Genomic DNA, 144,179 nt, shown 5'->3' with positions numbered 1-144,179 from the left:
TCTTAAGGCAACCATCAATCAAAGTTTGCATTTGTACAGTCAATAGTCTACAGATACAATCTAGTTCAACAGATACATCTATTCAACATCAAACAACTATATGTTAATGGGCTTCATACCACAGAGAAAAATTTGGAAAACCAGAAATTATTAGGGTTAGGGAGAGATGTGGGTAAAATATAGGAATAGATTGGTTTGGGGAGGCACAAGTAGAGTTAACTATGTCCTAATCCCAATGCAGGAAATAGGTTGGGTAGGATGCAAGTAGAGAGAGAGAAAAAAAGAAGAAAGGGAAAGGGAAATGAAAAGAGACCAGAAAAAACTAGAAACGTAAAATTTAATATTATTATGGAGATTAAAAGATCATCTATTTAGAAAGGAATGTGAGTATATTAAGAGAAGGGAAGGGACATAGAGGAGAAGTGAAATACTTAAAAAATGCTTAAAATATTATATAGGTATAAAGAGGTAGTACTGCTATTAAGGAATTTAAATCTCAGAGGTTTTGAATTGAGTAATAAATTTGTGGATTAAGTGTGTGCACTATGTGGGATAGGGTCTACTAGTTAACTACAGGTTTATCTGAGGATGTGCAGGACAAGAGTTAAGTCACATAAAGATCAAAAGAGAGGAAAAGGTGAAAAGGATAAGAAAGGGAGAAAAAAAGATCAGAAGTTCAGTAGAGCTAGACAAAAAACAAAAAGATAGTTAAGAAAGAAAGAAAAAGAGAAAGACGACAAGAAAAGAAAGGAAAACGCACATTCACGTATTCCTAAAATAAAAATTATAAGAGGAGAAAAAAGTTACTGGAAAACAATTATTTTTTCAAAAAAGGCAAAAATTAAAGATTAATAAAATTTTTAAAAAAGGGAAAAAAATTTTTTTATATATATAAGGTACCAAAAAAAAAAAAACAAAAGAAGAAGAAAAAAAATAGTTCTTTGATTTTTTTTTTTTTTATTTTTTTGGGAGGCTTGGGAAGAATCCTGCATCTCCCTTTTGTCTGTAACCAGCCTTTTGTTGGAGTCTCTGGTCAGCTTGAGGTCCTGTGGCTTGATTGGTTTCTTAAGTCAGTTTGTTGGAGCAGGCAGAAAAATGCTCTGCTTTACCCAAGATTTTGAGATCCCCCTCCCAGATTAGTTTAATGGGAGGGTGATCTGCTTTGAGAATCACAAAAGTGGGGGATGCAGTGGTGAGGCTAGGTTCTGGGTAGAGTTGAGGCCTTTCAACAATCAGTAGCTTTTCCCTGGGGCTATTTTGTGAAAAAAAAAACTCACCGAGCTCAGCCTGGAGCCATTCTCAGGGTTTCTGTTTTTCAATTGATTGTTGAGGCTGCTAGAGGGAGGCGCAGCCTCTGGCTCTGGTTACCCAGTGAGGAAAGCCACTCCAATGGCTGGCGCCCAAGCTGGGTGACTTTTCCCTGGATGGAGCTGAGTCTGGCAGGTCACTTCGCCATTAAGTTCCTGTGACCTGCTAAATGACTCGTTTTATTCCAGGGCCTGAGTTGGAGCTAGCAGCTCCTCCGAGCTTTGTCGGTATCCAAGATGGAGATCACCAGTCCTGGGGAGGGAATGGTGGCCTTCCCTCCTCTGCTCCCTGAGGAGGAGTGAGGACATCGGGCTTCTACTCACGCTGAGTCTTGGATCCTGGGTCGTCTCTGGTCTGCAAACTGCAGGATGAAGATGTCCGCTCCTTGTCGATTCTTCCTGGTGTTGAGTAGAATCCGCTCGCCCGCTGAGTCTGGCTCCTTCCTCCCGGACTCTTTGTGTGAGGGCTCAGGTATGGCCCCAGCCCTGCCGCCGCTGCCGCAGCGGCTGTTGGCAAGCGCTCAGATGTGTGTTCTTGCCTTGGCTTTCCCTCTCTTGTCTAACTCTCTGTCCTGTGATGGCACACTTGGTGTGATTCTCTGGCTTAGGACCTTTCACTGGAACTCTAAAACTGCTTTCTATGCGAGAGCTTGTTCAGATTCCAGCTTCTCCTCCGCCATCAGAGAGTCTTTCATTCTTGCTGTTGACGATGAACAGAAGATTCAGGAAGCATGACTTTCATTCTATCCAAGGCACCTGAAGCAACAAGAAGATCTCTACACTCACTCCCCAAAGAATCCACAGGACAAGGCAATTCAGCTTCCATGGAGATCTGAATTACGATAGCATGATGGCCAGAGATGAGACAGGATGCTGGAATCGACTAGGCAGACACATGTGGCAAGACTTCTTATTTTTTTAATTTTAATTTTTTTTATTATGAAAGGACTGTACAGAGGGGTTACAATTACATGGGCAAGATAATGAGTACATTTCTTATCAAGCATTGTAGCCTCCTCCTTTGTATCTCCATACCATCCCTTCACATCCTCCCTCTTCCCCTCCCACTAAATCTTCCCCACTACCTCCCCACACCCGCAACAAAGTTGTAAAGTTCATTTTTCAACAAAATGACTTGTGCATCTCATTGTTGCAATGGGTCCACCTGTATCACTATTTAAACGATTTGTTTTTCCCCTTCCCCTCAACAAATTATACCGACATCAAATACAGTGAAAGCAAGGGTTATACTGTGGGGGAGGGAAATACAAAGCAATAAAGAAATAACCTTCTAAATGTGTTAGTAACAATCACCTGAAATAAAAAAGAAAACACTTGAATACATATCCTAGGATTCATTTCATTAAGATCACCTTATATGACATTTTCTGCTTGATTCAGACATATATTAGATATTGCAAGTAAGGGAAACCATGTTTCTTTGGGCCTGGCTTACTTCACTTAATATAATTTTTTCCAAGCATTTACATTTCCTAACAAATGGGGCAATGTCATTCTTTCTGATAGAGACAAAGAATTCCATTGTGTATATATACCATTTTTTTGATCCATTCATCTACTGAGGGGAATCTGGGTTGGTTCCATATCTTAGACATAGTAAATAGTGCTGTAATAAACATAGTCGTGCTGGTAGCTTTAGTGTGGTCTTGTTTGTAAACATTTGAGTAAATGCCCAACAATGGGATTGCTGGGTCATAGGGGAGTTCTATGTTGTGTCTTTGGAGGAACCTCCATACTACTTTCCAAAGTGGTTGAACAAGTTTACACTCCCACCAACAATGAAGTAAGGTTCCCATCTGTACACATCCCCTACAACATCTGTTGTTCTAAGAGAACTTGATTTAGCCATTCTAACTGGAGTGAGGTCGTATCTCAATGTTTTCATTTGCATTTCTTTTATGGCTAGGGAGATTGAGCATTTCTTCATGTGACTATTGGCCAGCCTTCTTTATTCTTCACAGAAGTTTCTCTTTAAGTCTTTAGCCCACTTAATTATTCGGCAGTTGTTTCTTTGAGGATTTGTTGTTGGGGGATTTAATTTTTGAGTTCCAAGTATATTTTAGATATGACACCCTTGTCCATTGTGTGATTAGTGAAGATCTTCTCTCAGTGGGCTTTCCATTGATCTTGCTAGCTATGTCCTTTGCCATGCAGAAGCTCTGCAACTTCATGCAATCCCATTTGTCCAACCTTTCTTTGATTTGTTGTGTTTCCAGGTCTCTATTAAGAAAATTTCGGCCTGCGCCAAGGAGACCTAGGGTTTCTCCTATTCCATCCTGTAATGTTTTCAGAGTGTCTGCTTTGAGTTCAAGGTCTTTGATCCATTTGGAGTTGATTCTGTTGCAGGGTGATATATAAGGATCTAGTTTTAGTTTTCTACAATTTTGCCAGCACCGTTTACTAAAAAGGCTGTCTTTCTTCCGTTCTATATTTTAACTCCCTTATCGAAGATTAGATGGCTATAAGTCTGTGGGTTCATTTCTGGGTTTTCAATTCTAGTCCATTGGTCCTGTGGTCTATTATTGTGCCAGTACCAATCTCTTTTGATTACTATGGCTTTATAGTAGAGTTTGAAATTTGGTATTGATATTTCTCCAGCACTGTTGTTTCCATTGAGGAGCGTTTTTGCTATTTGGGGTCTTTTATTGTTCCATATGAATTTTTGGATTGCCTCTTTTATTTCCTTGAAGAATGACGTTGGAATTTTGATAGGTATCCCATTGAATTTGCAGATACCCTTGGGAAGTATTGCCATTTTCACGATGTTGATCTTTCCGATCCAGGATCATGGCAGTTATTGACATTTTCTAAGTTCTGTATTGATTTCCTTTTTCAAGTTTTTAAAGTTTTCATCATAGACCTCCTTCACATCTTTGGTTAATTCTTATGTATTTTATTTTTGTGGGGCTATTACGAATGCAGTTGATTTCCTAATTTCAGCCACACTTTTCTCATTGTTGGCATACAGAAGAGAAATTGATCTTGGGCTGTTAATTTTATACCCTCTTACTTTGCCAAAGTTTTGAATCAGATTGAAGGATTTGGGAGGGGAGTCAGTGGGATTCTTTAAATACAAGATCATGTCATCTGAAAAGATGGACAGTTTTACATCATCTTTCTCAATTTGGATCCTTTTTATGCTTTCATCTTGTCTTATTGCTGTTGCTAGGCATTCTAATAGTAGATTGAAGAGAAGTGGAGAGTGTGGACATCCTTGTCTTGTTCCTGAGTTAAGAGGAAATGGCTTTAGTTTTTCACCATTAAGTATAATGCTGGCTGTAGATTTGTCATATACAGCCTTTATTGTATTGAGGAATATTCCATGGATCCCTACTTTTTCCAAGGCCTTCATCATAAAGGGGTGTGGGATCTTGTCAAATGCTTTTTCTGCATCTATTGAGATTACCATGTGGTTCTTATCTTTGCTCCTGTTGATGTGATGAACAATATTAATTGATTTGCGTGATCCAGGTTTGCATCCCTGAAATGAATGCTGTTTGATCGTGGTATATGATTTCTTGGATGGATTGTTGATGTTGTTTGGCCAAAATTTTGTTGAGAAATTTTCCATCAATGTTCATCAAAAATTGGGTCTATACTTCTCATTCTTTGATGAGTCCCTGCGTGCTTTTGGGATGAGGGTTATGATGGCTTCATGGAATGTGTTCGGTAGTGAACTTTCTCTTTCAATTTCATTGAAGAGTTGGAGGAGTATTGGTGTGAGCTCTGCTTTGAAGGCCTTGTAGAATTCCACTGTAAAACCATCTTGTCCTGGACTTTTCTTAGATGGGAGGTCTCTTATTGCTGTTTCTATATAAATGCTTGATATGGGCCTGTTAAGATGGTTTAACACAACTTGGTTTAGTTTGGGCATGTCAATATTTGCTAGGAAAAGGTCCATTTCTGCCAAGATCTCAATCTTATTAGCATAAAGTTTTGAGAAGTATTCCCTTAAAATGTTCTGAATCTTGGTTGTTTCTCTGGTGATGTTTCCATTCTCATCTCTGAGTTTATTTATTTGGGTGTGTTCTCCTCTTTTTCTCATAAGATTTTCTTAGAGTCTGTCAATTTTAATTTTTTGAAGAATGAACTTTTTGTTTTGTTGATTCTTTCTATGGTTTTTTTGGATTCTAAATCATTTAATTCTGATTTAATTTCAATTATTTCTTTCTGTCTACTGAATTAGTGTTTATCTTGGTGCTCTTTTTCAAGTAGGTTCAGATCAACTAGATTTAACAGTCATCTACCGAATATTTCACCCAGCAGCATCAGAATACACATTTTTCTCAGCAGCACATGGAATATTTTTTATAATAGACCACATTTTAGGCCACAAAGCAAACGTCCAAATTCAGAAACACTGAAGTTATACCTTGCATTCTCTCAGACCACAAGGGAATAAAATTAGAACTCAACCCCAAAAGCCACCAAAGAAAGTCGCGTAACACATGGAGGCTTTACACCACATTGTGAATCACGACTGAGTCATGGTAGAGATTAGAAAGGAAATTCAAATGTTCATGATATTCAACAAAAATGAGCACACAAATTACTAGGTTCTCTGGGAACTGTTCATTTTAAAAAGTATTGCCCTTCACTCTGGGGTTCACTCAAAAGAAAGCAACCTCTTTCTGTATGTCCTAAATGTAAAAAGGGTTTTTTGGGGGCCTCTGAATGCCACTCTAAGGCTCAGCCTTTAAACTAAATATGGGCTAGTCCTCAGCCCCTACCCCAAGAGGACAAAAACAACAACCACCTCCTCAAGTGTAATGGACTTTTCCTATCCAAAATGGAAAATCTAGAATGCAATTTAAGGTTAAAGAACAAAATTTAAGGGCATCATTGATACGGGGGCTAAATGTACAGTCCTTAGAAAAAAAGAAGTCGAAGGGTTGGGGTGGAACCTAATTCCTGGCCCCTGCATACAAGGTGTCGGTGGAAAAACAGATTCCCTCCATGTCCAATGGCCTGTTAGATGGAAAGACTGTGATTTTGTCACCGGGGCTTTTAAACCTCTTGTTGCCCCTGGCCTTCCATGGGGAAGAGATGTCCTCACTAATATGGGTATTGTGATAACAACAGATGATAAGGCTTTTTATGAAGACATCATAACCGATCAAGCCATTATTCACCCATAGTACCCCCAATTCTAATGGCCACTGTTGTAGGACCAGAGCCATTTCCACTCCAATGGGATACCACCAAACCGATTTGGGTAGAACAGTGATCTATTTTCCCTGAAAAGCTCCCTCATCTTCACACTCTAGTGGCGGAGCAACTAGAAAAGGGACATATAGAACAAAGCATCAGTCCCCACAATTCTCCCATTTTTATTATCCAAAAAAAGAGCTCAAGAAAAATGGAGACTTCTCCATGACCTACATTCCATAAATATTCATATGAAAAAGATGGTAATGCTTCAACCCGGACTCCCACATCTTTCTGCAATACCCAATGATTGACACATTGCCATTATTGACATCAAGGACTACTTTTTTCCATTCACCTACATCCCAAAGATAAAAATATTTTGCCTTCTCAGTTTGGAAACCTCACTGTCAGTTACCCAAACATTGATATCAATGGAAAGTTCTCCCTCAAGGAATGAAAAATAGCCCTACTATATGTCAGATGTATGTTGCCCATGCTATTAGACCTTTGCTTTCAAAATGCTTTTGTGTCCATTATATGGATGACATTATAATAGCACATAAAGAGGCTACCACCATTCAAGCCTGTTTAACACAACTCAAGGAAAATAGGCCATCATATTTCCCCCGAAAATATTCAACTTAAAGCCCCTTACGCCTATCTTGGATACCATTTAAATCAAACAATTACCCCAAATGGGTCTAATATTGTCATTAAGTCCCAATATACTTTAACTGAATTACAACAATTATGTGGACATATCAATTGTGTACGCAATTTTATGCGCCTCCCTACCCAAGTGCTCCAAACTTTATTTCAATTACTTCAGGGACCCTCTGACTCAACTTCTCTTTGTATACATTCCCCTGATGCTAAACAAGTTTTACAACAAGTCACTGATCGATTATGGTCAACACCCTTGGTGTTTTTAGATACCACCGACGAAATCACCCTGATTATATTAACTCATAATTGACTAATGGCGGCGCTGACTCAAACTTGTGGTGAGTTACAATGGGTACACCTTGACACTTCCCAATTACCAAAAAATAGCACACCCATTACCATGCTATGCAACTTAGCCATCAAAGGCGTGGAACGATGCCATCAAACATATGGCCGATTCTCCGACCGTCTTATCTGGCCCATTCGAAAAACAGTCTTTAATTTTCTGACAACTGAAAAGGAATTAACCTTACAAGTCACCCATTACTAGTTTAACATTGATAATCATATGCCCAAGAACCCCTTTTTAAAGTTACACAAGAACTCCCACTTACAGGTAAATGCTGTACTCATCCCAAGCGGCAACCTATCCCTCAAGCTGTTGTGCTTTTTACCGATATTAGGAAAACTGTTAATGGATTTTACAATGCTAATACTAAAAAATACATGATTCAACAACATTCCCTGTCCATTCAAGCTGCTGAGGTACTGGCCATTTTACTCGCCCTTACATCTTTTCCCAGAGAACCTCTTAATTTTTTCTGATAGTTTATATCTGTACAAACTGTTGTCGTTTTTCCTGGAGCTTTATTAAGAGATGATGTTCATGATATAACACGAATAATGTGTAAACTGCAAACTGTACTAGACAACCATGCCCAACCCTGGTACATTAAACACATGAGATTTCATGCTAACCTCCCCAGACCCCTAGCTGCTGGTAATGAAGCCATTGATAATGCTATCACACCAACTGTATTTCTCACCAATACGTCCATGGACAAGGCCTGAAGGTTGCATGGTCGCTTTCATTTACTACTATCAAACAATTATTTCCTGATTTGACACACCAACAATGCAAGCACATCATTCCATCCTGCTCCTCCTGTGCACTTCCTTTACCCTTAGGATCACTTCAAGCCATGGAAACAAATCCGTGAGGCCTTATGCCAAATGGCACATGGCAAATGGACATAAACCATATCCTCCAGTTCGGCAAACAAAAATACGTCCATGTATGCATAGATTTATTCTCAGGCTTTCTAACAGCTTTAGCCTTAACAGGTGAAACAAGCCATGCCATTAAGTCACTTCTACATGCCATTACAATTAAGGGCATTCCTTGGACCCTTAAAACAGACAATGGCCCTGCTTACACCTCCAAATATTTTAATGAATTTCGTACCCTTTGGAACATCAAACACCAGACAGTTATTCCATATAACCCACAAGGCCAAGCCATTGTTGAACGCAGTCGTAAAGAAATTAAGACCCTTCTTTTAAAAGAAAAGGGGAAACTGGAGGGGCTAGGGCATAAAGATCCTCAAACACAATTAAATTATTGCCTTATACTAAAAAACGTTTTAACATTCACACCCACCACAGGTGCGTCCCCCGAGGCCCTGCATTGGGGACTCATGAAAACACCTACTCCAGTCCCTTTGGTTAGATGGAGGGACCCCATCACAAGAAAATGGGAGGGCTCTGCTCCTTTAATGGAACAAGGGAGAGGATTTGCTTGTATCTTTCCAGACTTGGTGATAAACCTGCAGCTGGAGTTGTCCGACCAACCGTCACCACCTACGAATGAGATGCGCTGACTTCGCTTGAACAGCCTGAGGAGGAGGAGAAGCAAACCTCGAGCTAGACCCCCTGCCATCACTTGAGGAGTCCTAAAGGAATTGGTAGAACAAGCCCAGGCTATGGCCCCAGACCCTAACTCAGGGCATGGTACTCTTTTCCTCCTAATGTGTGCCATTATTACAGACAATCTCAATCTGCTACTGGACAAATTGAAATAACGTTAATGTCTAGCCCCCAAATCTTGATGATAGTAGGGGAAGATACCACCATCATCCCTCAAATGCTTTCTTCCAATGGCACGGTTGGCCTTCCTTCCTTTCTCGGCAGATGCCCTATGGCACCAAAAAACAAACCTTACTTTTGGATGGAAGGGAGCCATCTCTTTTTGTTTTTCAGACGAGACTGTAAAACAGTTTGATGGCTATACCAACCCCCTCTCAACAGTAACTCATGGGACAGGATGGTGGAACTACAAGGCACCCTAACCCATTTGTCCCACCGGGACTCAGGCTACTGACGTACCTTTTCATATGCAGTTATGCCCATGCAGGGACTTTGATAGCTTTGGCAATGTTCCCATTCCTCTTGAGGAATTAGTGATTAGCCTTTGTGCCAGTTCCTGGCAAGGCAGAGTATTTGGGGACCTCACATTGTCCGTCTACCCTGCTATTTACAACAAATCTGAAAAAAATCCCAAACCTCAAAATCTAAAGGAGTTTTAGAACTCATCAGGGGACAATTGGGAGACCTAGTACTCCCCATGCCAGTCGTTTGTTCGTCATATTCCTGCCTGGATTTGTTCCCTTTCCTATTGGCCAATACTTGTCGCTGTAACCACTCTGCATGCAACCAGGTGTCAGGAATGGTAGTGGTTATAGCCCTGTTCTTTTTTTGTCTAGGAGACAACTTCTCCGCTACTTGCACTCTCAGCAATCACTGGCAACCCAATGACTCATATCACTTTGTAGGTTTGGTATGTGTTCCTGCATTTATTGTTCTGGTTACTAATGACTCTCAGTTTTCTCAAGTTCAATTAGTTCATCCATGCCCTAAAAGAGATCATTACAATCATGTCGGCGATCATCACTACAGTGTCTTCAGCTACCACCACCGCTATATCGCTGTCCCAAAGCGTGTCCACCGTGCAAGAGATAAACCAGCTCATCCCTCAACTGTCATCCATAGAATTACAACATTTGCAAGTTGCCAATCATCTTAACGGAGGCCTCCTTGTGCTCCAGCAACAAATAGACTTGCTCCAAAAGAGATTACATTTCTTTGATTACAAGGAGGACTATGTAATGCTATGACTACTTCTGTCTGTCAGCTTTCCACTCCAGCGCCTAATGTCACTAAACTTAGTAACTACATCAAAGACCTTTGGTGCCATAAGTACTTAAACTTCACCCACCACCTGCTGCTTGATGTTACCTGCCTAAACCAAACCACCATACAGCTTATTTGCGCTGCCTCATTTTTAGAAGATGTGCTTAAAAAGTTACAACAATGGTTTACACCATCCTCTCTGGTCACCTGGGGAGGCCTTGCGCTATTAGGGCTTATTCTCCTGGGAATTATTAAATGCTTACAGTCCCGGCAAAAATGCCTCCAATGACGGGTCACCATAATGACGGTCCTTTTAAAAGAAAAGGGAGAATTTGTGGGTAGAGTCGGTCAGATCTGGTTGAGTCAGCTAGAGTAGCAGTTGAAGCACACTTCCTGCACTTCCTGCTCATAGAGATGTGACCACATTGCTTGACAGCCATGAGCTGTCGATGCTCCCTACATGCCCCCGGGGACCAATCAGTGCCTGTCACCAAGCAGTGCCTGTCACAAGTGCCTTACATCAACTCCCCTTGAAGTGATTGGCAGGGAAGGGAAGGACTCAGGAGGTTGGGAAAGCTGGGGCTACAAAACTCCCCCCCTTGTCCCGCCTCCCCCCCCCCCACCCCCGCCACCTTGAGAAAGAATAAAGGAGACCTGCTTAAGCCTATTCTCCCAGTATTTGTTCCTTGTGGGCATCATTCACACTTACCTCCTGCCAGAGATCTAGCCCTACACATCCCATTTGGATCCCTGCCAGGACCCTTAAGTTTTTACCCATTTTCTCTATACAGGATGCCCAAGGATAAACAAACCAACAAGGAAAGAAAAATGGCTATGGTGGCCGAAGCATGTGTTTAGCTAATTATTTTAATGTTACTTGCTCTCATTGTTCTTTTACTAATTGCTTCTATAGCCGCATTACTTGAATCCATATGCTTCCTGTAAACATGTCTAAAACTTGGTATGATTTTGGCCTTTATTTCATTAGCTGCCTCTGCAGCAGCAGCTGCTATGGCACTAATACAGAATGTTAATCATAATAATTTGTCTTTAGATCTTTTTCAACCCACAGGCAAATAGCTGGATTAGAACAAGCCCCATGTCTGGACTTTGAAGTGGCAAAGACTGCTATCCAATCCCTGACTAATGTTACAGGACTGCTAATGATATTGCTTGGCCTGGTAATGCTTTTGCTGATGGTTTTTCTATGCCTTCTTTGCATTATCCGTGCAGTACAAATCTCTTATGAGTTTAGCTAGCTAGTTCATAAGATCAAGCTCCAAGTGAATGAATTTTCCCCGAGAGGAACCGCAGCCAGAGACAGGTAAAAGGGAGTGTCAGTCTGACCAACCTAAGACAAGCATTCAGCTTCTCTCTGAAGAAGTTCCCAATGATAGGTAAGGCAGACAAGGCAAATCCACCCGACCTAAGACAGGCGGGTTCACTTCTTTAAACAAAGATGGGGTATTGGGAGCTGACAGTAAAGCTCAAAGGTCATTTTGACCCCTGTGCTGGCTTGAAGGCACATACAAGGAACTGGCTTACTTAAAAGATACCAGGTGCCTGGGATTGCTTTGTTATGTCTGCAGAGTTTGTTTTAAATTTCCTTGTTTTTCTGGACGATAGTAGAACGACCTGAATGTGGGGACCCACTAGGATGCACCGTGCAGCATGTGTGGAACTCCCAATACCCAAGCTGCTCCCATGTTGTGAAGAGTACAACCTTACAAGTTAATGACTTTTATATATGTCCCAGAAGTAATCGAGCTGCTTCAGATATTTCTACCTGTATTGGGGCTGATGTTTATTACTGTGCTAGGTGGTGATGTGAGGTAACTGGGACAGACTTTGTAATCCTGCACAAGGACCCTCCCTATCCTTATCTGGCCAATCTCGCCCCCCAGACTTGCCTTGAACCCCCAGCATGGCCAGTGCTATTCTTACCAATGTAATCCTGTTAAAATAACCTTTACAGAGGAGGGAAAAGGATAACTAACTGGGAGGTGGGCATGCCATTAAAACAAAAAAGGGGGAATCTGTGGGACACCTGGGCAGCAAAGATTGTGCTGAGAGAGAGTTGAGGGGGCAGTGCCAGATTTGTTTATGTTTAGTGCATAAACAGCTGATGGAAGCATAGGTGCATGATAAGGTGTGACCTTTACAGTGATTGGTTGGTTCCTTTTCCTCCCCAGGCCACCCGGTCTTTTTGCTTTTGAAAAGTACTTGCTGTGTATTAATAAACGAGTTACTTTCACTTGACTCCCCGGTAAGTCTGATAGTTTCCTGGGTTAAGGGAGCCTGGGGAATGGGATAGCAGCACACTTATGTTGCTTCAGACCACGTCCATCTTTCGTGGGATGGATGAAGACCCAACAAATAACATATAATAAAATAAATGTAAAATAAAAATAAAAAAGTAATATTTGCAAATGTTCTGATCTCAAGAATACCACTGGGGAGAGGGAATGGTGCAGTAATGTTTATTGTACTGTTCTTTGCAAATTTGGGAGGGCATCACAGCAGAAGTGCAGTATTTTTCACAATAGTGATAATGTAGTCATGATGTAAATTTAGGGAATTTTATGGTGTACCTTACAAGTTGGAAACTGTTGGGCTAGGATGACTTTGTGGCATAAAAACTTAGATTGATTGTCATAGAAATATTAGCTTAAGCTGGGCGGCGGTGGCTCATGCCTGTAATCCTAGCTAATGAGGAGGCTGAGATCTGAGGATCACGGTTCAAAGCCAGCCCGGGCAGAAAAGCCTGTGAGACTCTTTTATTTTTTTAAATTTTTATTTTTTATTGTGAAAATACTGTACTGAGGGATCACAATTACATGGGCAAGATAGTGAGTACATTTCTTATCAAGCATTGTAGTCTCCTCCTTTGTTTACCATTCCCATCCCTTCCCATCGGTCCCCCCATCAAAAACTCTCCCCCACCCAAGTTGTAAAGTTCGTTTTCAACATAACAACTTGTACTTCTCATTGTTGCAACAGGTCCACCTGTATCCTTATTTAAACGACTTGTTTTCCCCCTTGCCGTCCAAAAATTATATCGACATCAAATAGAGTGAAAGCAGGGGTTATGTTGGGGAGGGACATACAATGCAACAAAGAAATAATCTTATAGTTGCATTAGAAACAAATGCATGAAAGAAAAAAAACATTTAAAATATATATCTTAGGGTTCATTTTCCTAACATCACCTTCTATGACCTTTTCTGCTTGACTCATACATATATTAGATATTGCAAATAAGGGAAATCATGGAGCCTATGTTTCTCTGGGCTTGGCTTACTTCACTTAATATAATTTTTTCTAAGTCTTTCCATTTCCTAACAAATTGGGCAATGTCATTCTTTCTGATGGAGGCATAGAATTTCATTGTGTATATATACCACATTTTCTTGATCCATTCATCTACTGAGGGGCATCTGGGTTGGTTCCATATCTTAGCTATGGTAAATAATGCTGCAGTAAACATAATTATGCTGGTAGCTTTAGTGTGGTCTTGTTTGTAAAGATTTGAGTAAATGCCCAAAAGTGGGACTGATGGGTCATAGGGGAGCTCAATTTGGAATCTTTTGAGGAACCTCCGTACTGCTATCCAAAGTGGTTGATAAAGTTTACACTCCCACCAACAATGAAGTAAGGTTCCCTTCTGTCCACATCCCCTCCAGCATCTGTTGTTATTAGAGTTTTTGATTTTTGCCATTCTAACTGGGGTGAAGTGGTATCTCAATGTTGTTTTGATTTGCAATTCTTTTATGGCTAGGGAGGTTGAGCATTTCTCCATGTGTCTATGGGCCATCCTTCTTTCTTCTTCAGAGAAGTTTCTCTTTAAGTCCTTAGCCTACTTATTTATTGGGCAGTTGTTTCTTTAAGGATTTATTGTTGGGGGATTTAATTTTTTGAGTTCTAAGTGTATGTTTGGTATGAGACCCTTGTCGGTTGTATGTCTAGTGAAGATATTCTCCCAATTCTTAGGCTTTCTATTGATCTTGCTACCTATGTCCTTTGCCATGCAGAAGATCTGCAACTTCATGCAATCCCATTTGTCCAAGCTTTCTTTGATTTGTTGTGTTTCTGGGTCTCTATTTAGAAAATTTTGTCCTGCTCCAAGGAGATCTAGGGTTTCTCCTATTCCATCCTGAAAGTAGAATGTCTCGACAGAAGGTTAGACCATGCAGAAGATCGAATCTCGAGGACTGAAGATAGCCTAGACATAATAGACAAAGAATATACAACCATCCAAGACAAATCCAAGAAAAATGAGAGATCTATCCAACACTTGGAAGACACCATCATAAGGCCTAATCTAAGGATAATGGGTGTAGAGGAGCACCTAGAAACAGAAGTTAATGGTATAGGAAATTTGTTTAACAGGATCCGAGCAGAGAACTTCCCAAACATTCAAAAAGATAGGCCTATTCAAATACAAGAAGCTTTTAGCACTCCAAATAGAGCAGAGGGGAATAAGACATCCCACCATTACATTATAATCCACACTGGATCAATGCAGACCTAGGAAAAGATCCTTTAAGCTGTCAAGGAGAAAAGATTAATCACCTATAAAGGGAAACCAATTAGAATCACCTCAGATTTCTCAGCAGAGACAATCAAAGCAAGAAGAGCCTGGAATGATGTATGCCATGCCTTAAAAACAAACAACTATCAACCAAGAATACTGCACCCAGCTAAACTCTCCTTCATAACTGAAGGCCAAATAAAAACCTTCCACAGCAAAGAAAAATTGAAACAATACATCTCCACCAAACCAGACCTACAAAAGATTTTTAAAGATGTCCTACACATAGAAAACCAACAAGACCAAAATAAAGACCAAGAAACTACACCCAAACTGTGAATCCAAGAACCATAGGAAGAACCCAGTTTTTGCAGTCCCCAAGAAGGTGGATAACATGGCAGGAACTCCCAAATAACTCTCAGTCCTATCTCTTAACATTAACAGACTGAACTCTCCAATTAAGCGACATAGACTGTCTAGTTGGATTAAAAAACAAGATCCTTCTATCTGCTGCCTTCAAGAGTCACATCTTGCCCGTAAAAACTAAGTCATGTTCAATGTTAAAGGCTGGAAAACAATCTACCAAGCAAATGGCCACCATAAACATGTGGGAGTTGCAATCCTAATATCAGATAAAATAGACTTCAAATTAAAATTTGTGAGAAGAGATAAAGAAAGTTGCTAGGGATCTCCATTCAGGAGGATATTAAAATACTAAATATCTATTCGCCAAAAAATGGAGCACCCAAATTTATCCAAGAAACACTACTTTCCCTCAAATCCCACATAGATCCAAAGACATTAATTGTTGGAGATTTTAACACACCACTCTCCACACTAGATAGATCAACTCGGCAAAATCTCAACAGAGAAACCGCAGATATAAACAAATGCATAAATCAATCAGATTTAACAGACATCTACCGAATATTTTACCCAACAGCATCAGAATACACGTTTTTCTCAGGAGCACATGGAACATTTTCTAAAATAGACCACATTTTAGGCCACAAAGCAAACTTGTACAAATTCAGACAAATTGAAATTATACCTTGCATTCTCTCAGATCAAAAGGGAATAAAATTAGAACTCAACACCAAACGCCACCAAAGAATGTCCGGTAACACATGGAGGCTGAACAACACACTGCTGAATCACGAGTGGGTCATGGAAGAGATTAGAAAGGAAATTCAAATATTCATGCTATTCAACAAAAATGAGCACACAAATTACCAGATCCTCTGGGACATAGGAAAGGCAGTATTCAGAGGCAAGTTTATAGCTCTGAGTTCCTACATCAACATTTTGGAGAGATCTGAAACCAATAATTTAATGAGACATCTGAACCTCCTTGAAAAAGAGCAACAAGATAAACCCCAATCCAGTAGATGGAAAGAAATAATTAAAATTAAATCAGAATTAAATAAATTAGAATCCAAAACAACTGCAGAAAGAATCAACAAAACAAAGAGTTGGTTCTTTGAAAAAATTAACAAAATTGACAGATACTAAGCAAATCTTATCAGAAAAAGAAGAGAACACACCCAAATAAATAAACTCAGAGATGAGAATGGAAACATCACCACAGAAACAACCAAGATTCAGAACATTTTAAAGGAATACTTCTCAAAACTTTATGCTAATAAGTTTGAGAACTTGGCAGAAATGGACCTTTTCCTAGCAAATATTGACATGCCAAAACTAAACCAAGATGAGTTAAACCATCTTAACTGGCCCATATCAAGCATTGAAATAGAAACAGTAACAAGAGACCGCTCAGCTAAGAAAAGTCTAGGAGCAGATGGTTTTACAGCGGAATTCTACAAGGCCTTCAATGCAGAGCTCACACCAATACTCCTCCAACTATTCAATGAAATTGAAATAGAAAGTTCACTACCGAACACATTCTATGAAGCCATCATCCCAAAAGCACGCAGGGACTCATCAAAGAAAGAGAACTATGGACCCATTTCTTTGATGAACATTGATGCAAAACTTCTCAACAAAATTTTGGCCAATCGACTTCAACAATTCATCCAAAAAATCATACACCATGATCAAACAGGATTCATTTCAGGGATGCAAAGCTGGTTCAATATACGCAAATCAATTAGTATTATTCATCACATCAACAGGAGTAAGGATAAGAACCACATGGTTATCTCAATCGATGCAGAAGAAGCATTCGACAAGATCCAACACCCTTTGATGATGAAGGTTTTGGAAAAATTAGGAATCCATGGAACATTCCTCAATACAATAAAGGCTGTATATGACAAACCTACAGCCAGCATTTTACTTAATGGTGAAAAACTAAATCCATTTCCTCTTAACTCATGAACAAGGAAATGATGTCCACTATCTCCACTTCTCTTCAACCATGTATTAGAATGCCTACCTACAGCAATAAGACAAGATGGAGACATAAAGGGGATCCAAATAGGGAAAGAAGAAATAAAACTCTCCCTCTTGGCAGACGACATGATCTTGTATTTAAAGAATCCCATAGACTCCACTCCCAAATTACTCTAGCTGATTCAAAACTTTGGCAAAGTAACAGGGTATAAAATTAACCCTCAAAAATCAATGGCTTTTCTGTATGCCAACAATGAGAAAAGTGTGGCTGAAATTAGGAAAGCAACCCCATTTGTAATAGCCCCACAAAAAATAAAATACCTAGGAATTAACTTAGCCAAAGAAGTGAAGGACCTCTATGATGAAAACTTTAAAAACTTGACAAAGGAAATCAAAACAGAACTTAGAAAATGGGAAAAACTCCCATGCTCCTGGATTGGAAAGATTAACATCGTGAAAATGGCAATACTTCCCAAGGATAGCTACAAATTTAATGCGATACCTATCAAAATTCCAACCTCATTCTTCAAGGAAATAGAAGAGTCAATCCAAAAATTCGTCTGGAAAAATAAAAGACCCCAAATAGAAAAAACGTTCCTCAACGGAAAGAACACTGCTGGAGGAATATCAATACCAAATTTCAAACTCAACTATAAAGCCATAGTAATCAAAATACCTTGGTACTGGCACAAGAACAGACCTCAGGACCAATGGAATAGAATTGAAAAACCAGAAATGAACCTATAGTCCTATAACCATCTAATCTTTTATAAGGGAGCTAAAAAATAATATGGAAGAAAGACAGTAAATGGTTCTGGCAAAATTGGTTAACTTGTAGAAAACTAAAGCTATAGCCTTATATATCATCCTGCACCAGAATCAACTCGAAATGGATCAAAGACCTCGGAGTCAAAGCCTGTGAGACTCTTATCTCCAATTAACTACTAGAAAAACAGAAATGGTGCTGTGGCTCAAGCGGTAGAGCACTTGCCTTGAGCTGAAGAGTGAAAGGATAGTGCTCAAGCCCAGAGTTCAAGCCCCATGACCTACAAAAAAGAAAGAAAGAAAGAAAGAAAGAAAGAAAGAAAGAAAGAAAGAAAGAAAGAAAGAAAGGAAGAAAGAAAGAAAGAAAGAAAGAAAGAAAGAAAGAAAGAAAGAAAGAAAGAAAGAAAGAAAGAAAGAAAGAAAGAAAGAAAGGAAGGAAGAAAGAATAGCTTACTCTGATGAACAAATGTTTACTCTTCTGTAATTAATTATTATAGATAGTACATATTTCACAGGTTTTTCTTCTAACAGAATGTGGTTCTTTTTTCTGTTGACTTTTAAATACATAACATCCCATTGGAAACTATATCTATGGCAGAATTAAATAAAAAGCAAACAGACACTGTTTTAAATGTCTCTGGTATGGCATGTTCAGAATTTTAGAATGAGTATTTAATAGTCATAGGCATATTGAAGAACACTTATATTCTGTTCTCTTAACAATTATTCAGTTTTAAAAGTTAGGAGTTTCCATAGAATTTAACTGTTTACTGTTTTATTATAAGACAATACTAAAATTATGTTTTTTTCAAAATGATGGCAAGCATATTGTGAAAATATTGTATACTTTGATAACATTCAAGTTGATGACCCTCTGATAGAGAAAGGGATAACAGAATAATATTTACTATACAAATACAGTGAAATTATATTTTATGTAGCTTATTTTTTAATTTAATTTTACAGTCAAGGTGATATATAGAAAGGGTTGCAATAATTATAAAGTAGTGAATAGATAACATTTCGAACTTTTTACTCCCTCCCTCACTTTTCTCACAGTTTTCCTTCACCCCAATACCCCTCACAAGTTGTAATGTAAATTTCCAACATGTTGTCTTGTGAGTATTGCTATTGAGTTGGTTTGCCCTTTGTTCTTTGTCTCGAAATTTTGTTGTTCCTCTTCCCTTTCCAAATTAAGATGAATGTATATACAATGACACATGATACTGAAATCAAATACTGCAGGGAACAAACCATTGGGGAAAACCAAAAGAAAAAAAGAAATCACATAGTACATTTAAAAAAAAACACAAAGTAAAACCTCTGTTTCCATATCTAGGAGGTCATTTTGCTCAACATCATCTTATACATATCCATTGAGCCATTCTGCTCATTTGCTAGGACTAGATATTTCCTACTTATTACAACTGAGAGAAACTATGGAATCTCTTCCTTTGTGTCTTGTTTATTTTACTTAGTAGGATTTTTCCAAGTCTTTCCATTTGGAATTGGAAGCATAGAATTCCGCTGCATATATACCACATTTTGTCAATTATTCATTTACTGAGTGACATATTGGTTTAAAACATGATTGCATGTAACTATTACTTAGGGTCATTCAAAAATGACAGATGCCATCTCCCCAGATATTCGAAAGTCATGATTTCTATGTAAGATAGGATTTCATGGTGGTACAAGGGTTGAGATATCTGGATGAATCTAATGCATATCTTGCACTGAATTAGGCAGAAAGATATCCAGTATCATATAGGATAAAAATGGTAGTGACAAAATATTCCCTTGAGAAAGATATAGAAGGCTGTCAGCAGTGGTAAGTAGTTCAGATAATTTTGAAGCATTTAGAAATGCAAGTTCAAGTATGTCAGTTTAAATAAAAAGTATGTAAGTGGAAGGGGAAAAGAAGGGGAAGAGAAGAAAATAACTGACAGCAGATCATTTTCCCAAGTTAGAGTATAAAAAGACATAATCTTTAACTTCCAAGTTAAAAAGAGAACAATATCATACCTCCCATTCAATTTAAATTCTTGAAAATATTTACTTGGCTTTTTCCTATTTTAATGCTCCAAAATAAATGAAGACTTATAAGTAAAGTTATGTGATGTCCATTACTTCACCTTGAACACTAACTTTGTTTTGCCCTCTTTTCTCAATTTGCACTTGGAAAATAGTACCTAAGTTGATGATGTTGTGGCTGATTAGAGTCAGAGTCAGGAGCTTCTACATGTACAATTATCTCAGCATAGTTTAAAGCGGATTCCGTCCCCCCAAGATATCCAACTACATTGTCTGAAGCTGTACTTTGAACACACCCTGACACCTGAGCTCATAATTTGAAATTACACTTCAGCATTTCCTTTGCACATTCTACGTTGTGCCTTTGTCTTTTTTGCACATTCCATTTGAGTTCAGAGTTGCTCTATTTCCATTTCATCTGTACAAACTGCTAAGAACATTGTTCAACTACCACTTCTTGTTGCACATGCCCAGTCTATGTATGAAGGTACTTTGTCCATGTTAAACAATAGGGTAGTACTCACTCTCTGAGGAGAAAACTTCCACAGTATAACACTATGCCCACATTAGAGGATTTAGAATTTAAAGAATTTTGAGACAAACAGTGATATTAGAATTGAAATGCACCTTAGGGACATTTTCTTGGAGCTCATTAGTTTTCCCCGGAGAAATATAAATATTCACAAAATCTGGAGCCAATTAGAAAGTATCCGAATTAACACTAGATCCTAGATGTTGTGTTAGTACTAGTCACCATTGTATTATTGTTACATCAGAATCCTTCCCTACTTGCAAATTGTATGAGAAAATGAAAGAAAGGCATTAAAGCAAAATGTCATATCTTTCTAGGCATTTAATCTTACTGGTGAGGGTAATGTCTGAACTCTTCCATTCAATAAAGTTTGAAATTTATAAGAGAACTTCCTACATATAAGAATTTCTGGCAGGTTGATTGACACAGTTATTTCAGCATGGAGATATCCCTAACAAGAACTAGAGTAAAATAGAATATATGACAGTTATGATGTGTCAATGGCTATTGAAGCATTTTCTTTTTTTTTTTTTTGGTCCGGTCGTGGGGCCTGAACTCTGGGCCTGAGCGCTGACCCTCAGCTCTTCAGCTCAAGGCTAGCGTTCTACCACTTGAGCCACAGCGCCACTTCCGGCTTTTTTCTTTTTGCTTATGTGGTGCTGAGGAATCGAACCCAGGGCCTCAGGCATGCAAGGCAAGTGCTCTACCACTGAGCTACATTCCTAGCCCCTGAATCATTTTCTATTCTAAAGAAGAATCAATTCCAGGAGTCTTCAGTCACATCAGTAAAGCTGTATGTTCAACCTAATACTTGGTGTTACTTTTCCTAGATTTATAATGAATGGGCTGATAAGATATCCAAGTATATCTAAAGATATTTCAATAAAATTCCAAACTGATGTGGATACATGGGCCACTCGTTGGAACTGTAGGACAAATTAGGCTGGTTTGTGCTGTAGTTCAATCTATAAACTCCTGGCTAAAAAAGTATTCAAAAAATATTCACAGAATACCTCTAAGTAAAGTTCATGACAGTTATATCTGTATAATTCTTCTAAGGTCAGGATAAAAGCATTTGTTCCCAACATTTAAAATCAACAGGTTCTGTTGAATTCATGGATCCAGAATTTTCTGGATTCACATTCATATCTCAAAATTTTATCAAGATGACTTTCACCAAAACACTTTTCTTATTGAACTTGTCTATGTCCTTTTACTTTTCAAATCGAAATAGCATATTTCCTTCAAGATGTTCCTGCAAATTTTTTCCTTCCTTTAATTCTGTCAATCTCTGTTTACTACATTTTTGTTTCCTTATGTATCTCTTTCTTCAAATCTTATCCACACTGGTACTCGCATTGCTCACACTTGTGTCAGAACTTTCCTTTTCCTCTTCCCTCCAATAATGCCCCCAATTTTATTATTCTTTTTTCCTATTCATGATCGTGGATATTTTGATGATGTCTAAACAGACCTGTCTTTGCATCTGTTTAATATAAACTTTAGAACTATCAGATATTTTCCCCCTAAATCCATTATTTCCACCTGTGTTTCTTATCACTAAGATCATCACTAACACAGTTACCAGCCAAACGTGTGGAAGCTCTTTAGATTTCTTCTTACCCTTCTACTCCCTCCTATTAGATAAGATGAATGATCAAGATTTACTCAGTTTTTTATCACTAATATGATTTCTTTTTTTGGAGCTTTTATGACTTTCTTTAATTGTGAAAATACTGTACAGAGGGGTTAGATTTACATGGGCAAGATAATGAGCACATTTCTTATAAAGCATTTTAGCCTCCTCCTTTGTTTCCCCTTCCTATCCCTTCCCATCCTCCCCCCACCCCACACCCAATCCTCCCCCCCACCAAAGTTGTACAGTTCGTTTTTGACATAATGACTTACAAAATATGATTTCTCTGTACTGCTTTTTATGCCCCTAACACCAGAATGTTTCATTTACTCATCACTGTCACCTAGTCCTAAAACGACCATTTCGAACGTACGCTTTTCCCCCATAGTCTTTTCATATTGGTCCTCTCTATCACCAAATTACTCTCTTTGTAAGCACCCAGAGTGAAGAGCTCAGACACATATTCTAGTATCATTATTATACTCACTACATTGATTGTTGGCCTTACATTTCTCATGTGTAAATCAATGTAATCTAACAGAAATAATGAAGAATATATTTGTTGACTTCTAGAGCAAGAATAAAGAAAAGTGAAGAGTCCTTACATTTTCCACTTTACCTTACAAATAAGGAAAGAGTCACATTCAGTTTGTTGGTATAAAGTCACAAATTGTTTCATGTAGAAATAAAAATAAGTTTTACCTCCTGGCTCTAAGGCCTATGACCTTTCTAGGTAACTACAGATATGAAAGTGGTATTATGTAAATTGTGCCATGTCTTTACAGCTGTATTAAAGAACATACTCAATATATCATTTGAAAACATTGGTTACTGAATAGTATCTATATGAGAATGTTATTTGAACTAATCCCACTAAGTTGAAAATAACACTTTAGTCCATCAAAATGTGGAAATAAACAATTTTATTTATAAGAAAATAGTACCATCAAGAAAAGTGAGTATACATTAGAGAGACTGCAGCAATTAGGGTTTTTACGGTATCTGCCTGTTTATGTGAATGTATTTATTGATATTGAAACTCTCCTCTTGTTATTCTTATTGTATGTAATCCAACGCTGTTTATTACTATGTATTCAATGTGTAAAGTTTTTTCCTTTTCAATCACACCAATGACATTATCAGGCTACACTGTGGTCATCATCGTATCAATCAAAATTATTATTAACATCATAAGTGCTAACAATTGAAAGTCTGATATGTATCTATGATTTTGCGATTTTCTTTTGATTAATAATTTTAATGTTACCACTGTGCATGCATCCATATTAAAATTTTGAACAAATAAACAAAAAAAACTAAAGCATATCGGGTAGCTTGACTATGTGCTTATAACAAATTATGGAATAGATTTTTGAAGTATTGCAAATTCCTAACCAGTATGAATTAACTTCCTCTCTCCCCATCACCACACACAAGTATTTATGAGTTTGAACAGAATTATTTCAAGTAATATACTGCAAATTTTACTATAATATCATGTGTATATCTGAAATTACCTGGAACGTAATAAACTCTACATTCTATTGAAATATTAGTTATTTTATTCTAGGAAACTTTCGGAAAAATAGAGTGTATATCTTTGAAGGAAAAGGTAAAAAATATTAGTATAAAAATTTTAGAGGGAGTCTGTCTTCAGAAATATGTATATATACATATATATATATATACATATATACATATTTATTGTATGTAGAAAGACATACATTTTTAGAGATTATTTTTCATCAGAAATATATACGTATACCTATATTTATGTGTTGAATGATGTACATTATAGTGAAACAAAAATCTTAAAACATAATTAAAATTTAAAAAATTCATCAAACCAAGTGCCATTGACTCACGCCTATAATTCGAGCTATTCTGGGTAATGAGATCTTAGAATTGTGTTCAAAACTATCCCAGTCAAAAAAGTACTTGTTAGATTCTTATTTCCAATTGACCACTAAAAACAGGAATTAGCTCTATGCCTCAAGTTGTAGAGTGCTGCCTTTGAGCATAAAAAGGCTTAAGAACAATGCCCAAGACTTGCAAACAACAACGAGAACAACAAGAACAAGAACAACAACAACAACATATATCACATTAATTTCATAAAAACATCTTTTAACTGCTGTGAACATTTCATAGAAAGCTTCTTAAGCCTACCTGGCGGGGGGGACTGGGTGGGGGGACGGGGGTTTGTATGGAAAGGGATGGGAAGGGGAAACAAAGGAGGAGGCAACAGTTCTTGATAAGAAATGTACTCATTATCTTGCCCATGTAATTTTAACCCCTCTGTACGGTATTTTCACAATAAAAAAAAGAAACATGAATATATGCCCCTGGAAAATTTTAAATAACAATTATAGAATAAAGTCCGTTTTTGACATAACGACTTGTACATCTCATTGTTGCAATGGTTCCACCTGTATCCCTATTTAATTGTAACCACTCTGTACAGTACTTTCACAATAAATAAAATCTTCTATTTTAAAAAAAAGTATAGAATATTTACCTCTATGTTAAAGACATGACTATTTAGGTTGCTTAAGATATTTAAGTAGTGTTTAGGAATTAATAATAATGATGATATATTGGGTCTTGTCATTTATTCTATTTTATGATAGTAATAAAATGATATTTGCAATGATTATATAAAATTTCTCTTGTTTGTTATTTGAATTATAATAAAAGATAAACATTTTTAAATATTTCCATAGGAAAGGATCATTTTAATGGTATCAATTCTTTTGTAATTTCAAAACAATTAAGAAAATTATTCCAAGGCTGGTTTGCTCTAAGACTATATTTGTTTTCTTGTTCGAGTTTTCATATGTTAGTAGAAATTAAAATTCCAAAGATTCAATGGATCTTGGCATTCAGGAACATCTTCATAGATACTAATATTGGAGTTCCTTAAGTGGAATTGTTTTATTTCATTTATTATTTTCACAAATAAATCAAGATAATTGTGTATTTTGTTTCTTTTCACTGCTATTGGCTCTTATCTTGAGAATACTTTTTTTTAGCAAAGAAGAGGAAAGCAATTGGATTGAGCAAGTAACATGGCTTTCATAAAATGTTCATGCATAGATTTGGGTCTTCTGTCATTTGCTAAAAGTTTCTTCCAGAATATGTTATCAATTACTCATAAGTGATGCATGATTCCTAGATATTCCAGTTATCACATACACTTTTTGATTGAGTTATCTCTGTATAAACTCCAAAAAATCCCAAAATAAACAAAATAAACAGAATCACATCTTTGTTTTAAAAACTGTAGTTTACAAAGAATTTTTAGCCAACAACGAAACCATCTTTTTAGGTATTCTGCAATTTGTGTGAATTATTTTTAACTATATATATATATATATATACATATATATATATATATATATGTATATATATATATATATATATATATATATATATATATATAGCTGACATGAAATTCACATGTAATTTATTTATCTCCTTTTATTGTATACATTTTAGTGCTTTGGAAGTGAAGGGTACAATCAGACGTTTTCCAAGCCTAATTTTCACAAACTTGCATTTCTTCAAATAGAAATGCTGTAAATTTTATTGAACCCTAAGATATGTATTTAAATTTTTTTTCATGCATTTGTTTCTAACGCATTTATAAGATTGTTTCTTTGTTGCTTTGTATGTCCCTCCCCCACAGTATAACCCCTGCTTTCACTGTATTTGATGTCGGTATAATTTGTGGAGGGGAAGGGGAAAAATGAGTCGTTTAAATAAGGATACAGCTGGACCCGTTGCAGCAATGAGAAGTACAAGTTGTCAGGTCGAAAATGAACTTTACAACCTTGGTGGGGGGGGAAGGACTAGGTGGGGGAAGGAGAGGGCTGGGAAAGGATGTGAAGGGTAAAAAAAGGAGGAGGCTACAATGTTTGATAGGAAATGTACTCATTATCTTGCCCATGTAATTGTAACCCCTCTGTGCAGTATGTTCACAATATTAAAAATAAAAGAAATTAAAATAAATAAAAAAATGCTTTAAATTTTAGAACAGACATTAAAATAGATACAAAATTAAGTTACAGGAATTTGTCTTCCATATATCCTTTATAGTGTGTCTTTTCAAAACTTGTTTTGGGGATTATTTCCAGATTCTCACACATACTATTCAAGTGCACTCTCAATGAACTACATTCCCTGTCCAAATAAGTTTTTTACTTCTCTTTACTAATACATAGAAGTGTAATGGCTGGATCATATACAATTCTCTTTGACCTTTAGAAGACTTGAAAACTTGCTTGCAAAATTGATTGCAGTATTATACATATCATTCTGCTATCTAGAGTATATCAATTTCTCCGCAAATGCATTACTATATTTTCTGTCATCTTTTTATATTATGGTCATAGAAATGAGTTTTATTTTTATTTTTTCTTAGTTACTAAAGAGGAGCTTAATTCTTTTGCTCTTCTTATTGACCATCAATTTACATATATTCTTTAAAGAAATAACCTGTTCAGGAAAAAAATTTATATGTAATTAGAAGATATAAAAGTACTTAAGACTCAGGATCATTGTTGAATTAACCTTTTAGCATTAACAAATATGTACCCTCTATCGGTTGGATAGGTTTTCACTTCTTTCATAGAATTATGAAAGGTCATCAGTTGATATTAACCCGTTTATTCTTGCTTTTCTTTAGCCACTAATGTTTTCCATGTCAAATGTTTAGAATCCTTTACTGATCCAATGTCATGAATTTTTACATTTACATATTATCGGTTTTTATATCTCACATTTAGTTTGATAATCATTTTTTATTTCAAATTTTTGTATAAGGTTTAAGGTAGTAGTCCAAGATCATCCTTTAAATCTAGAGAAGCAATAGTGCCAATACACCTATTTAAAATTCTATTTTTATTTGATAAAGTTCATGGCATCCTTTTAAAAATCTTTTGACCATAAAACTAAGAATTTATTTTTGATAAATCTGTTACATTCTTCTGTGTGTCTGTTCTTATAGTAGAGCTATTTTCTCCTAACTACTAAACATGGTAATAAGATTCAAATCTAGTATGAGAGCTCAAGCTACACCATTTTACAAGATTGTTCTGAATGATCTGTATTCCTTGAACTTACATGCGAGTTTATTGAGGAGGTGGACCAATATCCAATAACATAGTTATCTAGATGTTTGATAGTCACTCATATTTTGCACCTTGTGAAAACACAAGGCCCCAGATATTATATATAGAAAAATGTCTTTAGAGAATGCTTGAAGCCACTAAAATTAATTTAGGAATGAGTTAAAATTTAGATAACATTACAGCATAATAAAGCTGAATGATAATGACTTGAGAGCTGTACTACAGAGGAGAGTGAGAGGGGACAGAATGATGGACCATATAGGAGCTGTATGCCATTAGTATTTTGTTTCAAAAGACAGAAAGACTACAAAGAAGAGAAGCAGGAAAATAATCAACATGTCCTGAAACAAGTTTCTTTTTAATCCACCTAATAGTGTGGGCTGAGAGTCAGAGAAGATTGGAAAAATAAAATAGAAAATAAAGCATTCTGTAGACATCTTACAATGTAAAGAAATTGTAATAGGAATATGATAATTATTTTCCAAAGAAATAAGAGAAAGAATAAGTAAAGTCTAATGGCAAAATGAAGAGAGAAAGAAGCAAAGTAAATCCTTTATCAATAACAAACACAAGTGTTTGAAAGTGGAAAGGCAGTAGAAATATTCTAAATAAAAATAAAATTTGCTAATGTGGATAGAATATGGATCACATTTTATCATATATAATTTTGAAAAATCACTAGTAATGAAAATTTAAAAGTCATAATTTAAAACACTACATTACAACTAGACAGTATAGTGCAGTGGAAAAACCTTGGCTTAGCATATGTGAAACCATGGATCTGACCCCCCCAACATTACAAAGTACACACAAAGCACACACACACACACACACACACACACACACACACACACACACACAAACACACAAACACACACACACACACACCACGTACACACATTTGGAATATTGATATTATCATATTAAACAGAGGAAATTATCACAAATAGTAAAAGAAGGTTAATATGTGAAATAATAATATTGCTCATACTATTTAAAAGTTTAGGAGAAATAAAAGACAATACACTTGGATTCTTATAGATTAAGTAAATTGAAAATTAAGAAATAGAACAGATGAGAACCTTTGCAAACAAGTTTTAAATAATAAACATTTTGAAACATGTATCGTTTTATTTTGACAAAAGATTGAGGTTACTGGTGTTTTAACTCAAGATTTAGAATATGATATCCAGGTGCGTGCTCCATATCTCGCTATCGATGGCTATATCTCTAATCATTTCACTATGGATATTTTTAGAATAAGGTCTCATAGTTTCCCAGGCTCTCCTGAATTACAAACCTATTTGCAGTTCCTCCTATAGCTAGAAAATGAAGCCACAAATCACCATGCCCAGCTCAAACTTTTTTAAATTCAAGCACAAGAAATTAAATTTTCAAAAAGTGACCAGGTAATGAAGCCTTTCTTAATAAAGTATGTGCTTCTTGAAATTACAGTTAGTATTTGTTACCTGTTTTTGGATGTTAAGGTATATACTTAGTTTGGTGGGGATTTCAACTTGGTGTATTGTTCTTGCTAGGCTGGCATCATATCAGTTGTTAATTTTAGGATAGGGGTTCCCTTTCCACAAGAACATGCACCTGATCTGTCCTTTTAGCCTTCCCATCATCAAAGGCATCAGAGTTGCACTATCTACCATGGCTAGCCAAGATCTTGCAGTCCTTCCAATTCTAGTCTCTAGATAGTGCAGGATGGTGGAATTGATCCAATGCACTCAGCTATAGATTAAGGAAGTCCACTAAAATGTGGCCTGGGTTCTGTTCTCAAGCCTTCTAAGTAGTTAAGAGTACATTTGGGAGCCCTGCTGCCAAGCAGTAAATATTTTTAAGCAATTAGACCTATATGACTTAGACTTGTGATTACCTCAGGAAAAGTATAAAACAGCAGTGAAGCATAGAGGACAGGCAGCATTTTAACTAGCTAATCAGCTTAGCTAGCTACTCAGGAGGCTGAGATCTGAAGGCCACTGTTCAAAGCCAGTCCAATCATGACAATACATGTGATTATCTCCAAAGAACCATAAGTGGAGTAGTGGCTCAAGTGGTAGACCACTATCATTGACCACAGAAGCTTTGGGATAGTGTCTAGGCACTATCAAGCCTCAGCAATGAATAATGCATGCATGAGAAATGCACATGCGTGTGTGTGTACACGCACATGTGCGCGCACACACACACACACACACACACACACACACACAAATGAGTATTTCAATGCAGAGTTCTTTATTTTTTTACCTTGCTGTACTTTATTTCCCTGTATCAGTCCACCAATTAACAAAGTCAGCTAAGCATCTATTTACATAAAACTCATTATGTTTCTCTAAAGTCTACTCTCTTTTTGGAAGCCTGCTTTTATTTGACATAAAAGTTAATTATTCAGGAGGTCAAGTAATCTCCCTCAACTCTGTAGTGTTAGCTGATTTTTTAGGCTGTCCCTAGCAATATGTTTCTGTGAAATCCTGCATCAAGCAGCGTATTTCATTCACGAGAAGGGAAGCCTCTGTCAAACAATTAGTAATAGGTTTTTCTCCTCCTGGCAAGCATCTGAGTTTTATTATATTGGTATAATTCATGATAAATCTGTGAATGCCAAAGACTGCTGTGAAAATAAAAAGACCCTTCTCAGTGATTAGCATTTGCATACCATTCATAGATATGAAGATGTTTAAATATTACTGAAATTGCGTTGGAATAAATAAAGTTCACCTTGACTATCTTGAGAAAGAAGAATTAGTTTCTCAGCACTTTAGGTAAGAACTTGAGTGAAAGAAACCAAAGGAAAAGTGAGGAACGACTGAATACATATATTCAAATGAAACAAACCAACCCAAGAAAACACAAATTAATTCAGTACTCAAGAACCTGCAGGAAATGTAAAGATTTATTTAAAAAAATCAGCTATGATAAACTTATGAAAAACCTGACTATATGGAAGTCTACCGTTGTGAGGATAGTGGTTAAAGCCCAGACTGGACATAAAGATCTGTACACAATGCCAGACACCTGTTATTCTAAATTCCAGGAAGAATAACATCAAGTGGACTGAGCCCATGATCATACACAAATAGGAAGCCAGATTCTATCTGAAAATTATTCTGGATAATTTAGGGCTGGGGGCATGACAAACTGGTAAGAACACCCATTTAGGAGACACAAGACACTAAATTCAAAATCTAATATTATGGATGTTAAAGAAAAAAGCTATGACTTCAAAGAATTGGAATAATTGTAAGATTTGAGTATATGTGTGGAGAAAAATCCATTAGAGAGATAGAGTGAACCTATGTTGCAATGCTTTCTACTTAAGTGATAATGTTATGTGGTACTCCAGACATAACAGAGTTACCTTGCAAAGGTAACTGAGCATGGATGTGCATTTGGGTGATGAAAATACTCTATTTACACAGGTATTAATTAAATAGATTTTTTTTTTAGATTGTAGTTTTTGAAATAAGAGGCTGGGTGATATCCCTGAGCATTTTCTCCACATGTGACCACTTAATTTATTTTTAATTAATTAATTACTTAATTAGTTTCATCCTAATACTAGAGCCTGAAGTCAGGGCCTGGCTCTGTCCCAGAATTTGTTATTTTTTGTTTTAGTTTTCTCAAGGCTAGCATTTCACTGCTTGTACCATAGCTCCATTTCTAGCTTTTGCTGGTTACTTTCAAATCAAAATCTCATGGAGCTTTTTTTCTTGGTCTGGTTTCAAACCACAATTCTCAGATTTCTTCTTTCTGATTAGCTAGGAGTAAAGCCATGATCCACCAGTGTGGCTTCTAATTTTTCCTCTATACTTATTTAATGCACATATTTAGATAATAATGTAAAACTAAGAGTATAGAAGAAAGATGTACAGTCATGATATTGTCCTGTCTCAAATTCAAGTTAGTAATATAAATTTCTTCCTAAGACCATACAAATAAATACCATAATATAGTGTAAGAGAACTCACTATTGAACAGATGAGCTTTAAGAGCTTTCTAATAGATCGATTATTTATTGTTACTCAACATTAGGAAAAATGTATAATGCAGTAAGTAAAATAGAAGTCCTTTGGAAGACTACTTAAATTCCTTGTTTTTTTAAAGACACTTGTTTTCATCTAAAAAAATAGGCCTGTCTATTGTCTTCATGTGATTTTGATGATTGAAGATGCTTAATGAAAAGTCAAAATGTATTAGTAGTCTTTTGTTATCAATTCTGACTTTTTCTTTTTGGAGAATATAATGATCAAAACAATAGTTCAGAATCAGCAAGCAAGAGTTCAGAATCATGCTTCCAGTGCAAGTGGGTCACCAGTAAGTAATCCTCAATACCAGTTTCCACAAAGTTTTCTCACAGATACAATCGGCCTGCCTTTTCTAGCTGCTTTCATAGCCTATACCTATTCCTTCATTGTACAGGAAAAGTGTGATTCAACTGATTTCAGATAGATCCGATACTAGTACTATTAAGGATTTAGATTCTTATGTAGGCTATTTAAAAGGTACTTACTAATTTCAACTAAATACATAAATTTTATTTCCATCTTTTTTAAAACAAATTTCTGCTTGTTCTATAAATTGATCAGAGGCATGGATTTTGTGGATAGCTCATCTCTCTCTTTCATGGCTCTCATAGATAATATGATTGCTCCATAATTATCCTTATTTATATTGTTTTATATTTTGGGTTGCATCATTTCACTTTCTGCACTGCCATTTCCCAAATCATTTATATAGGAGGCATTATTTCACATTTTCTCATTCCTAGAATAAGTTGCACATGAAGACACCACTGGTCCTCATTTTCAGTCTGTACCTTTGAATATGGAGGAACATCTTTCCTCTGCTCTCCATTTATTCCCTAATCTCCAGTTAGAATAATTTCGAATAGTAAAAATGGAAAAAGAAAATAAACCATGGTGAAAAAACATACGCAGAAAATTCACCAGATATTTCTGACCAGTTCAACCAACATGAACTATTAGGGAAATACATGGACACCTCATTTCCACTGGCACTCAAAGTATCTTGTTAGGCAATTCTGATGAAGATGAGGAACAAGATGAAAAAGTGAGGAATGTCAACAATTGCAAGAAAAAAAATGGAGAAAGATCCAAGCAAATTTCTTCCTTGGGCTGCTGAAAATAACCAGCTTACTACAGTGCAGAGAATACTTTCCAAAAAGGCCACTCATGTGAATACTAGGGATGACTGTGAGTATACCCCTCTTCATCGGGAAGTCTACAGTGGACACTTAAACATTGTCCTGAGTTGGTGGCTCAAGGGGCACATGCAATAACTGCAGATGGCTGGACACCCCTGCACAGTGCATATACGTGTAATAATACCAGAGTTGCTTCTTTCTTCTTCATGATGCAGATACCAATGCCCAAACTAAAGGCTTCTTGACCCCCTTGCATCTTGCTGCTGGAAATTGAGATAGCAAAAATACACTGGAACTGTTGAACCAATATGTCAAACCAGGTCTGAAGAACCACTTGGAAGAAACTGCATTAGATATTACCAAAAGGATAAGTATGTATCACTACCTCTTTGAAGTTGTGGAAGGCTGTATAAATTGTTCTCTTAAATCCTAATGATTCGGTAAATTTTCTTAGATTTCAAAAATGTCATTAATTCCTTTGTGTCAACCCAACATATTTTCACAATCCAAATAACAATATCTTATAGCAACAATTCACGGATTCTGTGGAGTTCTTCGAAGTGAATTGCCTGCTTTTGATGTCAAAATGTATTCAAGAGTTTTTGTGTACATCTATAATTATTTATGCAGAGTTGTGATTTTGTTAATCAGAAATAATTTTCACTTATCTTTTGAAATGAGTAGTATAGAAACTAAAGATATTTCCGGTGTTTGTCTGAAAAAGTATAATTTAAAATATTCTATATTCTATGTTTGTATAGTGTCCATAATCTATTTTATTCTCTCCTAGATATAATACATTGAATTCTACATGGTTTTATAACATATAGGTTCATTAATGTGTCCTTTCAGATTGCATTCCATATAGAAACAGTTTAAGATTCCTTTTTTTCCCGTAGGTCCTTATAGTATTATATTTCTTTGGGATAAAACGACAATGTTGTCTAATTTCAAAAGTTGTGTAAAGGTTATGCTATGTAAAGGCCTTTCTAAGGTGAAAATTGAATACATTGATGTCAAAGTAACTTTTAATTATATGAATTATGTGTACTGTTACACTTGTAATTTTGTAATCAACTTTTTAATAGCTGTTTTTCATTTCTTACATCTGAAGAATGAAAAATTTTGAATACTTCACAAATTTTCATATCACCCTTGTACAAGTGCCATGTTGTTCTCTGTATTGTTGTAATTTTGGTATACAACCTGCTGAAGAATGTAGTACCCTGTTAAATTAAGTAGTTAATGATGAAATATTTATACAGGCTTATATGCTTAGGAGCCTATTTGTAACAAGGAAACCTTATTGTTCCTAAAAATGCTATTAATCTTATTTCCCTAAAATTCTGTGAATAGTTGAAAAAAATATATGTTGTTCAGTTGATTGCTCACATTTGCAATCTTTTTGTCAATGACTATTTTAAGTCTTTTTCATTTAGAATTTGATCATATTTTCAAGTATTTATAGCTTAGTCCAAAGGAGACGGCTTTTTCAAGTACTTATTTATCCAACTGTGTTAGCTCTGTGAAGCCAATGGATTCAAAGTAAGCCTTGTTTAAGAGCTACTTCTAAACATATGCAGTTGAAATTTTCCCAAATAAGGTCTTATTGGCACAAATGTCTACCTCACCCTTTACCCTTCTTCCATGTAGGAACAGACCAACCAGAATATCTTACTCTGACAGCATAGATTGTATTACTGGAACAAAACTAATCTTAGTTACAAGGGATCATAGAGAGATTAACAGTTCAGCCAGAACTGTTCATACTAGAAGGCATTTTATCAAAATATGATTGTTTATGATACCTACCATTTCAAAAGTAGCTAAAGCCAAGAAAGTGAAAAATTGTTCACATGCATGATTACCTAATGTCTTGGCCTGTCTACCTTCCAACCAGGCAGGAACTTACACTACTGCCATTTTATCACCAAATATTTTCTTAGTTACAAGAGAAGTCCATATATTTCTCTTCATTATTAGGCCTAAAATTGGTAATGTTTTTTATTATTTTTATTTTTATTATTATTTTTATTGTGAACATAATGTACATAGGGGTTACAATTACATGGCCAAGATAATGAGTACATTTCTTATCAAGCATTGCAGCCTCCTCCTTTGTTTACCCTTCACATCCCTTCCCAGCCTCCCCTGACCTCACTCAACCCTCCCCCCACCAAAGTTGTAAAGTTCGTTTTCGACATGACAACTTGTACTTCTCATTGTTGCAACGTGTCCACCACTATCCTTAAACGACTTGTTTTTTCCCTTCTCCTCTACAAATTATACCGACATCTTAAACGACTTGTTTTTTTCCTTCTCCTCTACAAATTATACCGACAGCAAATATAGTGAAAGCAGGGGATATAATGTGGGGGAGGGACATACAAAGCAACAAACAGATAATCTTATAAGTGCGTTAGAAACAAATGCATGAAAGAAAAAAAAAACATTTAAATGCATATCCAAGGGTTCATTTTCCTAACATCACATTATCTGACCTTTTCTGCTTGACTCATACATATACTAGATATTGCAAATAAGAGAAACCATGGGACCTATGTTTCTTTGGGCTTGGCTTACTTCACTTAATATAATTTTTTCCAAGCCTTTCCATTTCCTAACAAATGGGGCAATGTCATTTTTCCTAATGGAGGCATGGAATTCCATTGTGTATATATACCACATTTTCTTGATCCATTCATCTACTGAGGGGCATCTGGGTTGGTTCCAGATCTTAGCTATGGTAAATAATTCTGCAATAAACATAGGTGTGCTGGTAGCTATAGTGTGGTCTTGTTTGTAAATATTTGGGTAAATGCCCAAAAGTGGGATTGCTGGGTCATAGGGGAGCTCTATGTGAAGTTTTTTGAGAACCTCCATACTGCTTTCCAAAGTGGTTGAACAAGTTTACACTCCCACCAACAATGCAGTAAGGTTCCCTTCTGTCCACATCCCCTCCAGCATCTGTTGTTATTAGAGTTCTTCATTTTGCCATTCTAACTGGGGTGAGGTGGTATCTCAATGTTTTTTTGATTTGCATTATCACCCTGCATCAGAATCAACTCTAAACGGATCAAAGACCTCGGAGTCAAAGCAGACACTCTGACAACATTACAGGATGGAATATGAGAAACCCTACGTCTCCTTGGTTCAGGCCTAAATTTTCTGAATAGAGACCCAGAAACACAACAAATCAAAGAAAGATTGGACAAATGGGATTGCATAAAGTTGCAGAGCTTCTGCATGGCACAGGACATAGCTAGCAAGATCAATAGAAAGCACACGGATTGGGAGAAGATCTTCATTAGCCATACATCGGACAAGGGTCTCATATCTAAAATATACTTGGAACTCAAAAAATTAAATCCCCAACAACAAATACTCAAAGAAACAACTGCCCAATAAATAAATGGACTAAAGACCTAAAGAGAAACTTCTCTGAAGAAGAAAGAAGGATGGCCAATAGACACATGAAGAAAAGCTCAACCTCCCTAAATTGGTAATGTTTTAAAAAGTGTTTCCTCTTGACTCCAGGCTGTAAATCTACAAATGGAAAAGTTTATTTTTAACTCTACCAAACACTGAGGTAGAGATAATGGAATAATACTTTAAAACAGAGTTGCCTTTGATACCCTAGCCACAACAGAACAATGCAAAACATGAACCTTTTCATTATATTAAATATAGTTATGTATTTTACATTTATATGTGATCATTTTATATTTCACACTATGAAACTTACTAGAATTAATTGATAATTTGACAAATAAATTGATATTTATTCCAATAAATAGAATTAGAATATAAATAATTAGGTTTAGAATATATATCAGAATATAAAATATATCAATACAATATTTTAGGTACAAACTTGTGATACCTTCTAAGTGAACATGGCTTTCTGAATTCACATGGCCAAAAATGAGTGTTGTTTTCCTCTAATCTATATGGGATTTTATTCTGCTGTTCAGTTTATTGTTTTAACTCGCTGGTCCCAAACTGTTTTTCTCCATATTTCTGAAGCATTCCTACTGATTATGCCCAAATTTTGCTGATATGATGCCTAAAAAATAGTTCTCTTCTGTAGGACCCATGGGTCCTAGGATCTCAGGTCCCAGTTACCTGTATCATCAGATTACAGGGGCAAGACTTCTCACCTAGGCCCATGCAACATGCCAACAGAAAGTAATTGAAGAGCTATCTGGTCGTTAATTGGACATAATCAACTCCCAGGCTTTCCTGCATGGTCTGGCTTGTATGTCCTGCTCAGCTTTCTCTCTCAAAGCTGGAGCTCTACCATCTGGGCCACTGCTCCACTTCGGGTTCACTGGTGGTTTATTGTAGATAAGAGTCTCACCGAGTTTCCTGCTCAGCTGGCTTTGAATGGCGATCTCCTGAGGAGGCTTTAAGTGGCTTTTCTCAGGGATTCGCAGAGGAGCCCTTTCGCACCAATCCTTAGTCTAAATCTCGAGAGGTACTAGAGAAAAACAGAAACAGGAAGATGCTTCTAGTGTGTTCTAGATACTTAAAGTTGGAGACACAAAACACTCATAATGATTAGATCATTTTATAGGCAAAAGGAACAATGCAGACAGTATGAGGATCACTCCAGATTTCAGTCCTCTCATCCTGAAACAGTAAATTCACTGCAGCTCAATGCTAAGTGACAGAACTGGCATATCCTGTGAATATTTGCTCCAAAATACTGTGACACTCATTTCTCACGTTAGGCCTCAAACTTGTGACCAGAGAAGAAGATGAGGGGAGAAAGCAACTATAATAAACATTGAGTAGTTTACTTATAAATTCAAACCATTGGAATGACCCTGCTAAGAAGTCAGATTGTCCAGATTAAAAAATGAAGAAGAAAGGAAAGGTGTCAGTGGCTGCTGATTGTAATCCCACCTCCTTAGGAGGCTGAGATGAAGAGAATCTTAGCTTGAATCCAGCCAGTGTAGGAAAGTCTATGACACTGTTACTTCTAAGAGATCACAAAAAAACCAGAATTGAGGCTATGACTCAAGCTTCATGTACTACCCTTGAGCAAAAGGAGCTCAGGGACAATGCCTAGGCTCATAGTTCAATCTCAGGACCTGCCCCCTCAAAAAGAGCCTGTACTTCCATGTCATTGTCTATGTATGGATGTATTCCTATAGGTGAAGCTCCATAATAGCTATGATGAATGGCTGAGCACCCATCTACAGCTATCCCATCTATCTCTACCCCTACCCCATACCCCTCCAGGTTTCAGAGGAATCATTCCTTCCCCTGAGGACAAAGAAATAGGATGCATTGACAGGTTTGAGCTTTATGTTCTCCACACAGTCAGGGGCTGTTGGCAGCTGAGGTAGAGGCCAGAGATCTAGGTAAGAGCAAGTAGATAGCTGTTAGAACAGAAGAGACTATGAAAAGACATCCATGCAGCTGGACGCCAGTGGCTCATGCCTATAATCTTAGCTCCTCAAGGCAGACACTGGAGGATAAATCAAGATTCAAAGCTAACCTGGGAAGACTCTTATCTCCAATGAATCACCAAAAAGCTGGGAAGTGGAGCTACTATAGTTCAAGTGGTAGACCACCAACTTTGTGCAAACAGGCTAAAGCTAAACGTTACCACCTATGCTCTGAGTTCAAGACCCGGTAAACACACACACACACACACACACACACACACACACACACACACACACACACACACACACACACACACACTATGTGCATGCAAAATCAGAGATTTCTACACTGCAATTTTTAGGTATTCTCTACCTCTTCCGCATTAAGCCTGGTGGTGGTTGGCCTAGGAGTTTGATGCATACAACACCAGTTGGCATCTTTAATTTTGGGGAACAGAATGGCTAGAAAGTCAGCATTCGCCATCCCAGCTCCTTGATTGGGTCGTGATCTATACCAGCCCTTTGGGGCTCCTTTTACACACTCACCAAGATTCTTTTAACAGGCATCACATTCTGGCCACTGGTGGTTCACACCTGTCATCCTAGCTACTCAAGAAGCTGAGATCTGGGGGATCATGGTGACAAGCCAGCCTGGGCAGGAAAGTGTATGAGATTTTATCCTTGATGAAACATCAGAAAACAAGATGTGGCCCTGTAGCTCAAGTAGTAGAGTGCCAGCCTTGAGAAAAAGAGCTTAGGGACAGCGCTCATGGAAAACAACAACGAGAGGCATTGCATGTTGGCTCTGGGATTGTCATGGGCTGAATATAATTGGAATTTTCAAGTGCACCAAGATAAAGCATTACCTCCTTTAGTCCTGTGCTCCTCCATCTGTCTCACCCTCTGACCTTGGCATGCTTCGAGTCACCATGGCACTATTTGGACGGGAGGGCTCCGAGGAGGAAGATCCCAGAGCAATCACCCACCTCCTTCTTCCATGCTCACCCTGCTGCTTCTGCCATAGACCTACTTCCTAGAATCCGTCCATGAGATCATGGCCACCAACATTGTAGTGAGCAGTGGGTCTAGCCAAACTCGGGGAAGTTAGGGGTGGTAGTCGGTCTGGGACTAGGAGTTTCCACCCTGGGTGTGGGCTGAGTCCAGGGATGACATTTATTTCATCCTGAGCCTTGTAGGGGTAGGGAGACAATGTAGAGTCCACACTGAGTCAGGTAAGATCAGAATCTGGAGGACTACTTTTGTGGGGGAGGCTGTGGGGCTCAGGGGGCCACTGTTCTTGGTACTCCTCTCTCGGGACTCACCTCTCCCTCTCTCATCCCTCAATGGTAAAAGAGAAACTTTAAATACGGTGTAAAAGAGGGGGCAGTGGAGTATTTCTGTGTGAACCAGATTTGTGCTTCATATTCATCCTAGCCCCTACTTCCAATTTATCTGAGTAATGACTATATGTGTTTTGGGGCAGGAGATCATCTTAGCTGAGAATGTGGCTCAGTGGTAGAGTGGTTGCCTAGCATGCCTGAAGTCGTGGGTTCAATTCCACACAGGAAAAGCTGGAAGGAGAAGTGAGGCTCAACTGGTAGAGCAACAGTCTTGATCAAAAAGAGCTCAGGGACAGTGACCAGGCCCTGAGTTCAAGCCCAATGACTGGAAGAACAAATCTTTGTGGAGGCTTTGTTTCCCTTTGAAAACAATTTATTCTTTGTGATAAGCATAACATGGGCCTCTTCCCTGGTCATCAATGGGCCATTAGATATCCCTTGAATTTTGTCTCCTCCCAGCAGCCTCTGCTCTACCCAGCCCACAGTTTACCCTTCCCATCACCAAGCAGATAGAGACCTAGAGAAGGCCACCTGGCCACCTAGTTCTGGTGGCTGCCGAGGATTTTGAGACTCAATATGTCACATAGGGAGTCATCATCCCCATCAGCCTACAGAAAAAAGGGACAGAGTGCTGCAAGCCTGAGTTCACAAGGTGTGGGTGGCTCTGTATATGGGACATCTGTGGCAGGATGTGCTCTGTGGGAGAGTTCTCTACAGGGTAAGGAACCCCGACCTCTTCTCTGGCAGTTTCCACACGGTCTTGAAGTTGCAATTCTTCAAAACCTTTCTGCTCCTCCCTCATTTTGCCCACCCAGGAGCCTGAGGCCTCTAAAGCAGCAACACAGATGGGTGGCTCAGACTGGACCGACATCTGGAGCCTTTTGAGAGGAGAGACAGCAGCTCCTGCAGCTCTTTCGTCTTTGTCTTCTCCTGGGACAGATGGCACATTCCCTTGGCTTTCTCTGACACAGTTGATCCAGGACGAACATCTGTCCTTTACACACCAGGAGCAACTCCTGGACGGTGTGGATATGTGCCAACAGCCGGCTGCATGGATGGTGGAGCTCATTCACTGGACTATGGAAATGCACCTCATCAGGCAAGTCGTGGATTAAGCAGATTTTCTTTTTGGACTCCCACATGTCCCACTTCCCATCCTCACACATGCTGTGGTGGCAGCTCACGGGGCAGGTACCTGTGGATCCAGCTCTATCTGGCACTGAGCTGTCGGGTGGATTGAGTGCCTGCAACAGGCCCGCCGCTCCTGCGGCAGGAGTTTCCCCCTGTGGATGTCAGCCTCAAAGAGTGCTCACAGAGTCACATCCCTCTTACTTTGGGGGATGTCTCTATCCTCTGCAATGGGCACATCAGGGGAAGTCGCTTTCTCACCTTTGCTTCTCCAGGGCTCACACCTTCCCCTTCCCCAGGGAAAGCCAGGATGATCAGCTGGGCCTGCAGGCACTCATCCTGTGTTCTGATTACTTCCAGGCACTTGGGAGTGTCCTGCCACTTTGGGGGCATCACCTAGTCCCACAGTTGGTCTGGTCCTGCACTTGCTAAAGCTCCTTAAGCAGCTGGGTCTGCCTCTGCAGGTGCTGCTGCAAGGCCTACTTCTTGGAGCTCAGTCATTCATTGGAGGTGATGTGATGCTCACAGGTGGCTCTGAGCTCCTGCAGCTGGGCCAGGGACTGCTCCTGCTGCTCCTGCAGCTCCCAAGCCACTTGGGTCTCTCTCTCATCCATCTCTTTCCATTCCTCTATCTTCTCCTCTGAGGGGTCCATCTGTTCCTGCAGATGTTTCTTCACCTGTTGCTCAGAGTCCAAGATGCTAGCAAACTCCTCCTTCTCACCGCTCACCCTATGGAGAGCAACCCACAGCAAGGCCAGCTGTTCTTCTAGTTGTGGGTCGCACAGACATGTGCATCATGGGGTCTCGGGGATCCCTTGCCAACCCTCTGCCTTCTCCTCCAGTCTCCGCAGTTGTTCCCACTGCTCTCCATTCTGAAGATGGGGCCTCTGGTTTTCCTGGACCTGGATGTGAAGTTGTTCCTCCAGGTTTTTCAACTCCATCTGCATGCGGTAGGCCTGGGTCTGCAGCTTCTGCTTGACCTGAGATAGTCCTGTGGGGGGCCGTGGCTCTGCCAGCTTCCTTCTCAGTTCCCCAAGCTCTTTCTCAAAATCCAGCAGTTGCCTAGCCCCTCCCTCCTTCTGCTCTGTCAGTTGGTTCACCTGCTCGGTCAGCGGCTGGGCTTCTTCCTTTGCGTGGACCTCTCAATTCTCAGGTCCTTCACGAAGGTGTCTGTCTCCAGATTTTCTGCTGTCACCATTCAGCTCAGGTTGTCCAGTAGTCTTGTCAGTACCTTATGCCCTGCCAGTGCTTGTTTGAGCTTGCAGATTCTGTTATTCCTGTTGCTCCTCTATGTCCAGAGTGCTTCCAGCTTCTCCTGCAACTCTTTGTTCACTTGCTCCAGGTCATAGAAGCTTCTGATCTTTTACTCTAGTTGAAGTGTTACATCATTCAGCTGTTCGAAGAATATTTCAGTCTCCTTCTGTGCAGCAGTGACTGCAGAAGCCTCCATCTCCAGCTCTGCCATGCACCACTATGTGGCCTACAGGCAGCTGGTGAGAGCTTTGTGCTCCATTACTCTGTCATCGGCCACGTGCTGCATGTGGGCCAGTGCAGATTGTAAATCACTTTCTGCCAAAATCAACTTCTGTATGAATGGCTTGTGGATTTCTAGCTCTATTATCAGTTCTTTGTGCCCCTGGGCTATCTTCTCCCTCTCTTTCTCCCGTTGATACTGCAGGTCTGTCTTTTCCTGATTCAGTGGTTAGATATTGGCACAGACTGCCTGGTTTCTTCTTTTGCTGTGGTCCAGGGAAGACACCACGTGTTGGTAGCCTCTGAAGATCTTTGGTGGTATCGGGACCCTTGACACTCTGGAACTTGATGGCTGTAACAGTCTCCAAAGGCAGGGGTGGCCTGGGGTTGGCATTACCTTTGGCTGGACCTTCCTTTGAATCATGCTCTCCAGTGGTGTTTGTCTTGCGGATCCCTCCCTTTTTTGTGTTCTTTGTTTTCTTGAATGTTGCAGGTCTGGTGGCAGGTTTCTTCTGTCGTTTCTTCAAGAAGATATTTCTTGCCCACAGCTCTGTCACGGAGTCTGGTTGTTAAAGACATCTGAGCACTAGGATGGAAAAGATGGGCTGGCCACATTCCCAGGCTCTGGGTAATCCTCTATTCTCCCACTCACTGACTAGGCTGTAAGTTTCCTAATCCACTCCAAAGTCGCCTCAAGACTCTTGCTCACTTCCCAGCCACCTCTAACTTCCTCAACTGCTGGTAGTGGTGTCAACCAACAGAGGGAATCTGGGTGCTACTGGACAGCATGGAATATGGGAGTGGCCACAATTCTTGTATCCCATTGGTTAGAATGAACCATGAAAGAATAGGGGTGCAGTCAGAATCCTGTGATGCAGGATGCATAGGTGGAGTCAAGATGACAGCGGCTCCCCAGCCCCTTTCCAAGGAAACTCTGTCCAATTCAGTTGGAAACAAGAGGGTGACTTGCTTTAGCCGGATGGCTGCACAGATTGTTCTGTATGACTGTTTGTTGCCAATCTCGGAACTTGAACTCAAGGTTTGGACACAGTCCGTGAGCTGCTTTTGATCAAAGCTAGCCCTCTACCATACGGCTCTACTTATGGCTTTGTTGACACTGAACTTGGGCAGGCGTTTCAAGGACTTTCCTGCCTACGGTGACTTTGACCATAATCCTCCTATACAGGCTTGAATCAAGGAGGACTGCTGAGAACCACTGGTGTCTGCCTAATCATTGGTCTTGCTGATGTTCTGGGACAGACCAGTGAGTTTCCTATCCATAGGTTAAGTGGTGGGAGCTGGAGCCCACAGTTCAAATCCTGGTCCTGCCAACTCAAAATGGCAGGAGATCCTAAGACACTCATTCATATCCATATGAATAAAAATGGAATGGGATGTATGTATGATTGAATAGGCAGTTCTTGAATGATTCCAGGATAAAATTATACACTATTATAGGACACTGAAGGATTTTAACTAATACTTTATGAAGCATTTACACAATGACATTCATTTAATGAAGGCATAATGAAATACCTAAGAATTGGGCATCATATAGTATAGAGATGCCATTTTTCTCTGCCAGGACTGGGATTGGAACTCATGGTCTGGGTAACTCTGTTGCACTTTATGGGAAGGGGAAGCTCGCCTCCCTGAAGTGAAGAAATTCAATTCTCTTCCTTAGGCCTGAAACCGATCCTCCACACTAGAAAACATCTCATTCGTGTACATTTTAGATATATGATTTATATTTACATACATATGTTGATTTTATATTATGTTCAGTGTAGTTATTCATTTTATTTTTCATTTTGTTCATGTATTGACTATTTTATTGATTATTTTGGCACATAGAACATTGATTACTTTGATTACATAGGATATAGGACTGCATATGTTTTCCACTTCATACCTGACACCCAAGACTTTCGCAGAAAAGGAAAACATGTGTCACCATCAGCGTCTTAATCCACGATTATTGTTTGGGAATGCTGGCATCTGAATTCATGGCCTACAGGGCCAAATTCATGAATGGGTGAGTGTCAGCATGCCATCCTTGGGCAAAATGAGCTGACACAAACTATGCAGGACCTGAGATTGAGCCCCTGGGGTTGAGAAAATAAGAACAGATTGACACACAGATGGTAGTATATTAAAAAATATATGTTTTCACAAGTCAATACCTGACAAACATTAGACACTTATCTGGGCATTATGAAACTGAATGATGTATTTGACCAATGTGATCATTAACACCCTCCTTACTAGAAGGCAATCCTTCTCCAACTATAAGGGAAACTTGCATTCCTGCTAGATAAAAATCCGCCAAACTCCCTCCTTCTCGGTAGGAAACCCTCCGTCACTCTTGGTAGGAAACCCTTTATGTGTAGCTTGCCTTTTTTTTTTTTTTTTTCCATTTTTGGTCAGTCTTGGGACTGAACTCTGGGCCTCGACACTGTTCCTCAGCTCTTCATCTCAAGGATAGCGCTCTACCACTTGAGCCACAGCACCACTTCTGGCTTTCTCTGCTTATGTGGTGCTGAGGAATCGAACCCAGAGGCTCAAGCATGCAAGACAAACACTCTACTGCTGAGCTACCTTCTCAGCCCTTCATCTGAGTTTTTAGTTCACTCACTTGCCAATGTTGAATTCGTCTAAGTCCTTTGTGCAGCTTTGGCCTTCAATCACCACACAAAATCTACCCTTTATAGATTATGTTTCTAGAATTAATTTTCCCATGCCATCTTACTAGAGCACTTAATTTATGGGTTTAAAAAATCTTTTAGTATAATTAACAAATCTCTGTTGATCTTATTCTACTCTACATCTTATTTTTGCCAGTCCTGGTGCTCCCTGAGCTTCTTTTGCTCAAAGCTAGCACTCTACCAGTTGAGCCACAGTGCCACTTCCAGCCTTTTCTGTTTATCAGGTGCTGAGGAATAAAACACAGGGCTTCATGCATGCTAGGCAAACAATTTAAAACTAAGCCATATTCCTAGCCTCCAAACTACATTTTATTTATACTAATTATACTAATTTATTTATACTGATTCCTAAGCTGCTATCTGGGGCCTGACTCGAATTTTTGGAAAATTTTGGGGGTGGATCCTGAATAGTACCTATGTAAATATGAAATATGAATGACCCTCTAGGGAAGGGGTCTCTCCTGACTAGTATAAAATGTTTGAGAATGGACAGGTGGATGATATGCTAGGATGTAAGTGATGGCAAATTGAACCAAAGCACAGGTTCTACTCTAGTTGGCCAGGAAGGTCTCCAGCACTAGTCCTCCACAACACCATCAGACATTTCCCCTGGCTATGTTTAGTGCTTATTGCTCAACTCTTCACAGGTTGGGCCTTCACTGCATCTTGATAAGTTTCCCAGAAATGCCAGTTGTCCCCCGTACCTACAGAGGCAAGGGGTATAGTTGGCCTTGGGACGATAGGATTTTTGTATTAGATCCTCCTCTTGCAAACAGCAACAGCAGGGTCTTTCGAGTTTCCCCAAGCTGTTTTTGGCCGACAGATCATGCACTCCATGCCCTTGGGGGTCTGAGGTTCATTATAGTGGGAAGTGTACCACTTGTTTTTCTGGTCTCAGTGCCACATAATCTTAACAGTAATGGTGAGCAGAGTATTTAATCCATTTCACCCAAGCATTAATTTTTGTTGGTCATAGGACTTGAACTCTGGGCCTGGGCACTGTCCCTGAGCTCTTCAGCTCAAGGCGAAGGAAAGCCCTACTAGTTGAGCCTAGCGCCAATTCCAGTTTTCTGGTGGTTAATTGGAGATAAGAGTCTCAAGGACTTTTCTGCTCTGTCTGTCTTTGAACCCCAATCCTCAGATCCTGAGTAGCTAGGATTGCAGGTGCAGGTCACTGGCACCCAGATTTGGACTTGAATTTTAAGTTTACCCAGAAAGTTTGCTTCTTAAACTGAGGCTCCAATGCCATACATCCTTGGATCTGCTAGAGGATCAATCCAGGCTTCAGTGTCAAAGTAGGCAGCTGAAGGATTTTAGTGAATAAGACTTTTTTGAGTTCCCCTTTCAGCATATAAGATTTAAAACACACACATTCAAGCACTTATGTATAACACATTTTTGTTTGGACAAGTGCACATTATGGATCTCAATAATAAAAATTATCCATTATTTAATAGTGTTCTGAGATCTTTTTCACCATTCTCCCAGTGGATTATCAGAAGCAGGTCCTTGGATCATTTTTCTTTGGTTCCTTAGGCCTAGAATTCTTCTTCCCCATTTTAGCAGGTCTCTTGAGATTTCTGTTTTTGATGCACTAAATCCTATCTATTGTAAGTTTCTTGTGCTCCCCTTTCATATTCAACTCTCCCCTTACTGGAGATTTCTCAAATATGGCTTCCTCCAGGTCCCACATATTTATTCTTGGGCCAGAGAATGAAAACAAACATCAAGACTCAAGTTTTCTTTGTGCCTAAGACTCACTCAGCACATGAAAGTCGCCAACCAACAAGGTAATGTGCACTAGTCCAATTTTTCCTCTCATGGCCAATGCATGAGGTTACTTTTTATTGTGCTGCTTCCATCGGCCCTTCCCTGACATTGCTGATACACTTTCCATCATTAACCACAATGGGTGGGTTTAACCCAGTCTTGAGCTACCTCAACAAGGCAGGATGTGTCTCCTTCTAAAGGGTTCCCCCTTTCATAACAAAGATTGTGGACAATACCCTAGATTATTGGGAATACTCCCATCGTGTAAGCCAAGATCCCAAGAAAGACCAGCAAGTTGAAAGAAACTTAGCACGGCAAAGTTTAGTTCTGTTGAAGGGCATGTTATTGGCAGGAAGCCAATGAAGCAACCGCTCTGAGTAGGAAGTCTGAGTGGGAAGTAAGTTTTACCCCTAATGAGTTACTACTTCTGGTATTGATCAGAAGTTGTGTTCACAGTCTTGCTCAATTGGCTCTTTTGAAGCTCAGCTGGCTAGTTTGAAAGGGGATCAGTTTCAGAGCAATCAATGAAACCAGGACAACCATGCCAGAAATTGTTAGAAAATTCTTACTACGCTTGTGCTCTTTGAATTAAACTGTGCCTATGAGTTGAACCATGTCCCCAGAACGATTTTACTTACAGGATATACTTTAGTTAAAATAGCTTTTTGTAAGATTATGTCTATGTGTAGTCAATGACTTCCTTCAAGCAATCACTTTCACAGAAAAATATTCTATCTCTTACACAGTCCATTCCCAGACAGAATTTATTTTCAGCAGCTTCCTCTTAGGAATGGAGTCTTATGAGCCTCCAGTTGAAAACACCTTATTCACATATTGCTTTGGCTTCCTTAGGCAAACTCACCTCAGCAAGTGGTTATGAAACCAACCGCTGTGTGTGGATGCTTTATTATAAAGAACCTATCTGGTACTTCTACTCCTAATGCTAATAGAAAGAGGAAAGCCTGCTCTCTCTGGAGTCACGTAGCTATGGATTAAGCACACATATTGAACCCTGAGCACAGGACACAGATTAGACTGCAGTGTTTTCAGAGTCATAGATAAATCAGCCAGATCCCAGATGCTTGGCTGAACATAAGGCACACTTCTGGTGCCACATTTTTGAGGTAAAGCAATTCTAAGCTGCCAAGACACTATGGTAGGAAGAGGCTTGAGAGAGAATTCTTGGTGGGAAGGAGAAGGGGAAAGTTTAGATTTAGGTTTTAGAAAATGCAAGCCACTTTCTGAATTGCTTGAAGCATCGAGCAGATCAACATGTTTACTAGCCGTCTCGATGCAGAGTATGAGAACACTTCCCACACCTTACACTCAATCTTTCCTGTCTGGCAGCATTCAATTCCTTCTTGCAGGAGTTAAGCAGTTTTTAAGCAAGCAAAAGTCAGTGAACGTGATCTAGCTAGTGAAGGAAACATATCCTTTGTCTTTAGAATAGATCAATTTCTATCTCAGAACAAGAGGAAGAGAAGAAACTGGTAATGACATTTTGAAAGAAAAATGATAAAAGGAGTGATATTGATCAAGCTGCATTGTATTTACTTTCTGACTTGTTGAATGATGACCCTTGCTACAACTACTTAAAGGAATATATATGTATATGTATATATATATATATATACATATATATATGTATATATATATGTATATATATATATACATATATGCAATACTATGTATTTTCTGTGAGTGCATCTCAATCCACAGTGTAAGTATCTTAAAGATAGGAGAACTCAAATGATCATAAAAATGCAACTAGTAATGGTTTAGTCTCTTATCTGTTGAAAGCCCACAGGAAGACAGTACAGGCATGAAGATTCCAAGAAGATGGAGGCATACCCCAGCATTAGGATATAGCCCTCACTGTCTTGGCCCAAAGTGACCCCTAAATTGCCAGTAATCACTTCCAAGTTCCAGGAAGTGAGATGAAGGAACAGAAAGAAGGAAATCAAGAAATACAGAACATGTGTGGACTGGCCTTGAAGCAATATCCTAGATGCTATCAGGTAACATTTTTATCTGTATTATCTAAATGTTATCACTATTGGGAAATGTTATCACTATTTTACTTACCCTAGACTTTAGTTAAATCTATTGATTCAGAAAGAAGGTTGGATATTATGGTAAGCACCTGAGATGTTTTGCTATGTATATCAAGGGCTTTAGAACTCATGTGTAATGTTTTACTATTTTGTATGAGGAATAGTTGATGCATTTTATCTGCAACTAGAAACTGCTTTCAAGCATAAGAAAAAGAAGAAACATATTTCATATGCTACATATGCTATTATATATTGAAAATGTGTATGAAAACATCCCAATTAAGGCACATTGACAATCTATTTTGAACTAACGGGGTGATTTCCCTGAGCATACTCTCATTACATTAAAAAAAATGTGCACTCAATGGAGGGAAGCCAGAAGGAGGAACACAATGAGTGGAAAACAGAACAACATACAACAAGAGGCCCATCAGCTCCACTGGTCATAGAAGGAAAAGAACTAAACAATCCAAAGACAGTGATTGGAAGGGAGGAAAAAGAGGGAAAGCGGGAATAATCTACACTATACAAAAGGCAAGAAATATAAACACCTGATATGGAAGAAATAGTTGGTATTGTCAAAGCTCACAAACTTTATAGACCATGAAAATGATAATTTTCCTTATATGGTTAAAATATGTTTGTGACTTTTACTAAGTATCATGATTCCACAATGTTGTGAATTATGTGAGTATTATGTAATCACCTATCTCAATTTTTTTAAAAAGTGGAAGAAGGATTGGGTTGAGAGGGATGGGTGATTATGTTGTCAGATACATCGTATTCATATACTGTTGTGCAGAATGGGAACTTGTTTGTACAACTACTTAAACATAATACTAATAAAAACATGTTTACAAAACAACCTCACAGGGGCTGGGAAGGTGGCTCAGTGGTAGAGTGCTTGTCTTGCATGCATGAGGCCCTCGGTTTGATTCCCCAGCAGCACAGAAGCAAAAAGAAAAAAAGCCAGAAGTAGTGCTGTGGCTCAAGTGGTAGAGCACTAGCCTTGAGCTGAAATGCTGAGGGACAGTGCCCAGGCCCAGAGTTCAGGACCCATGACGGGAAATCCCCCCCCCCCAAAAAAAACCCTCATACACTTAAATGAGATATAGTTTTGAACACAGGTTTATAGAATTCTGACAATTTAAATTGTTTCCCATCTTGTTGTTTTTTTTCTTTTTTTCAATAATTGTGTTCAAATGCAAACAACTTAAAATGTATTATCTTTTTTAAACTCTGTATTAGCTTTACCTAGTTAAATAAGTGTATTTGATTTTGATATATCCACATAGGCATACAATGTCCCTTGATTATACTTACCTCTTCATCATTCTCCTTCTCCTCTCCCAGGTTTTTCTTTTATTATTTTAATCATTTTAAGAATACAGCATAGTTGTAGTAAGTACATTTACAATATTGTATAAGATCAGTGTTAACACTTTTCATCCTCAAAATTCAAATTGCATATTCAGTAAAACAATTTTCCACTCTCCTGTGCTTCAAGATATGCATCAAGTACGATTTTGCTTCCTGTCTCTATCAATTTGACTGTCCTATATAACTGATATAAGTAGAATCATGTAATATTAGATCTTTTTATGACTGGATTATTTCACTTACCACAGTGTCCCAAAGATTCATGCATAATATAGCAGTTGTCAAAACATAATTCTATTTAAAGTTGAAGTAATATACTTCTGTGGGTATAAACCACATTTGCCTTAGCTATTCATTAGTTCATGGCCACTTGGATTGCCTCCAGGTTTTGAGTATTGTACAAAATGAATATGAGAGTACAAGGATCTCTTCCAGACCTTGCTTTTAGATCTTTAGAGTATATACCCAGAAATGGAGTAATTGGATCATACGAAAATTCTCTTTTCTTCTTTTTTTTTATTTTCTGTCATGGGGCTTGAACTCAGGTCAGGGCCACTGTCCCTGAACTTTTCCTCTATGCTAGTGTTTTACCACTTTAAACCACAGATCCACTTCCCGTTTTCTGCCCAGGCTGGCTTTGAACCACTATCGTTTTATTTCAGCCCCTGTCCTGAGTGGTTAGGATGACAAGTATAAATAATCCTGTTTTAAATTGTTTGAAGAGATGCTCTACTGTTTCCCATAGAGAGGTACCAATTTTACCACACTTTTGCCAACATTGTTATTTTTTTCTTGTAGTTATCCTAGATAATTCATATGAAGCATTAATTTTCTTCATTATTTTGACTAACACTTTCTGGTGGTTAGTGATGTTAAACACCTACTTTGTGGGCTGGTTAAGACTTTGAATTTACACCATTCTGTGTTGTTTTATGGACACTGTTGATTGCATCCTTTGTTGCCTCCCGATTTGTGTTTTCCCAAAATGAATGACCCTACTCTGATGTAAGTTTCCAGTATGTCTTCTGGTCCTGTATCTACAAACCATCATATTGATTTGTACCCCTGTTATTGTAACATTTAACTAAAGATACAAAATTATGCTCTGGTCACCTATCTACTTCCACTTTTGGATCTCTCTCCCTCAGCTTTTAGTAATGGCCTTGGGGCATATCCAAAACTTACTAGGTCCTTAAAACCTGTAGAAACTTAAAGCCCCTATATTTAGTTAGTTCTAATAGAAATACGTGACATCCAATTTCCTTCTTTTTCCTTTTTGTATGTTTTTTATTGTAAAAATACTGTACAGGTGTTACAGTTACATGAGTAAGGTAATGAGTACATTACCTATCGAGCACTGTTGCCTCTTCCAGGCAAATAAGATGAAAATTGAGAGCTTTGTAATATAAATGCATACCAAAACTCTAGATATATATTTTTCTTCATATGAGTATTTAGAATTGTGTGAAGCTAGAGATATAACCTACTTGCAAGTTAATAATGAACTTGTCACATTTTCGTGTATGCTAGATTTATGATACTCTTGGGTTAGAGGCAAAAAGGAGTTAATTTGTACGACAATAGTGAAAGCCAGTGAGATATGTGTGTGTATGTGTGTGTATTTATATATTTGAAGTGAATCTACCAGCCCTCAGTGCCACGGAGTGAAGTAAAGATAGCCATGTGAAACCTATACAAACAATAGGTTCTGACTTTGAGCAACTACAATCTATATAATGAGACATAGGCGTACCTGAACTTTACTCTGGAGTAGAACAATAGCTTAGAAATAGCTTATGAAAATATTCTTGCAAATATACTATAGAATATAGAGCAGCTAGTGTTCAATTGAAGGTATGCAAATACTTGAGACTGCCATGAAATTATTCTTTTTCTTTTGTTTCTTGAAGGTTCCTAGCTACCAAGACAGATACATATTTCTCCTAATAAGTACATAGCTCTCCTTAAAAATGAAGTTTGACAATTTGTTAAGAATACTTATTCTTTTTCTAGCTCTAAGCCTTAAGATGAAATAGGGATTTCAATCCTATCTAGAGTACAATTCAACAAAAGAAATAGATGGAGTTCAAATTTTACACATCTAGAAGTTTTTCTTTTAGAGACATTTCTTAATGCAGGTGTGGAAGAAATTAAGGAAAAAATAGGTCCACGAATATATTTTAAGAAGATAGTCTATGTATTTTAACAGTATTAAAGGATTATATTTCTGTTTTTTAGTGTGTAAATATCTATAGCATGTGCAAAGAACCAAAGTTCATTCCAGGGCCTATCATGGAATAGAATGTAGCAAATTTTGTATATATTGTTTGTGTATTTATAGAATTCACCTGTCTCACTTCTCTCCCATTTTCATAAACAGAGCACCTCTTTGACATAATGAAAAACAAACATTATATTTCTACCTCCTTCAGGATACTACACACTTTGATGTCTGCTAAATATAGAAAAGATTCATGCACAATCCTCATCTTCAAGGAACAATTTTCAGTAACCCAAGTAGCTTATGTATATCTCCTACCCCTTTCTTCCCAGCTGTCAAACTAGGTGAGTGATGACTGAATTCTATAAGACATAAAAGCTCAGATAATTCAGAGGCATGCAGTTAGTATCCAATAGAATCTTCTTCACTTGGATATATATTATCACCATCTTTGTGAGAACTTCAGCTTCCTTATTTGAAAACTGCACTGCCCAGTTAACAGAGTAGATGAATCTCATTATTTAAAACTTCATTTAACTGAAATTGGAAGGATTAATTTCTCAGACACTATTAAGGTTTGAGATTCTGTAGCCACATATAGCCAGTGGCTAGTCTGTTAGACAACGCATATATAGAATATTTCCACTATCAAAGATGTTTCTGTTAAAACTGTTTTAGAGTGTGTTTCTGCTTGTTAAGAAATAATCCATCTTCCTAAACTACATATGCATCATAGCTGGCACTCAGATTGAAGATCAGACCAGAAATTCTAGAAACCCATCAAGTTAAGATATAGATATAAATTGTTCTACATATTTTGTTCACATAAATTGTTCACATTTATTTGTGAGGAGGAAGAGGATCAAACAGTCAACGTCAGCAGAATCAACTCTCTCAACTCTAGGAATGAATAGATGAAAAATTTAGCAATTCTTTGCAGCATCGCTTCTGTGATTGGAATTGGCTGTGGTATTCTCGATGGTGATTTTGTTGGAAAGTATAAATGTGTAATTATCACATTAGCTCACAGAAGAATTAGGATCTGTGCTTGTAAATGTCATTTGGTATTTACACATGACATTTTAATTTTGCCTGGTATCAGTACACCAGAAATATCTTTATATGGTTTCTGAGGGTTTTTTTTTTTACATTTTTTATTGTGAAAATATAGTACATAGGTTTTACAATTACATGAGCAAGGTAATGAGTTCATTTCTTATCAAGCACTGTTGCCTCCTCCTTTGTTTCCCCTTATGATCCCTTCTCATCTCCCCCTTCCCCACCCCCATGCCTCCCCTTGCACCAAAGCTGTAAAGGTCGTTTTTCGACATAACGTCTTGTACATCTCATTGTTGCAATGAGTCCACTTGTAACCCTAATAAACAATTTTTCCCTTCCCCTCCACATACCATACCAAAATCAAATACAGTGAAAACAAGTATTGTACCAGGGGAGGGGACATACAAAGCAACAAAGGAATCATCTTAATTATGTTAGAAACAATAACAAGAAAGAAAAAGCATTTGAGTCCTTATCTTGGGTTCATTTCACCTAACATCAACTTATCTGACCGTTTCTGCTTGTCTGAGACATGTACTAGTTATTGCAAATAAGGGAAATCATGGGACCCATGTTTCTTTGGGCCTGGCTTACTATACTTAATATAATTTTTTCCAAGTCTTTCCATTTTCTAACAAATGGGACAATGTCATTCAATCAACTCCAAATTTATCAAAGACCCCGGAGTCAAAGCAGAAACCCTGAAAACATTACAGGACGGAATAGGAGATACCCTTGGTCTGAGTTGTTTGTTTTTTTCATTCATTTTGATTCTTCTTACAGCAGGCATTTTAAAAATTAGTGGAAAACTTAAGACTTTCTTGTGTTTTATAGTCCCATTATTACTCAGTAAGCTTAATAAAGAAAGAGAATCCATGAACTATGTGAACAAATTGTATCTCCAACCACCCTTTTGTTAATTACTGGAGCTAAGAGAACTGGCTCCCCAGAATCTGACCTTCAGAATTCAAGAATGAGTTGGGAATAATACAAGGGAAGAGAGACATAGAAATTCACACTGGAGTTGCTTTGCTGTCACAATGAACACCTGTTCTCAGACAATCCTTTTGATTCCCACAGTTAGCTTTTATTTGTGCCTTTTTATTAGTATGACAAAGATAACTGACTTTCCCAGATTTAGAGTTGGAAATTTGTGGGACACATTCCTTTATTATGTAATCTTTCTTAAAATTGTGTATAATTACTTTGGCTCTTGGTGCCTTTTCCATCTTTGTTGCAAGTATGTATTTCTACAGATGGAGACTTTGGTTCATCATCATGATTAAATTATGTGGATTTGGGAGAATGTGTGATTTGCTATAGAAGTAAGTTATTATGATTAGGACCCTTTGGTCCATGTTTACATTTCTTTGTGGAATTTTTATTGGGGTCCTTACTCATGGACTCATGTGTAAGTAATTCTTCCAATATTCCCGTATAATCCCGTAGAGTGGGACAATGCATTAGAAATTTAAAACATGCATATAATTCTTTTAAAATATACTTTTAAATATAATATCATATATAAAATCTTTGTTTTGTTTTTGGTAATTTTAATATTATTGTCAAGGTTATGTACAGATGGGTTACACTTACATAAGTAAAGCAGTTACAACATTTCTTGTGTAACTTGTTACACCCTCCCTCATTTCCTTCCTCTTTCCCTGGCTCTCTCAATCCCACCGCCCAAATTGTACAGATCATTTCCAACATATTGTCAATTTTGATTTCCATTAAGTAAATTTTTGTGCTGTTCCCATCCTGGATCTCCACAATGTGAACACTGGAACATCATGGTTATACTCCTCTGCCTTGCATAAATGCATATATATATATATATATATATATATATATATATATATATACACACACACATATATATATATATATATATATATATATATATATGCCTACAATTTGGGTTCATGTATCTGTTTGATTATTCATTTGTTTATTGCCAAAACTGCAATTTGAATTCAGGGCCTGCACATTGTTCTCTGTGGTTTTTCCACCTCAGTGCTAGCCACAGTTCCACTTCTGGCATTTTGGTAGTTGAATGGACTTTCTCCGGGAGCTGGCTTTGAACCATGATCCTCAAATCTCACCCTTGTGAGTAGGTAGGATTACAGGTGTGAGCCTACTTTATACTTTGACTTTTCATCTCATTGTATCATGCATATATTTCCTACCCAATAACATCCTTAGAAATTTCATACTGTTCTAAGAGCATCACTTATAATGATTACATGGGAGTCCAGTGTTTATAAATTCCATAATTAATTGAACTGTTTTTATTAATGAAAATATTTGTCATCTCCAAAATATTATATGTATCATCAAAGTTCTTTTGGATTTTTCACTCTAGTATTCATTTTTTATAGACAAGTATCTGCTAGTTAGAAAGAACCAAATACAAACTTTCTTCTTACGTAATGATCCATCTTAACTTGGCTCATCTAAAACAGTTAGTTACTCCTCCCTGTGAAGTTACTCTTTTTCCCAGCAGGTGGTTCCAATTTTGTAACTTTTACCCACCTTACCCACTATAAACTTTGTCTGAAATGACTCTTGTTATCATCCAGTTTTTGTAAAAACCTTTTCCATGGTATTTCATCAATAGGAATGCATATTTAAATAATAGCAACTTAATGTCATCATTTCCACGGGTATCTGCATTTCAGCCTGGAACAGGATTTTATTTTAATGGAAGAATAAGAGCATCATTGGGAAGGCAGAGATTACCCTTATGAACAAATTTGATCTTTCATTGCTTATTTTTGTTTTGGAATTTGAAGGCTAAAGACTACCAACTCATATATCCTCTGTTGTCACTGTATTTGATTCCGGTTCCCTGCATCTTGTATATACATTTTTCTAATTTGGGGAGGGGAAGGATAACAAAATGCTGAAACAAGGATAGTGGTTGACCAATTGTAACAATGAGATGTACAATACACTATGTTGAAATTGAACTTCAAAACTTCAGGATACGGAGAAGGAAGAGTTAGGGAAGTAAGGAGAGAGGGGAATGTAGGAGGAAAACAAAGGATGGAGTAACAATGCTCAACAAGAAATGTATTCATTACCTTACTCATGTAACTGTAACCCCTCTATACAATATTTTACAATAAAAATATTTTTAAAAGATTACCAGCTAATACTCCCACAGTTTACTTGCTATACTCCTTAAATGCTTCATATGGTTGAAAAGGGGAAACCAAAAAGACAGCAACTTTCAATATAGATTTTCTATTTTTGTAGTACCAAGATGCCAAATGCAGTGCCAAGGACACAGGAACCCAGAGTACCATCATTAAGCTCTAGAATTCTGAGTTGTTTGCTTTGGCTGGAAATCTCTTAATTTTATTATACACAATATGCAGAAATGTCCTGAAAATTATTCTTGCAGAAAAACCTTTCCTACAAATTCAGGAAAATTTGACCAAGTCAAAAAGAGTAAAATAACACAAGAAGAATTCTATTCCTGTTTATATAAAAGCTAGGATTCAACATGGGTCTACTAATAGTCTGAAGAAGACAAACAATTATTTAAGTGAGTTGTTATTATAAATGTAATGATATATGAAATCTGCCTGGAGAGTTGAAAAAATTCCTTCCTGCGCAGTGTCTTGATACATAGGAAGGGAGAAAACAAATATTCTGTAAAATGATGAAAAACTTAGGAAGTTCAGTATTCTCCAAATATTATGACCAAGGAATGTAAGGTACCAGGAACAAGGTGAGTTGGAGAGTGAAATTGGAGAGATGGAAATGGCCATATAGCTTGGTGTTATGGCACTTTCTTAATATGCACAGGGCCCTGGGTTCAATCCCCAGCAATAAAAATGAAGGAAGGAAGAGACCAAGAAAGATTTGTGAGGTAGGCCTAGTATCATCATAGAAGTTTTATTCTCTTCCTCTTTTTTTTTTTTTGGTTGGTCACGGGGTTGAACTCTGGGCTTGGGGGCTTTCCCTGTGCTCTTTAGCTCAAGGTGAGGGCTCTACGACCTCAGCCACAATGCCACTTCCGTTTTCTAGTGGTTTATTGGAGATAAGAATCTCATGAACTTTCCTGGTTGGGCTGGCTTTGAACGATGATCCTCAGATCTCAGCCTCCTGACGAGCTAGGATTACATTCTTGAGCCACTGGTGCCTGTCTACAAGTTTTCTTCTCTAGCCCAGGATTTCATACTGTTAATTACACATTATTACTGCATGGGAGATTTTAAAAATACCATTGCCCAATTCTCAGCTGTTTTATCTGAGTGGGAACAGATGTATCAACTTCAGCTGATAGACATGGGGGCATCAGTAAAGCACCCAGGATAAAGATATCATGGTAGCATATAAGTGTGTAGAACTTGAAAAAATTACTGTGAACAGAAAAATAAGTGCACATAGTATGTTAGCCTAAGTATGATTATAGATCAATCTGAGTATAAATGAACAAATATACCAGTTTTGCAACCTCTCTTTAAACCTCAGTTTCCTATTTTGGACATGGAAGCCCATGAGACTACAGTGCAAGAGTGTTCATAAAGTGTTTTCTGGCTATGCATTTTAAAATTTATTATAACTACCATTAGTTGATTTGTTTATATATTGTAAATTTGCACTAGGTGCTGATGAGCAAAGTGGAAGAGATGAAGTGTCCTGTCTTAGGTCTCTCGCGTACTTGATGTCATTCCTTACATTCCAAAATTTGTGAAGTCAGAATTGGACAAAAGGGCACTTTTAAAACGTTTCTCAATGGAGTTTTAGCATTTTTCAATATCAGAAGGACTCTGGAAAGATGGAAAAATAAAATAGAGAAACTGGCGCTGGGAAGGTGGCTCAGTGGTAGAGTGCTTGCCTTGCAAGCATGAGGCCCTGGGTTCAATTCCTCAGCACCACATATTCAGAAAAAGCCGGATTTGAGGCCTAGGCTGAAGTGATAGAGCGTTGTTCTACAGCTGAAGAACAGGGGGACAGTGCCCTGGCCCAGATTTGAGGCCCCACAACCAAAAGAAAGAAAGGAAGAAAGAAAGGAAGGAAGAAAGAAAGAAAGAAAGAAAGAAAGAAAGAAAGAAAGAAAGAAAGAAAGAAAGAAAGAAAGAAAGAAAGAAAGAAAGAAAGAAAGAAAGAAAGAAAGAAAGGAAGAAAGGAAGGAAGGAAGGAAGGAAGGAAGGAAGGAAGGAAGAAAGAAAGAAACCATAACAGTCCTTCTCAGCTGGCTTACTGTCAGTCTTTTTGACGTATGATGACAAATTACCAGACACTGAATTGCTTATAAACAACAAATTTATTTCTCCATTCTGGAGCGTTTAGGTCCAAGATTACAATGCCAGCATCGTCAGGATTTTTTATTTCTGAGTGAGACCCTGTTTTAAAGTTCAGAAGTGAAATCTATTTGGTTTTGTTTATTTAAATCCAATTCATGAAGTTTTGCTTGCATGACTTAATTACCATCCATGTACTCACAAAGGCCCACTTCTATAACATTACATTTGAGATAGAATTTCGATATGTGAAACTGGATGAAGGGAGTAAATAAATGTACTGTACATATACATTCTTTTCTTTCCCTATAAGATTGTGGATCTAAGAACAATAAGATCCAGACTTTGAATGATCACAAAGCTGAATCTTAGCCATTCTATGATTCTGGAGTTTTATATTGATCTGGATTATTTAATTCTCTGCCTTCACTACAAGTTTATTTGGAGAATACATATGATAATTACACTAAGTGAGAAGTTCAGAGAATTAATTCATATTGTTTAATTTTAATTTTTTGGTAAATACTTGGATTCAAATTCAGAGCCTGGCATTTGCCATGCAGGCACCATACCACTTGATTCATTCCACATCCAGCAAATTTTGCTTCAATTATTTTTGAGACAGAACCTTGCATTTGTTTATTCCTAGGATACTTGGGTAGTGAACTTCCTAGTTGTATGTCCAACATAGGTAGGATGACAGTCACACATTGACACACCCAGCTTTTATTGTTTGAGAAGAAGGTCTCTTGTATGTCTTCCAGCTTGACCTTGAACAGTGACTATCCATATTTCCATTTTCAGAGTAGCTAGGATTATAGGTATAAACCACCTCATTTGGTTTGTCTTATTTATGTTTATGAAAGGTCTGAAAGTATGAGAAAATTCTCAAAAAGTTTACTAACCATACCCAGATTCTAGGTGATCCACTTATATTTATTCTGTTACAAACACAGTTTGTAATATTGCACATCAAGAATACAAATATGTATTGCTAATGCCAATTTAAAGAGTTGTGATGATATAATTTCTATGTGTGGATTTGTTTCCTGGCAAAACATCCTGAGTAGGAGTTCGGGGAAGATGGCGGAGGAGAAGCTGGAATCTGAACAAGCTCTTGCATAGAAAGCAGTTTCAGAGTTCCAGTGAACAGTCCCAAGCCAGAGAATCACACCAAGTGTGCCATCACAGGACAGAGAGTTAGTCAAGAGAGGGGAAGCCAAGCAGAAACATCTGAGCGCTTGCCAGCAGCTGCCGCTGGGGTGGCAGGGTCGCGGCGGCAACCACCGCCGCGGGGTCATACCTGAGACACAGTCCGGGACGAAGGAGCAAACGCAGCAGACGAGCAGATTCTACTCAACACCAGCAAGAACCGACAAGGAGCGGACATTTTCATCCTGCACTTTGCAGACCAGAGACGAACCAGGATCCAAGACTCAGCGTGAGTAGAAGCCCGACGTCCTCACTCCTTCTCAGGGAGCAGAGGAGGGAAGGCCACCCCTCCCCCCCCAGCACCGGTGATCTCCATCTTGGATACTGACAAAGCTTGGAGGAGCTGCTAGCTCCAGCTCAGGCCTTGGAATAAAACGAGTCATTTAGCAGGTCACAAGAACTTAACGGCAAAGTGACCTCACAGACTCAGTTCCATCCAGGGAAAAGTTACCCAGCTCAGGCGCCAGCCATTGGAGTGGCTTTCCTCACTGGGTAACCAGAGCCAGAGGCTGCCCCTCCCTCTAGCAGCCACCACAATCAATTGAAAAACAGAAACCCTGAGAATGGCTCCAGGCTGGGTGCTGTGAGTTTTTTTCACAAAATAGCCCCAGGGAAAAGCTACTGTTTGTTGAAAGGCCTCAACTCTACCCAGAACCTAGCCTCATCACTGCATCTCCCTCTTTTGGGATTCTCAAAGCAGATCACTCTCCCATTAAACTAACCTGGGAGGGGGATCTCAAAATCTTGGGTAAAGCAGGGCATTTTTCTCCTGTTCCAACAAACTGACTTAAGAAACCAATCAAGCCACAGGACCTCAAGCTGACCAGAGACTCCAACAAGAGGCTGGTTACAGTCAAAAGGGATATACAGGATTCTTCCCACCCCTCCCAAAAAAAAAAAAAATCAAAGAACTTTTTTTTTCTTCTTCTTCTTTTCTTTTTTTTTTGTTTTTTTGTTTTTTGTTACCTTATATATATAAAAAAATTTTTTCCTTTTCTAAAACTTTTATTAATCTTTAATTGTTGCCTCTTCTGAAAAAATAATTGTTTTCCAGTAACATTTTTTTTTCTCCTCTTATAATTTTTATTTTAGGAATACGTGAATGTGTGTTTTCCTTTCTTTTCTTGTCTTCTTTCTCTTTTTCTTTCATTCTTAATTATCTTTTTGTTTTTTGTCTAGCTCTACTGAACTTCTGATCTTTTCTTCTCACTTTCCTATCCTTTCCACCTTTTCCTCTCTTTTGTTCTTCTTTATGTGACTTAACTCTTGTCCTGCACATCATTAGATAAACCCGTAGTTAACTAGTAGACCCTATCCCTCATTGTGTACACACTTAATCCACAAACTTACTACTCAATTCAAAACCTCTGAGACTTAAATTCATTAATAGAAGTACTACCTCTTTATACCTATATAATATTTTAAGCATTTTTTTAAAGTTTTTCACATCTTCTCTATGTCCCTCCCTTTCTCTCTATATATTCACATTCCTCTCTAAATAGATGGTCTTTTAATCTCTAAAATAACATTAATTTTTACGTTTCTATTTTTTTCTGGTCTCTTTTCATTCCCCTTTCCCTTTCTTCTTTTTCTCTCTCTCTCTACTTGCATCCTACCCAACCTATTTCCTGCACTGTGATTAGGACATAGTTAACTCTCCCTGTGCCTCCCCACCACAATCTATTCCTATTTTTTACCCACATCTCTCCCTAACCCTAATAATTTCTGGTTTTCCAAATTCTTCTCTGTGGTTCGAAGTCCTTTAACATATAGTTGTTTGATGTTGAATAGATGTATCTGTTGAACTAGATTGTATCTGTAGACTATTGACTGTACAAATGCAAACTTTGGTTGATGGTTGCCTTAAGATAGTGTTCTAGCACAAAACTGGTGCTATCTTCATCTCAAATGGGCAGAGTAAGCAGGAAAAACACAAGAAAAATGGCAAATTCGGGTACCTCAATTCCCAATCTTGATAATCAGGGGTTAGAACAGATAATGAATAATCCAGAGGAGAGTTCCCAAATAGCTCTACAAACACTGTTGGCAAACATGATAAATGAGAAGTTTGACAACGTACAAAGTATTCTGTATGAGCATGATAGGGAGAGAGAGGAGGCATCCCAGAAGTTTATACAGGAATATCATAAGCGTGAGGAAGCTACACAAAAACTGATACAGGATTTGCGTGAACAACTTGAGAATACTCAAAGAGAAAGGGAGGAATGGCGTGAGCAGGCTGAGAACACTCAAAGAGATCTGCAGGAATCCCATGAACGGGAAGAAGCTAATCAAAGAGTAATACAGGAATTGAGAGACCAGGTAGAGAACACACAAAGATCACTAAAGGCATTCATGGAATCCATTAACAAAGAGCTGAAGGAAGTCAGGGAGACCACAAAGCGAATGCTGAATGGAACCCAACAGAAGGAATGGGAGCCCAAAGAAACCATAACCAATCAACTAAGTGATTTGAGGACAAACACTGAACACCAAAATAAGGAAGTAAAGAAATTCATACAAGACCTAAAACAGAGCTTCAACAAAGAACTTGAAGCCATCAAAGCTGACCAATTAGAAGGAAAAGATAAAAAACAAAGTAGAGAGTCTTGACAGCAGATTAGACCATGCAGAAGATCGAATCTAAGGGATTGAAGACAGCCTAGATATTATAGAGAAAGAACATACAACCATCCAAGACAAGTCCAAGAAATATGATAGATCTATCCAACACCTGGAAGACACCATCAGAAGGCCTAATCTAAGAATAATGGGTGTAGAGGAGCACCTAGAAACAGAAGTTAATGGTCTAGGAAATTTGGTTAACAAGATCCTAGCACAGAACTTCCCAAACATGCAAAAAGATAGGCCTGTTCAGATACAAGAAGCCTTTAGAACCCCAAATATACCAGACCAGAATAGGACATCCCACCGTCACATTATAATCCACACAGGATCAACTCAGAACAAGGAAAAGATCCTTAAAGCTGTCAAGGAGAAAAGCTTAATCACCTATAAAGGGAAACCAATCAGAATCACCTCAGATTTCTCAGCAGAGACAATCAAAGCAAGAAGAGCCTGGAATGATGTATGCCATGCCCTAAAAACAAACAACTATCAACCAAGAATACTGCACCCAGCTAAACTCTCCTTCATAACTGAAGGCCAAATAAAAACCTTCCATAGCAAAGAAAAATTGAAACAATACATCTACACCAAACCAGCCCTACAAAAGCTTCTTAAAGATGTCCTACACATGGAAAACCAACAAGACCGCAATAAAGGCCAAGAAACTGCACCCAAACTGAGAATCCAAGAACCATAGCAAGAACCCAGTTTTCGCAGAGCCCAAGAAGGTAGATAACATGGCAGGAACTCCCAAATACCTCCCAGTCCTATCTCTTAACATTAACGGACTGAACTCTCCAATTAAGCGACATAGACTGTCTAGTTGGACTAAAAAAAAAGACCCTTGTATATGCTGCCGGCATGAGTCACATCTTGCCCGTAAAAACAAACACATTTTCAATGTTAAAGCCTGGAACAAAATCTACCAAGCAAACGGACCTCATAAACAGGCAAGAGTTGCAATCCTAATATCAGATAAAATAGACTTCAAATTAAAATTCGTGAGAAGAGATAAAGAAGGTCGCTACATATTAATTAAAGGATCTCTCCTTCAGGAGGATATTACAATTCTAAATATCTATTCGCCAAACAATGGAGCACCCAAATTTATCAAAGAAACACTACTTTCCCTCAAATCCCATATAGATCCAAAGACATTAATTGTTGGGGATTTTAACACACCACTCTCCCCACTAGATAGATCAACTCGGCAAAAACTCAACAGAGAAACCGCAGATCTAAACAGCTGCATCGATCAACTAGACTTAACAGGCATCTACCAAACATTTCACCCAGCAGCATCAGAATACAAGTTTTTCTCAGCAGCACATGAAACGTTTTCTAAAATAGACCACATTTTAGGCCACAAAGCAAACTTGTCCAAATTCAGAAACATTGAAGTTATACCTTGCATTCTCTCTGACCACAAGGGAATAAAATTAGAACTCAACACCAAAAGCCACCAAAGAAAGTCCGGTATCACATGGAGGCTGAACAACACACTGCTGAATCATGAGTGTGTCATGGAAGAGATTAGAAAGGAAATTAAAATGTTCATGCTATTCAACAAAAATAAACACACAAAGTACCAGCTCCTCTGGGACACAGCAAAGGCAGTACTCAGAGGCAAGTTTATATCTCTGAGCTCCTACAGCAACAAATTGGAGAGATCTGAAACTCACAATTTAATGACACATCTAAGCCTCCTTGAAAAAGAGCAGCAAGATAAACCCCAATCCAGTAGACGGAAAGAAATAATCAGAATTAAATGAAATAGAATCCAAAAATCTATGGAAAGAATCAACAAAACAAAGAGTTGGTTCTTCGAAAAAATTAACAAAATTGACAGACCCTTAGCAAATCTTATCAGAAAAAGAAGAGAAAACACCCAAATTAATAAACTCAGAGATGAAAATGGAAACATCACCACGGAAACAACCAAGATTCAGGACATTATAAGGGAATACTTCTCAAAACTTTATGCTAATAAGTTTGAGAACTTGACAGAAATGGACCTCTTCCTAGCAAATATTGACATGCCAAAACTAAACCAAGATGAGTTAAACTATCTTAACAGGCCCATATCAAGCATTGAAATAGAAACAGCAATAAGAGACCGCCCAGCTAAGAAAAGTCCAGGACCAGATGGTTTTACAGCGAAATTTTACAAAGCCTTCAAAGCAGAGCTCACACCAATTCTCCTCCAACTCTTCAGTGAAATTGAAAGAGAAAGCTCACTACCGAACACATTCTATGAAGCCATTATAACCCTCATCCCAAAACCAGGCAAGGACTGATCAAAGAAAGAGAACTATAGACCCATTTCTTTGATGAACATTGATGCAAAACTTCTCAACAAAATCTTGGCCAATCGACTTCAACAATTCATCCAAAAAATCATACACCACGATAAAACAGGATTCATTTCAGGGATGCAAAGCTGGTTCAATATACGCAAATCAATTAATATTATTCATCACATCAACAGGAGCAAGAATAAGAACCACATGTTTATCTCAATAGACGCAGAAAAACATTCGACAAGATCCAACACCCCTTCATGATGAAGGTTTTGGAAAAATTAGGAATCCATGGAACATTCCTCAATACAATAAAGGCTGTATATGACAAACCTACAGCCAGCATTATACTCAATGGTGAAAAAGTAAAGCCATTTCCTCTTAACTCAGGAACAAGACAAGGATGCCCACTCTCTCCACTTCTCTTCAATCTAGTATTAGAATGCTGAGCTACAGCAATAAGACAAGATGCCGACATAAAGGGGATCCAAATAGAGAAAGAAGAAATAAAACTCTCCCTCTTTGCAGATGACATGATCTTGTATTTAAAGAATCCCATAGACTCCACTCCCAAATTACTCAAGCTGATTCAAAACTTTGGCAAAGTAGCAGGTTATAAAATTAACCCCCCAAAATCAATGGCTTTTCTGTATGCCAACAATGAGAAAAGTGTGGCTGAAATTAGGAAAGCAACTCCATTTGTAATTGTAACCCCTCTGTACAATATGTTCTCAAATAAAATAAAATTAAATTAAAAAAAAAAACATCCTGAGTACATAGGCCAAAACTTTAATAGTCCTATAAGCAAAAATTACTTCTAGTATGATCAACAGTTTGCAAATAAGGGTTCCATGCCTGTAGAGGAGACAGGTCACAGGGCAATTCCCTGCTGTGACCCTAAAATAAATCTGCACTTTTCAAAATAGCAGAATGGTGAATTTTGTCAAAATTATTATATGGGAACTCTCTTGACCTGATAAAGAGTACTGCATTAGAATGAAAATATTCCCCGTTGTTCTGAAGTCAGACAAAGATGCCATCCATTTGGTTTTTTTTTGTTTTTTTTTTGCTTTCATGCTTTATTTTTTTTTTAATTTAATTTTATTTTATTTGAGAACATACTGTACAGAGGTGTTACAATTACATGGGCAGGATAATGCATACATTTCTTACCAAGCATTGCAGCCTCCTCCTTTGTTTAACCTTCACCTCCCTTCCCAGCCTCCACTCTCCCCCCCACACAATCATAACCCCCCTCCTCCCCCCACATCGACATTGTAAAGCTGGTTTTGACATGACATTTTGTACTTCTCATGGTTGCAACAGGTCCACCTGAATCCTTAAACGAATTGTTTGTCCCCATCTCCTCCACATGTTATACTGACATCAAATATAGTGAAAGAAGGGGTTACACTGTGGGGGAGGGACATACAAAGCAACAAAGAAATAATCTTATAAATGCGTTAGAAACACATGCATGAAAGAAACAAATACATTAAAATACATATTTGAGGGTTCGTTTTCCTAACATCACATTATCTGACTTTTTCCGCTTGACTCATACCTACACTAGATATTGCAAATAAGGGAAATCATGGGACCTATGTTTCTTTGGGCCTGGCTTACTTCACTTAATATAATTTTTTCCAAGCCTTTCCATTTCCTAACAAATGGGGCAATGTCATTCTTTCTGATGGAGGCATAGAATTCCATTGTGTATATATACCACATTTTCTTGATCCATTCATCTACTGAGGGGCATCTGGGTTGGTTCCATATCTTAGCTATGGTAAATAATGCTGCAATAAACATAGTTGTGCTGGTAGCTTTAGTGTGGTCTTTTTTGTAAACATTAGGGTAAATGCCCAAAAGTGGGATTGCTGGGTCAGGGGAGTTCTATGTGAAGTCTTTTGAGGAACCTCCATACTGCTTTCCAAAGTGGTTGAACAAGTTTACATTCCCACCAACAATGAAGTAAGGTTCCTTTCTGTCCACATCCCCTCCAGCATCTGTTGTTGTTAGAGTTCTTGATTTTTGCTGTTCTAACTGGAGTGAGGTGATGTCTCAATGTTGTTTGATTTGCATTTCTTTTATGGCTAGGGATGTTGAACATTTCTTCATGTGTCTATTGGCCATCCTTCTTTCTTCTTCAGAGAAGCTTCTCTTTAAGTCTTTCGCCCACTTACTTATTGGGCAGTTGTTTCTTTGAGGATTTGTTGTTGGGTGGTTTAATTTTTTGAGTTCCAAGTATATTTTAGATATGAGACCCTTGTCCGTTGTATGGCTAGTAAAGATCTTCTCCCAATCCGTGGGCTTTCTATTGATCTTGCTAACTATGTCATTTGCCCTGCAAAAGCTCTGCAACCTTATGCAATCCCATTTGTCCAATCTTTCTTTGATTTGTTGTGTTTCCGGGTCTCTATTCAGAAAATTTCGGTCCAGCCAAGGAGACCTAGGGTTTCTCCTATTACATCCTGTAATGTTTTCAGAGTGTCTGCTTTGAGTTCAAGGTCTTTGATCCATTTGGAGTTGATTCCAGTGCAGGGTGATATATAAGGATCTAGCTTTAGTTTTCCACATGTAGTTAACCAGTTTTGGCAGCACCGTTTACTGAAGAGGCTGTCTTTCTTCCATTCTATTGGTTTAGCTCCCTTATCGAAGATTAGATGGCTATAGGTCTGTAGGTTCATTTCTGGGTTTTCAATTCTATTCCATTGGTCTTGAGGTCTCTTCTTATGCCAATACCAAGCTGTTTTGATTACTATGGCTTTATAGTTGAGTTTGAAATTTGGTATTGATATTCCTCCAGCAGTGTTCTTTCCGTTGAGGAGCGTTTTTGCTATTCAGGGTCTTTTATTGTTCCATATGAATTTTTGGATTGCCTCTTCTATTTCCTTGAAGAATGAGGGTGTAATTTTGATAGGTATTGTGTTGAATTTGTAGATAGCCTTGGGAAGTATAGCCATTTTCACGATGTTAATCTTTCCAATCCAGGAGCATGGGAGGTTTTGCCATTTTTTAATTTCTGTGTTGATTTCCTTTTTCAAGATTTTAAAGTTTTCATCATAGAGGTCCTTCACTTCTTTAGTTAAGTTAATTCCTAGGTATTTTATTTTTTGTGGGGCTATTACAAATGGAGTTGCTTTCCTAATTTCAGCCACACTTTTCTCATTGTTGTCATACAGAAAAGCCATTGATTTTTGGGGGTTAATTTTATAACCTGCTGCTTTGCCAAAGTTTTGAATCAGCTTGAGTAATTTGGGAGTGGAGTCTATGGGATTCTTTAAATACAAGATCATGTCGTCTGCAAAGAGGGAGAGTTTTATTTCTTCTTTCCCTATTTGGATCCCCTTTATGTCTGCATCTTGTCTTATTGCTTAGCTAGGCATTCTAATACTAGATTGAAGAGAAGTGGAGAGAGTGGGCATCCTTGTCTTGTTCCTGAGTTAAGAGGAAATGGCTTTAGTTTTTCACCATTGAGTATAAAGCTGGCTGTAGGTTTGTCATATACAGCCTTTATTGTAGATGCCATCCATTTGTATTCAAACACATAGCAGGCATTTTTGATAATATAATGAAGAAAAATATAAAGTTCTTCAAAAATAGCTTTTATTTATATGTTTAAAGGACTCTTAAACACACGAATAAGACAATAAATAACACAATTAAGAAGATACAGAGAGAAGGCAAATAAGCACATCCAAAACATATATATTACAAGAATGTTATAGAAATTCTTCTGAAATGTGTTCAGATATTGTTTTCTGGAATGTAAGGAATGTAAATAATTTTACTATCTTGATTCTTCCAATAATAATTTTCAAAAATGCATAAAGAGCTTCAGAATTCATGGAATTTTTATTTCATGTTCTGTGCATACATAACACTTTACAAAAGGTAGATTCTTTATTTCTAGAAAACACCAATATTTTTACCTGTTAACAGAAATAAAACAACACATGACAACTCTAAGAAACATGGCCAATGTCACCCAGCTAGCACAAAAATTTTAAGTTTTAGTATAGTCACGGGGTTTGCAAATCATTAATTGAATTTGAGCCATGGATTCTGGTTTCTGCTCAGTCTCATTTGTCATTTACACATCAGCCTTCAGAAACACACGAAGTCTCCTCCTGCCTCCATTTCTGTATTTTGAAAATAAAGACAACATCCTCCTAACCTTAGATGATGAGATATGTATGAAACAGAACACACATTTGCATTTTTGGAATTTATCCAACAATTGTTGATTAGCTTCTATAGAAATATATGAAACAAATGTCTTACAGCTTTTATCAAAATATCAACCATAATTTTACTGTCTAAAAATCTTGCTTAAAAATGTATCCCAAATTCTAAAAGAATTTACCCTAATTTTTAAAACTGATATAAAATCAACTCAATCACTCCTCACATTCTGACGCATAGCTATGAAGTGCATTTTCATGAAACCATTACCACTCATTTTGAGCTCATTGAACTCGGATTTACAGAGTTGTTCTGTAACAAAACGAGTTGTAAAGAATTTCCTGTGAATTCCCCAAATAATTGTATTCATCTGTGTAAATGACTTCACAAAACTTTTAAGGCAATTGAAGAAATAAATTGTAGCCAAAAAATGCATAGAAAATATCTTGAAAATTGTATCATAATCTTTTTCCTTTTTCTTGTCTCTTTTTTTTCAGGAGAAAGGATTGGACTCAGGGTCTCAACCTTCCTGGAAAATTGCTCTTGATCCATACACCTAGCACTTTGTTGAGCTTTAGATTTCTTTTCAGATAGTTTCTTATTAACTGCCTAGACTGGCCTCAAACCTTTATCCTCCTACTTTGCCTCTCTTATAAACATGTGGCACCAGTTTGTTTTAAATATTGAAGTACCTATATCACATTTTTACCATACAAACAGCAAACCTCCTATACTTTCCACTGTCTAGCACTTAAGTAGTTAGAATTGTAGGCATGTACCACTATATCAAGCTGAATTTTTCTAAAAAGAAATCTTTAGTAGCTCTAATAACAAAGAAATATTCACTAACTTCTCTTTAGTCTCCAATTGTCTGCCTCTGTAACTTCTTTCTTTCTCATTTTTCTCCTCACTGAATACAGTAAGCTTGTGATAAGTTCAGTTTTGTTAATGCTTTCAAAATATTCCTTTTTAGTCTACATTCTTCATGCCTCATGTTCCATATCATAGTGATTTTCCTTCCCAAAAATATTTGTCTCAGCCTGGAGAGGTGACTGATGCCTACATCCCTAGGTACTCTGGAGGCTGAGATGCAAAGATTGTAGCTGGAAGCCAAATATTTTCTATCTAAAAGGAAACTGGGTGCATCCTGGTAACAAAAAAATCATTATCTCATATTTGTTATAATAACATCTTACAAATTTAAGGTTATTCATTTGATAACTTTAATAGAAACAAGAAATACACATGAATTTCTCTCAGGAAATCCAAGTCATTCATTACAACTCTAACTTGTTTCGGGAAAGAGCAAAAATGTCGTTCAGAGAACATAACTAGGTGCCATTATTACATTCTCCTTTCTGTCACTAACAAAGATGCTTCAGAGGAAACAGACCTAAACAGGTATGAGTCCTGGAACATATTGTAAATGCCAGCATTGAATGATCTCTCTATGGTACGAAAGACAATCCACAAATTTTCACGCACCTAAACAACCCATCATGTTGCTTTTCTCTGAGCCTGGATGAGTTTTCTTATTTGTCCTTCTGTGGCACTGAAGGTGTGTATCTTTTTCTATATTCGGTCTATATGGAGTCCTATTTCCTCTTGCAAACATTCTGAGAAGCTCTTCCCAGGCCACAAGAAGTACAGACAAAATATTCATCCCATATTCTCCCCTCACAGCTCTCCTGTCCTGAAAAACTATTTACTGAACAAAATGGAACAATGATTGCACAATGATATAAACCTGAGTGAGCATTATCACACTAGTCATAACACCAAAGAAGAACAAGGCTGTTTCCTCATAAGATCGAAATATGCTAGTTTTATATGCATGTTTTATGCGTTCAAAATACAATTAAGTAATTCACTATCCTGGAAATGATTGGCCAGACCTAAGAGTTAAGTGTCTTAAAAGCTAAAGACAAGGTTTTTGTGAGTTTTATCCAAAGGGAGGGAAGAAAGTTAAAATCCATAGTTTATTTTGTAGAATCAAAGTGGTAATACAAAATGAGAATCACAAAAAATCTCTGCCCAGTCTAGATCTCCGGTGCTGCCCTGAGCATGGTACTTTCTGTCTTTTCTGGCCGTGGTTAGGTCCACCTGCCCAGTGGATCAGTTGTCTTCAAGGCATCTTGGTCCTGAATTGGGACTTGGATTACCCAGTGGTGGTTGGGACCTGGCCAAGAACAGGACACAGATCACTTCCATGGAATGACTTCTTTGCCCGGCATGTAAGTAGGATTACAAGTGGAATTTCTCTGAATTTGACTCCAGAAGGCAATCACTGAACCAAAAGGCAAGGCCAAACAAACTCCTTCTCCCCTCCTCCATTCCTCCCTTCCTCCCTCCTTGGGAAAGAGCAAAATAATTTTGCAGGTTTTGGTACACCCACAAATCACCCACCATCTCCCCTGGTAAACTAGGTTGCAAGTGACTAAGTCATGTAATTCCATTATGCCCCACTTATTATTCTGGACAACATCTTCAGGTTGTTTGGTGCTTTCTTTTTTTTTCTTTTTGTTGGTCGTTGGGTTGAATTTCAGCTCGAGCCAACCTCTCTACCACTTGAGCCACAGTGCCACTCCCAGTTTTCTCGTGGTTAGTTGGAGATTAGTATCTGACAGACTTTCCTGCTCTGGCTTGCTTTGAATCATGAATTATTATTTGTAAGTTTTTTACTGTAAAAATGCTGTACATAGGGGTTACAATTACATGAACAAGGCAATGAGTGCGTTTCCTATTGAGCATTGTTACTTCCTCCTTTGTTTTCCCCCTAACACTCCTTCCCTCCCACCTCTACAACTAACTCCCCCCCCCCCCCCCCGCTGAAGTTGTAAAGTTCATTTTCTTTAAAAAATATGGGCTGGGAAGGTGGCTCAGTGGTAGAGCGCTTGCCTTGCATGCGTGAGGCCCTGGGTTCGATTCCTCAGCACCACATAAGCAAAAAGAAAAAAGCTGGAAGTGGTGCTGTGGCTCAAGTGGTAGAGTGCTAGCCTTGAGCTGAAGAGCTGAGGGACAGCACCCAGGCCCAGAGTTAAGGTCCCACAACCGGACCCAAAAAAAATTATGTATGTAGATACATATATATATATGAATATATATGTATACATATATATATACATATATATATACATATACATATATATATAATAAAAATGTTGTAGAGAGAGGTTACAGGTACATAAGTACGGTAATGAGTACATTCCATAGCAAGCATTCAACTCTTCCTTTGCTTTCCCTCTACATCACTTGTCTCTCCCCTCCCCAACACCCAACAGCCTTTATTGTATTGAGGAATGTTCCATGGATTCCTAGTTTATCCAGAGCCTTCATCATAAGTGTTGGATCTTGTGAAAGTTTTTCCACATCTATTGAGATAATCATGTGGTTCTTATTCTTGCTCTTGTTGATGAGATGAATTATATTGTTTTGTTTATGTTCTACCAGTTTTGCATCACTGAAATGAATGCTGTTTGATCTCAGTGTATGATTTTTTTGATGAGTTGTTGAAGTTGATTGGCCAAGATTTTATTGAGAAATTTTGCATGGAAATTCATCAAAGAAATGGGTCTATAGTGCTCTTTCTTTGATGAGTCCCTGGTTTTGGGAGGAGGATTATGCTGAATTCATAAAAAGAGTGTGGTAGGTATGTTTTACTTTAATTTCATTGAAGAGACGGAGCAGTATTGGTGTGAGTTCTGCCTTGAAGGCTTTGTAGAATCCAGATGTAAATCCATCTAGTCCTGGATTTTCTTTGGTGGGGGGGGGATCTTTTTTTCTTTTTTTGCCGGTCATGGGACTTAAACTCTGGACCTGGGCACTGTCCCTGCACACTTCAGATCAAGGTGAGATCTGTACTGCTTTAGCCACAGCACCACTTCCGTTTTTTCTAGTGATTTATTGGAGATTCACGGACTTTTCTGCCCAAGCTGGCTTTGAACTGTGATCCTCAGATCTCAGCCTCCTGAGTAGCTAGGATTACAGGCATGAGCCACCGGCACCTGGGAAAAGTTGGAGGTCTTTTATTGCTGCTTCTATTTTGATGCTTGATATGGCTCTGTTAACTTGATTTAAATCATCTTGCTTTAGTTTGGGCATGTCAATATTTGATAGAAATTTGTCCATACCTTTAAGATTCTCAAACTTACTAACATAAAGTTTTGAGAAGTATCCTCTTAGTATATCCTGAATCTTGGTTATTTCTCTTTTTGTTTTTTTTGGGGGGGAGTCTGGTCGTGGGGCCTGAACTCTGGGCCTGGGCACTGTCCCTCAGCTATTCAGCTCAAGTCTAGTTCTCTACCACTTGAGCCACAGTGCCACTTCTGGCATTTTTCTTTTTGCTTATGTGGTGCTTAGGAATCTAACCCAGGGCCTCAAGTATGCAAGGCAATCGCTCTACCACTGAGCCACCTTCTCAACCCCTGAATCTTGGCTATTTCTACAGCGATGTTTCCATTCTAATCTCTGAGTTTGTTTATTTGAGTGTGTACTACTTTTTTCTGATTAGATTTGGTAGGGTCTGTCAATTCTATTAATTTTTTCCAAGAATCAGTTTTGTCAGTTTTGTCAGGTCTTTATATAGTTTTTCTTTAAATGTAATTTATTTAATTTGGATTTAATTTTAATTATTTGTTCCCATCTACTGAATTTGGGTTTAGCTCGTTCTTTTTTCTAGGAGCTTTAGGTGACTCATTAAATTTTTAGTTTCAGATCTCTCCAATTTGTTAATGGAGGTACTCAGAGCTATAAACTTGCTTCCGAGTACTGCCTTTCTCTGTCCCAGAGAAGCTGGTAATTTGTGTGTTCATTTTTGTTGAATGTCATGAACAGTTGTGTTTACTTTCTAGTCTCTTCCTTCCACTGATGATTCAACAGTGTGTTGTTCAGCCTTCATGTGTTACAGTATTTCCTTTGGTGGCTTTTGATGTTGAATTCTAATTTTATTCCTTGTGGTCTGACAGAATACGGAGCATAATTTCAATGTTTTTTAAATTTGGACAGATTTGCTAAATGGCTTAGAATGATGTCTATTTTGGAGAATGTCCCATGTGTTGCTGAGCAGAAGGTGTAATCTGATGCTGCTAGGTGACATATTCATTAAATGTCTGTTAAGTCTAGTTGATCTAGGCATATTTTAAAATCTGAGGTTTCTCTCTTGAGTTTATGCCATATTGATCTCTCTATTGAAAGGAATGGTGTGTTAAATTCCCCAACAATTAATGTCTTTGAATCTATGTGAGACTGGAGTGAAAGTAGTGTTTGTTAGATAAATTTTGGTGCTCTATTATTTGGTGAGTTGATATTTAGGATCATAATATCCTCCTGAAGAAGAGATCCCTTAATTAGTATGTAGTGACCTTCTTTATAAGTTCTCATTGATTTTAATTTGAAGTCTATTTATATGATATTAGGATTGCAAATCCTGCCTGTTTATGGGGTCCATTTGCTTGATATATTTTATTTCAGCCTTTCACTTTCAGAATGTTCATTTTTTTGGGCAAGGTGTGTCTCTTGAAGACAGCAGATAGAAGAATCTTGCTTTCTGATCCAACTGGACAATATATGTCGTTTAATTGGAGAGTTAAGACCATTAATATTGAGGGTTAAGACACAGAGGTGTTTGTCTGTCCCTACCATTTTATCCAATTTTTGGGGGGGAAGCTGTGCCTGGGCTGTTCTTGTGATTACATATTTCTGTGTTTGTGGACCACTTCATTGACTATATTCTGTTCTAGTTGGTTTTCTATATGTAGAACCTCTTTGAGGAATTTTTGAAGAGCTGGTTTGGAAGCGGTATATTGCATCAGATTTAACGTGCTGTGGAAGGTTTTTATTTGTCCTTCTGCTGTGAATGAGAGGTTAGCTGGGTAGATTATTCTTGGTTGGTAGTTATTTGACTTTAGGACATATCATACATCTTTCCAGGACATTCTTGCTTTTATAGTGTCTTCTGTGAAATCTGAGGTAATTCTGATTGGGGTACCTTTATATGTGATTGATCTCTTCTCCCAGGCAGCTTTAAGAATTCTTTCTTTAGTGGCTATTGAGCGGTATGGATTGTAATGTAGAGGTGGGATGTACTATTCTGGTCTATTTGGGTTCCTAAAATCTTTTTTGCATGTGTATGGGCCTGTCCTTTTGTATATTTGGGAAGTTCTCTGCTAGAATTTTGCTGAATGCATTTCCTAATCCATTTGCTTCCCTCTCCAGCCCCTCTTGTATTCCTATTATTCTCAAATTAAGCTTTCTGAACGTTTCCTGTATTTCCTGCATTGATCTGTCATGCTTAATTTTGTTATGAAAAATGGTGTGCTCTTTCTCTATGGAGTCTAATCTGTCTTCAGCTACCTATATTCTTTCTTCGGCTTCTTCCATTCTAGGTTGAAGACTTTGTACTTTGTTGTTTAACTTCTTTCCTTCTTGCTGGTCCTTCTTAATGGTGCCCAGCCCTTTATTAAGGTTCTCTTTCAAGTCTTGAATAGATTGCCTTACCTCCTGGAGTTGGTTATCAGACTGTTCTTTCCACTACATAATCTAGGTTCCTACCTTTTCATTAGATTCTTTCTCCCTCTGCTGGAGTTCCTCTACTTTTTTATTTGTGGAGGCCATGACGTTATCTATTAACTTCTGGTTAGCCTCTTTACACTCTCTGATAACCCCATGTAGGGTTTCCAATTTTTTATTCAGCAGGTTTACCAGCCATGCTTTTAATCTATCTTGATCATTATCTTCTATGTCATACTGGGACTGCTATGTAACTTATTTATGTGGAGATGGTGGTGGGATTTGTTTATTGACTATTTTTCTTGTGTTTCTGCAGTTAGTTCTGCCCATTTGGAGACAAGAACCACACTGCTACAACAGTAGGACAGTCTTTTAGGACCAGAGCCAACCCAATGTCATGTAGATGGGTAGATCTTAGGGTTTCAGTGGTAAGGTTAGGATTTTTCTTGTTTAGCTCTCTTTTTCTTTGCTTGCAGAGGGATATTTTGGCTTTGGGGTCGAGATTGCATATAGTTGTAACTTTTGAGGCACTCTAGGTTTGATTAAAAAGTAGTCTCCTCTTTAGAGTTAACAAGATGGGCCCCTTGTACTCAAAGTTGGCAAATGGAACCAATTTTGTAGTCAAATATAGAACCAACTGTAAGTTGGGTCAGATAAAAATCATTAAGAATCAATGGGCTGGATTAGATGGAGAAATGAAGGGTTAAGATTAGAAAGATATAAATTTAATTTCAGAAGATAACTTGGGTATAATGATAGTAGAGGGGTAAGAACAGCTTAGGGGAAAGATATATGTAGTAGGAAGAGAATGAATACCTTGTTACTGAGTGTAACAGGTTGAAAAGAATTTGAAGAAAGGTTATGTAAGGAGTAGCTTAGAGATCAAGATGAAAATAAGAAAGTGTATTGGGGAGACTTGCTGAGATTAGAAAAATATCAGTCACATATTATTGAAAAGTTGCTTACTCGAAGTTAACTCCTGTAATTATTGTTTACTCACATAGAAGGAGGCCTTATTTGTGCATAGAACTAGACAGGGTAACCCTGATTGAGTAATATTGTAAGGTAGAGAGGGAGAGAGAGGTGAAGGGGTAGTGAGAAGAAAAGAAAGAAGAAAAACCTTACAAATTAGCAAATTGTAAAGTAGAATAAGATACCAAATAATAATGAAAAACAGAAGTTTTAAGTGGAATAGCAAATCCTAAATCACAATACACATAAGTAACACATAGAAATACAAATGAACAACAAATGATCAGACATTACAACTAACAACGCAAAACAAAAACAAGAAGAAAATACTAAAGAATGGATTTTTCAGGTTCTTTGGGGAGTTTATTCTCCCTGTAGTCCTCAGAGCAGATTCCTGATGGAACCTTGTGTGCCTTGTTGTAGTCCACTTTCCTTGTGGCTTGGTTGGGAGCAGATGGCTTTTTGATTGGGGAGGGTGCCTGCTATCTAGAGTTCCATTCTCAGGCCTGGTGGCAGGCAGTTTTGGGAGTTTCAGGTTTTTGTAGACTGCTAACATGGGCCTGGAGTTGGGTTCCCAGGCTTTCCCAGATAGCCACAGGAGCCTTAGGAAAAGAGCTTATGTCTGTGTTCAGTTTTGATGTAATTCATCCCTTTTGGAAGGGGGCTTGTGTCAGGGGCCTTTGGGATCCCTCAGAGAATTACCACCCCCAGGGCATGGATCCAGTTGTGTTACTCACAAGTCTGTAGTTGGTGGTTTGCTGGACCCCAGAGCCTGTGCTATGGTGGCTAAGATGGAGTTGGCAGGTTCTAAATCAGAGGGTCTGTGTGTTATCAGATCTAGGTGGGGCGATGGCTTTGCTGATGCTGAAGGGTCTCTCTCCTATGTGTTGGTGTGAGGAGTCCTGGCACTGGGAGGACTGGGTAGAAGTTGGAGTGGCAGGCTGGTGTGGACTGTGGGGGGAGCCGTGTTGGTCTGGAGCAGACGTGGTGGGAGGTGGCAGGCACTGGAAGGCAGCCTTGGGGGTTTCTGCCTGTGTCTGCTAGGTGTGTCAGCAGAGATGTCTGCAGAAGCTTGGTCATGCAACAGCTGTGAGACCCAGGGGTCTGTGCAGGGTAGCAAGGAGGGAGCAGTCCCATCAGAAAGCTCAATCGGCTGGGCAATTAGCCCATAGAGCATAGAGCGATTGGCTGCACCTGTGGTTTCCTGGAGACCTTGTGCAGGGTTGACAAGGGCCCTCTGGGATCCTGCCAGTGCTGCAGGTATGGGCTGATTTTGGGGGCTTACCCGGTGGTGCCAATTTCTGGCAATTGTAATGGTGGCGGTAATACTAAGTTTGCTCCTTCCCCATAGGCTGGGCGGGGGAGGGGGCAAGTGGGAAGGCATTCACCAACTCAGAGATCTTCACCAGATTCCCTTCTAACATTTCACAGGTATAGTATTGAGCACTTTCTTCAGCTTTTGGGTGCTCCTCTGCTAAAACTCTGCAGAAAGTCCTAGCGTAGCATTGCATAGACCTATGTGGTACAGGTGCTCCACAGGAGTCCCCTTCACTTTTTCTCTTTTGCCTTTTCTTGTTTGCCTGCTAGGATAGTCCTTTTGTAGTAGAAAAAGACTTTATGTATTTAAAGTTTGATTGGAGTGGATCTCTTGAGGTAATGTGTGGCTGTGGCACTAGATCTTCTTTTGGTCAGAGACACTTAGTGGACTTCCTGTGAGAACCTCACCATTTTCCCACAACCCGTCTGGATATTTAAATTATATTTCTTCTTAGTGTTTATTGGAGCATTGCAGTTTTTGTGGAATTTAAGGTTTTCTGTAAAACTTTTCCTTCAAGTAATTCAACAGCATTAAATATTATATTTAAAAGATGTCCTGTAGCACCTAGACTTTGTAATTATAATATTAAGATGAAATTCTTATTGTTTGTACAAAAATCCTTTTTATTTCCAAACAGGAAATATGCTCATTTCATCAGCCTTGGGTCTACTTCCTCTTTTTTTCTCCAGTATCTTTCTTGTTTTGGAACAAGTGTCATGGATGTCTGTCCATTCCAAAGTAAGATTACTCCATTAATTCATTAGAAAAGGAATACAATCTTCTTGCCTCTAAAGACAGCTTTGAGGATAATGATAATCTGATAATTCACATCTGCGAATTTTCAAAATTATATTGATTATTTTTAGTAAACCAATCATTAAACAGTTTCCAAAAAGCAAAATAAAGATAATGTTCTGCCTCCGCAGGTTAAAATCTAGTAATTCAACAAAATATATTCTATTCTTCCCAGATTGCATGATGAAGAATTTCTCTTTCATCATAACCCTTACAACCTCTGACCCCTCCCTTCAAACATGTAGATTTATTCAGTTTTCCTGTTCTAGCTTTCATTTTGCTACCAACATTAGTAATCTTCTAGTATTTGACAATGAAATGCCATTTATTGATAGAGAGCTCAATTCATATTGACATAGGCAGACTAATGAGCATATCATAGAGCATAAAATATTGAATATCATTAACGTGATGTTATGTACCTATTCCATAAATTAATACACATACCACATAAATGTGTAATTTCATGTAATTTTTAAAATGCAAAACATTTGCATATCTATGTCATAAAATAATTCAGATCACTAGTAGAAGACAATAAGCTAAACCTATTGCATCATTCCTAATATTCTTTGTAAAATTTTCTTTTCTCATCAATTTTCATCTTAGGCCCTTCTTTTCCTAACAACCAGTGATATGTTGATGTCTCTAGATTTTAGTCACCTCTGAGTAACCTTTTTCATTTCCACCTCCAGTTAGTCCTTCATGTTAAATACCTGAGGAATAACTTGTCCCAATATCCCTGCAAGAAGACAGAAGTACCCAAGTCAACTAGCTCCGACCATTCTACCCTTGCTATGTTAGGGAAAGGGGTATCAGCCACAGGGGTGTCAGGGATCAGGTGGCTGGAACAATGGTGTTACGAATTATAGGTAGCAGAACAGAGTAGCAGAGAATAGGATACCTGGGAAAGGGGAATTGTGACTGTATTCGCTAAGTTGCAGTGCCAAGAAATTGTGTAGCAGCAACAGCTTTGCAGGGATTGGAGTAGTTAACACAGGTATCCAGACAGTTTAGCAGGGATAAGGAGGAAAAGAGAAAGTGAAAGAGCAAAAGTTGTGAGGGATTAAGGTGGCACAATCAGGGTAACAAGGTCATGGGTGTGCAAACTGGGTAGCCAGTACTAGGATAGAAGCAATTTGCATGGTATACTGATGTGGTGCAGAGCTCAGTGTTTCCCTCTCCAGTTTTGGCTGTCAGATCGTTAGGGAACTACTGCTAGCAGCTCATGTTCCATCCATAAATGTCTACTCCAAATAGATTGCAATGTTTGACAGTGGCTTTGGGATCTTTTCCCTAAGCATCCTGAGAGACGACACTCCACAATGCTGCAGAACAAGCTCCACATAGTGATCTTCAATCACCTTTTACAAATCTCACTGCTTCTCTCCAACGTCAATTATCATGGTAGCAAGGGATCTGAGGACTGCTCAGCAGCAGTGCTCTGGGAAGGTACCAGTTCTTACCCTGGCATTGTGGGAGCTCCCTTGAAATGGGCAAGAGCACTTGCTGCTGTTCTTCCAACATCTCTGTGGCTTTGGACACCCAGACTGTTCTACCTCAGATGGGTTACTTTGATCTACAGGACCAAATGTGGCTTCAAACTTTCTCGGTCTCCTCTAGGTGATCATCACCTTCAACTGTCTCTCCTTTTCCTCCCAGGTAGTTGGTTCATCTCCACATCTTTTATGTGGAGAGCTGCGGGAGCCAGGACCAAAGACGGCTCGGCCATAAGGCGCGGCTGCAAAAATGGTGCGGCTGTGACCAAAGATGGTGCTGGCTCCCGCCTTCCGTCTTCCTGGTGACGAGTGTTCTCTGTAAAAAAACAACTCCTTATATGGCTATGACTTGGCTCCTAGTTTGCTTCTGTGTTTGCAGCCTTATCGGTATATGCCACGTGGCGCTTCGGGATTGGCCATCCAGGAGGCTTATAACCGGAGCGCGGGGGGGTGGAGGAAAAGAGAAGCAGGAAGAAGCGGGAAGAAGAAGCGGGAGAGAAGATGTTGTAAAAGGTCCTGAATAAACCGCCTGAAAGAAAGAACCTGTTGTCGCGTCATCCTTGCGGGTCCAGGCGGTCGCGACAAGTGGCGCCCAACGTGGGGCTCGACGGGATTCAGAACTTTCAGCGGTCAGGGGGTGCACCGGTAAGTCCCCGGGTAAGAGGGGATCCGCGATAAAAGCGGGAGGGATTTTTTGCTCTTCTCTGTAGACGAAGAGAGAGCGGCAATCCGGGGCTAGTTTATTTACTAGCTAAAAGCTAAAGTAAAAGATTATTTGAGAAACATGGGCGCTTCCTCTTCACACCCAATTTTGCTGGCTCTTAAGGAGCTGTTATACTCAAAAAGGTTAAAGTTAAAGACAGGTACCCTAGAAAGATTTTTAAATGAATGTGATTCTGTTGCTCCATGGTTTGCAGTCTCAGGGAGTCTCACGGTAACCTCATGGGAGAAGTTGGGAGAGGACTTAGATTTTGCTTATGAACAAGGAACACTTAAGAGTGGGGTAAGACCAATTTGGAGGTTAGTGAGAAGTTGCCTGGAGGATCAGCGCTGCAGCGAGGTAGTGGAGATTGGGCAAGCAGCTTTAGAGAGACTGCAGGAAGAAAGATCAGAGAGAGGCAGTGTTGCTAGCGGCACTGCAAAAAGGCCAAGGTCAAAATAACACCCCGATTTTACAGAGCTCGATTCCCTTGAGGAATCTGACTTCGAGTAGGTTCAAGCAATCACAGAACAAATTGAAAGGACAAAGATATCAGATAAAGGAAAAGATGAGGAAAAGGAGTTAGGGAAAGATAGAGGGTGCTGCTGTGGGACTTCCAGACGCCCCAGAACACCGACAGTTTCTCCCCCTTATAATGAAGGTTTCAAGGTCTTGGGCTGGTCCTTCAACCCAGGGGCATGGAGAGAGGCACGAAGTGAGTTACCCCAGACTTTTCCAGTATTTGTGGATGCTAATCAGGAGAGAAACCATGAGCCTTTAGACTTCAAGGTGATTAAGTCTCTAGCTGAGTCCGTCCGTACGTACGGAGTAACTGCATCCTTTACTGTTGGACAAGTCGAGGCATTAGAAAGGCATTGTATGACCCCCGGAGACTGGGCTAGTCTCGTGAAATCCTGCTTGAGCCCTGGACAACACTTGGATTGGAAAGCTTGTTTAGTTGAATTTGCAAATGAAGAAGCCGCAGCAAACCAAGCTGCTGGCAATCCTGCTTGGGATAGAGACATGCTTCTAGGTATAGGAAGGTTTGCCAACCAACAGATAGGATATCCAGTAGAAGTATATCAACAGATTAACAAGATAGGGATTAAAGCATGGAAAGCCTTGCCTAATAAAGGAGAAGTAAGTGGGAACTTAACAAAAATCATACAGGGGTCTACTGAACCCTTCTCGGACTTTGTAGAAAGGATGGTTGAGGCAGCAGGAAGAATCTTTGGGGACCCTGATGTGGCCATGACTCTAATTAAACAACTAGTATTTGGGCAATGCACTAAAGAGTGTAGGTCTGCCATTACCCCTTACAAAAATCGGGGATTGGAGGCTTGGATGAAAATTTGCAGAGAATTTGGAGGGCCTTTAACCAATGCCGGATTAGCCTCTGCAGTCTTGCAGTTAACACACAAAAAGGGAGGAAGGACAGGGGCGTGCTATTACTGTGGGAAAGATGGACATATGAAACGTAATTGTCCCCATAGAGGAGAGGGAGGTAGCAAGCTCCCGGGACCACAAAAACAGCCTGGCCTCTGTCCGCGCTGCAAAAAGGGGAAGCATTGGGCAAATGAATGCAGATCCGTTAAGGACATCAACGGCCAACCCCTAGAGCAGACAAAAAACGGGAAGCGGGGACCTTGTCCTCAGGGCCCACAAATATATGGGGCAGTGGAGCAAGGACAATCAAAACTGGAATAGTGGCCGACATTACGGCACCCACAGAACCGCAGAGAGCCACTGCGGGCTCCGCAGGACTGGACCTCCGCGCCACCACCAGACACGTACTAACCCCCCAAATGGGTGTTCAGTTAGTGGATACAGATTTCCAAGGACCCTTAGAACCAGGAACAGTAGGGTTGCTTTTGGGCAGGTCGTCTGTTACTCTACGGGGTCTTAAAATACACCCTGGAGTAATAGACCCTGATTGTACTGGAACTATTAAAATCATGGTTGAGTCACCAAAAGGAATTTTTGCCATATCTCCTGGTGACCGCATTGCACAGCTGCTTATTTTACCTAGCCTCCATGAGCATTTTGAAGCGCAGCAACTGACTAGGGCAGAAAAGGGTTTCGGATCCACAGGAGTAGATCTGACATTTATATCTCTTGATTTGGACCAAAGACCAGTGCTAGAACTAAAAATAGACAATAAAAAGATATTAGGTCTTCTAGATACTGGGGCAGATAAAAGTATAATTGCAAAAAAGGATTGGCCGTTGGGATGGCCTATACAGACCTCTCCTCAAGCATTACAAGGACTAGGATACGCAAAAACTCCTGAAATGAGTGCAAGACAACTCTCCTGGAAGGACGATGAAGGCCACTCAGGCACTATTCAGCCTTACATGCTAGAGCTGCCACTATCATTGTGGGGAAGAGATCTGTTAAAAGAGATGGGGTTTACTCTAAGCAATGAATATTCAGCTGTTTCCCAAGATATGATGACTCGCATGGGGTATCGTCCTGGCTTTGGCCTAGGGAAATTTCTACAAGGCAATAAAGAGCCCATCCAAGTAAAACAAAAGTTAGACAAACAGGGACTGGGTTTTTCATAGCGGCCACTGGGGGGGGCATTCCCATAGTTTGGAAGACGGGGGATCCAGTATGGGTGCCTCAGTGGCCACTGCCCTCGGAAAAGCTTGCTGCTGCTCAAACTCTAGTACAAGAACAGGTAGAACTGGGGCACCTTAAGCTTTCTGTTTCTCCTTGGAATACTCCTATTTTTGTAATAAAAAGGAAATCTGGAAAGTGGAGATTGCTACATGACTTGCGTGCAATCAATGGACAAATGCAAATTATGGGTCCAGTTCAGAGGGGCTTACCGCTTCTTTCTTCCCTACCTGAAAATTGGCCTGTTATAGTCATTGACATAAAGGATTGTTTCTTTTCTATTCCATTATTTGCTGGGGACACTGAACGTTTTGCTTTTACCCTCCCTTCCTGTAATCATGAGGAACCGGACAAACGGTACGAATGGGTAGTACTTCCCCAGGGCATGGCAAACAGTCCAACCATGTGTCAGTTATTTGTGGACGAGGCGCTTAAGGCGCTTAGACAAAAATATCCCAAGGTGCGCTGCATTCATTATATGGATGATATTTTGTTGGCCTTTAAATCAGAGCAATTACTACACAAAGCTTATGAGGAACTACCAAGCTGTTAAATGCTAAAAGCTTGTTTATTGCCCCTGAGAAAGTACAACAACACTCTGTTGTTGAATATTTAGGGGCTACCATACATAAATCTCATATCGTACCCCAAAAGGTAGAATTGAGTAAGGATCATTTAAAAACCCTGAATGATTATCAAAACTTTTTGGGAGACATTAATTGGATCCGATGTTATTTAAAGCTGCCAAATTATGAACTTAACCCCTTATATAACATGCTACAAGGAGACTCTGCATTAGATTCTCCAAGACAGCTTATGGATGAGGCACGTGATTCACTACGAAAGGTAGAGCATGAGTTACAAAGGGCATGTTTAAAAAGAGTTAAGGAAGGTGAGCCAATTACTTTGTGTATTCTCCCTACATGTGTTCAACCTTCAGGGCTTTTATGGCAAGATGGGCCATTGCTTTGGATTTACCCAAAAGTTTCTCCGGCAAAATCCATTGAGTATTACCCTGCCGCTGTAGCCAGTCTGGCGTTGTCGGGGGTTCAGCAGTGCGTCCAATATTTTGGCAAAGCTCCATGCTTCATTATTGTTCCATATACTAATCATCAAGTACAAACATTATGTGCTACTGTAGATGATTGGGCAGTCTTACAATGTAGTTTTAAAGGACAGATAGATAACCATTTTCCAAAACATCCCCTGTTAAATTTTCTAAAAGAACATCCCGTAGTTTTTCCTAAAGTTACCTCCTTAAATCCCCTTGCTAGAGCTTGCAATATTTTTACCGATGGCTCTAAAACGGGATGCGGCGTGTACATGGTGGAAGGCCATGACCCAGTCCGCCACCAGTTTCAAGCCGGTGCTCCACAATTAGTGGAACTACAAGTTGTTGTAAAAGTGTTTCAAACCTGTCCTTTTCCTTTTAATTTAATTTCAGACTCTGCTTATGTTATAAATGCTTTAAGAGTCTTGGAGGCTGCAGGGCCAATAAAACAGGCCTCTCCTGTTGGATATTTGTTTTGTCACTTACAACGATTGCTTTGGCAATGACAACACCCTTTCTATCCCTTACATATTCGCGCCCATACTGGTCTGCCTGGCCCTTTAAGCGAAGGCAATGATATTGTTGATTGCTATACCCGTCAAGATTGGATTTTTTTTAGTTCAAATTTGGATAGAGCAAAAACTTTTCATAATAACTTTCATGTTAACTCAAAAGCTTTACAAAAACAATTTTGACTTTCCCGTGCGGATGCCCGACAAATAGTTTTAGATTGTCCTCATTGTGTAATTTATCACCACTTACCTAGTGTTGGTGTTAATGCTCGAGGCCTTTTGCCTCTTAAAATATGGCAAATGGATGTTACTCATGTACCTGAATTTGGACGCCAGAAATTCGTACACGTTTCTGTAGACACATGCTCTGGCATTATATATGCCTCCCCTATGACTGGAGAAAAGGCACATCAGGTTATTACCCACTGCCTAGAGGCGTGGGCAGCTTGGGGCAAACCAAAACAGCTCAAAACTGATAATGGTCCTGCATATGCAGGAAATCAATTTTTCTCCTCTTGCAAAGCAATGGATCTTCAACTTCTTCATGGGTTGCCCTATAACCCTCAAGGTCAAGGCATCGTAGAACGTGTACATCGCACGCTAAAGGAGACTTTACAAAAACAAAAAGGGGGAATTGGCCATGGCTGTACCCCTAAGGAAAGGCTTTCTCTTGCTTTATTCACTATTAATTTTTTAAATTTGGATGCTCAAGGCCTGTCTGTGGCGGACAGGCATAACAAGTCTCAAGGTCTAACAAAAGGAATGGTAAAATGGAAAGATATTTTGACAGGGCTCTGGCGTGGGCCTGATCCCGTGCTAACATGGGCACGAGGTTCTGTTTGTGTTTTTCCACAGGACCAACAGGAGCCGGTTTGGGTACCTGAACGACTCGTTTGGAGGGTCCAAGGAGAAGAAGCACAAGATGCAAGGGGTGGTGATGATTCTTCTGATCACCCTCACAACGATACAGCCTGTAAGACCAGTGCCGAGATGGGGGATCCTGTCCGTGTTCCCGAGACCGATGCCCTTATCTTTTAGGCAATTGGACTGGAGAGTTTGACAGCTGTGGATCATTTGAAGGAGTGGGCGGGAATGGGCTCCCTTATTGGTATCCTGGCATTGGTGATCTTGCTGTGCCTGTGATGCATTTGCCGGATTAGGAGCTTGCAGCGCAGGAGTATGGCTATGTTGTTCCAGGCCTTTACTGTCATTAAGGCCGGACAGTCCCCCTACGCGTGGCTTGCCACGTTAAAGGAATAGCACAGGGTGCGAGGCAAACGCACTGCACTTGGGAATCACTCCCTGGCGTGAGTCCAAGAAGAGCATGTTGGGTCGCAAGTGGGTTGATGCCCAAGATGGCACCTCTGAATAAAAGGCATCGGACAGGCCTGGTCATCACTGGGGAAGGCGCCCCTCAGGTGAAGACCAGTGCAAGGTCCTCTCATTAATGTTTTAGTCAGAGGCCCAACCTCTACTCTTACCTGTTGCTTAATAAAACAAAAAAGGGGAGCTGTGGAGAGCTGCGGGAGCCGCGCCCAAAGATGGTGCGGCCGTGCGGCGCGGCTGCAAAATGGCGCGGCCGCATGGCGCAGCTGTGACCAAAGATGGTGCTGGCTCCCCGCCTTCCGTCTTCCCGGTGACGAGTGCTCTCTGTAAAAAAGAACTCCTTATATGGCTATGACTTGGCTCCTAGTTTGCTTCCGTGTTTGCAGCCCTATCAGTATATGCCACGTGGTGCTTCGGGATTTGCCCATCTAGGAGGCTTATAACCGGAGCGCGGGGGAGGAGGAAAGGAGAAGCGGGAAGAAGCCGGCAGAAGAAGCGGGAGAGAAGATGTTGTAAAAGGTCCTGAATAAACCGCTGAAAAAGAACCTGTTGTCACGTCATCCATGCGGGTCGAGGTGGTCGCGACACTTTTGATTTCTGCTTTGGATCAATCTGTGGCTTTCACACCAAAACCTTTCAATTTCTCATCTGCCTCTCTAGGTGTGAATAGGGCATAGCAAGCTACATGTAACTTCTATATCTGTTTATCAAGATTGACTCTGGAATCCAAGGTGGTACTAGGCAACTAAGAACATGGGTAGCATCTTAAATACTCCCCTCCCAATCACTGCTCATTGACAAACATGCAAATGTGCTGTGATCAGTCTCTACATTTCCATTACGACAGTACAAATAGTTTCCAAAAAAAGTTAGTTTATTTACAAAATTCCAGACCAGTCTTGGGCTCTGCCCTAGATCTTCCTGTTCTGAAGGCACTGAGGCCACCTAGATACAACTCAGACCTAATGACATGGGGGAATAGAAATGTTGTTGGTGAGTAATGCTTAGTGTTCTGAAGTTGCGCTAAGTTGTTGTCATGTTATGGCTGCAATCTAATCAATGTCCTTTCCTGATCTTCACCACATCTCTTTATTTGATATGAGTAGCAGGTGGGATGATCTAACAAGCTCACCTAGAGTTTGGGCCTGGGTTTAAAAGCTCCATTTTGTGATCATAAAAATTCCACCACTTCCTGAAACTAGATTTAAGGGGCAGCAAGGAAGTTGGGTTAGCAATTCAAAAACTTATAAATACTGCATAGTTTAATATCTGAAATCTTCCCTTCTGACCCCTCAGAATATTATTTCCCATCTGTGTAGACATCAACACACTCTTTTTTCCTGGAGCGTTTGAGTGTGGCACATCATCTGCTTCTTATGTGTACTGCTTTACACAGGGAGATTTTTCTCCTAGGCTTAAAATGACGTCAGAGCTTGGGGGTACTGTGCAATAGGCTAAACATGCCTAGTCATTTGTTCACACCCCTAAGTAGAACTGTCAAGGACTAAGGACTAGTCAGGGCTCACTTGCTGTCAGTGGTATTGCTCTGAGGAATTGCTGTCAATGTTGTCCACAGTGCTTAGTCTAAGGCCTCTCAGAAAGGCCCCAAATTCAACCTGCATGAGTCTCTGAGTTGATCATCATTGAGCAACTATGTTCCACAGTCTGTGAGTCACTCACTTCTGTGGATATATGCATATGAGGTCTCAAGAAGAGAGTTCCCTGGAAGGAAGGTCCTGGAATGCAAAACATCTAATAGGACAAGGGAACCTGCGATTGGGTGTTCTTAATATGCAATGAAGTAACAAGAAAGAAAGACACACTGTCAAACCCTAAAGCAAAGGGTCAGAAGGGCAGAGGGGAAGGGAGTCCCATGATCAGGAATATAAATGGAGCTTACAAGCCCCTTCAGGCTCTGACTTTCTAGGTTGAAAGTAAGATAACAGGCAGACTGACTTTCTAAGAACTCAGTGTCTAGGCTATATGACTCATTCAGAAATTCTTTTCCCTCCTCCTGTGTTATGAGAGCAACAGTTAGTGCAGTGCTTCTGTCTCCTAGAGGCAATCATTCTCTTCACACAATGCTTAAAGTAAACAATGGATGGAAATCTGTTAGTAAAACAAAAATATGAAGTAGCACACCGTGCTTCCCCTAAATTCCTGGCCCTAAAAAGTTCCCAGTACTGAGCACAGAATGATCATGGGTGAGGGCTAACAACCTCCACTGAATAGTGAAGTTTGAACACTTTTTCCAAGTCACATACCATCCAGTACAGTAGTTGCCACCTATAATCCTGCTTATTAAGACAGGAAAGTCTAAGATATTGAGTCCCAAAGTGGAAACTGGGCCAAGGAAAGACAATTTATTATTGCTGGAAAGGAGGAACACTTAAATAGGAAAATGTTTCTCTGATCCCAGATATGGGTAGTCATTTCAACACTTTTCAAATTGTGGCTCATCATCAGAGACTACCAAGTCAAATCTCACTAAAGCTAATTCTAAAACATATGAAAATAAAAAAATAAACTATTTGGATTTCATTACTACCATATTTTCTAAAGTGTGTGTGTGTGTGTGTGTGTGTGTGTGTGTGTGTGTGTGGTGACAGATTTTGTATGGGATAGCATTGATTGTTAAAAAAAACAACATATTGGCAGTGTCCTTTATGTTTCCCATTCAAGACTAGTGGCATTCTAACTCTACCGCTTGAAACACACAATCTGCTGGTTATCTGGAGATCAACATGTAATGGATATGCCAATCTAGGTTGGTTTCAAACTGTGGTTTTCAGATCTCACTTTCTGGATTAGGTAAGCTACAAGAGTGAGCTTCAATGCTCAACCCAGTATTTCCAGTCAGTTACTTAACCTTTCTGAATCTCAGCTTCTTCCTGTGCGGAAAGTGAAAAGAATTACTTTCTGGACCTTAGAATCTGGTGGGAGTTATGACTTGTTGCTTGAAGTATAAGTGTTCGCGATGTGTGGACAGACCCTGACACTCTCATAAAACTACTGATGTTTATATTGAAATGAATTCCAGGAATTGGAAACAAGAGGGATTTTTTTTGTTCTTTTTTATCCATTTATGGGCAGTGAGGAAGCCACAGAAGTTCATGGAGAACAGGGAAACAAATGCAAGGATGGTTCTCTGTATATATTATTTTGACAATGAACTATACCAATTGTGAACAGGGACAGGAGGGAAAAGCAGAGAGAGAGAGCAAAGGAAGTGATGAGACTGTCCAATAAGAAATGAACTCATTACATGACTTACAAAATAGTGACCCATGTGTACACTATCTTAACAATAACCATTTTAAAAATCGGGGTTGATGATTCTCTCCTCTGGTTTTTGTTAGAGGCCCTTAAGACTCAGACCCATCTGTGGAGTTTTTAAAGGTTAATTTATATGATAATTAATATAGAGGCAGAATCTCTTAAGAAATAGTATAAAAAGTACTCCATTCTTAGTAACTGTTTATGTTTGAGTGCAGATTCTCTATGTTGTTGGCAGAGCTCTTTTTTTTTTTTTTTACTTTTTTTTTCAGTAATTGTCAGGTGTTGAAATCCTTCTTAAAGCTTTGGGACAGAGGTCTACTATGTCTTGACACCCTGCCCCTAAGTAACATGATAATCAACATTTGAAATTAATGTTTTTGATTTGAGTTTTATTTATTTATTTTTTGTTGTTGTTGGTGAACTCTGGGCCTAGTTGCTGTCCCTCAGCTTTACAGCCGAAGTCTAGTGCTCTACTACTTGAGCCACAGCACCCCTTCTGGCCTTTTCTGCTTTACATGGTGCAGAGGAATCCAACCCAGGGCCTCATGCATGCAAGGTAAGCAGTCTATTACTGAGGTACCTTCCCAGTCCCTACAAGTGGTATTTTTGTGCATGGATTTATCAAGCAAATCTATTGAGCAAATATAATCATTTGAATAGACGTATTCAAAATTATGAATTATCTGATATTTTAACAAATAAAACTGCTGTCATTGTTACCAGGAATTGTTTGTCTCCTCCTGCCAAAATCACAAAGGAGAGCATTTTAAACTAAAACTACAAAAATTTCAAAATCTTGATGCTAACAAGAGAATTAAAAAGAAATTTCAAAATGGTTTTTCATCATCAATACAGAGCTCAAAGGTCTTAAAATATATATTTCTAAATGCAAATTAAAGGGGAAAATCAACCAGGAAATAAAATTTATATTAATTGTTAATTTTTAAAGAGGAAAATATGATCACTGATGGCAGACTAAAGACAAAGTAATACCAGAGCCCTATATGCTCAATAAGAAGCTTTTATTGAAAAATTGAGCTGGAAAGTGCACATCAGGCAAAGGCAAGCAGTCGGAGCCTACTACCAACAAAGAAACACCACAATATATGTCTCAGAAAAAGGACACAAGTTCAGAACAGCGCTCATCATCTGTATCTGTGATTTCAATAATACATGTACACTCCCCCCACCACACACACATACATACACACACAGGAATGTATACAACAGCTCAACCTACTCACAAACATCCACTCAACATGATCAAAGATCTTCCTGTAATATTTGAAATTTAAAAGTTTTAAATATTGTAAATAATTAATAACAGATGCACAAGCAATTATTTCTGGATAGCACTCTGCTATGGAAATGAGAGATCATTTTTATTATGACGACCTAAAACATCTCTGAATCTGGAAAGAATTAAACAGACAATCTGCATTTTGGGACCGTATTTCTACCAGCTATTCTGCAAAGGATTAATGAAATGATACTTATAAGATCCAAAAATTAAATACTAAATTAATAATGAACACATGAGTAAGTAAAGTGAAAGACGCTGATCAGAGAGACCTATGCTGCCTCCAGCTCTCAGCCAGCCACACACTGTGGCACCCTTGATGCTAGCTGGGACACGCAGTTGACTTTCCCAGAGCAGTGGCCATGCTGGGGTTGGAGCTGGGGGTGGGGGTGAGGAGAGGAGGGTAGGACACGGGGGAGACTGCACTGGGGTTGGTGCTAGGGGTGGTGGGGAGAGGAAGGTAGGCCCCGACAGAGGCTGGTGAGGGGAGGAACGAGGGGCAGGTCAGTGGCTCAAGCAGCAGCCACCCTTATGATAGCTAGGTCTGGGGAGTGTCTTTGAGGTGGGATGTTTGGGGCAGATCTCCTGCGGTCTGGCAGTCTAGTGAGGAGAGGAAGGTGTCTCAAGTGCTGCCAAAGCCGACAATGAGAAATGAGACAACCAGGGGATGAAGAATTTCAACAACAAAGGCGGGGACTTGGAGGCAAAATCTGGGGGTGTGGAGGGTGGGTGCCACAGGATTAAAGCTGCAGTGTACCTATTTTGACGCCTCCTGGAAGTTTGTGAGGGGCAGCTCCAATGCTGTGGGCTCAGTCTATGACTGGTCTCAGACCTGAAACCAGGAATGGCCAGCAGAGCCTCGGCCTGCCCACAGAGCAGTGTCTGGGAGGCCATGCACGGCGGGGTGGAAGAAACATGCCTGGCTGGTGCTGTTCCAGCCCAGCCAGGAAAAGGGCCACTGGGGAAGTTCCAGCTGTAGATCTGGACTTCTGCCATTGACAAGACTAGGTGTGTCCTCTGGGGACCAGCATGGTGGCTGTCATGTGTGAGCTGGGAACTTCCTTAGCTTGCCTTAGGCTTCTCCACAGAAAAGCCCATTCACTCCTGTGCCTCTTCCACCTTCTGGATTCCAGCTGTCTTCCTGCCTCCTGCCATATCCAAGTACATTGTCAATTCCATGCCATTGTGAGGTCATTATTGAGATGCTCACAGGGCTTCCCACAACTGGTTCGCCATGCATGCAAGGCTCATGGTGTGCCATCCTCCAGGCAAAGTGTACCCCTATTTCACCTTGGCCACTCATGCCTATGGGACCACGAACTTCATTCTTACACAGAAAGCCAGGGATACACAAGTCTGTGCTGCAGTCTAAGGCATGCTTTCCCTCCTCCTACTCAAGCGTAGGGTGGCTGTGGAGCCAACTGCACTATCATGTTTGTTTATCTGAAAGCAAGAGGAAAAAAGCTTCATTGTCCCAGATACAGCTGCCCCTGGATTTCTATGTGTACACGAGGTGTGTGTGTGTGTGTGTGTGTTTGTGTGTGTGTGTGTGTTTGTGTGTGTGTGTGTGTGTGTGGTGTGAGAGAATCAGACACACCTGAGTTTTAGGGTAAAACACTTCTTCCCTTCAGCATTGACATTTTGTATCTAGTGGTTTTCTCCCCTCCACAAATTCTTAGTCAACGTTCTAAAGTTGTCCTTCTGTATACTTTTATCCCTTCATCTTCTTGATGATCAGATTCCTATGGTCTGCTTGTAAACTTCACCATTTGCTTCATGAAGTTGGTGCCTTTTTAAAACATCTTTTATGAATCCTTTTGATCTCTTTAAATGCAATTTGTGCTGTGTTAATATGTTTTACTTTGCCTAATTGTTGGGGCCTACGCAGTGACTGTTAATTTGAGATTATCTTAGCACTAATATGAGATACAATCCTTTCAATCTACTTTTCTAGCGAAAGAAGTTCAACATCTTTATTGAAATAATTTCCTGGATGTAAACAAACAAACAAAAAACCAGTGTTATAAATGTACAATCACTTGATTTTAGTAAATTGTGCACCACTGTAATAATTTTTTAACTAATGTTAATAGTTGGAATGGGAAAAAATCACAAATTATAAAACTTAAAAACTGGTCAAATACCAAAAAGGACACTGATCAGGAATGAAGTACAAATGTAAATGTTTAATAAATAAATGAAATATTTGAAATTCTTATCCACATATCAAAAAGTTACTGAGCTCCAATCTTACACATCAGAATATTTATAACCACTCAAACAAATAAACAAAAAAGCTGGAGAGGTTGAAATAAATCAGGAACTGTGTTTAGTTGTGTGGCAATTGTAAACTAGTGCAAGCCATATGGAGCTCAGAGTGGAGATTTACAAACTACCAAAAAAAACCCACATATTTTAATGACCTTTACAATAACTTGGATACATATTGAAGGAATATGATTCAACATGAACATCCGTGTTCATGGCAGCAGTATTCATAACAACCAAGATCTGCAATCAACCTAGGTGTACCAGTAAAGGGAATAAAGAAAATGTGCTGTTCATAGCTATAAACATATTCTCGGATATAAGAGAAGTGAATGCTTCTACTGTTTCATTGCAACGTATTTTTGGATATACACCTAATACTAATTTCATGGGCTTTTATGGCTTTATGTTTTTGCTTTTGTGAGGAACATCCATATTGATTTTCAGAGCAGTTACAACAGGTTAAGGATATCCTTTAATAGATGACTATTAGACCAAAATTTAAATATATTAGTGAACACATACAGGACGATCATATAATTTATAATTTGAAGCAATGTTAAGAAGGCAACAATTGGGAAAAAGATAATGCTAGAAGTTTAATAACAAATTATCTTGAAAAGCTAAATGAAGAAAGTATAAAATAAGACACATCAGAAACTGTTGAATGGTAGAAGATGGATGAACGTTAGAAAAACCTTCATCTGCACGGTCAAGTTGAATGAAGTATATGCATATTTGGTGTACATTGATGAAACTCATTCCAAAACATAAAATACACTTAAAATGTTTATGAAAAGACAAAACAGGATCTGTATTTTGTATACATAATAGCAGGAATTCACAGAAGAATCAGAACTGTGAAGGAGAGAGAATATGGCCAAAAATGTTGATGTGATTGTTTGAAGATATCTGTGTTTGTGTGGGAAGGGAGGAAAGAAGATGAAGAAAACATATGGGGTGCTGATCAAGATATATTTTCACATATACAGACACGGAAAAATATGGAAAATGTGCAACTAATTTGTGTTAATTTAACAAAACATTTTGCTCAAATTTTAAAAAATGAAACTATAAAAATAATACTTAATAATATCAAATAAGTAGGTCATGGAAGAAAATTTACCATAGAAAGATTTTCCCCATAATTTGTTTAATTTCATAACAAATGGATTAAAATAAAATATAGTTATATCTGAAGATGTTAACACTGTCAAATATCATTGATAGAATTCAACAAAGAAAAGTAACAAAAAAGTAAAGAGTAAGAACAACTTATGCTATGGATGAAGATACTCAGTAGAACTTTGTGAGGAAAGAATGTGCTTTCTTTTCCTCATCAACCTAGATCTAGGACACCTAGCTTTTAAAGGAACACTTGTAGTCAGAACAGTAGAGTGACTAATTTAGACAGTAATTTATTACGTTTATTCTCTAATCTTATGATGTGATTCCCGAATTAGGCGAGTGATCCTAGGAGATTTTCTGACCTCATTTTTACCCAGAGTTTCTAATTCTTCCCACTGCGCATGATTTTTTACTACTCTCATTTTTCCTTATTTCTGAACTCAACTCCTGTAATCTTTTTGTTCATGAGAAAGAGATGGAGAAATGTGAGGGTGGCCTGGAGTCTGTGCTAACTTCCACTCCAGCTTAGAGGATCTAGTGAAGGACTTCCACCTGGGCCTCAGAATCAGATATTAATTGATCTCTTTTGAAATGGAGAAACTCACTCCCTCAGGCAGAATCTGTTATTCCTTGACTTTCTCTGAAGATATTTGGTACTAGGGCACAATTCAGAGAATGAGCTTTCCCACCACCCACCACAGCCTTGACAGAAGGAACAGATCCAAAACTGATAGTGGTTTCAGTTCCCACAGGGCCTCATCAGGGACCTTCTGGTGGGAATAAAAACTGGACAAAGTCTAAGATGGAGATTAACTGAGACTGGGCCTAAGGGGGACACTAAAGAATTTCCCTTTCTTTGACTACAGGTGAGTTGTTTAGTGCAGTAGGTCAATTGTGTTACTGCCACTCTGTAGGAGGGGTTAAATGTTGTGTCCACCAGTTTTCTTTCTAGTCTGTTGTCTCTCCCACGCCTTCCTATGCCAGGAACATATTGCTTCATTCGTGCATTCAACTACTTGTCCTGACTCCTAAGCAGAAATAACATAGGCTATCCTTTTGCTAGTCTTTTACATTTGTGATAGAATAGACCCAGGCTCTGCTGCTGCCAAGAGGTGACAACAAGATCAGATTTGTACTGAAGATCAATTATATTGAAAGAACCATTCTTTCCTGACCACACTTTTTGAGGTTTCCACTGAAAATTGATTGAACTCACTAGAAGCTCAAAAGTTTCAGTTTGTGCGGTGGTGGATACTGGTGATTCATGTCTATAATCCTAGTTAGTCATGAGGCTGAGACCTGAGAATTATGGTTCTAAACTTGCCTGGGAAGAAAGCCTATGTGATTTGTCTGTAGCTAATCAACGAAAAATCCGAAGTGGTACTCTGTCCCAAAGAGGTAAAGGGCTAGCCTTGAACCAAAGAGCTGAGAGACAGCATTCGGGCCCTGAGTTCATGCCCCGTGACCAACAAAAAGTAAATTTCATTTTCCTACCATGGTTTCCTCTTCTAACAAACTATGTCCTTTATCTGTAAGTCTTCCTTAAGATTCCTGTGTTTCACTCAAGCAATTTTTGTCTGTCAACAATAAGAAAGTCTACCTAGAATATAGCCAGTAAGTTTACAATAAATATTTGTTAAGTGTGAGTGTGCAGACATTAGACTAATTCTTACTTTAAAGAAACCATGTTGGTGTTTATTCCGTTGGAACAATTGTATGGAAAATAGAAGTATCTCTGGATTCCTTTGGTTCTTTGTAGAATCTATATTCTCTAGATTGTTTTTCCATTGATTCAGAAAAGTTCTAATTTGTGGCAACTATTATTTATTGTGTTGCTTGTTTTAAGAATGGGAAAATGGATCAAAGGGATTTCAAACTTCATTTATGTAAAAAATGTTCATTCATTATCTAAATTCAAAAAACATAAATTACTAAAAGAACTTTTTCTTTGGTAAAAAGTAGAGCATGGGGGTCAGAGATAGTCTCTTCCATATAGTAGACTTTGAGGTTCTGACCATACTGTGGTCTGACCTCGAGAATTAAGTTGCTTTGAGAATTAAGGGTCTTTTCAACACTCTTGTTTGGCATTGGAGGCCTAGCGAAACAAACACATTTGTCTCTGATTGACTTTCTTTCAGGAAGTCCATGGCTGACATTGATTGTGAAAGATAAAAATTGTCCTCCTAACAATTCCTTCTAAGTAATTTTATTTATATTTGTGGTTTTGGGTCTTGTAGCAGTTTATATGTAACAGTCTCCCATGGAGCAATTTAAAGAGGGAAACTTCAGTATCTATGTTATAATGTAGTGGTATTATAAGAGTTCCTTATATTTTACAATATAAGATAAATAACAATGATTTCTTTTAGCAACTTTAGCTAAATTATGTATCATAAGACATTATGATAATAGTGTCCCAAAATTCACAGATCACTTTATTTATGTTTAATGCAGCATTATTTACCATAGTTAAGATATGTACCAACCCAGATACCCCTCAGTAGATGAATGGATCAAGAAAATATTGTTTATATACAAAACGGAATTCTAGGCCTCCATCAGAAAGAATGACATTGCCCCATTTGTTAGGAAATCGAAAGACTTGGAAAAAATTATATTAAGTGAAGTAAGCCAGGACAAAAAAAAACATAGTTCCCATGATTCCCCTTAATTGCAATAACTAGGATATGTCTGAGACAAGCAGAAAAGGTCAGATAAGTTGATGTTAGGTGAAATGAACCCCAAGATAAGTATTCAAATATTTTTTTCTTTCATGCAATTGTTTCTAACATATTTATAAGATGATTTCTTTGTTGCTTAGTATGTCCCTCCCATACTCTGTAACTCCTGTTTTCACTGTATTTGATGTTGGCATAATTTTTGGAAGGGAAGGGAAAAAAAAATCATTTAAATAGGGATACAGGCGGACCCATTGCAACAATGAGATGTACAAATCATTATGTTGAAAACCGAACTTCACAATTTTGGCAGGGGAAGGGGGAAGATGGGAAGGGATGGGAAGTGCAAACAAAGGAGGAGGCAACAATGCTTGATAAGAAATGTACTCATTACCTTGCACATGTAATTGTAACCCCTCCATATGCTATTTTCACAATTAAAAAAACATAAAAATGTAATCAGAATATTGATATTTTTGAAATGTATATTATGAGGCATGTATATTTCCAAAGGCAATGTTACCCCCAAGACATTTCCAGTTTCTTATTTTGTCATGTAGCTAATTTAATTTTACTTTTTGCCCAAATTAAAGCTTACTATATATTACTTTGCTACAAGAAATAGAGCACAAATTTAATTCATGTCTTTATTTTTACTCATTTGTATTTATCATAAAGTTGTTGTGTGAGTAGTTTTCAATTCAATGAGTTTGTTTATTAGTACAATGCATCTTGATTAATATTCCATTGATCTACCCCATCTTTCCCAACACTACCCATCCTATGTTTCCTGGTTCCATATTTACATATATATCAGGAATATGATTGTATTTCCCATCCCTTCCTGTTTTCATTAATCTGCCCCCTCTTTTCTGAAACCTCTTCTGCAGCCAAACATGACTTCCCTTTCTGCTACTTATTTTCTTGAACCTTTCATTGTTTGTTAGTTATTCAGAGAACCGCCATCACTGAAATACTCGAATGAGCATACCGAGTATTGCTTTTCTAAATTTTATTTTGATTTCTACTTGTACACATGAGTTGACATTCAATACATGAGTACATGAGTATAATGGATATTGATCAATGTCACCTCTTTCATAATTTTCCCAACACAGGCACTCCCATCTTTTCCTCAAGTTTCTTCATTTTGTAGGACATTCATTAAGTTAGATCATTGCATTTTTCCCCACTTTATTGCTGCATTTATCTATTTCTCCCTACCCTGATCCCAGCCTGACCTGTGAATACTTGATTCCTAGTGTTTATTTTGTTGAAATTTGAGTTAGCTATTCTAAGGAATTACATTCTTTGAATTCCTTTCTGAACCAATCATATTTCAGTTCGTACCTAGGTGTATACTTGGATTCCACACCAAAGTGTGCATATTGCAGTGATCTAGATTATATCTAACTTCCTATATAACAGAAAACATATCTCATTTGTCACTTTGGGTTTAATTTTCTCATTTGTCACTTTGGGTTTAACTTTCTTTCCTTACTTCACTTAACATGATTTCTCCCAATTTCTTTCCTTTCTTTGCAAATGATGCATTATCATTCTATCAAATGGATAAATAAAATTCCACTGTGCATGTACATGTGTACGTATATAAGCATATATATGAATATGAACATATATATGCATACTTAAATGCATATAGCTATCATATTTTCATGATCTACCTGTCCAATGAGTGTCATAGTCCATGTCTAAATGTGATTTCTTGTACTATTATGCTTTTGCTTTCAATGTTTTAGTAAATAACTTAGTATCATTTACCTAATCTTGTGCATACAGTCTATTCTACAACAAAAATCATTCTATTAATTTCCCAGTCTGGTGGTTTACGTTTCTATGTATGTTAGATCCAAAAATCACAGGGGTTCATAATTGCATATGAATCTGTTTTTAAGAGCAAGACTAAATGTTCCCTTGCATATAGTTTACACTTGCTAATAACATAATTATATATATACATATACATATGCATATACAATTTATATACATATTGACACACAAATATGCATATATGTGCATACATTTAGTGTATATATATATATATATATATATATATATATATATATATACACATATATATACACACATATACAATTCCTGTGTCCTAGTACTAGGAATTACATTCAGGGCCTAGTTTCTTTTGCTTTTCCTTTTTGCTCAAGGTTAGCATTCTTCCATTTGAGCCACAGCTCCACCTTGAGCTTTTTGGTTCTTAGTTGAAGATAGCAGTCTCATGATAGATTTTACCTTGTCTGTCTTGAAACAATGATCCTCAGCTTTCAGCTTTCTAACTATTTAGGTTTAAAGGCATGCAACACTAAAACTAGCCCTATTATATGCGAATTAATAATAAATTTAAAGGATTATAACTTGTAGTATTTTCAAATAAATATCTTTAAGTTAAAACTAAAACACACTGCTTAATTTTTTTTCTTATTCCAACTCACCTACCAAGAAAGGAAAGGAAAAAGGCAAAACGGAAGAACCTCTGAATGTAACAATTCTCAAGCCTGCTAGCCACAGTTTCTTTGCTGGGAAATAGAACAGGATGCTATCGACTATAGGCAAAATGGGAGAACATGCTTTTCACTGAAACTGCTGAAAGGCTAATAACAATGAGGACAAGCAACTTTATCCAGGAAATGTCACAAACAGTATGCTGTGGTCAGCTGACTCTAGTGGATATGTGTAGCCAATCTTAGAGGATGTTCATAGATATGAGGAGAATAATCTAAGATGAATATGTCATTAGAGAGGTGTACTTTCTTGAAGATGAATGCCCTTGATTTTGCTAAGCGTGTTATCCATATTGAAGGTTCTTGTCTTTCTGCTGCCACTTTTCAACTGTTCATACATTTGCTTCAACTGGACCTTCTTTTAACTTAACAGGATTATTAACTCCATGTGGTCCTGGTAATTTATGAAAACAGGAAATTCCAGTATTTCTCCATCTCTCTTTTTTACTTTTTATTTGTTCCATTATGAGAACTTGAACTCAAGGCCTGGGCACTGTCCTTTAGCTTTTCTGTTAAGACAAGTGCTCTATAACTTGAGTTAAAGCTACATTTACATGGTTTTTGAGGACTAAAGGGAGATTTTTGTCTGGACTGGATTTGAACTTCAATCATCAGTTCCCAGACTTCTGAGTAGCTAAGATTACAGGATTGAGCAATAAATGTCCAGCCTCCAAAACTATGTATTTCTTTAGCCACAAACATGGAGTGACTCTTAAAGAGTTTTGTAATTGAGAAATTCTCATCATACATGATAGTTAATGAAATTTCAAAGGGAAAGGTTGGAAAGTCAAGAAAGGTTCAATAAACAAATTCAAAATGTGGTTTGTTCTTACTTTATTGAAGCAGAAGCCCCACTGACTTCTCTCATGGATATCTTCTATTCTAATTTACTTGGGAATTCACAAGTGGATATGATTCAGTTTCATTTAACTACATGAACACCACTCTTGTTACAGGTATTATGGAGCTACAGTACATCTGAGGCCTAGTGACTACCTGAAATCATCAACTTCACCATAGATGACCTCTGTTCTTGTGTAATAACTAGACTGCTTCACTAGTCTGAGACACCAATATACTTCAGGACACACAGCCCCTCTTGCTGTAAGACCTGCCAATGCAAAGAAAGCAACTGCTTTCTTCAACCCTTATAGGAATCATGCCTGTAATATAAGATTCTCAGCAGTAAGAAGGGTGTTCAAACTACACCTGCCTGGACACTGCTGGCTCACTTTCTGAAACTTCTCAGGTCTTTCTTCAATGATGATGTCTGATGTCTGTAGAACTGTTGTCCATCTACACCAGCCATCACCACAGCTCCTTATTCTCTTGATTGAATAAGATCCACGAATTGAGTCTGTCTACAATCACCCACCGCTTTGCTGATAGTCACCTGCCGAGAAAAATGCATTTGGCTTTTGAAGATAGCAAAGAAAATGACGTCCTTCCCTCCTATTAATGGAGTGTGAATTTCATTCATTTTGGTCAGCATCTTTGAGGACTTACATCTGTGTTTCTTGCTTTTAGAAACCTAGTGTTCAACATCCTCAGACATTATCATGCCTTTGCTGAAGTAACAACTCTAGGTGACCAAGAGGACTGTTACCCATTGCAAATCTTTTTTTACCTCCTAAACAAGAAAGGCTGAATATATTTAGCACCAAATAAATTCTTCTGCTTTATGTACTTTCAATATTTATTTTCCATTGATGATAAACTTATAATTTAATTCTGACAATATTTTTGTCTATCAAAATTAATCAAATTAATCAAATTCTTCCATAATTAAGGCCAAATGTCCTGTTTATTTCATTTAAAAACTAATTCACATCATGTTAAAACCAAACGTTTATAATACAACATATCAGAAAGATTAAAGGCATATATATGATGGAGGATTCATACATAGTAAAACAAAAGAAACCTTAAACCAAGGCCCATCACTCATTTGATCCCACACTTCTAATAGAACAGGGTGATTTTGCCTATAAATCATGGAAATGTCACATCAATCCATTCTATTCTTCACAGGCTAACTCTGAAAGACCCAATGCTTCATTGCTTACAAATAACTCCAGCAAGTAGATTTACTAAGCATAGGAATATCCCCCCAACAATGATAAATGATTATGCTAATAAATTTCAAATTAAATAGTTCAAAACAGCCTGGCTAGAGTACAGAAGGATTCTAAGGTCTTAAAAAACTTGAAATACTTCTAGTTGAAAAGGGGCCACACAAGGTCCTTTGCTAAAGTTTTAATATGCAGTTCATAAATAAGAAAGCAAATAGGATTTTCTTCTTACACAAGACATTCAGAGTGGAGCAAAATTACCAAATATAGCACCATCTACCCAGCCAAATGTGTTGAAAAGGCTTGAAAGTCTATTGCTTGAAAGCCAAGTTTTGTTTCCATCTCTCTGACATGTATTGACTTCAGCTTTTAAAACTATAGTCGTTCACAGCTCTGAATTCCTAATTAATCTCACAATGGCTCTACATTCTGCTTTACATTAACTTTTGGAGAAATTTCCTAGAACACAAAATACTTTCTTTTTGTATAAACTTTAAATAAAAAACTTAAATTGACATTTAAAAATGAGACAAACAAATACTTTGTTCAATTTTTTTGTGTGTGTGACGATCGTAGGGCTTGAACTCCGAGCCTGGGTACTGTCCCTGAGAGTATTTTGCTCAAGGCCAGTAATCTACCACTTTGAGCCACAGTGCCACTTTCCACTGGATTTTATGTTCTTAAAGATCTTTAAGATTACTTGAAGCCTTCAATTTGCTTTGATCTTATCACTTATATAAACTGTCCAATACATTACCCAGGACTCTAACCTGAGTAGCAGTGAACAGTTAAGTACCCGAACCCTCTTGAGTTCAATCAGTTCATCTGATAGCTTCTAAAAGTTTAAAAATCCCACCAGCTTCTAAAAAGAAGCTGATTACATGTGTATGTAAGGGAGCCCAGTAAGTCCCCTGCTGTTAGGCCCAAATGAGGTGTTGATCAGGAAAGGCCAGAGGCCTCTCAACAGACAGGCAACACTTGTCACAATCTAACCAACAATAGCTTAGCCCCATTATCACCCCATCCCTCTCATTTTTCTCCTACCTGATGAAGGCTATTTTCAAACTTTCCTTAAATGTGTACATACTTGCAGGATCCAGTGCTGTGGAAAGAAGGGATTGTTTCTGTTAAGCATGCTGCTGCCTTCTAAAACTACAGAATCTAAAGGAACAGTGGAGGAGCAGGGATCCCACTGAAAAGGAATTCTAACAAAATTAAAGCCCCTTTCTAACATTTTGGGACATTGCAGTTTCCTATGGGAAGATTGCTGACTTACACACAGGAGTAAGAATGTGCAAGTTCTGAGCAAAAGTTCTATCTATTCTTTGTTACCACCACATCCTTCTCCATACAGACCACCCAGGTTGGTCTTCATATTTCGAATTTCTTTCCATGTCAGAGACCAGTCAACCAGTGACTTCTCTTGTTCCTGCATTTAAACAAAAGAAAGAGGCTTTAAAGTAAGCCTTCAACTCAAGCTGCTGCTGTTCCCATACCTATAAGCTAATCCTTTGATTAGACTCAAGGGAAGGAGGACCAGTCAGGGAAATGGACCTTAGGAATGAGAAACAGCCTTGGCCTCTTGAAGACCTACCTTGGTAGCCAGTCTAAAACCAAGTTGCTCCCCTTTTCATTGCCTCAGTTATTTCCCTAATGTTTATACAAATCACTCTGATATAAAATTTAGTTCAACATTTAATTTACAGGACAGTGAAGTTAATATTTAGTTGAAATTAATTTAATAATGTTTTATATATATATATATATTTATATATATATATATATATATATATATATATGAAAGGTGATAAATAGGTGACACTTTTAAAAAGTAAAAAAATGCATTGTTGCTGAAGTAGTAATCACATACAATTTCTCTTCAACTGGCATTAATTCTTGGCTAACTTTCTAAATGAAAGAGTGTAATAATTGTTTAAATATAATTAGTGCAGATTTATAAGCAGAAGATTCATCTGGTTGTGGGTACATAATTTGTTGGAAAAATATGCAAACTGTCACTAGCCATACCTGGGATTATTTTGTGTTCTATTTATTTTAATTTTTTGTGCTGGTCCTGGGACTTGCACTCATTACCTGAGCACTGTTTCTGAGATTTTTCTGATCAAAGCTATGACTCTAAAATTTGGGCCACAGTTCTACATACAACCTTTTGGTTGTTAGTTGGAGATACGACTCAAACATACTGTAATTGGTCCCAACTTCAAACCGAGGATCTTATGTCTCACCCTCCATAATATCAAGGATTATAAACATGAGTCACTGTTAGCCATGTGTTTTTTTAAAGCATCTGTCAATAATAATATTAGAAAACTATTACTATTACTAAAGGCTCATACCTGTAATCCCAGCTACTTCAGAGGCTAAGAACTATAAGATGATGGTTTAAAGCTAGACTGGTCAGACAATTCAGAGTTTGTTATTTTTTTAACCCGCTGGCCCCAGGGTTGAAATTCAGGCCTAGGCACTGTATATGAGTTGCTTTTCATTAAATCTAGTGGTCTACCTCTTGAGCCACAGTGACACTTGCAGCTTTTCCTGAGTAGTTTATTAGAGGGAAGAAGGAAGGAGACTGCACAATCTGGCTCCGAACTCTCATCGCACAACTAATCCTTCAAAGTAGCCAGTCAGTGATTCTTACCTTCAATTAAGCAGCAAAAAATCCCTGAAAGTGTGGTTCAAGTGGTGTAGTGCCAACCTTGCTTGGAAAAAGTTAAGGAAATTCAAGCCTAAGTATTGGCACATATGTACACAAAAGCATGCACATACATACATATAAATGGTCCTATACTCAATTCCATGTGATGAAAAAAGAGATAAAAATATTAAATTAAATTAGGACAAAAATAAATAATTTCAATTGTTAAAAAAAACTACCATATCCGGGTGTCAGTGGCTCACACATGCAATCCTAGCTACTCAGAGGCTGAGATCTGAGGATTGTGGTTCAACTCCAGCCTGGGAAGGAAAAGCCCATGAGACTCTTATCTCCAAATAACCACGCAGAAAACTGGAAGTGGCACTGTAGCTAAAGTGCTAGGGGTCTAGCCTTGAGATGAAGAGCTGAGGAATAGCACCCAGGCCCAGAGTTCAAGCCCAATGACCAAGAAAAACAAACAAACAACAAACAACAAACTGATTGTGACTTAGGTGGTAGAGTACTTTCTTCCCATTAACGAGGTATGAGTTCAATCCCCGGTGTTGTTCATACCAAAACAACCCAATAAAAGCACACTAAGAACTATCTAACAAAAACACATCATACGTTGTAAAGAAAATTAAAACTTGCAAAAATAATTGAAATAGAGCTAAAAGGAGAAACCTGGCTCAATCGTGAACAGTAATACACAGCATCAAGTAGGTATTAATTTCCATCAAAACCATCTATACATTGAATGCAATACTATGATAAGTCTTCACAGCAATTTGTATAGATTGGAGGCACCATCGGTTAGGAAAAATAAGCCTTGAGGAATGGCAGACAGGAACTCAAAAAGAAACAAGACATTTAGAAACATGCAAGCACATCTTCTTTGCTTCTAAATACAGCCTGAGAATCAAGAAGATGCATTCCTCATCTTAAGGACAAATATCTGTTGTATGGCAAAATGTGTTTTTTTCCTAGAAGAAATATACTAAAGAGTGAGTCACCAAATAAATAATCAAGAACTCAAAAAGTGTAACACCAGGAATGACACAAAGCAAAGATAAATAAGTATCTGCATGACTTTATGATAGACCTTGCTTTTTTCAGAAAAACTCCCCTGATGTCAAACAGCTCTATGCTTCTCTTTGTGACAGTACCCACATACTGAGTGTGCCTCTGTCTGTCTGCTGCTGATGGTTTGCTTGCTTACTCAATAAAGCTATGCCAACTTTTCTTGCCATGGAGATTTCTCTGGAAATTCTTATTCTGTGACCAAAGTCAGGGATCGTAAGTAAAGAGACCCTAATTCTAGATGGAAACTTAAAAAATCCCCACATGGAGCCAGTGACTGCTGTTTCAAATAATTAAGAGCTGGGTGGGCATGTAGCTCACTTGTAGAGAACTTGCCATCCATGCAGAAGACCTGGGTTTGGTCTCCAACAATAGAGGAGGGGAGGGATTGTGAAACATCAAAGACGCAAAGAATGAGGAAGAACAAGTGGGGACACATCCCACCTGAAATGAAGATTTGTCACACTGAAGCATAGTAATCAAGACAGTCTGATATTAAAGCTGAAGAAACGCAAAAAGAAAATAGTAGAGAAATAAGAACCAAACCTAAGTGGGAACTTGATATCAGACACTAGATTATGAAATAAACAGCCACTAGGATAGCTAGCTATCTATATGAATAAATACCAAGTATACCATGAGTTAAAGCCTTTGCAAACAATTCCTAAAAACAAATAAGGACACAAAGGTAGAAAGCATCCCATGGACGTTTAAGGAATACTAAGTGAGTGTTTTAAGAATGAAAATTTATTTCACAAAGGAAATATATATATATAGGAAAATATCAACAAATTTGTGTATATTACAACATAAAATCTTTTGTTCAGTAAGTGACAGCAAGAGAAAGAAAACGATGTTCTCTTAAGGCCAAAGACATACCCCACAGCCCCTGTACTAAAATTGTGTTCTTACAGTTGAGGAAGGAGGAGGAACCACTTACCTTGAAAAAAAAAAACGACAGATGATATATGCACCTGGGCCAACTAGGACGAGGAATCAGGGAGTTCCCAAGGTGAAGAAAGATTAGCACAACACCCTACATCTTTTTTTTTGGGGGGGTAGTCCGGTCTTGGGGCCTGAACTCTGGGCCTGGGCGCTGTCCCTCAGCTCTTCAGCTCAAGGCTAGCGCTCTACCACTTGAGCCACAGGGCAACTTTGGGCATTTTTCTTTTTGCTTATGTGGTGCTGAAGAATCAAACCCAGGGCCTCGAGCATGCAAGGCAAGTGCTCTACCACTGAGCCAATTTCCCAGCCCTACCCTACATCTTATATATACAATTTTTTAAATTTGGGAAGGGGAAGAAAAGTACCAAAATACTGAAATAAGGTTATATGTTGAACCATTATACCAATGAGATGTACAAGAAAATGAACTTTATATCTTTGAGTGTGGGGGAAGGGAGGAGTTTGTGAGGTAAGGAGGGAAGGGAAAATAGGGTAAAAACAAAGGAGGGGGTAACAATGTTTGATAGGTTATGTACTCATTACCTTACTCTTGTAATTGTAACCCCTCTGTAGAGTACCTTTACAATAAAAAAAAAGCCATTATGACCCTCATCCTAAAACCAGGCAGGGACTCATCAAAGAAAGACAACTGTAGACCTATTATTTGATGAACATTGATGCAAAACTACTCAACAAAATCTTGGCCAATCAACTTCAAAAATTCATCAAAAATATCATACACCACGATCAAATAGGATTATTCATTTCAAGGATGTAAAGGTGGTTCAACATGTGCAAATCAATAAATGTAATTCATCACATCAATAGGGCAAGGATAAGAATCACAAGGTTATCTCAATAGATGCAGAAAAAGCATTTGACAAGATTCAACACCTCTTTATGATGAAGGCTATGGAAAAATTAGGAATCCATGGAACATTCCTCAATACAATAAAGGCTGAATATGACAAACTGAGAGCCAGCATAATACATAATGGTGCAAAACTAAAGCCATTTCCTCTTAACTCAGAAACGAGACAAGGATGTCCAATCTCTCCACTTCTCTTCAATTTAGTATTAGAATGCCTAGCTACACCAATAAGACAAGATGCAAACATAAAAGGAATCCAAATAGTGAAAGACAAAGTAAAACTCTCCCTCTTTGCAGATGACATAATCTTGTATTTAAATAATCCCATGGACTCTACTCCCAAATTACTCGAGCTGCTTCGAAAATTTGGTAAAGAAGCAGGGTATAAAATTAACCCTCAAAAATCAATGGTTTTTCCGTATGCCAACAATGAGAAGAGCACAGCAGAAATTAAGAAAGCAACTCCTTTGTAATAAGCCCACAAAAAATAAAATACCTAGGAGTTAACTTAAAAAGGGAAAGACCACTAAGATGAAAATTATATAAACCTGAAAAGGGAAATCAAAATAAAACTTAGAAAGTGGAAATCCTCCCTTGCTCCTGGATCAGAAGGATTGATATCATGAAAATGGCAATACTTCAAAAGGGAATCTGCAAATTCAATGTGATTCCTGTCAATATTCCAACCTTATTCTTCAGGGGAATAGAAAAGGTAATCCAAAAATTCATATGGAACAATAAAATACTGTGCATAGGAAAATCAATCCTTAACAGAATAAAACAGTGCTGGAAGAATATCAATAGCAAATTACCAATTCTACTACAATGCCATAGTAATCATAACCGTGTGGTAGTGGCACAAGAAGAGACCTCAAGACCAATGGAATAGAATTGAAAATTCAGAAATGAACACAAAGATCTTTAGCCACCTAATCTTCAATTAGGGAGCTAAAAAATAGAATGGAAGAAAGACAGCATCCTCACGAAATGGCAAAATTGGTTAATCACCTGTACAAAACTAAAGTTATATCTGAATATATCACTCTGCAAGCAAATCACCTCCAAATGTATCAAAGACCTAGGAGTCAGAGCAAACAAACTATAAACATTAAATTACAGAATAGGAGAAACCCTAGGTCTTCTTGGCATAGGTCAAATTTTTCTTAATAGATATCCTGAAACACAACAAATCAAAGAAAGGTTGCGCAAATGGGATTCCATGAAGCTGTACAGATTCTAAATGGGATTCCATGAAGCTGTACAGATTCTAAAAGATCAATAGGAAGCCCATGTATTGGGAGAAGATCTTCACTATCCACACAACCGATAAGGATCTCATATCTAAAATATAATTGGTGCTCAAAAAATTAAATTGCCCAACAACAAATACTAAAAGAACCAATTGCCTGATAAATAAGTGGCCTAAAGACTTAAAGAGAAGCTTCTCTAAAGAGGAAATAACAATGCCCAATTGACACAGGAAGAAATACTCAACCTCTCTAGACATAAAAGAAATGCAAATGAGAACAGCATTGAGAATCCACCTCACCCCAGTTAGAATTGCTATAATGAAGATCTCTGATGGAGGCATAGAATTCCATTGTGTGTGTGTGTGTGTGTGTGTGTGTGTGTGTGTGTGTGTGTGTGTGTGTATACATATCACATTTTCTTGACCCATTCATCTACTGAGGGGCATCTTGGTTGGTTCCATATCTTAGCTATGGTAAATAATGTTGCAATAAACATACTTGTGCTGGTAGCTTTATTATGGTCTTGTTTGTGATCATTCAGGTAAATGCCCAATGTGGGATTGCTGGGTCATAGGGAAGCTCTATGTGGAGTCTTCTGTGGAACCTCAATACTACTTTCCAAACTGGATGAACAAGTTTACACTCCCACCAGCAATTGCCTCATTTTTTAGGAAATGGAAAGACTTGGAAAAAATTATATTAAGTGAAGTAAGCCACGTCCAAAGAAACATAGGTCCCATGATTTCCCTTTTTGCAACAAGTAATATATGTCTGAGACAAGCACAAACCGTCTGACAATTTGACGTTAGGCTAAATGAACCCCAAGATAAGGACTCAAATGGTTTTTTTTGCTATTGTTTTTAACATATTTATGAGATGATTTCTTTGTTTTTGTATTTCCCTCCCCCATGGTATAAACCCTGGTTTCCCTGTAGTTGATGTTGGTAAAATTTGTGGATAGGAAGGTAAAAAAAAACTGTTTAAATAGGGATATAGGTGGATCCATTCCTACAATGAGATGTACAAGATGGTATCTCTAAAAACAAACTTTACAACTTTGGAGGACCCGGAGGAGAGATGGTAGGAAAGGAATGGTAAGGGGAAACAAAGGAGGAGACAACAATGCTTGATAAGAAATGTACTCATTACCTTGCTCATGTCATTGTTACCCATCTGTACTGTATTTTCACAATCTAAAAAACTTATTAATATAAAAAAGAACTCTAATAACAGATTCTGGAGTGGATGTTCCCAGGTGGGAACCCTACTGCATTGTTGGTGGGACTGTAAACTTGTTCAACCACTTTAGAATGTAACACGGAGGCTCCTCAAAAGACTCCACATAGTGCTCCCCTAAGACCCAGCAATCCCACTTTTGGGCATTTACCCAAACGATCACATACAAGGCCATACTAAGGTTAGCAGCAAAACGATATTTATCAGAGCATTTCTTGGGGGGTGCCAGTCGTGGGGCCTGAACTCTGGGCCAGAGCACTGTCCCTCAGCTATTCAGCTCAAGGCTAGCATTCTACCACTTGAGCCACAGCGCCACTTCCAGCTTTTTTCTTTTTGCTTATGTGGTGCTGAGGAATCAAACCCAGGGCCTCATGCATGTAAGGCAAGTGCTCTACCACTGAGCCCCTTCCCAGCCCTATCACATTTTACCATAGGTAAGATATGGAAGCAGCCCAGGTGCCCTTCAGTAGAAGAATGGATCAAGAAAATGAGGTATATGTATACAATGTAATCCTATGCCTCCATCAGGAAGAATGACATAGCCCAATTTGTTTTTTTTTGTTGTTGTTGTTGTTGTTGCTTTTGTTTTTGTTTTTGGGTCCTGTCATGGGCCTGAAATTTGGGCCTGGGGGCTGTCCCTCAGCTCTTTAGCACAAGGCTAGCACTCTATCACTTGAGGCATAACGCCACTTCCTGCTTTTTTTCTGGTTATGTGTTGCTGAGGAATCGAACCCATGGCCTCATGCATGCAAGGCAAGCACTCTACCACTGAGCCACCTTCCCAGCCCCTCATAGCCCAACTTGTTAGAAAAGGGAATCATTTGGGAAAAAAAAATTATATTAAGTGAAGTAAGCCAGGCCCAAAGAAATATATTTCCCATGGTTTCCCTTATTTACAATAACTAGTATATGTCTAGGACAAGTAGAAAACATCAAAAGCTATATTCATATGACCTGATAAGAAGAAGTTAAGTGAAATGAACCCCAAGATAGGGAGACAAGTTGTTTTTCTTCTCTTAATGCTATTGTTTCTAATGTATCTACAAGGTACCATTTGATTTTTTGGTTGATATTTATGTGGGTATAATTTGGGGAGGGGAAGGGAAAAAACACAATGTTTAAATAGGGATACAGGTTGACCCATTGTAACAATGAGTTGTACAAAACACTATGTTGAAAAATAATCTTTACAATTTCGGCAGGGGCTGGGGATGTGTAGTTGTGGAAATGAGAGGAAAGGGATGGTAGGGGGAAAAAGGAGAGGGCAACAATGCTTTATAAGAAATGTATTCATTACCTTTCTCATGTAATTGTAACTCCTCTATACAGTATTTTAAAAAGTAAGGAAAAGCTGTTCATCATGCTCTGTAGCAGGATAAGCACTGGTTTGGAAGGACAGAATCATTTCAGGCTCTAAGCACATAACCCAGGGCAATGAAGTCTATAGCCTGGAAGGGACTCCTGAAATACACTGTGTATGGTCTTCCTTCCCTTGGAACCACAATTTAACAGGAAGAGGCAAATGTGTGTACCTCAAACTTGGGTATGCACAGTTACAATCACATACCCACAAAACCTCACCCGGGAATTGTTTCCCAGATACAAGGAAGAAGGCCCACTTGCTGCAAAATTGCGGTATTTGGGATAACAGTACCTGGGACTACTGGGAGGAACCAGCAAGATGGCAGTCCACAAAGTGGAGAACAGGTAACTTTGCTCCACCTTGGAACAGTCTGCAAGACCTGGCCTTCCTTCTCCTGGGTCCAATGTAGCACCTGTCTGGCCACTCTGGCACAACCTTCATGCATTCCAGTAAACATATGTATACATGCACACAATCCCTCACCAGCAATTTGTTCCCTCAATGGTACAGTGGAAGGGCACCCACTTAAGTCATACAGCTGCAATGCCTCTGGAAGTTGCTTCATAAGAACCGGTGACTACTGAGGGCATGACCAAGAGGGGATGGGGGTGAACTCTATCTTCCTTCTATAGAGGAGGTTCTTCCCCTCACCAACGAATCTTCCTACACTGAGAGAGGAGGGGCCGAGTTGAGAGTAAGGTTCAGACCATGAGGGGTGGAGAGGATATTGGGGTGAGTGGGGCCCCGTATCCTTGAAACTGGGTCTTCTAGGATTGTCTTTGGCAGCTGAGTCCCAACATCCCTAACCCAACAAAGGTTTGTGGGGCACTGGAGGATCAGGGAACAGGGCAGGGTTGGCCCATGTGTTGAGGGGCAGGGGGTGGGGGAGCCGGGTGGTGGTGGAAGGAGGAGCCTGGGAAGGGATTTTGGGACCCAGGAAGAGGGGATGGCACACTTCAGTTGAAACCGCTTGAGATGGGAGGCTCCCATAGGGGAGCAGAGAAGAAAATGGAAAATAGAGGGGTTTAGGGAGGGGGGCTCTCACCTAAAATCGGGTTCATCATGATATAGTGCTTGCAGCTGGGCCCACACTGTGTAGAAAGTTGGAGGTCCACACAGTGAAGCCAAAGATCCCTCAGGAAGGCACAGCACTGGTTGAGGAGATGGAGGCAAGGACTGCATCTCCAGTCCCACAACCACAAGTGAAGTCAGGTAAACCAGAGAGCCCTGGGGCTGTCCAGGCTTAGCCACGCAGGGAGGAGAAGACTGTGATCTGAGCTTTCCTTCTCTGCACCAGCCATAGCTCATGTTTGGAACATTCTGGCACCTGGCATTATGTAGTAAGTGCTGGGCATATGCACATTACCCTTCCCACTCCTGTGTTCCCACCGGAGGTTTGGGCAGGCAGTACGGGGACATCACAGGGGCCATAAAGGTTAGGGCTAGAAGGGTTGGGGCCGTAAAGGTGGGGGTGGAGCTAAACATTGTGGCTGGGAGAGAGGAGGGTCAGGAGAATGAGTGGGTTCTTGAGGGGTGTCTGACCTCAAGAAGGGGACTGATTCAAAACGGGGTAGTAGGGGACATAGCCTATAGTAGGCACAGCTTACCAGGGTGGTAGGCTGGGGAAACATGGGGTGGCGATGGGCCAGTGGATGGGGGCAGTGATGGTATGATGGGAAAGTGAGGTAATGGACAAGGAACCTAGCAGAGTGGAGGAGTGGATAGGGGAGCAAGAAGAGGGGTTGGGTCCACTCAACTGGAAACAGTGCTGTCCAGTATGGCTCTCTCCAAGTGCTGTGTGCTATGCTCATCTGTGCTCTGTCGGGTGTAAGCCCAGCTTGTTAGAGTCCCCATGCCCCACTATCTAGACTAAAGGAAAGAAACTCCATCTAACTATTCGCCTGGCAGGGGAAAAACTCTCTGGTGCCCTGGGAAGAGGTTTATAGCGAAGACCAGTTGATAGAATGGGACACATCTGGGGTAACAGATTCATATCACCCATACCCATGAGGCATAGTTAATGTATAAAATGCACTCAAGCAATAGATCCTTCTTTTTCCTTTTCCTTTCTGTTTTTTTCCCTTTCTTTTCTTTACCTCTTTGTTTTTCCAATACTGGGACTTGAACACAGCTTCTAGGACCTACAAAAATTCCCTGCCCAAGGGCCTATTATTCTTCACCTCCTAGTTCTCCATTTTCCTGGTCCCTGTCAGCCCAGGTGCAGGTACCATGGCCAGATGCCACCTTGCAAGGTAAGTAGGTCTCCACCAGCCTTCTCCCTGTAGGAAACAAAAGGAGGATTAAGGGTTTTGTTCTTTTGTATGTGCATTCACATTAATATTTCCTTCCATCATTGGACAATTCTAAGGACTTAATGTCTTACTGAACTTCAGTTATAAATCATTTGAAAATGGAGGCATGGAGCAGGAAAGGTGAAAAAAAAAACTCAAACAACAAAACAAAAGACAAATCAAACAACCATTGGATATATACAAAAATGACTGAATGAAGGCAACTAAGACTCAACCTAACAATGTATTACCAAATCTCTTATGATTGAAGGGTGAGAGCTCCATGGAGGAAGATGTCAGTCAAAGCAGCCAAGCTTTATGTTTAAGGATTCTATCATTAGCATTTAATCATTTGCTCATTCATCCAGGAAGGGGAGATCAATTATGGAAAGCTGCCATAATAAAAAATAAGGCTCCTCTGCCCAGCAGCAGTTATCTTTAATTCACTTCCAAGCCATATACATCATAACCATATCCAAAGAATGCAAGGAAGGGAGATAAAGAATCTGCGTTCTGACATATTAGCTGGCACCAACACACTGTTCAGTTTGAACTGTTCATCCTCTGTGGTATTACTTTCTTCCTGTTTTTGGATGTGATCTGTGTGCACATATGGACTATGTACATATATCTGTATACACATTCTGACTGAATATATATGTCCATAAACTGAGGTGTTATCTTGCAAAGGTTCATTTTAACTTGTAGAGCAGCAGGGTTTCAATGTAATTTCTCCTGTGTCCCATGTGCATCTCTCCAAGTTCTACTCAAGATAATGTCATTCACTGTTTTACTTATATGGCTGCTGCCATTACCAGGGTTCCTTCTCCCCATTTTCCCTCCCTCATCCTTCAATACCCTGCAGTAAACCATAGTATTTATGGTTTTGTTTCTTCAGTTTTGATTACCAGAGATTTGATTGGTCCAGGTATAACACACTTGGTAGCTATGGCAGGTGCCAGGGGTGGCCTTTCTTCTTCTTTTCCTAACACATACCAGGAGAGTTGGTCCGTGTTTCAGGAGTTTTACTTCAATTACTTTCCACTTTCTGGACTTTAACCTGATTTTGCATCTCCTTTTGTATTAATGAGGATTGAACCCAGGATGTTTCATTAGCTAGTCAAAAACTCTCAATGAACTATAAACCAGCCCTTGAACATCTTTTTAAATTCTCCCTACATCTGAGTGTAGGATAGAAAAAATGGTTTATTCCAGTGTATTGGAATGTTTCAAATTTTTATGTTTTGAGGAATCTAGTTAGATACAGTCATAGTCTAGAAACAGATATGTTGGTAGAAACTGATAAGACAGGCTTTCCCTCACTATATAGATGTTGAGGGGAAGGGCTTGCCCTACAGTAAAACTTAGTGGTGATGCCTTCAACATCAACTCATCGGGGAAATGAGTTCAACCCAAGTGAGTTGCTGTGGTCTGAAGCTACCCCCAGTTTTCCCCTTTTCCACCTTGCATACTACATTCCATACTAGCAATATCTACCATGCTCAGTCTTACTGCTTAGATTTGTTGAAAGGTTGTGAGTGAATGTATGTGTCATCCTAGACAACTTAACATTGAGTGATGTGAAGAACTTCACCACAAAAGAGATCAATTCAGTTGCATTGATGATTTAAGATAAATTTTCATATGTTGACCACAAAGCCTCCTCTTTTATGCCAAACACTTTAACTTGAGCCAAAATGAAGCTATGGCAATAATGATCTTATAATAAATCCAAAGACAAAGTTCTTTTGCTTAAGGCAGAAGGAAGTATGCCAGCCAATATATTCCCAGAATTTTTACCTGTGTTTTGACCATATAAAAAATTAAATTTTGGTCATGAGGATTGAACTCTGGGCCTGGGCGCTGTCTCTCAGTGATTCAGCCCAAGGCTAGTGCTCTACAGCTTGAGCCACAGCTCCACTTCCAACTTTCAGATGATAAGAGTCTCACTGACTTTTCAGCATGGGCTGTATTTGCACCACAATCTCATATCTCAGCCTCATGTGTAGCTAGGAGTACAGGTGTGAGCCACCGAAACTTGGCAACCATGTAAAATTTTAACCATAATTGAAAATGCTATGTATATCTTTTTAAAAAATGTATTTCTTAAAAATGGAAATATTTTTAAATTCTCACGCACACTTCCCATTAGGCAGTTCAGATGATGTTAATTTGAATTGTTGTCAGAGTTATGTGTGTATATGTGTGACGGTCTTTGAGGTTGAAGTTTGGCCCTGGGTGCTCTCCTCTCTCCCCACCCCCCTTTTGTTTTTGCTTGCTCAAGTTTAGCACCTTCCCACTTGAGCCACATCTTCCAGCTTTTTGTTTTTCAGTTGGAGATAAGAGTCTCTCTTTTTCCTGTCTGAGCTGGTTTTCAACGATGGTCCTCAGATCTCAGCCTCCAGAGTAATCCACTTATATTTGAATCAGGAGATCTACTGAGTGTTTCCTTGTCCTTTTTTGTCAAAATGCACCCCCCAGCCTCAAAGGTAAAAGAACAAGTTAAAAGTTTTTATGATACTCCCAACATAAAGAAGATAGTTGATATACTTAATTTCAGTACTAAGATACAAAATTTGGAGTTTTGTAAGACTGAATGTCTTTTTGGGAAAAGTGAATCAAACATTCAGAGCATTCCGAAATAAAGAGAATAAAGTAGACCTGTTTTATGAGGAGTATTAATGAGAAGAACAATGTTTTTGTGTCATTAACTTAGCCTAATTGAAACTTTTTCAAAGCACAGATTCTCAGGTATATTTTCTGTGTAGTATTCACTGAATTCTAAAATTATTTGTTTTCCTCAGCATTCTCAGTTTGTCTTCATCACCTATCTAATTTGAAACATACACCTAGGTACCAGGGGTCTTCTGTACTTATTTTACATTTTAGGAAAGTAATTTTAAGTTTTTAAAAATCAGAAAAGCTAATAATGATAATCATTTTCTGATGTCCTTCACATTTCTCCACATTTCATTATATTGGTTTAATATACTATTAGTATATTTATTGGCTATCAAGTTTGATTGTGGTTTTGAATTTTGTGCTGGTGTTGGGGCTTGAAATCAGTGCGTTGGTCTGTTACTAATGCCAGCATTGAAGGCTCATTCCTGTAATTTTGGCCATTCAGGAGGTTGAGATCTGTGGATCAAGGTTCAAAGCCAGGAAAGATCATGATGCTGTTGTGTTCAATTCATGACTAAAAAGCCCAAAGTGGAGTGTGGTTCAAGTGGTAGAGCACCAAGCTTGAGCAAAGAAGCTGAAGTGCAGTTATGTGTAGTTCCTGCCAAGGGTTTTTCTCTCTTATTATGATGAGTTCCTTTTCTTTCCAGGTAAACCTGAACATTGCATGGCTTTCTGTGTGTACCCACATGTGAATAAGGCTTTTGTAAAATGTCAGCCATTGCAAACTTTATTTTTCTCTTCTCACCATTAGTGAGTTTGTTGGCAGCCAGCATTGTTCTAAGAAAAATGGAATTTTCTAGAAATTGTTATGGGATGTTTATATATGTAGGTCAGAATTTATAGTTCTTTTGGTCTAATGAATTGAGCAACATCTATGTGAATTATAGATAACCTTTTGTGAACTTTTTTCTATGGTATAGATGAATTTTGGTTATGATATCTTTATGGAAGTCCAAAGATATCTTTAAGTAATTTGTCCAAATGAAACAGGAATAGAAAACACTTTAATTTTTTTTTAGTTTTAATCAGAGTCTTGTATTGATTTGGAATATAGGAATTTTAAGTGATGCAATCAACTAATTTCATTTGTAGGAAACGTGACAGATAGGAATGTAACTGAAGATATATCATAACTTTTCCCTTTTAATGAGTTAAAATGTTTAAGTTTAATTTCAACTAAGATACAAATCCAGTTTCTGCAATTAAGTAGATTAAATTAGTAGAAAAGGTACTTTGTTTGCAGTAACAGTTACTATATGATATATAGAAAAGTGTGTGGCCAACAGATTTGTGTAGTTTTGTAGTTAGATATCTTGATGTTTGAGTTATAAAATATAATAAATTACTTCACACAAGGAAAAAATTGAGAGATGTCAGAGTTTACACAGAGCACAGAAAATACCAGGTGGTCTTCAACAAATGTTTTCATTTTTCTATTCTTTTTTGTGTTTTTTTTTTGTGTGTGTATGTGTAAGTGCTGGTATTGGAGTTTCAATTTAGGGTCTTGTGCTTTACTTATCTTTTCCCTTAAGGCTGTTTCCCTACTTCTTAAGCCATACTACCATTTCCAGGTTTTTGTTATTTGTTGGCAATATGAATATCACAGATATTGCTGCTTGAGTTCCCTTTGAATCTGGATCCTCAGATCTCAGTCTCCTATGTAGCTGGGATTACAGGTATGAGGCACCAGCACTCTGAGAGATCCATTTATTTTGTCATGATCTGTGGCAAATTACCACAAATTTATTTGTTCGTCCATCAAATACCAACTATTTTAGGTTAGAAGTTTGGGCTGGTAGTTTGGGTGTGGTTTGTCTATAGCAGCTGCTCAGTTTCTAGCAGGGGGCCAAAAAGCTATAGTCTCTCATGGAATGTGGGGATCTCTTCCAAGATTAAAGGATGCCTGGCTGGGTTTAGGTCCTGTGGTTGTGAGACTGTGGTTTCTGCTTTCTAGTCACCTATCGTACAGCCACTGTTGTCAGCTCCTAGGTACCCCTATACTTTCTTGACAAACATATTCTCCTTACTGTTTGATTCATTCTGTTGACGTCACTGACCTCTAGAAAATCCTTAATTTGCACTCACACCTTGGAAACAACTCATATCCAACTCTTGTGGGAACTAATTACATTTGTAGAATCTCTTTAATTTTGTTATCTACTAGAGTATATTGTAGGTTTAGATCCTGCCCAGACTGGAAGATAAAAGACTTCCCAAGGGTCTGAGTTGTTGTGTATCACCTCATACACATGAAAAGCTATTTATTAGATGGGAACTGGTGGCTCATTCCTGTAATCCTTGCTACTCAGTAGGATGAGATCTGAGGCTGTCAGTTCAAAGCCAATCCTGCCAGGAAAGGTTGAGAGACTATTATCCCCAATAAACTCAGAAAACTGGAAGTGGCACTGTGGCTCAAGTGTTAGAGGACTAGCCTTGAGCTGAAGAGCTGAAGGACAGTGCCCAAGTCCAGAATTCAAGTCTACACCTGAAAAAAATGGACAAAGCTGTTTATTATTCTATGTGTCCTCAATTTCAGACACTGATAATGTTGAGTTATTGTTTGATTTTAGCCAATGAGGTTTGAAATTTAAGAAAATGAAAGATAATTCCTTGTGTCGAGTGGAAAATAATTCGGCAGTTATAGGATATGAAAATAGGAGTAAAACTGAGGATATATTCAAGAGCAGTGGCAGTGGCTTCAGAGATGGGACAGAGGTAAACACGTTAGAAACAATGAGGGGGCAACTGTGCTTGATGAGAAATGTACTCGTTACATTGTCCATGTAATTGTAACTCCTCTGTACAGTATTCTTAAAATAGAAAATAAATACACAAATAAAAAGACATATTTTAGAAAGAGAACATGTGGCTGGGAATGTGGTTCAGTGGTACAGTGCTTGCCTAGCATGCATGAAGCCATGGGTTCAATTACTCAGTACCACATAAACAGAAACAGCCAGAAGTGACGCTATGCATAGGGTGCTAGTCTTGTGCAAAGAAGCAGCTCAGTGACAGTGGCCAGGACCAGAGTTCATTCCCCAAGACTGCCAAAAAATAAAAAAAGAGAACATGTTAACAATGGATAAGGGAGGGATACAGAGACCATATTCCGCTCTGAATTTTTCCTCTATTTCAAAATCAAGACATCATTCCAGAGAGAAAAATGGGGTATAAAGCTGGTCCAGAAAGAACATATCTTATGAAGAAATACAAGATGTTTTACTGCAACTGTCCTGTAGAGATAACCCATTAGACATAATGGTGACTTGTAATAGCACAAGAGTTCGTTGTAATATCACAAGTGCTATCTGGAGATTTTGTACGGGTGCTTGTCCTGAGCCTTAAAAAGAGTCTAGGTGCTATTTCTATATTTTTCCTCAATAATATTACTCTATTACTTAAGCCACATCTAGACTTTTGACTTTTTTGGTGATTAAATGGAGATAAGAGTGTCATGGACTTTTCCTGTCTCACCTGGATTAACAATGTTATCCCAAAATCTCAGCATTCTGAAGAGCTAGGTTTACAGCTGAGAGCTACGAGCACGCAGAGAAGCATTTCTTTTTTAGTGAAAGGAATTAATAATACAGATTCTTCATGAAGATTCACCCTCAGTACTAAGTAAATCACCAAGAACAATTCTCGTGAATACACACACACACACACACACACACACACACACACACACACGCACACACACACACACACACACACACACACACAGAAATACATAAGCATCTCAGTGGGTCTATATCTCTTTCCCCAAAAGAACAGCATATTCTAATGGGCAAACTGTGGTGTCACAGGCCTGTAATCCCAGATATTGGGAGGTAGAGATATAGGAGGATGGGATAATGAGGGTGGCTTGAGTGAAGTTAGCAAAAGACCCTATATAAAAAGTAAACTGAAAAAGAAAAAAAAGTGTTGGGGGTATGCAGGCTCAACTGGTACCATATCTGCCTAGTAATTGTAAGGCCCTCAGTTTAATCCTCAATACCATGAAAAAGATAAAAAGAATAGCATCTCATCCATTTGGTCATGGTTTAACAAAATCATTGAAGCTGTACACTTCATAAGGAATAAAAGGTCTATTTCAATCACAATAGTAGTGGCTGAAAAGTCTAAATAGCATGGTAGCACATGAGACAAGGCTCCCTAGGTGCATCATATCACAGAGGATATCAGCATCATGGCATGTGCTAGAATGACAGAGAATAAGGGGCATAAGTTGCCTTCAAAAACTGTTAATAGTGATAATATTAGTCGCTTGAGAGTTGATTAGATGGCATTAATCCCTTTATGACTGAAACCTCTCTTAGAGGTTCCCCTTTGTGACACTGGTACATTGAGAAGTTAAGCTTCAGTGTGAGCTTTGATGGTGACAGACCATCACCACGCTTCTGACAGAGGCAGGTGAGACCATTGAAAGCTGAGGACATTCATACAATCAGGCACCTGGGACAACTGCTTTGATCTCATGGATTCTGATATTTGCTGTATTTGGGCCCATCTCAAAGCCAGGATTAATTGAGTCCATGTCTATTCCATGTGCCAGATGACTGTGATATAAACTGCTAGACAATAGGGAGAACAAGGATGGACATGGGCACAAAAATGGAGGTTTGGCATTCTTCATGACAATTAACATTAATAGATTTACGTATGTAAGTCATTAGAAAGCTCTATGTCATTACACAATACTTACATAGAGCCATGTAATAACTACTATATGACCCGAAATGATACCTTATTGAGCAGCTGGTTTACACAAAATAGACACATTCCTATGAACACAAAGAATGGAAAAAAAACAAGTTCTGACATACAAAATTAATTGTCGTTCTCAGAGTCAAAGCAGACACCTTAAAAACTTTACTGGAAGGAATAGGAGAAACGCTAGGTCTCCTTGGCACAAGCCAAAAATTTCTTAATAGAGACCCAGAAACACAACAAATCAAAGAAAGTTTGCACAAATAGGATTGCATGAAACTGCAGAGCTTCTGCATGGCATAGGACATAGCTAACAAAATCAATAGAAAGCCCACGGATTAGGAGAAGATCTTCACTAGCCATACCAAAGACGAGAGCCTCATATCTAAAATATGCTTAGAACACAAAAAATTAAATCCCGAACAACAAATCCTCAAAGAAACAACTGCCTGATGAAATAAGTGGGCTAAAGATTTAAAGAGAAACTTCTCTGAAGAGGAAATAACAATGGCCAATAGACACATGAAGAAAAGCTCAACTTCTCTATCAAAAAAAAAAAAAAGAATTGCGAATCAAAACGACATTGAGATTCACCTTACCCCTGTTAGAATGGCTATCAATTAGAAATCTAATAACAACAGATGCTGGAGGGGATGTGGCCAAAAGGGAACCCTATTGCATTGTTTGTGGGAGTGTAAACTTGTTCAACCATTTTCAAAAGCAATATGGAGATTCCTCAAAAGACTCCACATAGAGCTCCCCTATGATCCAGCAATCCCACTTTCAGACATTGACACAAATGATCACAAACAAGGCCATACTAGAGCTATCAGCACAAGTATGTTTATTGCAGCATTATTTACCACAGCTAAGATATGAAACCAACCCAGATGCCCCTCAGTAAATGAATGGATCAAGAAAATATGTGTGTATATATATATATATATATATATATATATCTTTGTATATATATAGCTTTATATATATATATATATAGCTTTATATATATATATATATATATAATATATATATATATGAATTCTATGTCTCCATCAGAAAGAATGACATCTCCTAATTTGTTAGGAAATGGAAAGACTTAGATAAAAATTATATTTAGTCAAGTAAGGCATGCCCAAAGAAACATAGATCCCATGGTTTCCCTTATTTGCAATAACTAGTATATGCCTAGGACAAGCACCGATAAGATGAAGTTAAGTGAAATGAACCCCAAGATAGGGACACAGGTGGTTTTTCCTTTCTTGCTGTTGTTTCTAACTTATTTATAATGTACCATGTGATTTTTGGTTGCTTTGTATGTTCCTCCCCCATGGTATAACCCCTGATTTCACTGTATTTGATTCTGGTGCCCTGCATCTTGTATATACAGTTCTCTAATTGGGGGAGGGTAAGGGAAAACAGAAAATGTTCAAATAAATAGGCATACAGGTTGACCCATTGTAAAAATGCGATGTACAACACAGTACATTGAAAACGAACTTTGCAACTTCAGAGGTGGGTGGAGTAGTTGTGGACTTGGGAGGAAAGGGATGGTAGGGGAAAAACAAAGGAGGAAGCAAAAATGCTTGATAGGAAATGCACTCCTTACCTTGCTTATTTAACTGTAACTCCTCTGTACAGTATTTTTACAATAAAAGACATAAAAAATTAATTTAATGTTTGGTTATGGGCCAGTATTAGGACTTGAACTTATGAGCGTTCCACGTACTTTCACACTTCTAACTGGGATCTATATCTGTCTTTAATTTTTATTAATCATTTTTTCAAGGATATATCCAATAACACTGTCCCCTAATTTTTGTATAAAATAAATTTTGGAAATTTTACACTGAGTTAAACTTATTATGTTACAGTCATCATTCTACTGTCTTCAAGTTTCTAGTATTTCTTGGAAGTTAAAGACAAGCTCTCTGCTGCATTGATTAAGACAACTTTTGCCTGGTCCCAGTCTATAATCCTAACTGCTAAGGAGGCTCAGATGAGGAGAATGTTGGCTTGAAGCAAAAGCAGAGAATTCCATGAAACTCATCTCCAAAATGATCCATATTTATGCATATAATTATATATAATATATTTAATATGTAATATATTTGTGAGATATATACATACTGTATATCTGCAGGAGATGGACAACTGAAACAATAGCAGGCACTGATTTAATTTCACTGCGGTCATTCTACTTTGACATTTTTTATTAAAAAATAGATGACCATGATTTCATTTAATGTCCTGTCTAATATCATTTTGTTCATATCAGGCAGGCTGTACCTCATGTCACACATGAATGCAAGAATAATAGGGGTTAGCTCATTACGTGATGGCTCATTAGGACATAGTATATATTCCTCAACTTAGTTGATCCAATCTCCATTTTTTGTTCTATATTGTGCCTTTGCCTTGGGTCTGCAGTTTACAGTTTCAAGATGATATTTTGTTCTTTTGGATACAGGTGAATGGAGAAATGTATGTGACCTCCAAGACAATTACTTGTATCTGGCTAATATTGATATATTCAAATGGAAAATTTGCCATCCCTATAGAATACAAATAAGACTCCAAGCCTGCTTTGCAGCCATTGTAATTTTCATGCAGGAATATTTTATACAGACAAAATTATTGTACCAAATATGTCCTTCAGCAACTACCCTTGGGAAATCCTTATGCTCATGCCAAAGTCATTAACCTTCACATTGCCTTTGTCATCCAACATGGTCTTATTAGGTTTAATGTCTCAGTGTTCATTTCTATATTCGTTAAAGCAATGTGCAATCCTCACAATATGACTGAACAATTTTCTGACTTCATTCTTGAATAGGTGGCATGATTTTCACATTTATCTCAGGAGGTCTCTGGATGGCCAGTTCCACTGCTAGGCATTGGTGCTCTTCCTTCTCCCTCACCTGGAATGACCTGATCATGTGTGTTTGATGGAAAATCTTAATAATGCCCATCTCATTTAAAATTTTTTTGTGGGTCCTGGGGTTTGAACTTTGGGCCTGGGCACTATCGCTGAGCTATTCAGCTTAAGGTTAGTGCTCTATCACTTGAGCCACAGCATCACTTCTGGCTTTCTTTGTTTATGTGGCACTGAGGAATTGAACTCAGGTCCTCATGCATGTGAGGGAAACATCTAACACTGAGACACCTTCCCAGCCTGTCCATCTCATTTTGGTCTGACAATTGTTTAACTCTCCATTCAGGATCATTTTCCCTACCACCTTATTGTCTATGAGGTGATGCTAAGCCAATGTTACATATCCATAGCTACCATATTCAATTAACTCCTCCTTCACACTGTATTGTTCAGGGAAAATCTCCTCCTTCCATAGCCAATGATCTCCTTCATACTGTCTTGTTCAGTGAAAATCTCCTTCTCTGAAGAGCCTGAGGATAATTCACTGTGTTCTCCCATCTTTCTGCTAGGATGTCAAGGAGTAAATCTACCTAAACTTGGCTAAGAAAATAAAAACTCCAGAGCAATAAACAAAAGGAAATACCCAAACCCACATTAAACAAAGCTAACCTCCACAAAAATAAACCCACTCAAAATTGTCAATGTAGCACTGAATCCAGCAGGTCACCAGAAATTCCCAGCATTATAATGGACTGCAGAGACCACTCACAATGGCTGTATTGGACCAATCACAGCTTGGCATGAACCCACTGGCTCTTTTGGTCTTGAACCTGTAGGACTGTTGCCAAAGTTTCCACAGGGATGGGAGGTGCAAAGAATGATGCCACTGCTGCTGCCATGGCAGTGTTGCAGGAACTTCAAGTGCATCAGAAAGTGCCTTCTGTTCTTGATGTCTTCCTGGTCCTAGTGTTTGCTCCCAAATATTTTGTCCTCGAATATTATGGATATCCTCATGTCTGTTTCTGCTAGACCCCTGGCCATGTGCAGGAGCCAAACATACACCAACAAGTGGCTTCCATTCACCATTTGTTTAGGTCTTGGAACATGCTCCAACAATCTAAAAACAAAGTGGATTCCTATGTATTTCTAGGTGTAGGGGGTACATGACTAAGTGTTCAATTGGAAACTTTCACTAAAGTGGATCAGATTTTTTTTAACTTGACAATAAAGAGAAAATTCACAGAAGTAATTAAGGCATACGAGGTGTCCTTATTTGTTGAATTATATCCCTTGCACAAGTGCTTAAAATAAGATTAAATCCCTATTTGGTATGGAGTTTATTTATTGTTGGCACCATAAAATAGATCATTTCTGGTCTTTAAAAAGTTGTAATATCCGTATGCACTTTGGTGTCTTCTAAATGGAATCCAAGATGAGTCCCATAGCTCTTGAGTAGAACTAAAACAATATCACACTCAGCAATAACATGTGGTTGAAAGGAGGCAGATAGTGACACCCTACTGCAAAGTGACTATTGCCAGGAAGAATCCACTGTAGAAATACTTGTTTTCCTTTTCAATATTTACTAATAAAACACATCCTTGTATTAATTGCAATACATTACTACTTTAATACAAATTAGGCATGTTCTCTATTCAAATCAGTGAATTTTTACAACTATTTAATTATGTAATGCTGAGCCCCCTTATAAAGTCAGTAAGTTGGCACTTTTGTCATTTACATTAAAATGCAAAGAAACTATGTCCAAGAAAGTTTTATACTTAGATGAGTCATGCAAGTGGCTGTTTTCTCACTTGAATTTAAATCCAGTAGGATACTTTATGGCATCTGTAATCTGAAAAGCTGCTCTAACTTTCGGGTTTAAAGACCTCATCAATTTACTCAATATATTCAATGTCTTTTTCTTTAAATCTAGAATGACTGATGTCAAAAGAATAGTGGTATCACTTCAGAATCATCTAATACTGTAGCAAAATGCCCTATTCTATACATCTCCATGAAGCAGCTTATTAACAACTACAGGAGTGAGTGATAAGGGAGCATCATTCCCATGATAGTTTCTTATTATAGAGTTTACATCAGAAGCCTTGAAATCCATAAGACAGTGCGTTGGTATGTTCAAAGTGAAGAACAAGGGCTGCAGGAAGGGAATTATGTGGTAGAACCCCTCTCTAGAAAATTGGAGGTCCTCAGCTTGAACTCTCCTACTACCAAATCCATCAGTCTTCCTTTAGAGAAAGAGGTATAGCTGTGTATTTCAATTCCATTGTGATGCTATAACAAAATTCCTTAAGACCAGGTCCCAATAGCTTAGAGAAAGCTAGTTGTACTCAACAAAAATTCTGAAAGACAAGATCTAGAACCCAGAAAATTCAATGTACTGAGAGGTCAGCTTCAACAGGGCTTTAATGTGTTCCTTGTTGCTGCATACTCACATGGTGGAAAGGTTAGAATCTTATTTAAAAGAAAACAACACACCTGACAGACTTTTTCTCACCATCCAGATGAAGTTGTTTCAAATCAATATTATTTCTCTGTCATGTCCCTCCTGCTTTTGTTTTTATGTTTTTTGGGGGGGAGGGGAAGGGGTCCGGTCGTGGGGCCTGAACTCCGCTCCTGGGCACTGTCCCTCAGCACTTCAACTCAAGGCTAATACTCTACCACTTGAGCCACAGCACCACTTCCGGCTTTTTTCTTTTTGCTTATGTGATGCTGAGGAATCGAACCCAGGCCCTCAAGCATGCAAGGCAAGCACTCTACCACTGAGCCACCTCCCCAGCCCTGCTCCTGCTCTTGTTTTTAGCTGACTGGCCTTGAACCACCGAAGAATGGATGTTTGGATTTCAAGTATATATATACCACTAAAATCATCTGGTGCTACTTCTTTTTTGGAAGTAAACCACTTACTTGTCCCAAACCATGTGCTTTATTGTCCTTCTTGTATAATTTTTTTTTAATTTTTGGTCTGTTATGCATTTTGCAGCTTATTTAACAAGAACCCTTCACAGATAGTAGGCAAATACTCCACCACTGAGTTACAAATTCCTTTCATCGTATTATTATTTTTTTATTTTTAAATAACCTTTTTATTGTTAAAATACTGTACAGACGGGTTACAGCACCAAGAGCAAGGTAATGAGTACATTTCTTATCAAGCATTGTTGCTCCTCCTTTGTTTTTTCCCTACCATCCTTTCCATCCCATCTCCACAACTCCACTCCCCCCAAACCTAAACTGTAAAGTTTGTTTGACATGTACGAGATTTTTTATTTCTGTATTGGTTGACTTCATGTTAAACTAACTTACTGAAAACATGTAAATATGTAAACCTGTAAACATGTTTGTATTTTTATATAGACTACCATGCCATCACAAATTCCAGTGTTTTCCTTCAATTGCAATCTCCACCTCCTCCTCCTCTTCCTCCTCCTCTTCCTCCTCCTCTTCCTCCTTTTCCTCCTCCTCTTCCTCCTTCTCCTCCTCCTCCTCCTCTTCCTCCTCCTCCTCCTCCTCCTCCTCCTCCTCCTCCTCCTCCTCCTTTTCCTTCTTCTTCTTCTTCTTCTTCTTCTTCTTCTTCTTCTTCTTCTTCTTCTTCTTCTTCTTCTTCTTCTTCTTCTTCTTCTTCTTCTTCTTCTTCTTCTTCTTCTTCTTCTTCTTCTTCTTCTTCTTCTTCTTCTTCTTCTTCGTCTTCTTCTTCTTTCTTCTTTTCAGTTAACACATCAAATGTATTGTCGAATGTCATCATTGATAACAAATCCCTCTCAGAAATACCTCACCTATTTTTTTAAAAGAATATCGTAGCTGCTTGAAAGATATTCTACATAAGCTAAAGCTATTTGCTTGTGTCAGAGTTTTCAGTAATATTAAAAATATTATTCAGTAATATAAAAAATATTATTAAATGCTTCTGTATCAGCATCTATTGAGATTATATGGTATTTCTTCTTTATTCAGTGTGATAAATTGCATTAGATTTTCTAAATTGTAACTACATAAGTGGGTTTGAGGTTTGGTGGTAGAATGACTTGATTACCATGTGTGAAGCCTATGTGAAATCTTCATGAAAACACACACACACACACACAGGAAAAATGGAAAAAACAATAAATGTAAACTGTCCTTCATTTCTGATACATATTCTGTTTTGTTTAGGATTTTTGCCTTTCTCTTCATAAGTAAAATTACTATAAATACATTAACATTTTGTCATGGGACTTATGAAGTTAATTAGGAAGAGTTTATTCTTTGTTAAAACTTTCTGGAGCAGTCAAATGGATAAATTGGGTGAGGTGGCATATACCAATTATTCCAGGTAAGCATGGCCTATCCCCACAAAAGAAAGAAAGGAAGGAAGGAAGGAAAGAAGGGAGGGAGGGAAGGAGGAACAAAGACTCTTAACCAAACAAACTGAAAATCACCATTTAAATAAAAAGGCTTGGGGCATTACTTAAATAGTAAAGGACTTGTATACAATGGGCAAATTTCCAGGTTTGACACCTAACAATACGTAAAAACCAAAAAAAAAAAAAAGAAGGTATTTTCTTTGACAAAATTGGCCAGGAAATATTTGGTTAGAGTTCTTTTTTTCCCTTTAATTTTTTTTCTTTCTCTTATTTCAGAGACATAGTTTTTTTTTTTTTTTTTTTACATAATCTATATAACAACTTTCAATCCTCCCAATTTAGCTCCTAAAAGTTGAGATTACAAGCATATGTTTTCACACTTGGCCTTGTTAGCATCTTTTTTTTACAATAAATTGTGTTGGCATAAGTATAGTTCTCTCATTCCCCTAGTGTTAATGCAATGTAACAGTACTATACGTTTGTAAAATAAAAAAGCAACATTGGTCTATTGGTACTAATTAAATTACAACCTTTACTTCATTTTGCCAATTTTGTACTACTTTCCTTTCCTTTTCTAGTATCTACTACTGTTGCTTTTTTCTTCTGCCTTTCTCCTTTTTTTATGTTATCTACTCAGCTGTTTCACCAACGAGGAAAATTAAAAGTAGGTTAAAATCACCATTTGCCAGGTACCAGTATCTCATGATTGTAATCATAGGTATTCAGGAACCTGAGATCTGAGGATCACAGTTCAAAGCCAGCATGAGCAAGAAAGGGGGAAACTCGTGAAAAAAACAGCATTTAAAAAATAACTGAAGAGCTGGAAGATGGCTTAGTAGGTAATGTGCTTGCCTAGCTTCATGCATGAAAGCCTGAGTTTGATTCCTCAGTGCCAATTAAAAAGAAAAACCTGGAAGTAGAGCTGTGGCTTAAGTGGTATAGTGATCACTAGCTTTGAGCAAAAGACCATCAGGGGCAGTGTCCAATCCCTGAGCTTAAGCCCCTGGACTTGCAAAACAAACAAAAATATAGTTCCCCAATTGTTTTGTATGTAGTGTTCCAACTCCATGGTGAACATTATCCTTACAGCAAAATCAATACAACACCACAATTTACCGTGCTCAGCATACCCATGTGATTACTAGCCATCATATTGTACACCAGATGTAAAGAGTTAAGGAGGAAATATAAAGAAAGAAAGTCACTAGGAAAACCTATCTTGAGACTATACAAGAATAATATAGGTTCTAGACTATGCTTTGACCAGATGTGTGGTTTAAAGAATCAGAAAAAATGTTAGATTTTGACCTTTCTACCTGTAAAACTGGGGCAACAATACTTGCCCATGACTAGGATTGAACTCTAGGAAGTATTGTTCCAAAAGTATAAGCCTTGCTAATCTTGGCTCCCACTGAACAGGAATACAGAGTTCACCCTCAATAATGCCTGGACTCAAAGATAGAATTCACAAATGGGATTGGGTCAAACTACGAAGTTTCTGCATGACAAAGGACATCATTAGCAAGCTAAAGAGGTCCTATGGAAGCAGAGATTTTTGCCATGTCTACATTAGAATATACAAAGAGCTCAATGAATTACACTAGCAAAGAATTAACTATCCAATTAACAAATGGGAAAATAAACTAAGTAGAGACTTCCCAGAAGAAACAAAAATAGCCAGTAGTCACATAAAAAATGTGCTACATCTCTGGCAATAAAGTAAATGCAAACCAAAACACTTGAGACACGCTGGGGCTGTGGCTCTGTGATAGAGTGCTTGCTTTGCAAGCATGAGGCCCGGGTTTGATTCCTCAGCACCACATAAGCAGAAAGGCTGGAAGTGGTTCTGTGGCTCAAGTGATAGTGTTCTATCCTTGAGCTGAAGAGCTGAAGTTCAGTACTCAGGACGAGAGTTCAGGTCCCACGACTGAACAAAACAACAACAACAACAACAAAAATACACAACCACTTGACTTGTTGCTCTTTTTCGATCTCACTTTAGACTGATCACAAAATATTGTTGGTGGGAATATAAACTTGTTCAACTACACTGAAAAATATAGCCACAAAATAACTATGTTCATTGTCAAGGTATAGTTATAGCACAAATGCCTTCAATATATGAATGGATCAAGAAAATATGGTATATATACACAGAGTAATTTTAGTCATCCATTAGAATATTGCATCATTTATAAAGAAATGGATGTACCTGGAAAAAAATTTGTGAAGTCAGGGTGCATGATTTCTCTCATATGTGGAAGCCAGGTCTATATGTAAACATAGAGAGTGTTGTATGCACATATACATAAATATATTTCACGAAGTAGAGTATATGTTGGAAAGAATTTAAATGGTGTAATCCTTTAGAAAATCTAACAGTACAATAAAATGTATATAAGGAAACTGGCACTTGAAAGGCAGGAGGAGGTGAATGAAGTGAAGTCACAATTTTCATCTCATATCCAATGAAACTAGGAAAATTGAGGGAAACGAGTTGAGTTTCAGGGATGGGAGAGATGATGAAAAAAATGTCACTGATTAGGATTCATTATACTTACAATGAAAAATGTAATTAAAAATAATTATGCCTGAGCCTACCACCTATGACTTACATATTCACACTTCTGAGTAACCATCCCCCTTCTAAACCACCATGAACCACCTCATCTTACTTAGAAAAGGTACCACTTTGCTGTGTCTGTGAAGCAAGGAATTGTAGGCAGATCACATTAATGGTGTCCACATATGTCAAGCCATAAATATAAGGCCAGAAGCCATGAAAATATTACAAGAAGTGGCAGAGAAAACACCATGGATACTAGAACACAGGTCCAAACTATCTAACTAAAGATCCAGAATCACAAGTAATCAAAGAAAGCCTGGATAAACTAGTGCATACATGAGCACTAGTGATTTTGTGACTGCATCAAATGTTTTGGTGTATTTAAAGTATTAAAAAACAATAAACCCCAATCCAGTAGACAGAAAGAAATAATTAAAATTAAATCAGAATTAAATTAATTAGAATCCAAAAAAACTATAGAAAGAATCAACAAAACAAAGAGTTGGTTCTTCGAAAAAATTAACAAAATTGACAGACCCTTAGCAAATCTTATCAGAAAAAGAAGAGAACACACCCAAATTAATAAACTCAGAGATGAGAATGGAAACATCACCACGGAAACAACCAAGATTCAGAACATTATCATGGAATACTTCTCAAAACTTTATGCTAATAAGTTTGAGAACTTGACAGAAATGGACTTTTCCTCCCAAATATTGATATGCCAAAACTAAACCAAGATGAGTTAAACCCTCTTAACAGGCCCATATCAAGCATTGAAATAGAAACAGCAATAAGAGACCTCCCAGGTAAGAAAAGTCCAGGACCAGATGGTTTTACAGCGGAATTTTACAAGGCCTTCAAAGCAGAGCTCACACCAATTCTCCTCCAACTCTTCAATGAAATTGAAAGAGAAAGCTCACTACCAAACACATTCTATGAAGCCATCATAACCCTCATCCCAAAACCAGACAGGGACTCATTAAAGAAAGAACACTATAGAACCATTTCTTTGATGAAAATTGATGCAAAACTTCTCAACAAATTTTTGCCCAATCGACTTCAACAATTCATCCAAAAAATCATACACCACGATCAAACAGGATTCATTTCAGGGATGCAAAGCTGGTTCAATATATGCAAATCAATGAATATTATTCATCATATCAACAGGAGCAAGAATAAGAACCACATGGTTATCTCAATAGATGCAGAAAAAGCAATCGACAAGATCCAACACCCCTTTATGATGAAGGTTTTGGAAAAATTAGGAATCCATGGAACATTCCTTAATTCAATAAAGGCTGTATATGACAAACATACAGCCAGAATTATAATAAATGGTGAAAAACTAAAACCATTTCCTCTTAACTCAGGAAAACGGCAAGGATGTCCACTCTCTCCACTTCTCTTCAATCTAGTATTAGAATGCTGAGCTACAACAATAAGACAAGATGCAGACATAAAGGGATCCAAAAAGGGAAAGAAGAAATAAAACTCTCCCTCTTTGCAGATGACACGATCTTGTATTTAAAGAATCCCATAGACTCCATTCCCAAATTACTCAAGCTGATTCAAAACTTTGGCAAAGTAGCAGGTTATAAAATTAACCACCAAAAACCAATGGCTTTTCTGTATGTCAACAATGAGAAAAGTGTGGCTGAAATTAGGAAAGCAACTCCATTTGTAATAGCCCCACAAAAAATAAAATACCTAGGAATTAACTTAACCAAAGAAGTGAAGGACCTCTATGATGAAAACTTTAAAATCTTGAAAAAGGAAATCAACACAGAACTTAAAAAATGGCAAAACCTCCCATGCACCTGGATTGGAAAGATTAACATCGTGAAAATGACAATACTTCCCAAGGCTATCTACAAATTCAACGCGATACCTATCAAAATTCCAACCTCATTCTTCAAGGAAATAGACGAGGCAATCCAAAAATTCATATGGAACAATAAAAGACCACGAATAGCAAAAACGCTCCTCAACGGAAAGAACACTGCTGGAGGAATATCAATACCAAATTTCAAACTCTTATATAAAGCCATAGTAATTAAAATAGCTTGGTATTGGCATAAGAACAGACCTCAGGGCCAATGGAATAGAATTGAAAACCCAGAAATGAACCTACAGACCTATAGCCATCTAATCTTCGATAAGGGAGCCAAAACAATAGAATGGGAGAAAGACAGCCTCTTCAGTAAAAGGTCCTGGCAAAATTGGTTAACTACTTGTAGAAAACTACACCTAGATCCTTATATGTCACCCTGCACCAGAATCAACTCCAAATGGAACAAAGACCTCGAAGTCAAAGCAGACACTGAAAACATTACAGGATGGAATAGGAGAAACCCTAGGTCTCCTTGGCTCAGGCCGAAATTTTCTGCATAGAGACCCGGAAACACAACAAATCAAAGAAAGATTGGACAAATGGGATTGCATAAAGTTGCAGAGCTTCTGCATGGCAAAGGACATAGGTAGCAAGATCAATAGAAAGCCCACGGATTGGGGGAAGATCTTTACTAGCCATACAACGGACAAGGGTCTCATATCTAAAATATACTTGGAACTCAAAAAACTAAATCCCCCAACAACAAATCCTCAAAGAAACAACTGCCCAATAAATAAGTGGGTGAAAGACTTAAAGAGAAACTTCTCTGAAGAAGAAAGAAGGATGGCCAATAGACACATGAAGAACTGCTCAACATCCGTAGCCATAAAAGAAATGCAAATCAAACAACATTGAGATACCAAAAATTAAGAACTCTAACAACAACAGATGCTGGAGAGGATGTGGACAAAAGGGAACCTTACTTCATTGTTGGTGGGAATGTAAACTTGTTCAACCACTTTGGAAAGCAGTATGGACGTTCCTCAAAAGACTTCACATAGCGCTTCCCTATGACCCAGCTATCCCACTTTTGGGCATTTACCCAAATGTTTACAAACAAGACCACACTAAAACTACCAGTACAACTATGTTTATTGCAGCATTATTTACCATAGCTAAGATATGGAACCAACCCAGATGCTCTTCGGTAGATGAATGGATCAAGAAAATGTGGTATATATACACAATGGAATTCTATGCTTCCATCAGAAAGAATGACATTGCCCCATTTGTTTAGGAAATGGAAAAACTTGGAAAAAATTATATTAAGTGAAGTAAGCCAGGCCCAAAGAAACACAGGTCCCATGGTTTCCCTTATATGCACTATCTAGTATATGTATGAGTCAAGAGGAAAAGGTCAGATAATGTGATTTTAGGAAAATGAACCCTTAGATATGTATTTTAATGTTTTTTTCTTTCAGGCATGTGTTTCTAATTCATTTATAAGATTAATTCTTTGTTGCTTTGTATGTCCCTCCCCCATAGTATAACCCCCGCTTTCACTATATTTGATGTCAGTATAACTTGTGGAGGAGATGGGGAAAAACAAGTCGTTTAAGGATTTAGGTGGACCTGTTGCAACAATGAGAAGTACAAATTGCCATGTCAAAAATGAGCTTTACAATGTCGGTGGGGGGGAAGGGGGGAAAGATTGGGTGTGGGGGACGGGGAGGCTGGGAAGGGAGGTGAAGGGTAAACAAAGGAGGCGGCTGCAATACTTGGTAAGAAATGTATGCATTATCCTGCCCATGTAATTGTAACCCCTCTGTACAGTATGTTCACAAATAAAATAAAATAAATAAAATAAAAAAAGTAGTAAGAAACAAGGTTCAAATGTCCTGTGATTATTTTTTGTGTTTCTGTGTGTATGTATGTGTCTATCTGGTGTAGTTGTGGGTGTGGATGTGCGCATATGTATGTGCATTTACTTTGTATCATGCTTGTTCTCCACCTGTTTTAAAATAATTGTCAGGCTTCGAAGGTAGACACTACGGTTTAAAGTTATGACAATTTTCCAATCGTTTTTTTTTGACAAATGATTATTTGAATTGAAGTACAGAGAGGAAGGAGAAAGAGAGGGGTAGAAAGAGGGGAGTTCTAAATCTAAGACTGAAACAGCCATATTCCAGAACAAGGCTTCAGAACTAGGTATAAACTAAATCCAATGATGTGCTTTCAGTCAGCTAGCTGTAAGAAAGCCCCCATCTGGCCACAGGTGTGGATGGTAGGAAAAAGATAATTCAGTAAAAACAGTCTGTGTCATTTACACAAGATCTGGACATCACTTCCTCTTGGGCTGCTGCTGTGCAGGACCAAAATTTGATCTGAAGCGAAATTTGGAATTACAAAAGTGAAACCCCAAAGTCTATTAAACTCTAAAATGCCTGTGTAACTCCTTAATCCTCATACTTGATATATGACTTAGTGGGAAAGGCAGAGGGCAGATTTCCAGCTATTGCAGAATTCTTCCTTAGTGAACAATGAGCTACCACCTTCAGTCATGTGGTTCCAGCACAGAATTGGCTCAGTCTGTGAACCTGAGTGTAGAAATTTGAATCTCCATAATGTGAATGAAAATTTGGTTTCCTACTAAGATAGCAGTTTGGGGAACCATGGGTAGCTGTGGGCAAGTCTCTTTTTAATAGCTTATCCTTTGTGCACATTTGGTTTAGATACAGGGATACATAACTAACTAGTAGCAGTGGTCACCGCAGGGTAGAGCAAGAGACCAACAGTAGAGGGACAGAAATCAAACTCATGCCATCTGCCATTTTATATTGCTTGAATTGACATGTTCTTCATGTATTTTAGCAAAACAAGAATAAAAATTAAAATTACATATAGGTTTTTAAATTGCCTCTTTGCTTCTGAGAAAAAGTAAAAGTAAAAATGAATTTAGATGGAAAGGCAGTACGTTATGAGTAGGGAAAAGGAACAGAGCAATGATAATGGGCATCTCCTGAAGTCCAATCTGGAGACTTTATTTACCAACATTGGGGAATGAAATGAAACTATGTAACAAGACTGGCCTGCCTACTTTCTCTCAGCAACAAGTCAGTCCTGTCTGCTTTCCTTAGCAACATGACAGCCCTGCCTTTATTCCTCATTTATGCCAGAGCCAAAGGGTTCAGTAGAACATGACTAAAGGAGAAAGTTGGAGCTGTCTTTGTAAGATGAAAAAGAACAAGCCATGGATATATCTGGAAACCTAGAAAGCCACTGGAGCCTTGAACTGTGAGGCCTTTCAGGCACCAGTCTTCCCCAGAAATTAAACATTCAGAGAGAAAGCCAAGATGTGCTCTGAGTTATGTAGATTGCCTTACTCACAGAAAGACCTCCCAATGAAACAATCCTCGCTTCCAACGACAGCGCTTCAGAGTGAGGCTCAGGGAATAAAAGACACACTAAACTGTCCTACCTGCTAGAAACCAGCCCACACCCTAAGGTCACCAGGACAGCAGGGAAGGAGGGCTCAGCCCTGTCTCAAAACAAGGATGAAGCTCAGAGGTCCACATCTAATCTCATAATGTACTCAGACCTCCTAAAGTTCCAACAGCTTCCAGAAGGTGTCTGCAGCACTTTAAAATGATCAAGCTGTGATGCCCAGCTCTAAAGCCATAACTCTGCACCCAGTGTTAGCCTTCTTTAATGACATACAGGCCAAGTAGGGCTCTCTGATAAATTTGCTAAAACCACTGCACTCCATGCCAGCATCCAGTCACTTGTCTTCTGCTGATAAAGCCTGTGGGTCATTCAAGACAGAAGCAGCCATGACCTCAACTCCACCTGCCATGGATGTTCAGCAAACCTTACCCTTTTGCTCCCTTAACAATTTCTTTAATTTTGGGATAACCTCACCAACACTGTCTCCTAATACCACTGCCTCCAAGGGGCGAATCCTCCAGCCAACCAAACAATCAAACAATCTGGAGGTGTTCTCTTTGGGATGGACAGAACAGCCTTTCTATGAGCCCATTTCCAAGGACTCCCCTTCCCCCAGATGCCTTGGAAGGGGCATCTGCTCCTTCCAGCAGCAGCCGTGGCACTCTTTCCAGACCCACACTGACCACAGCAGCCTCTTGATAGCTGGACATTGCATGTCCAAGTTGGGAGATCTGCTGTCTCCAAGTTCTATGTTTGAGGAGATGCTAGGCAGGTTCTTGTGCCAGTAGGAGAGCCAGGTTGAGGACTCTGCAAAGCCTTCTGGCAAGGTTTCATGTACCAGCCTGTCCACTGCACAGCTGGACAACCCTGGTGTCTGCTTGGGCTCTGGCTTCCTTGGATATGCAGTGTTAAGGAACCTTCAGATTCCCCCTGCCTGAGACACCATTTAGTTGCTCAAAAACAGGACCAAATGATCCTGGTCCATCTACTGCAGTCTTTAGCAGTTTTCCCCCACCAGCATGGGACTCTGGTGCAACCACTTTTAGAGGGATATTTCTGGGTAGCAAGCAAGTCTAGCTTTTCTTTTATAAGCCAACAGCCTACTAATATAAGCTCATCTTCTGCCCCCTGCCAACCTGGACAACCCTATCCCTCCCAGCTCCATTGCCCACCCTGTGCTTAGGGGCCTCCTGAGCCCAGGTTCTTCTCCTGAACCTGCCCATGTATTCTGAAAAGAGCCCAGAGAAAACCGTGGCATCCGTTGTACCCAGAAGTCAGTCCACAGTGAGGCTTCTGCAGCCCCCAGCCTTGCTCTAAGCATAGCCACCAACACGGGAACACCCCCAAGCACCACCAATGCGTAAAAAAAAAGAGCCTGTGCTTGTGGCACCCACAGTCACCAGTCATCAGTCCTGTCACGGGAGCATCTGCTAAGGCCACCCCAGAAGGTTCAAGGGCTCTGACATCAAGACAGAGGCAGGCAGGTGCACCCATGCAGGCTGACTTTGGAGCAGCTGGTCTTCCAGGTGCAGGCCTGGTGGCCATTGAAGCAGAACATGACATTGCAAAAGATTACATCACACACTAGAAGATAAACAATGGCCTTGTGCTCAGAGAACTGACAGAGGCAGGACATCAGAGAGAGAGAGAGAGAGAGAGAGAGAGTGGAGTGTGTGGCTAGATTTGCTTACTCTAACTCTGATGGAGCAGCTAGGAATAATCTAAACATCCTACCATAAACAATCACAAAAGTGGAAGCCATGTAAAAATAAATATATGTATATAAATGTATGTATGATATAAATATGTAGGCATAAATATGCATATTCCATATATAATGTGAATATGTAATGTATGTATAATGTATATATGTATAATGTAAAGAGGGAAAAAAAAGAAGTGTCGAGTATTTGAAGGAATAATAACCAGTACCTTTCGAATTTTGACTGAAAGCACGAACCCTTCTATGCAGGAATCTACCAGCCCCAAAAAGTCATTTAACATAATTATACAGGTCCGCACTAAGACACATTCTAATTGAACAAAGACCGAAAACCTCCCAAGGCACAGAGACACAACTCATCACACCAAAGTGATCTTCAATGATATTATGACAAATTTCTCATCAGAAACTAGATTAACTATTAGACAGCAAGCGCAACAAATTTAAAGTGCTAAAAGGAAATATCTAAAATCCACTTTAAAACAAATATACTTCCTCCAAATGTAAGAGATGAGCTAAGTACTTACTGATGGCTCAGTCTTATAAGCTTAACTACTCAGGAAGGTGAATTGTGAGGATGGTGGCTCGAAGCTAGCCAGGAACTTGTCCTCTCAGGAGGAAGTTATAAGACACAGCTGTCCTTGAGAAGGAGGGAGTGTGCAGTGCCCTTGCTGGAACAAGACATAGGATAAGGTGGCCATCAAGAATGGAGGCTGTTAGCTAGTGTCTCAAGAAAAGCAATTTATAAGGTGCAGTAGTCCTCTAGAAAATCAGAGGATTTTGACCACTGTCCTAGTGATTTCAGAAATGCCATGATAATGACCAGAGTAACCTCAAGCCCAGCTGGATTCCTTAGCAACAGCTGTCAAGGCTGGCAGGCTATGACTGGTCCACTTTTTCTCTGACCTCAGACTCTGATTGATCCATTTCTTCCATGATACCACAATGCCTGGTTGTGATTGCTCCATTGTGTGAGGCCATGCAGGATATATAGGAAGACATTGTGCTCAAACCTATGTCAGTTAACAGAGCTGGGAACTCTTGCTTGATGACCCGCTGGACTGACTCAAAACTAAATGATTTGTTGTTTGTGGGACTGGTTGTCATTTACATTTTGGTATTTCTTTTAAAATTTTGTAGGTTTTTCATTAATTTATTTAGTTTATTTTAGGTAGATTTGCTACCTGCCATCATAGCAGAAGGATGGAAGAACACAAAGTATCATCCTACTTTCTCCTTTAAGGAGGAGACCATCAAACAATACCTCATGAAAGAGCTCATCGACAAAGGTACCTATGTACAGGTGAAGCTGGCCCATCCCCACGTCACAGACAAGGACGTGACATTTAAAATACTCTGGAAGTGAGAGTCCTCATCATCGGATAAAGAATGAGGTGAATATTTTTAAGAAGTTATGGCAGAAACACAATATCAGGTTGTACCAGGTTATGGAGAAGGAAGAGTACGAGTATCTCATCATGGAAATGGCCACTAGGGGATATCTCCTGGGGTAGATCTTAAAATCCTGCCACCTATATGAGGAGGCTTGCCACACAAATTGTAAGTGCTGTTTGCACCAAAATAGAATCACACACTGAGACCTTAAGTCCAAAAACATCCTTTTGGACACCAAAGGCAATATCAAGGTCAGTGGATTTGGTGTAAGCATCTGGCTCACCCCTGGGCAGGCGCTAATGAATGTATGTGCAGTTGTGCTATTCCATTACTCTGAAATGTTCCTGCAACCTGCAGTTGCAGGTGGCTCACGCCTGTAATCCTAGCTATTCAGGAGACTGAGATCTGAGGATCATGGTACAAAGCCAGCCCTGGCTGGCTCTCCCCTCTGAGCAGACGCATACTGATACCAAAGACTAATTTGAGGAGAAGATGACAGAGGATAGAGGTGGCTAGCAAAATAGCTACCACTCTTCTCAGAACAAGCCGCTGAATGTGGGTACAGGAGCAGAGCAGTTCCAGACAAAGGGGAGGAGAGCCCTAAGAGATATCAAAGATAACCTCACTTGAAAGCCAGAAGGCTGTTATTGGGATGGGAGAGATTTGTAGGGGGTCTACTAAAGAAAGAGTTGTAAGTGGGATCCACGAATGGAGATCAAAACACTGTTTGCCGAGCAACGCCCTCGGTCCAGTACAGAAGACAGGTGCACCAACTGTCTTACATTACCTGAAGAGGGATTCCAGCCAAGGGGCATCTAGTACTGCACTGATAAACTGACATTGTAGTTATTAAAGCATGTAATTTTTGTGCATTGTATCAATTCCCTGCACATGCAAAACTATTTGAATTACACTTGAACTACACCCTAGTCTTTAAAAATGTAGATTGATTTATTTTATTCTGTGTTATTCTTTAAGATACAGTGTCATTATGTAGCACAATTCTATTGCCTAGTCTCCCAAGTGTTTGGATTACAGGTGTGTACCTCCATGTCATCCATCATACTATTATCTTCAACTTTCCTTATGTTTTAATACTTTATTTTATCCCTTGGCAGTACTGGGGTTTTGATTCAGAAGCTGGTGCTTGACAAGCAAGTGCTCTATCCCTTGACCCCTGCTCACAGTCCTTGCTCTTCATTTTACTTGAGATGAGCTCTTATTGTATTATTTTCCTTGGGTCATTATCAGACTGTGATTTAAATATTTAAAGTTTTCACAGTAGAGGTCCTTCACGTTTTTAGTTAACTTAATTAATTCCTAGTTTTGTTGTTGTTGTTTTGCTTTGTTTAGATTAGATTAGATTGGATTTTGAGGCTAATATATATGAGATTGTTTTCTGGATTTCAGCCTGGATTTTCCCATTGTTGGTAACACAGAAAAACTACTGATTCTTGTGGGTTTTTTACCCTGTTACATTGTTGAAGGTTAGCATCACCTTTACTTAACTTGAGGGATGAAACTATAGGGTCCTTTAAATACAGGATGATTTCATCTGTAAAAAGGGATAATTTTACTTCTTCGCTATTTGGATCCCCTTTATGTTTTTCACTTGCCTATTGCTCTTGCTAGAACGTCCATTACCATATTGAAGAGTAGTAGAGAGAGTGGACATCCTTGTCTCATTCCTGATTTTAATGTCTTCATGCTTCCACCGTTAGGAAAATGCTAATTATCTCTATCCTATATATGCTCTGTATTATATTGAGGAATGTTCCATGCATTCCTAGCTTATCAGACTTTTTTTAATCATCAAGGGGTATTAGAGCTTGTTAAAAGCTATTCCTACATCCCTCTAGACGATCATGTGTTTCTTGTCCCTGCTTCTGCTGATGGTTTGTATTATGTTTATTGACAAGTGTATTGAATACAATTGAATCCTAAGATGAAACTTATTTGGTCATACCATATGATTTTTTTGTTAGTTGCTGAAATTGTTTGGTGAGAATTTTATTAAGAAGTTTTGTATTAATGCTTATCAAAGAGTTGGTTACATAGTTCTCTTTCTTTGGTGAGTCCCTATGTAATTTGGGGAAGGGTCTAAATCTAGCTTCATAGAATATGTTTGATAATTCCATTTCCCTTTCTATTCCATTGAAGAGTTAGATCTCTGTATTGTATGTTCTTTGCAGGCCTAAATTTCATGGTACATTCATTGGGTCCTAGCTTTTCCTGGAATGGGAAGTGGTTTATTGACATTTCATTTTCTTTACTTCTTATGTGTTACTTCTTGGTTCAGATGGAGTATAGGAAAGCATCAAATTCTCCAGGGTTCTCCAGGTGATTGGCATAAGGTTCTCAAAGTACTCTCTTATAACATTCTCAATTTTGCTTATATCTGTTGTGTTGACTCATTTTTGTCTGTAATTTTCTCTATTTGGGTGAGTTCTCTAATTGTTTTTTGGGTTTATTTATTATGAAGGTGATATACAGATGGGTGGGTTACAGTTATATAAGTAATGAGTACATTTTTAACAGTGTTACCCCTTCCCCATTTTTTCCTGCTTCCCCCTACCCTGAAGTCCCATTCCTACGAAGTTGTTAAGTTCATTTCTAACATAGTTTCTACTGTATATCAGTGGTGCTTTGGTTAATCTTTGTCCCACCATTTCTGTGATTTCCCTTCCCTTCCCCAAATCAGGTTAACATGTATAAGACAAAGGGTACATAAATCGAAAACAGTGACTACAGGGAATAAACCAAAGGGTAAAAACTAAATAGAAATAACTAAAAACCGTTCACTATACAATCATCTTGTATCCATTTCTTGGACCTCATTTCGATAAGCATCATTTTATATGGTGATATACATATTGCTATTGAGCTATTGTGAATATCCTAGACATATTCTAGTTTTTCCAAATGAGTGGAAAAGTGTACCCTATGATACTTTGGGTCTGGGTTGTTTGACTTATTATGTTTTCCAAATGATTCAATTTCCTTACAAATGGGGCAATGTCATTCATTCTGACGGAAGCATAGAATTTTGTTGTGAATATATATGACAATTTCTTGATCCATCATTGCTGGGTCATAGGGGAGCTCTATTGATAAGCCTCTATACTTCTTTACAGAATGTTTGAAGAAGTTTAAATTTCCACCAATAGTGTAGTAATGTTCCTTTTGGACCACATCCCAACCAGCCCAGCATCTGTTATTATTAGGTTTCTTCATAATGGTCATTCTAACTGGGGTGAGGTGGAATTTCAATGTTGCTTTGATTTGAACTTCTTTTATGGCCAGAAATGTTGCATGTTTCTTCATGTGTCTATTGGCCATGCATATTTGTTTTTTAGAGAGGTCTCTCTTTAAATCTTTAGGCCACTTATTAAGAGGGTTGTTGTTTCTTTGAGGATTTTTGGGGGGGATTTAACTTTTGGGACTCTAAATATATTTGAAATATGAGGCCATTGTGTATTGTAGAGCAAGTAAAGATCTTCTCCCAATCTGCTGGGTTTTTATTTATCTATCTATATAAGTTCTCTTCCTAGTCAAATTTGGTATGGTTCTGTCAAGTCTGTTAATTTATTTAAAAAACCATCTCTAATTTGTTGATTCTTTCTGCATATTATTTTGTCTTTATTTAGTTATTTCTGATTTAATTTTTTATTTGTTTCTGTCTACTGCTTTGGGTTTGGGCTTGTTCCTGTTTTCAAGGAGCTTGAGGTACATAATTAAAATATTCATTTGAGATTTTCCAATTGCTTGATGTTGGGACTCAGAGTTTACAGTTTCCTCTAAGTACTGCATTTACTGTGTCCCAGTAATTTGTCTGTTTACTTTTGTTAAATTCCAGAAACTTTCAGATTTCCATTCTTATCCCTTCAGTGTCCCATTGGTCATTCAGCAACGTGTTATTCAGTCTTCATTGGTTTGACTTTTTTTTTTTTTTGCTTTATCTGTTTAATTCTAAGTTTATTCTCTTATAGCCTAACAAGATGTGGGAATTCAAATAATTTTTCTTTCAATTTGGACAGAATTTCTGTGTGACATAAGATGTGTTCTATTTTGGAGAATCTTCCATGAGCTGTTGTGAAGAATGTATATTCTGACGCTGAACATATATTCTGTAGATGTCTGTTAGGGCTAGGTGGTCAATGTAGTTATTAAGCTTGCAGTTTCTCCATTGAGTTTTTCCTGGGTAGGTCATCCATGGATGACAATGATGTGTTGAGATGTGATTTTTTGGTTAAGTAGTATTTGGTTGATGAAGTGGAATGCTCCAGGATTCAGGGCATTGATATTTAGACTTGTTATATCCTCCTAATGGAGAGTTGCCTTTATCAATATGTATTGTCTCTTCCTACTAATTTTAATTTGAATTCTATTTCATCTTATGTTAGTAATTCAACTGTGGCCTGTTTATGGTGTCCCTTTGCTTGAAAATTTTCCAACCAGACTTTCAGTTTGAGTATGTGTTTGTTTTTGTCAATAAAATGTGTCTTTTGTAGATACTACATGGATATGTCTTTTCTTTTCTTTTGATACTCCTATCAAATCTATGTCTTCCATTTGGAAATTTAAGTCCATTGATAATGAGAGTTAAGACTCAGAAATATGTGATATGTCCTGCTATGTTATACACCTGCTGTTAGGAGAGTCCAGAGGAGACTGGCTTACACCCTCTTTTAATATGTTTCTCTCTAGTTCCTCCTTTTTTACTTACACTTTAAACTGGCCTCCTCTTTCTACTCTATTGCCACCTCCTCCACCCTCTCTGGATCCAGAAGTGGGGGGTAAAAAACCTGGAGGATCTAACAATAACTTAAAAGGGCTGGCAGAAAAAACTCGCAGCCGAAAAACTGCCACTGACCACCTGCAAGTTACACCAACAAGATCTTAGCCTCGGGTCTTGGCCCAGGGGGTCTGAGTATGGGGGAAAACCTGTCAGTCTGAGGGGATGGCCGCTAGGGACTTCTTTCCCTTGTCCCAAGATGACTAAAAATTCTCTACTGCCTTGAAAGGCCCCTGGATCAACGTTTACAGAAATCAAAAAAAAAATCCTCCGGAGGTGAGTAAATGGGGTTCGAGTCCCCTGGTAAAGGTATTTGAGTCCCACTTGTGAATGGTGATGAGATGTTGCCCCATTCACTGAGAACTAATTTTGTCTTTGTGGCCACATCTTTGTCTTGTTTACTTCGGTGTGTTTTCATTATGTTTTCTGAGGTAGGGATAAACTGGGGGCCCATTAGCCCCCAACTCAGCCTTTGGTTATTGTCTTGTCTAGTTCTGTTTTAAAATTGGTACCAGTTTTAAATATACATACAACTGATTTTAATTTTTATATGCTTTAAGACCTGTGTGTGTTTTGTATGTGTTTGTAAAAGAGTTTAAGATAAAAATTGTCAACATTCTATAACAATTGGGTGAGTTTAAGTTTAACATGCAAAAGATTATGAGGTTTGGACATTACCAAAAATTTAAAAATTTTTTTACATTGTTTTAAATGACTTTTTAAGGACACATTAACTTACAAATAAAAAATCTGGTATTTTAAAATACGTAAGGCTGTTTACACTGTAATCAAGATATCTGGCTTAAAAATACATTGGTTGTTTAAAATTTAGTTCTCTGCTCAACATTGAAAATAAATATTAAACCTTTAAATATAAAAGTTTGTTTACCACTGTCAAAAACATTACCTGTTCTGTCTGTCTAAAACTGTGTAT

The 144,179-nt window shown here is 38.5% G+C and overlaps 1 pseudogene; it reads right to left on the bottom strand.

Moving 5' to 3' along the window:
* Window positions 1–33,610: 33,610 nt before the first annotated feature.
* LOC122125932 lies at window positions 33,611–33,710 on the bottom strand (annotated as a pseudogene).
* Between the last annotated feature and the right edge of the window lie 110,469 nt (window positions 33,711–144,179).

This window comes from Dipodomys spectabilis, unplaced genomic scaffold (genome assembly GCF_019054845.1).
Source record: "Dipodomys spectabilis isolate Male_0828 unplaced genomic scaffold, ASM1905484v1 ptg000267l, whole genome shotgun sequence".
Classification (NCBI taxonomy): domain Eukaryota; kingdom Metazoa; phylum Chordata; class Mammalia; order Rodentia; family Heteromyidae; genus Dipodomys; species Dipodomys spectabilis.
Note: the sequence above shows the minus strand (reverse complement) of the source record. Positions and strands in the feature narration are given on the sequence as shown.